The sequence below is a fragment of the Takifugu rubripes genome, chromosome 2 (genome assembly GCF_901000725.2).
Source record: "Takifugu rubripes chromosome 2, fTakRub1.2, whole genome shotgun sequence".
In the NCBI taxonomy this organism is placed as follows: domain Eukaryota; kingdom Metazoa; phylum Chordata; class Actinopteri; order Tetraodontiformes; family Tetraodontidae; genus Takifugu; species Takifugu rubripes.
Genome location: NC_042286.1, coordinates 425827 through 563846, shown reverse-complemented (window position 1 = coordinate 563846; position 138020 = coordinate 425827). Strand labels below are relative to the sequence as shown.

The window sequence follows — 138020 nt, the reverse complement described above, 5'->3', positions numbered from 1 at the left end:
GTGTGTGTGGTGTGGTGTGTGTGTGTGTGTGGTATGTTGCAAGATGAAGGAAGAAAAAGCCCTTAAGAAGGAGCAGGTCAATAGTGGAGTTGTGACTGAGAAGGCGCGCAGCATGAGAAGCGCGTGAGAGGGCAGCGTGCAGGTGTTGAGGCGACTCTGGGGTGTCAGGACCTCCAAGATTCAGCCCACAGCTGCACCAATCTGCACATCTGCACATGTTTAAATCTAAAGATCGACCATTCCTACCAATTAACACCAATTTCAAATCTAGAAGCGGCTGAGAGCCGAGCGGGAGCACAAGAGGGTTCAAATAAATGAATAAATGACGGAGTTCGGAAGGTTGCTGGAGGGTTTCAGAGGCTCGGAATTACAATCCGATCTCACTCTGGAAATACTTTGTGTTCCTAAAGAGAAAAAATAAAATAAAAATCCGGAAAATTTAGTTTTTATAAAGATTTATTCTAAACGGGAATGTCCGCTTTTTTACGGTGTTAAAACATTCCAAATGTAATAGAGGAAAATTAAAGGAAAAAATTTGATTAAAAAAACCCACCTCAAAACAATTGAAAGGGAAAAAAAATACAGTTTTTTAAAATGTTTTAAATCGGGTCTCAAACGTAAAAATACGGATCGATCGTGATCGTAAAGAGGCCTGAAAGATTTAAACAAATGAAAATATAACGATTGTTGTCATTTTCAGAATTGAAACGATGGAGGAAAGCGCATTTCCCCCCCTCTTAAACCAGCAAAGGAGCAATAATTAGTGTAGATTATTGGTGTTTTAATCCCCGCTGTAGTCAATCAGTCAACACGGACACTCAAAGCCGGACAGACGGACAAACTTTGGCTGCACGTGTGCCACCGTCGGGCTGTGCGCGCCTCTCGCCGGTGAAAGCTTCGGGTTCGGGAGCGCGGTGCGAAGACTCACCGGTGGTCTCTCTCCGGGACAGGTGCTGCGGGTTCCCCTGCTTGCGTCGGGACATCGCCCCGGCGTTCACATGAGCATCGCCCGGAGAGCGCTGCTGCAGGCTCGGCTCTCCTCCTCGGCTGACCCGGAGTCACCTGGATGTTGACCTCCAGCGACACTCTGATCTGTCTCGGCTCACGCAGACTCGGCCGTGGAAGTGGCGCCTGCGCGCTCGCCGCTTTGGCCGTCGCGCAGCTCCACTCGCACTTTAAAGCCAAAGAATGTCTCCTCCTCTTGATGCCGGGAGTTGAAGGGACGGACGGGAACTGTCGGCTTTTCGCGACCGTCTCCGCGTCCTCGTCGGTCCAACGCGCGTTGCTCTTCACCTGTCGGACCTGCTCGGGCCTCAAGGTGCGTCAAAGCTGCAGCTGAAGCTCTTCTCGGGTGATGGAGGCGCGGGAGGCGCGTCCACAGCAGCCGGGCGCAGTGTCCTGCGGTTGGAGTCAGAAGACAGCGCTCTCGGGACAGCTGTCCTCGCCTGTGTGCGTGACAATTGCTGAGTCCCGCATCTCTGGGCAGCGCGCGGCTTTGTGCGGTTCTGTGGCTTCTTCAGGGGCACAAAACTCAAGTTCAAGTGCGGACGTGACGTTCAGGCTGCTGAGGAGGAGAGTGGCGCGGACTGGGGGCGACTAGTGGCGGCTTACACACGCACACACGCACACACACTAACTCATGATGCGACCTGGGGTCATCAGCGCTGCGTGTACATCTCTGGCAGTTTCTGTATTTTCTTGAACCACAATTATTCAGTTACTATTAGCAATGATTCTGTTCTATTCAACCTGTTTCATAAAGAGCAACACGATTCATTTCGCGTCACTGTGGCTGATCGAGGTTTCGGCCATTTTAGCCTTAAATTTCACACACAGATTATTGGATTTTCTTTTATGCTTCAGTATCTCTTAGATTCAGTTCTACATAAGATGGTTAGTGGGAGAGAAAACAGCATGTCCTCAAATGATACATACAATGAGATTATCAGACCAACCTGGACACACGTGTCTCCAGGAAGTGGAGCTTCACTCAGAACCTCCACGTTCTCAAGGCAAAGAGCTGAACCGGCGTCAGGCCGGCCTTCTGGGGTCCACATCTGACAAGCTTCACTCTCTGGAGCAGCACCAGGTTCCTCAGACCAATAACAGCATCCAGCCTGGTCTCTCGTCCCTTTCTTCACGGCCACACTTCCTGGGACAGCAGGGCAGGTTCCGGCCTCAGGGCCTCTGCTCTTTCTCTGCCTTCATTACTGAGAAAAGGCCCCGGGTGTTGGGTCACCGTCGATGCTGCCTCCTCCAGCTGTCTGCTGGGAGGACCAATCTGCTTTTCCTCAGTTTTAGTTGTTTCTTCCAAAAGTCCAAAGTCCATCGATACACCACAGGACTGGCCTGGCTGCCAGGGAGTCTGATTGAACATTAATAATACATTATTATCATAATAATTTATTATTATTATTATAATTGTCACCATCATTAATAGTATTATTATCATCATCACTGTTATTATTTTTATATTGTTGTACTGACACACACGCACACAAAAAAAATCAACAAAAATGTATATATATATATACATACATATATACTGTATGTGTGTGTGTCTATGTATATGTGTAGATTATATATATATATATGTGTGTGTGTGTGTGTGTACAGATTTTGCACAGATTCGTACAGATATTACTACAGTAATATTTCGTGAATAGATGTCCTCAACACTTCCAGCACACACGCACGGTTGGGGACATTCCACGTTTCTCTGCCGCTGTGCAACACTGTCCTCTGTTGGTGGCTTTTGGTATATCACATACAGTCCAGCCTTATAGCGACCAAGCGCGTGGGCGTGCGCGAGAGAACATTTCACTGCAGATGTCCGGTAGGGTCCATATCAGTTCCCATACAGGTCGCAGTACCCACTCAGGACTCAGCTCGACCTTCATCATTAGAGGTCAAAGGTCATCCCGTTCTCCCATCACTGTGGAACTGTTCTTCAGCAGCAGGAAGGAGTCGCCTTTATATTATGGGGTTGATGATGCTTCTGTTGTCTACGACTCTTTTGACTGACTCCAAGGACAGCGCTTCTCCTCCCCCCCCCCACACACACAGGCTGTTCATTAAGCTCTGATGGGTGTGTGTGTGTGTGTGTGTGTGTGTGTGAAAGAGAGAGAGAGAGACGCTGGGGTCATGTGACTGTGCTATTCCACATGTGTCTATGAGAGGGTTTATTTCCACCGCTTCTCCCTGCTGTCTGGCTTATCCTCATCCACACTGAGGGAACCACACCGACGCATTGCCAGCTTGAGCAACAGTAATGTGTCTGGCTCAAGCATTTGTGGTTGTGTCGGGCAGACATGGAGGTGCTAAACGTGCGTCTTAAAGTCACCAGTTATCTGCAGCGTCTCTTGGCAAAGTGGAGGAGAAGCCACGAGTGTTTATTCGCCCTAATGAGCATATGACCTTGTGCACAGGTCAAGGTCAAAGTGAGTGATTGGAGCTTCAGTAGCCGGTGTGACAGCAAGCAACATGAGAGATGAAGGCTAGAGGGGCCCACCTATAGCCAGCAACATGGTGGGAGTGGTGGGCTACTATGTGTGGCTGCGCAACTGGCCATTATTACCATGTCTTTTTTATCTTGAGCCACTTTTCCCCCTCTAGGGTCACAGGGACGGTACCAGCATGGCAAAGGCAGGTCTACCCCTGGATGGGTCACTAGGTCATTGCAGGGTCCAATGTGAGGTACCTTGCTCAAGGGTACCTGAGCATTGCTATGAAGGTTCTCCAACACTCCCCCTCCACTACTAGAACACCTGCCATGTTTTTGTCACCACACCACACCAGGGCCTGAACCGAGAACCCTTCACTTCTTGGCCCAGTCCCCCAACAAAGTGACCTACTACATCTTGCTGATGCCTTGAAGGTTCAACACTGTAAAAAGTGTGTTGATACAGAAAATGTAACCTGGTGGAGGAGCGCAGGGAGAGACAGAGAGGGGGACGGAGGGGGAAAACATGTTTTGAGCCCAAATAAGGGCTTTGTCGGTCTGGGGAGGAGAGGAGAGGAGAGGAGAGGAGAGGAGAGGAGAGGAGAGGAGGAGAGGACCCCGGCAGCCTTGGCCTATAGCAGCATAACTAATATGTTAACCTAATGATTAGACGACCCCCTAAGTATGATAGTTTGTCTGTCTATGATAGTAACTGGAACTGCAGAATTAGTAACAATAAGCTTTTTTAAAGAGGTAGGTTTTAAGTCTGATCTTAAAAGTAGCGATGGAGTCAGCCTCCCATACCTGGACAGGGAGCTGGTCCATAGCAGGGGGGCCTGGTAGCTAAATGCTCGACCCCCCATTCTACACCTAGAAACTCTGGGAACCACAAGTAGACCAGCATTCTGAGAGCTGAGCGGTCTATTGGGCTGATAAGGTATCACTAGCTCCTCCAGGTAGGATGGAGCTAGGCCTCTGAGGACCTTGTAGGTCAAAAGAAGGGTTTTAAAAATTATTCTAAATTTAACGGGCAGCCAATGAAGAGACGCCAATACAGGAGTTATGTGATCTCTTTTGTCAATACCTGTCAGAACTCTGGCTGCAGCATTTTGGATCAGATGGAGGCTTCTTAAAGAGTTGTTTGGACACCCTGATAATAAAGAATTACAATAGTCCAGCCTGGAAGTAACAAATGCTTTATAATAACTTTTATAATATAACTTTTATAATATTTTTATAATACCTTTTGAGCATCATGCCACGTCAGTAGCTTCCTGATCTTTGTGATGTTCCTCAGATGAAAAAAGGCACTTCTAGAGACAGTTTTAATGTGTGAGTTGAAGGAGAAATTTGATCAAAAGTTACTCCAAGATTCCTCACAGAGAGACTAGATGTTAATGAGATACCATCAAGAGGGATCATGTGATCTAATCTAATCCCAATCACATGTTCCAGTCTATGTAACAGGATGCTGTGATCAACTGTATCAAAAGCAGCACCGAGGTCCAGCAGAACCAGCATAGAGACCAGTCCATGATCTGAAGCTATGAGAAGATAATTAGTAACTTTAATAAGTGCTGTTTCTGTACTGTGATGAGCTCTAAAGCTGAAACATCTCAAACAGGCTGTTTCTCTGCAGGTGCTCCAGTAACTGAGTCACCACCACCTTCTCAAGAATTTTAGGGATAAAAGGAAGGTTGGATATCGGCCTATAGTTTACTAACACATCCAGATCCAGTGATGGCTTTTAAAGCAACGGCTTAATCACTGCCACCTTGAAGGACCGGGGTACATAACCTGTCACTAAAGAACAATTGATCTGGTCCAGGATAGAACTGCCCATCACTGGTGAAACATCCTTCAACAGGTGTGTTGGGATGGGATCTAAAAGACACGTGGTGGTCTTGGATTTCTGAATTAGCGATGACGCCTCAGAAAAATATATAGGGCTGAAGGAGCTTAAGGGCTCGTTGGAGACCCTGTATGTTCCCACAGTCGCACATCTGGTGATGGTCCAGTTGTTGGGATGGCCTGGTCAGCTTTTTCTCCGATGGCTAGAACTTTATCAGTGAAGAAGCTCATGATACGTGGATCTAAAACACTGTGAATTTGGCCACAGTGCTGAAAAGAAACCTGGGGTTGTTCTCATTTTCCTCAATTAAAGAAGAAAAATAAGCTGTTCTACCCTTACAGAGGGCCTTTTTGTAAACTAATACACGTCTTTCCAGGCTACATGATAGCTGTCTATTTTACAAGAATGCCACTTCCTTTCTAGTCTGCGCGCTTTCTGCTTGAGGGTTCTGATATGTGAATTATACCAGGGGGCACACCTCCTCTGATTTACCGTTTTCTTTTTCAACCTCAGTGAGGTTGCCAGAAGATGTTACTTTCCCACTTTGAGTGTGGACCACCTCATTTTAAGCACACACTGCATTGATAACCTTGAGGTCACAAGGTTTCTGTTTTTAGTCTGGAGGAAACTCACAGCCTACTGGTAAAGAGCTGTTGAGAATAGGAGTCCAGACAGAGAGACTGGATACTCCCTGGCCTGAGAAGAGTCCAGCACCTCTTGGCTCTCCTCGTTTCCTCCCATCTTACAGTTATTCTTCTTCTCAGACATTTGGCTTGACAAGCTCGCTACTTGGCAAGAGCTCATTGTGACACAAGTGATCACGTCTACAACACTCACACACACGTGCTGTCTGACCACCTGCACGACTAAAGCTAATGTGGCCAAAGTCCCCCCTACCACCGACAGTACACAAAGGTGACAGGTCCATTTGATTCTAGGTCAGGCCTGAGAGGACTGAGGAGGATGGAGCGAGACAGTTCCGCCGCCTCTTAACCACGCACAGGTCAGTACCCCACCGTGCTGCTACTGTGTGTTTGAGGAGATCTGGACTGATTGGTGTGATCTTGTCATCCTTTGGTCCAACACTCTCCTGACAGGCGGAGGCTCAGGAGAACAGAGATGACTTAACGGGAGCTGGGTGTTTGCCGATGATGGGGTGCCAGATTAATAAACTCTGAGTCTCTGTCTGTTCCTCTCTTCCTCACCTTTATCCACTTGCCTCTGTCCTTTTTACTGTCAACCCAACTGTCTGGGCAGAGAAACGTCTTAAAAAAGACGGTATGGTTACAAATTTCATCGGTCCCCAAGGCCAAAGACGACCAATGCAGGCCACTCTCCTATACATGCAGGATTTCATTTCATGCATTTTTCAGAAGGGTTCAGAATGATTGAAGGTCATGAAAGTGACCTGCTGCAGGTGTGCAGGTGAACATCTGGAAGGAGAACATCAAGAGACAGCTCCCCTGACTCTTTATTAATCCTATAGGCACTCCCATGAAAGCCATCCGGACATGTCAGCCATCAACAGCTCGTGGCTCAAAAGAGAATATCTGACCATGAAAAACCACTTTGACCCAATTTTGGGGTTTGAGTTGGTCAATTCCTTTAGAATGACAACCAATGAAGAAGGTTCCTGAGGACAGGCTGGTTTTTATTCACACAAAGAACTACGAAAACAAAGACTCATAGACTTCCACTTGATCTTTGCAATGATTAAGCAGTGTTGATATTGTGATTTCAGTCTGTGGTTTCAAAGCCCCCCCCCCCCAGGTGTCCGAACTTACCTCCAGTCCCTCACAGGGTTGTGTGTATGGCTCTCTAGTGGGAAGCAACAGTCATCTTTCGCTCAACCCTTCCTCCCTTTTGGTGATATCAGCACGGAAGTCATTCAAGGTACATTCAGTAAAAATACTCTTAATGAAGCGCAAAATCAGAACTAACCCAAAGTTCTGGTAAAACCGGTTTGTACACGAAAGGGAACTGAATAATGTCAATCCCAGTTAGACCACTGGGCTGTTCCTGTGTGAATAAAGCACCAAAATGCAATAGAGAAGATGATTGTCAATACAAATCATGTTGGGGAGCAAAAGGCATGAAAGCCACCAACAGCTTCAGGAGCTCGGGACCACCCAACCCTTGGGGCAGCTTTTAAAACACACTCGTGTCAAATCTCGTCCCAAATCTCAGGCCGCCATGAAGCAGCAGAATGAGTTCTCTAGCTCTAGATTCATCTCGGCTTCTATCTATAACACAAATAAATAGTATGGCTCGGCCAGCGGTGTCGGGGGGGGGGGGGGACTCCTCCGCTATTCTCTTTGGGTTCGTGTTAAATTGCACCAGCACTGACACGAGTCACTTCCCTCTGGCCATTCTTGGAGTTTGTGCCCAGCGGGTCCAAAGCCGCCGAGTTGACATTTGTCTCCTCCGACGGGTCTCGAGGCTCCGGCTTCAGTGCCAGTCTGTTGGCCCCTGGATCCATTTCAAACGCCGCATTTTCGACACGGGCACCGGTCTCCTCAAACTGGATTTCTTGGCCTTCCTGAATCTCCCCCAGCTTGTGTAGGATAATGGGAAGCTTTGCATCGGTGTTCTCCAGCAAAGCGATGCTGCTCTCGTGATAGTCGGGCAGGGGGGCCCCCTCCTCCAGCTGCTTCTGAAAGTGCACACGCTTGGCCCGGCCACTGGCCAGGGCCTTCTCTAGGATCCACTTCTCAGCCAGGCGCAGCTGGATTGCCATGCGTGAATGGGGCGAGAGCTCGCTTTTCTCAAGCGTGGAGGAGTCCTCCTACAAAAGATCAAAGCAGAGGTTAAAAAACAAACATCTTTGAGAACAGAACCGAGACCGGTAACCATCAAGGCGAGGTCCATTCGAGCAAGGTCACCTCCGATGTGGTCTTGTAGGCCTTGAGCAGCAGAGCCACTCGGGTCTCCAGGAAAGTCCACAACTTGATCTCATTGTCCCAGCTGACGGGGAACTCCATACTGCCCAGTGTAACGATCTTATTGATGGCATGACCTCCCAGCAGGTAGTCCCTCAGTTCCTCTGCAAATGCAGGTGACATTAGCTTCCCTTAAACAGCTTGTCATCACCACCATCCATCAGAGCTATGGTATAGATCTGGCTGAGCTCTACCCCGCGATACGGTACTGACACAAGAAGAGACGGACGGACGGACATTCTCAGAGACATTACAACATCCTCATTGGTGACGCAACATGCTGATAAAGACATATCAGCGCGCAGTTAAGGGACTAAACCAAATAAGGTGAGATAAGAAGTGTCCCAGGATGCCAGGCCAGTCTCAAGGGAAGAGTTTAGGTCTGGGAACCCACCTAAATGAGGGGGGCTCAGACTGCGAGCTTTCTCCCGCCGTCCTGGAACTACCAGAATGAACAACCAAACTCTGCTTCGTTGAGACAGACGGGCCCTGATTCATGGCTTTCGGACCTGAATTGGAAAGCCAGTGCTACCAGTTTGACCTGCCAGTTAGAAGATGAGCATTCTGACCCAGTTGAAAGGTGGGACAGAGAAGACTGATCGACTCTGAGGTAGAGAGTTGCTATTATGGAGGCGGCTCTGGGTGCGGAGGAGCTCGACCTTGCTACAAACGCAGGATGAGTCCAGGACCCAGTCAGCAGGAGCTTCTCAAACTCTTCAATTCTGGGTGCTTCAGAGCAGAGAGCAAACTTTCTCCAGTCATATTTCCAGACTTGAGAACCGTAGACCTTGGAGGTCTGCTCAATAGAACCAACAATCACTTTCTAGAACGTTTGCCAAAGCCCAGTTACTCAAACAGGCTACGTAAAAAGGTCAGTCCAGCGTCGGTCGGGGCTCTTCTTACCCTCCTTCATGCAGAAGACCCGGAGGAAGGCCAGGAGCTGGGCCGAAATGGGCTGCTCATTGCAGTAAAGGGCAAAAAATGGGAAGATCTGAAAACAGAGACCACAGTTCAGCAACGAGAGGGCAGATTGCACGTTCTTCCTCACGATTTAAGCTGACAGGAAACCAGCGACAAATGCAGGAGTGAGGAGATCAACGCTAGTGGAGCTGTGCCAGAAGCTGTTTAGCTATGGTGGGGAGGTGCACATACACTGGGATCCCTGCTCGTGCCAGCACTTCGGCTTTCATGGCGTACAGACGCTCACTCTTGCTGATTCCCAGCTTGATTTTCACTTGGTCGTGGGCATTCTCCTGTAGAAGAAGCCGTTGTGGATCACAAATTCTGCATTTGATCTTGTGCCGTAGAAAAATGTAGATCTACAGGGAGAGTACATCACCAAGGTCAACGCCCATGACATCAGCAAGCTGATCAACACTCGGTGGGTAACAACAGCAGCCAGAGCTGCTGCTAGGAGACAAGGGACAACAGAGAAAAGGACAGAGCAGAAGAAAGATGTCTGGACCTAGAGCTGCTCTCAATATCACCAGATAACCATGACAACTAGCCATCTATGTCTGATCTTCAGCTCTGAGGCTGCGGTGAGGAACGGAAGGGCAGACCTGCTGCTGTTCTCTGTTGTCCCCTTCCAGGGTGGACAGAGGGGACAGAGCTCCTGCTGGCTGGCTTTACCTGTTCATTCTTCTTGTAGTCTTGCAGCGCTACACACTCGCAGCGATCATCTTCCAGGTTGTAGCCAGTGGTGATCTGCAGCAACAATGTGTGTTCTTCAAAAAAAAAAAATCGCATCCGTCTCATGCAAATATTCAGACATGTGATAGAAAACATGGTGGAAATGACATCACAGCCGCCAAAGTGATCTAAACCATCAAATGACAAATACGTCTGAACGGTGACATATTTAACCTAAAGTCAAGAGCAAAGAGGAGGGGCTTAATGAGGGTCAAAGGTGGGGGGTGCAGATATATTCGTCATCTATCACAGGAGGCACATCTCAGTTCTCCTGCGTTAACTATGGCTTTGGAGCAGAGAAGATTGAAGGACTTCCTGTTGACTAGGAAGTGGCTGTCCTGTTTGGTCAGCAGGTGGAGGGATGATGGTCAGGAGGATCACCTTTCCCTCAGCCAACAGAACCTGGAACTCACGTGGGACTCATTCACCATCACCCTGGTCTCCTCCCTTCACCTGCTGAGCTGGTGCTGGGGTTTGTCACACACACCCTCATCTTAGTTTGGTCTGCACAGGTGTTTCATTACAACATGAGAAAAGGCTCTTTCGGTTTTTTAGTGTGGGGGGACGAGATGAGACAAGATGCATCCTTACCAGTCCATTTCTGTGATTACACATGTCCCACAGGGGGATTAAGGCCAGAGTCACCTGTCTGCCATCCTCAGTAGGGATCTGGTTTTGCCGGGTCATCACAGAAGACACCGCCCACCTATTGGACACCACAGTTAGAAGGGAGAGGACATTGAAAACTCTACAAGGGGTTTAAAGTCGTCAATGTGGTGATTTGTGCCGTTTAATCTTATAAAGGGGCAGGATGGGATGATAATTCAACATCCTTCCAGGTGACATTTAGAACACAACTGGGGACGGGAGCTGGGGACGACAGGAGCTGAGGACAGAAGCTGAGGACAGAAGCTGGGCAATACACAGACTGAGCTGCATGTGCATCAAGCTGTTCTTTGGGGACGTTGATACCGTAGGATGGTCCCACAGGTCAGATACACAAACAACATAAATTTTCAAAATAAAGATTAAAATAAAAATAAAGAACGGTCAGAAAAGTGGTCCCGTCTTCTTCACCGTCTTGGGGGGACGGGGAGGGCCGCGGAAAACTCTGCTCTCTTGAGAATCTTTCAAAGTTCCAGCGTCAGCACATGTAGAGGGTGCAGGAGCTGCATTGGCTGCTGCATCCTCCATTCAGGTTCAGCATCATCCTTCTGAAAGCCCAAAGAGGACAGTGTCTCATTCTGTCTGTCCCGCTCACCTGTAGTCATCAAATGTAAAGCTGTCCTTGAGTGGCAGCTTGCTGGACGCAGGATGAGTCTGGGGAGAAGAAGAGTTCACCATGAGGTTAAACACACCCGTCTGATCACTGAACCACGTTTAGAGCCAAGACTAAACGAGGCCAAGGCCTTGTCTCATGCCGTGTCCACCAGTGTGTCCTCTGCTGTGCAGAACCTGTAACAGTACCAGCTTGGGCCACCAGGGGGCCCCGGCTTTTAAACCAGGACCTTTTCTCCTCATTTAACCTTGTGTTACAGTTGTTTGCTTAAAGTCAAAGGGGGACGTCCTCTGAGGCTGTCTGGGTACCACATGAACTGGCTCGCTGGCAGAACAGCAAAGTCACTCACCTGTATCAGTTTGTAAAAGTAGGGCGTATTGCCGAGCAGTGTTTCTGTACTGGCTCAGAACATCCTGGACTGCCTGCGTGCCCTGCAGCAGCTGCACCTCGTCCTGCTCGTAGAAGAGAGGCGTATCATACTCCTGAGGAAGGGTGCGAATATATGGCAGCCAGAACGATGCAGGGTTGGCCCGCTCACACAGCAGGTGCAGGCCAGAGTCACATTGTCCATAGCCTGGAGGATTCTGTCCTGGTTGTACAAAGGACCTGAGGTGCGGAGATTACACCAACATTTGTGCTAGCCTACAGAAATAGTGGACATATGGAGGTCCCGGGTCTCTGGACAGGCGAGGTACCGCTCAGCTGTTCACCCCAGAGAACCATTCCACCTCACAAACTAGCTCCTTACCCAGCACAGACTTTTTAGCCGATTCCCACTGTCATGAGCATCTTCCTGGGAATCCACAGGAACAATTCCTCTGCTGCACAGACACAGACAGCAAACAAACAGGTGAACCAACCACTGTGTGTATGTATGTATGTGTGAGTGTGTGTGTGTGCGTGTGGGCTGGTAAGTCAGCCCTGGGTGCACCGCTCTGAGCCTCGCAGAACTGGAACTCACCTTGATGTCTCGCGGGCTCTCAGACCGTATCCCTCTGCTCCAAAGTTGGTCACTGCGAACCCTTCGCAGGATGCACCGTGATCCGAGCCCAGGACATCAGGTGTGGGAAGTGGTCGTCCTCTGCGGCCCTCAAACTCCACCGACATGCCTGAGCACCAGGGAGTCTGATTTTCATTATTTGATCGATTGATGCTTTGGACAGAAGCCAAACTAAAACACAGAAAGAGGACCATGGTGCGAAACAATGGCTCTTACCTCTCTGTTTCTTCCGGATCTTCTCCACCAAGCCTCTGATCTGAAGGTACTCCTCCCACTCTTTTCCAGCAGTCGGGCCCGCCACTGCTGCACTCTAGAGTGATATATTTAGGACAGCCCCCAGTCATTTTTAGACATAAATTAAATTGAGTCTGCTGATGTTTTCATTCTTGCTTTAAACTTTTGCAGCTATTCCCCTCTATGTTCACCAGACAGCAGCACGGCAGGGTGTCAACAGACAGACAGACACACAAGGAAGGACCTATATCGTACTCTGCGGAGTTCAGAGACCAGGATCATCATTTCCTTTGAGGACACTGAAGTGGTGGCTGCGGAACCCGACTTCTGAATCTTCACTCGACTTTTCTTTCCCATGGTGGACACCTTTCCTGACAAGAGACCCGGTTTCACTGTTAGCACATGCTGCCACCGACTCATCACATTTCCTCTAAGTCCAACAAAGACATATCTGGTCCATGTGTCCCACTGCCTGGACGGACGGCTCGGTTTAGTCACGCGTTTGTTAAGGAGCCTTTCAGAACATTTGGTTCCTGACAGGACGAGGCCAACAACCGCATGTCAGGGGCAACACCAAACTCCAGACGGACTCTTAAATACTCGGGGTTATTTGCAGCCTGTCCCACGAGGCCACTAGCTAGCTCACTACCGGAGAGGAATCCACACCCACGCTGCCATTTAAGCTTCTGGAGCAGGACAGGGTGCCATTCATTCATGTGCTAAGGCAAAAGTAATTAAAATTTAAACCGACACGCTGTTTGCATCCATGTAGCCAACGAATAACAGCGTTTAACAAGAACGTTAACTGCTAACTCAACTTAATCTGTGTGGTTACCGAGCCATAAGGACAAGATATAGCAACATCTTAGTCCCAAGCACAGTCAGCACGAACACAGCTCCAATTTACCTTATCAACGATATCACAAGTGGTGACGATAACAGCTAGTTTTAAACGAGAGGGTGGAAACAGCGGTCGATGTTGTAGATCAGATAGTAGCAATCTTCTTCTTCTGCTCCTCCTCCTTCTTTGAATCAATGGCCGCGTCGCAGCCGGGCTGTTAGAGTGCATATCGCCCCCCTGTCGCACAGGAGGATGGAACTTCATGACGTGCTCCGGGTTGTTATCCAAAAGAGCGCAGAGCCGCAGATCATTGTCTTATTGGTTATTTTTTTCTCCCTGCCAGACTCCACAGTTCCTGCAGTTCATATACTTTACCTTTTAATTTTGTATTCCTCTCTGTTTCATATTTACTACATTCCATAATTACATTTTCTACACTTTTAGTAAGCAACACTGATCACGTGCGTCCATCACTCTTGCTGAGTCCTCAACCGTCTTTCCAATCAATGACGTGGTATCACCTTTTCAAATTTTGTAATATATCGTGATTGTGTTATTGAGCTGTTGTTTTATCTCATGTGTTTTCTCATTTTCTACGGGCCCTTGTATGAGCTGGTATGCTACAAAACTCTACATCAGTTTCTAGTTGTTGTATCCTCATCTGGATCATTAATATATTTCAATCAGCAGTAGTTTTCCCTCCTAGAATCCATGTAATTCTATGCCTGGATTGATTTTCTGCTGCCCCTCTTAGATCCAAATGGAATTTGAGAGATTCCGCATTTTGTTACCTTTTGTCTCAACCTGGTTGTGGTGGTGCCACATCGCCATGTGATAATGCTACCTACCTGAATTTCATCCATTTTTCTTTAAAAAGTGACATTTTAAAGCCCCCGCCTGTGCCCGACTCTCAATTTTGGACAGTCTCTTGCATCCCGAGTTATATTTTCTCCTCTTTTCCATAGAGCTATCTTGTGGAAGACCATGAACAACACCATTACCAATGTTACGGGTTTCTGACAACAGCATGTCAAACTGTAACACAAAAGTCCTGGGAAAATAAAATGGTGCTGTCCCAGGTGGCAGCCAGTAGTAGCCAAATTGTTTTTTTTTTAAATTTTCGTAGTGTTTGCTATACTTGTTTACATTCTTTGCTATTTGGTATTTACTTTCTTTCTTTTCCTTTTACAAATGGAGTATTCAAACACCATGTTCTGGAGGCTGGAATACTTTTTTTCTCTGTTTTGCGGTGCTTGGGTTATTCGCGGCCCCCATCAGCTGTGCCGAGAAGCGGACCGGTATTGTTTACACACGAGACCAGCCGATGAGACTCTCCTCCAGCTTCTTCTATAGGCGTCCTTGCTCTCCTTCAGACTGTGTTTCAGTTCCTTCTGTACTCTTCTGTATGAACACGGCAATTCCCCCTCCTTTCTTCTTACCGGCCCCGGCCGCGGTGTGGTGTCTCGGTCCGCTCATACAGTGCTGAAAACCAGCGATCGTCACATTAGGAGAGTACAGAAGGAACTGAAACGCAGTCTGGAGGAGAGCAAGGACGCCTATAGGAAGAAGCTGGAGGAGAGACTGGAGAGGAACCAGACCAGGGATGTTTGGAGTGGGATGAGGACAACCACTGGCTTCCAGAAGAAAGGAATACACTCAGCCGATGGGAACATGGACCAAGCTAATGGGTTGAACCAGTTTTTCAACAGGTTTGATTCTAGCTCCCCCTCCCCAAGCGGTCCCAATATTCCTCTGGAAAACAATGGGTCCCCTTCACACCTCCCAGAGCCCCTAACACCTCTGCCAACTTCTTTCCCCTCGCCCCTGCTGACACCCCACATCGATTCCAACATGTCACCCATACCCCCGACAGGACTATCCTTCATGTCTAGCCAGGTGAGGAGAGAGCTGGAGAGGCTCAACCAGAGAAAAGGTTGCCGGACCGGACGGCATCAGCCCATGAGTGCTGAAGAACTGCTCCAGGCAGCTGTGTGGAATACTGCAGCACCTGTTCAACCAGAGCCTTCAGCTTCAGAGGATCCCAGTGCTTTGGAAGACATCCTGCCTGGTCCCGGTGCCGAAGAAGACCCATCCTGTGGCACTGAGTGATTACAAGCCAATAGCACTGACCTCCCACATTATGAAGGTCATGGAGCGGCTGGTGCTAACACACCTCAGACCTCTGGTGAGCCCCTTTCAAGACCCTCTGCAGTTGCCTATCAACCCAAGGTGGGGGTTGATGACGCAGTGATATACTTGCTACAGAGGGCTTACTCCTCCTTGGACAGACTAAACACCACAGTGCGGGTCATGTTCTTTGACTTCTCTTCTGCCTTAAACACCATCCAGCCAAGACTGCTGAGGACTAAGTTGGAGAACATGCAGATGAATGCTCCCCTTGTTTCTTGGATCGAGGACTACCTGACAGGTCGACCACAGTTTGTGAGACTGCGGAGCTGTGTGTCTGACCCCCCGATGAGCAACACAGGGGCTCCCCAAAGAAATGTGCTGTCCCCCCTTTCTGTTCACTACCTACACAGCTGACTTCCAGTACCACTCTGAGACATGTCACCTCCAGAAGTACTCGGATGACACAGTCATAGTCGGATGTGTGGAGAATGGACAAGAGGGTGAATACAGGGACCTTGTGGAGAGTTTTGTTAGGTGGAGCAGGGAGAAACTTCTGCAGCTCAACATGACCAAGACGAAGGAGATGGTGGTGGATTTCAGTAAAAGCAAGCCCCCACCTTCCCCAGTCTGCATTAGTGGGAAAGATGTGGAAATAGTCCCATCTTACAGGTTCCTGGGTGTTCAGCTTGACAATAAACTGGAGTGGTCCACAAACACCGATGCTGTCTACAAGAAGGCCATGAGCAGACTCTATTTCCTCAGGAGAATCAGGTCCTTCAGTGTTTGCAGCAGGATGCTCCACATGTTCTAACAGTCTGTCATGGCTAGCACCACCTTCTTTGCTGTGGTGTGCTGGGGTGCAGGCATTAAAGCAAAGGATGCCAACAGACTTAACAAACTCATTAAAAAGGCAGGATCTGTTGTTGGCTCTAAACTTGCAAACTTGGACAAGGTGATGAAGGACAGGATGGTGTTGAAATTGCGGACAATCATGGACAATCCCTCCCACCCCCCTCCCACCCCCTCCATAACACAGTGGACAAACTGAGAAGCAGTTTCAGAAACAGACTCCTGCAGCCTCGCTGCCTGGATGGATTCCATCCTTCATGGATTGGACTTGCCCATCAGAGGAGGTCAAATCCATTCCTCGAGGGTTGAATTCAAGCCGGGATTTACATCCTACCAGGCAGAAGATGCTTTCACCAAGGTAAATGAAACCCCAGGTGAAAGTGTTTACCTGTAGTACAGAAAGTCTGGCTTGGATACGGCCCTCGATGCCCACCCCTGCTCTAGATGGTATCTCATTAACATCTAGTCTCTCTGTAAGGAATCTAGGAGTAATTTTTGATCAAAATCTCTCCTTCATCTCACACATTAAAATAGTCTCTAGATGTGCCTTTTTTCACCTGAGAAACATCACAAAGATCAGGAAGCTACTAACGCAGCATGATGCTGAAAAGTTAGTCCATGCATTTGTTACTTCCTATTATAATTATTATAATTCTATTGTAATTCATTATGATCAGGGTGTCCAAACACCTCTTTAAGAAGCCACCAGGTGATCCAAAATGCTGCAGCCAAAGTTCTGACAGGTATTGTCAAAAGAGATCACATTACTCCTGTAATGGCGTCTCTTCATTGGCTGCCTGTCAAATTTAGAATCACTTTTAAAATCCTTCTTCTGACCTATAAGGTTCTCAGAGACCTACAGTAGCTCAGAGACCGAGCTAGTGACACCTTATCATCCAAATAGACCGCTTCGCTCTCAGAATGCTGGTCTACTTGTGGTCCCCAGAGTCTCTAGGAGTAGAATGGGGGGCCGAGCATTTAGCTACCAGGCCCCCCTGCTATGGAACCAGCTCCCTGTCCAGGTACGGGAGGCTGACTCCATCGCTACTTTTAAGATCAAACTTAAAACCTACCTCTTTGAAAAAGCTTATTGTTGTTAATTCTGTAGTTCCAGTTACTATCATAGATAGACAAATTATCATACTTAGGGGGTCATCTAATCGTTAAGTCACATTTTAGCTATGCTGTTATAGGCCAAGGCTGCCGGGGTCCAGAAACATGATCACCTGACAGGCCTCTGTCACCCCACTGGGAAATGGTCTCCTCTCCTCTCCTCTCCTCTCCTCTCCTCTCCTCTCCTCTCCTCTCCTCTCCTCTCCTCTCCTCTCCTCCTCCTCATGAAGTAGAGTAGTAGTTCTTGTGTAGTTTTTCTGCTTCCCCCTCTCCCCTTCTGTATTCATCTACACTTATCGCCACCTTCAGTATGCAACTCTGAAGGTGGCGATACCTGTAGATGAATACAGAAGGGGGGGCAGAAAAACTACACAAGTAGACTACTGATGCTATTTCTTGTGAAGTTTTTCTGCTTCTCCCCCCGCCCTTCTGTATTTACCTACAGGTATCGCCGCCTTCAGAGCTGCATACTGACCTCCGACCCCGCTGACCCACTCAACCTGACCCTACTGGCAGCCTACTTTACTAAATATAATGTATTTCTGTATGTACTCTGTGGACTATGTGTGCCTATTCTCTCCTCTACCTCTGCTCTCGTCTCGTCTCGTCTCGTCTCGTCTCGTCTCGTCTCGTCTCGTCTCGTCTCGTCTCGTCTCGTCTCGTCTCCTCTCCTCTACTCTACTCTACTCTACTCTCCTACCAATTCTCTCCTCTACCTGTCCTCCCCCCTTCTCCCCTCTCTCTGTCTAGCCAACCATCAGCAGGAGCATCCCCCTACATGAGCCTGGTCCTGCTCAAGGTTTCTTCCTGTTAAAGGGGAGTTTTTCCTTGCCACTGTTGCTTGTTTGGGGTTAGGCCCTGGTATTCTGTAAAGCTCCTAGAAACAATTGTGATTGTAAAAGACGCTATATAAATAAAGATTGATTGATTGATTGATTGATTGATTGAAGATGGACAGATCAAGAATGAGTCCATCATTGTGACAGTATGTGTAAAATGTGTCTGAGACTAAGATAGTTTAGACTTTCCAGAGGAAGGACAGTGGATTTATTGCTAGAAGGATGCAGTGGGTAGAGCTATCAAGCAGGAGGTCTAGACCAGGGTGCCCAACACGTTGATCGTAATCTACCAGTCGATCTCAGCCTATCATCCATTTAGTCACTTGACTGATCTACAGGGCAGCCAGTCAGATGACATGTGAATTTTCTTTAACACTTGGGTCACTGTGCATGTGCAAACAACGGCTCTAGGTGCAGCAAAGCTAACAAGCTATTCAGCTATTCAGCTTGTTAGCGTTAATTCGTTTTTTTCATCTCTTAAACTTAAAAAAGGGTATTAAAATGAGTGGGGAAGAATAAATCTTTGATACAGAATGGGAGCAGGACTTTTTTTTTCCCACAATGATGTTTTCAAAGTGCGTTTGCCTCATCTGCCAATCTCCTGTGGAAAACGAGCTGAGAAAGAGAAAAGGGAAGGAACTAAAGTCCCAGTTGTTGGGACATTCCAGACTACATGTTGTGATCCAGGATTCCCAGTTGTGTTTGCAGGGGGCGTGGTGGAGCCATGCTCCGGCCACCTGTTGGCGCACCTGCAGGACATCAGTGATCAGCCGCCTATTTAAGGCCTAAGACTCCGGCCTATCAGTGTCGGAGGATTTCGTGTGACTGGTTGGATCCGGTAACTTTGTTGGTGGTTTTGAGATTTTTGTGGCTGCCCTTTTGGTGTTTGTATAATAAAACCATTTTTGGATTATTCATCACTGCGTCTTGCCTGCGTTCGGGTCCTAAACCACCACGAACCCTAACAGAATCCTCCGACCAGGATGGACCTGGCAGATCAAGACGCAGTGCGGCGCACACTGGAGGCTCAAGGGAGGTTGCTGGGACAGCACGACCAGCTCCTCACAGATATTTGGGCTTCGCTCCAGTCGCTCAACACGAGCGTAACGGATCTGCTCTCTTCGGGACCGGCTGAGCAGGTACCGTCTTCACCAGCCCCGGAGGCGCTGGAAGTCGTTAGGCAGCGAGTGGCTGCTTCACCACGGGAGCCCCACGTACCAATCCCGGAGCGATATTCTGGTGAGGCTGGCGTGTGTGCCAGTTTTTTGCTTCAGTGCTCCCTGGTTTTCGACCTCCAGCCTCTCACCTATCCTGGCGACAGGGCGAAGATCGCCTTCGTCGTGAATCTTCTCTCCGGGAGAGCGGTGCAATGGGCCACGGCAGTCCTGGAGAACCAGACACCCGCTTCTTCCAGTTTCCCGGAGTTCACTGCGGAATTAAAGCGGGTATTTGATCATCCGGTCCAGAGTGGAGAAGCGGCATCTCAGATCCTGTCCCTGCGCCAAGGTTCCAGCTCCGTCGCAGATTATTCCATCCGGTTCCGCATTCTCGCAGCCAGAAGCGGCTGGAACAACGCGGCCCTCCGGGGGGTGTTCACCCAAGGACTTGCGGAGGCACTCAAGGATGAGTTGGCCGCCCGGGAGGAGTCCGGGGACCTGGAGACGCTCATCAGCCTGGCGATCCGGCTGGACAATCGTCTGCGGGAGAGACACCGGCAGAGTAACAGGGGCTGGCCAGAGAGGAGTTTGGAGAGCGTGTCCGGGCGAAGTGGAGCTCCGGTTGAATCGTCAACTCTAGCCCGGTGGTTTGGACTCCGCCAGGAGAGCTAAGAGGGTGGGACGTTGCCCTCCTGCGGTGTGTCCAGGGGGCGCAATCCAGACGTCCACGGTTGGTGGTCCGCTCTGCCGCGGGAGTAGAGCCGCTGCAGTTTTCCTGGGGGCCACATCCTGGCAAGTGAAGAAGACGGTCCCAGCGGCCCAGCAATCGGTTCTGGATCAAGGTGGGATTCCGTCGAACCGGCTGTTTGTCCCAGAGGGCAAGGTGGCGGTGCCCTCGGTGCCGGCAGACGTACGCCGGTGGAGGAAAGAGCAGAGACGTGGTCGTGCTGAGGCCAATCGGCACCGGACTCCGGCCCTGTCCCATCAGCATGACCAGAGGGTCTGCCTTCCTACGAAGCACCTCCCGTTCCAGGGGGGGCCGGTCGTTGAATCAGACCTGGTCCCTCCGTCCGAGCCCCCGCCTCCCCCCCAGGTCGGGGATAGGTGGGCTGCCTACAGAGTCCGGCGCATTCTGGACGTCCGTCGACGGGGACGAGAGTTCCAGTTCCTCGTCGAATGGGAGGGTTACGGCCCGACGAGGCGATCGTGGGCCCCTCGCCTTTTCATCCTGGACAGCGACCTCTCCCGTGACTTCTACCGCCCCCCACCCGGAGAGACCTGGTAGGGCGCCAGGAGGCGCCCGTTGAGGGGGAGGTAATGTTGTGATCCAGGATTCCCAGTTGTGTTTGTCCTGCAGGGGGCGTGGTGGAGCCATGCTCCGGCCACCTGTTGGCGCACCTGCAGGACATCAGTGATCAGCCGCCTATTTAAGGCCTAAGACTCCGGCCTATCAGTGTCGGAGGATTTCGTGTGACTGGTTGGATCCGGTAACTTTGTTGGTGGTTTTGAGATTTTTGTGGCTGCCCTTTTGGTGTTTGTATAATAAAACCATTTTTGGATTATTCATCACTGCGTCTTGCCTGCGTTCGGGTCCTAAACCACCACGAACCCTAACACTACACATCCCTGGCTGACTCGATTCAGTGCAAGTCATCAGAGTGAACTCAGTAATGCTAAAAAAAATATGCATAGTTGCCAAAGGGGCAAGTTAGAGGATGGATTGATGAGGAGGCCAGAGGTGGAGCTCCTGGTGGGGTTGGTGCAGAGAAAACCACCTTCTTCACTGTGAAGGAGGCCAGCAATCATCCACATCAACATTTGATTTTTGCAGTCAGTATTTATAGCTACATTGTTTAGCATTGTGTCGTTGCCTATATATTTGGTGGTAGCGTAATTTGCCATGTCTTTTGGTTCCATCACAGTTGAGATGTTTGTGCATTCATGCTTTTATTTTGAAGTGAGGGATTATTTTATGCAGTTCCACTTTTCCTCCATGTTTATGCATGCATCACTCATACAGTAAAGTAGTAGATGTCGTCATGGCTACAGTTTGCCTCAGGTCACAATCCACCATTTCCTGCTTTGCTACGTGTCACAACAGTTTATTTTCTCCAATAGAACAGATGTTATTTTATCACAAATAGTTTAAAATGGTACAAGAGTGGCGGCGCAGTGAAATGCCAACGTTTGCATTGCAGTCGTGCACGTTTCCACACAACTAACATCAATCCAGCACGAACCCTTTTCTCGTGCAAATGCTAATAAATGCCGCGCTAGCGCCACGCCAGGATCCTTTTCACTGGTTCAGCTTCGACGCCGGTCTCTCCCGGCTGCTGTCAACCTCATGCCACCTCTGTTTTCGGCGGTTTATCTTGGACAGGTCCTTGTCAAACACTTCCCCAGAGCGGAGCGCCGACACCAAGTCATCAAAGTCGCCACCCTCCTCTTCTTCATTTGGCCTTCTCATCTTCTGTTCCCGCTCTCTCTTCATCTGCAGAGGAAGATGGAGACTATGGAAGAAGAGCTCCTCTGACACGGTCTGATCTTTAACATGCGAGGCATGTGGAAAACATTGCTCTAAACCTGTGCCTCCATCAGTGCTCGCTTCTCCTCTTCCTCCTTACGCCTCAGCATGTCATCATTGTCTTGTTTGGCATCTGCAAACGCTGTCAGGAAAGTGTCGAAGATCCCGAAGAACACGTCGGGCTGCAGGTTGGACTGGTCCTCTCCAAAGTGTCCCAGGGCTTTTCTGAACTTCAACACAACACACACCAGTTGCTTGAGTCCATCACATTCTTCCCAATGTAATTCTCATTCATCAGTAAAAGACTTCCAACCCTGCTGTTATAATGTCATGATACAAAAAGGTGGTTTAGGTGCACGAGTGAATGTTAAAGTAAGCATGATGCAAGTGTTTCTGTGTTTCTGTGGCACCCAGCAGAGAGCAGCAGCAGGACGACTGAGGAGTGCTGGGGTTGTGGGGAGCTGAGGGGCGGCTACGGTCATTACCACATCTTTGGCCTCGCTGAGGGATTCCTCGACATCTGAGAAGCTGAAGGAGGCCACCGTCAAGAACTGACTGGCCACTGAGACAAACTTGTCCTCGGGACCCTGAGGGGCCTGAGCCCTCTGGTAGAGCAGCTCCTGCCAAGACCAAGCACAGTCCACTCAATCACCTGAGGCTGTAGGTGCTTCAGAATCGTGGACAGGTGCTGAATTCGCTTACCGCCTCAACACACTTCAGGCCAGATTTCAGAGAGCCAATGTCTTTCTCCAACTCCGTCATGCTGGAAGCAACAAAAGGAAGGCAGAGTGTCAGCGGCGCCGTGCTCGCCACACCCAGGACCTGAACCCAGAAATGCACAAACACTTTCAGCCACTTACTTGACTTTTGCAGCTTCTGGGATGTTCTGCAGCTCCTGGCTGAAGGCCAGCACCGAGGGGAACTTCTCCTCCAGGACGGTGATGATGTAATGGAGCAGGGTGACGTTTCTGCAACCCAAAATAAGAGCATTTAAAACCCCAACACTGTTACGTGCGCATTACACAGGAAGTGAGACTGCCAGCAAAGCGTGCGTCCAGCCTAGCATTGTATCTAGCATGTGGAGGGTCTAAATGAGGCTAAAAGGGATTGCTGAGTCATTGCTTATGTGTGCTGGTGCTGTGCCAGAGGCTCTGGATGTTCTGTACTTGTCGATGCTGGACTTGGTGTCGGCGAGCTTGTTCAGACTGGACACTTTAAATCCAGAAGCATTTCCTCGTTGGCCTTTGTTCATGTAGTTGCCAAAGGCCAAGATGACCTCCAGGAGCTGCCTCAGGGCCCTGCTTTGGACCACCTCCTGGGATGCAAGACTCAGAGCTGAAAGCACATTTTTAAGCAGGACATGCACATTTGTTGCAACTCAAGATTTGAGGAGGGGAAATGAAGCAAGAAAGAAAATGGGATTCTTCTGCTCAACGTGAAAGTGAAACAGCCGTTTACGATGTCCAGAAATGTACCTTTAATTTTGGGCTTGGCCTCCGTCACTCTTTCAGCAAACTTCTTCTTGAAGTAGAGGGACTGTAATCTTTGTTGATAATGGTTGATGCTGCACACACACACGCACACGCACACGCGCACACACACACACACACACACACACACGTAGTTCAAAGCTAGGACGTGAAGATATTCCCTCTACATTAACGGATTCTTACACGGTTAGGGCTGCGTTTACCTGCTCATGTCATAAAGGAAGCGATCAGCTTTTGCCATACGATCCAGTTCATGTTTGTGTTCTTCTAATAGTTCAATATCACTTTTCTCTGGAACAAACTTTAGGAGCTACACAGACACACAGAGGACAACAAATTTGGAGTAATGCTTCTATGACTATATGTCCTCACATTAAATACTGGCCACCAGGACCTACAGCACAATCATTGGTATGAGGTCTGGTTCCTAAACCAGGTCAGCTGGCTCGCTCTGATATGACGGAGCAGCACCCAGACTCTGAGGTCCCTCAGGAGGTCAGCAATGACCCATGAAGGTCACGCTCACAACAGTGCTCTTAAGTCACCAAACTCACTTCCTGTCTATGGCTTTGAAAATGTGACAGGCCTTTTGAAAGAAGCTGAGCATCCTAGTTTTGTTCTGATGTTCTGCACTACTGTGGCAGGTGGACTGTGACAGCCTGCTGGAACCTCATGGACAGAGGAGAGAGTGCCACCTCCTGATATATCCTTGTGCTTATCGTCTTTTTGGAATAATGGTGTAAATGCTGCGGCTTCAAATGAAGGACGGAGAAGAGGCATCTAAAGAGAATCAACTGAAACAAAGTGTCAACCATGACTCGGCAAAAAAAAACAACTGATATTTTGCCATAAACTAAATCATAACGAGGGAAAAAAAAGCACAACAGTTGGCTTATATAGTACTGCTGCTTTTTTTTTTTTTTACTGTGTGTGTGTGTGTGTGTGTGTGTGTGTGTGTGTGTGTGTGTGTGTGTGTGTGTGTGTGTGTGTGTGTGCGCTACCTGCTCTAGCATGTCTTTAGGGAGGTCTTCCTGTTCATCCATGGACAAGATGGCATGACGGATGTCCTCATTTGTCATTTTAAGTCTAAAAAATACAATAATATAATAATTACATTTCTAATAGAATTAATACAATTTCAATAATAAGATAAATAAGCCACACACACCCCTACACACACACTAACCGTGAGAGTAGAATATTACAGTTCTGTGCTCGCCGGCCATCAATTACTGAAAGTTCTTTGACCTTCTTGGAAAAAGTGAAGTCATCTTCAGCGCTCCTCTGTAAAACCGTGTAAAATTTGTCAGGATTGCATCACAATTTTGTTATATCACTGTTGCTCATATTGTATCATGAGGAAAATACAAGGTTGAAAACCAGATTTTAATCCAGTTTCTATTTGAAAACTAGAGGAGCTCTTCTGAAAACTCTAGTTCTGCTAGAAACTGGAGGATAACTGCTGTGATTGAGTGATGTTACCTGAGGTTTCTGGTAGGCTGAGAAGGTCTTCTGAAAATCTTCCAGATCCAAGACTTTGAATACCTTCAGATCATCCACCTCTCTCCATATTGTGGCTGCGATCTGGTTCTGACACCAACAGAAAGGTCCCCAATTAAAACCCGTGATGACAGAATCGATGGCCAGAAGAGGGACGGCAGGAGCTTTAGTGAGTTCCCTGTCCAGGTACGGGAGGCTGACTCCATCGCTACTTTTAAGATTAGGCTTATAACCTACCTCTTTGAAAAAGCTTATTGTTACTAATTCTGTAGTTCCAGTTACTATTATAAACAGACAAATTATCATAAGTAGGGGGTCGTCTAATCATTAGGTTAACATTTTAGCTATGCTGTTATAGGCCAAGGCTGTCGGAGTCCAGAAACATGATCACCTGACAGGCCTCTGTCACCCCCCCACTGGGTCATGGTTTCCTCTCCTCTCCTCTCCTCTCCTCTCCTCTCTTCTCCTCTCCTCTCCTCTCCTCTCCTCTCCTCTCCTCTCCTCTCCTCTCCTCCTCCTCATCAAGCAGACTAGTTATGCTGATTCTTGTGTAGTTTTTCTGCTTCCCCCGCCCTTCTGTATTCATTTACAGGTATCGTCACCTTCGGAGCTGCATGAAAGTTGACCTCCGGCCCCGCTGACCCGCTGTATAAATAGTGTATTTTTGTATGTGTTTCTGTGCTCTGTGCCCATCCTCTCCTCTCCTCTCCTCTCCTCTCCCTCTACCCAGCCGGCCATCAGCAGGAGGGTCCCCCTACATGAGCCTGGTCCTGCTTCTTGTTAAAGGGGAGTTTTTCCTTGCCACTGTTGCTTGTCTGGGGTCAGGCCCTGAGATTCTGGAAAGTGCCTTGAAACATATTTTGATTGTAAAAGACGCTATATAAATAAAGATTGATTTGATTTTGATTTGAGTTGGGGGGGGGCTAAATGAGAGGTTGCCATGACAGCAGTAGAGGGATGTGGGGAATGGACAATATAAAACAGCTCAACCCAACAGCCACACTTAAAATTGTGTAGGAAATGAGTAGAAGGAGTAAAAGTGCACTATAATCAACCTTCTAGTGTGTGGGACTGTCTGTGATTATGTAAATCACAGATTTAACTTCATTCAGAGATGAAAGGTCACAACATCAGTAATTAGACTTTACTTCTGGAAGTTTGCTCCAGTTGAAGGACTTCAATGGGTTTGATGGTCGGGGAATATTCTTCCTCTTTGCTACTCCTACTGGAGCTCCTGGAGGTGGTGGTGGTGGTGGAGCAAAGGGGCACCTGGCAACTGGCGGGCCCCCTGGAGGTGGAGGCGGTGCAGGAGGAGCAGGAGGAGGAGGAGGAACAGTTGGGACTAATGCAGCGGATGTCAGAGGAGGTCCTCCTGGAACAGAGGACGTCTAATAAAAAAAGCATAGTCATTCAGATGATGCGGACTGATAAGAGAAGACAGTTGAGGAAAAACTCACAATTTGCTGGAGTTGAGCCGCCAGTTGTGCCAGATGTATTTTCGCCTGTTTGTGGTCATTACACTCTCTCTCCAGTCGCTCTTTCATCTTGTTCAACATGACCATCATGTCCTCCTTTTCCGTGTTCTTGGCCTCACATTCCCGCTCTCTCTTTTCATAGCGTTGCTGCAAGTTCTGATGTTCTGGAAGGAACAGAAGATTTCCAGGGTTACCCTGCTCAACTAGCCTCGAATCACTCACATCCGACAATGTCGTTGGAAAGTTTTTATTGGCTTTCAGACACTAGCAGAACAAAATGGTTCTGTTCAGTGAGAAACTAGCAAAACAGTAAATTCTCAAGTCTTTTTTGGAGATAAATGTTTTTTTTTTTCAAATATTTTCTAAAAAAGCGGTCTCTCCGCACATTAGAGGTGAAATTTTATTTTATATTTTTTGAAGGTAGTCGGTAGTGATCTGCTGGATGTAACCCACCCGGGTCAAAACACTAGGTCGCCACTAGGGGGCGTTCCAGCACTGAATTTTAACGTTCGGGTCAGTGGCCTTGCCGGGCCTATTTCCGGGGCTCGAAGAGAGAAATTACCTTTCCTCATTTTATCGGCGTGTTCTTTCCACTTCTTGACCTCCTCCTCCTTTATGAGCCTACAGGAAGATGAAAACAGCTCAAAGCTTTGTTTGCACACCCCATTTCCCCCATAATTCTGAGATTAAAAGAATCTTCCAGAGTTTCATCATGTCCGTTGAGCCAGAGCGTGTGAATAAAATTAATAGCCAGCTGTACAGGAACATTTGTGATTTGAACAAATAAGACAATCAACCAAATGAAATGTGTACAGAAAGAGGGTTTCTGGCTCCTGGGTCCTCTGCTGAAATGCTCTTTTTGTGGTCTAATGTCCAAAAGATGCTGCAACAAAAGAACTCTCTTCAAGTTATTGTTAATCCGGAGATATCCTCAAACCGCTCAAGCATGGCTGGTGTTTTTTGGTGAGTCAAATGTGTCAAAGCAAATGATTTTTCAAACTCACATGGAGATGATATTCTTAACATTAAAGTCTTCCAGCGGGGCCACATCAGGGTTTTCACCTCTGTCTGTCTGCAGAACCAGCTGCTGAATGATCCGGTCCAACAGCAGCCAGTAGTGCAGCACAGCACCGCTCTGTTTATCTGTACAGGTACACACATCTGCGTCAGCTACAGCATGAAGGCCAAGTACAGGCGGGTAGGGGACCAGTAAAGATGTGCTTACAGGGCATCAAGAGGCAGTGCTGCAGGGTCGACAGCAGGTGAGGGTATGCTTCAGTGTGGATCAGGTTCTTCTTGATCTGCTCAAACATTAGGCTGGCACTCTTGGTCTCGACATGGACCTGAAGGAACACAATTGAAGGGAGTCCACATCGGCTCTGAAACGTGTTACCCTGAATACCGGATGAAGGAGGATGAAGCCATTAATGAGACTCACAACATCAAAGCGTTTGGACATGAGAAGCTCATCTTCATTCCTCAACATCTCAAAGAAGTTCAGATGCCTGCAAACACATCCAACAAGCGCCGATTAGTCACTGCTGCAGACAGGTCTGACCCTCCTGCAGCACCAATGGGCGAAGCTCCATTTCTGCAGCACATTAATAGCAGTTTCTATATTTACCTGTCCAGGGTGGCGTTTTCATGTGCATGCAGTTTGTCAATAATCGGCTGGATGCCCAACATCAGAAACTCATAACGTAAATGGATCCGGAATTCCAGACTGGTCTGAAAACACATGGAATCCATCATCATGGGTTATTTACGGTGTCCCAATCAAAGACGTAAATCCCGTCACACATGTATTTTCCTGTGTAAAAACGCTGTTGCTGACCGGAAAAAAGTCCAAAACAGGATTCTGGTCAACTCTAGAGCCACACCCACCACACCAATGGAGTCCTTTGTACCTTTGTTTGATTAAAATTACATTTATCCCAACAAAAAAAGTTATGAATGCGGGATTTTGAGCCCGAGTCATTGTGAGCAATTGGTTGCGATTACATAGGAAAACTAGCTGATCTGGTGACAAAGACCTGGACCAGAACTCTAAGGTCAGGTCGTTACTTTTTGGACGCTCTGGACAATAGTGGGAAAAGTGTTTGGACATGTCCCAAAAGCTAGAATATTAATAAACTGGTGTATCAACATAAAGGGAGAGAAATATCAACAGACTAGAACACAGCAAACATGCTTGACCCAACCAATCAACCAACCAACCAACCAAAACTCAGAGTAGTCACTCACATTTAAGGACAATGAAAGGTGAACTCCACTTTGCAAACACAAGACGGGTTGAAACAATTAGCTGATTTTCTGCTGCGTCATCGTTTGATAAATGACGATGGGTGATGACAGCAGTTAACTCAAATTCCTGGTATCTCCGTTAGTTAACGAGCGTCTCTGTTTGCTTGTCATTTACCTGGATGCCACCTTGTTTCTCTGCTCTGGTCAAACATGGAGGAGGGGGCGGGGCTTGTAATTAAAGCCCAGTAGATCAAACTGGAGAGCCATTCCTTTACTCTGACTTGATTACTCAACTGTCATTGGTCACCGCTAACACCACACTTGGTAAACTTTCAGTGTGTATTTGTGTGTGTGGTTGTGTGAATAGAGCTCTTTTCCCAGAGAAGGTGTAAAAGCTAGCAACCTGGTTTACAGCCCAATCTGATTATATGACCAGAGGCAAAGCTCTTTTCACAGGTGAGACTATGGTCCAACCCTCACCTCAGAGGTGACTGGAATAAAAGTGAGGAGCTGAACTCACTAACAAATGAAAAGATCAAGTTCAATTCAAGCAAAACATTTTTGACATTCTGATGAGAATCTGACTGCCAGCAAAGACGGACGTGACATTTGTTCTCAAGCAGACTGGATGTGGAGCTAGGTCTTTACCTCCCCTGCTCCTTTACTGAGCACAGCATTGATGAAGGACATTATGGCTGTCTTTAAGCTGACTTCATTTCTGTAGTGTCCCGTCAATCGATCCAGGTCCGTCAGGAGGCTCTGAAACAGATGAGATGGTACTGCACGCTTTCAGACATTTGTTTTTCACTATCTTCTGTAGGTTCTATAAGAGCTTTAGGCAGAACCTTGAGGATGTCCTTCCACATCTTTCTTTCTTTCTTTCTTTCTTTCTTTCTTTCTTTCTTTCTTTCTTTCTTTCTTTCTTTCTTTTTGGACTCCTGAAGCATGAGTTTTTTAATTTAATTTCAGAATCACGGTGTTTTTGTCTCTGTTGAGAGGGACTTTTATTTTGATAGTTTTGTAGATTTCCTCCCCTCGGTCAGGAGGAATCTTTCCTTGAAGCATCTGCAGCCTGTTTATGTCCTCACTTTGTCCAGAGGTGAACACAGTTGGCTGCAGTCTGTCAAACACACCTCTGGGCTACGTTTGGTGGACAGGCTGTCATAGACACCCTCATCATGTCCCCAACACAAGAAAAAGAACCAACATGTCAGTTCATCTCATCCTCAAACGTCAGCATTAGATTATGGGCGACGATAATACCCCCAATATAAATTGTTCTTCTGGAAATGCTCAGTACAATTTTAGGCGCTCCAGAAAGGGAACTGATCTGTGTATGTTCCAGGACTGTAAGTGTGTGTCCACATACCTGAAAACGGGTTCTCTCTGCAGCAAACCTCTGGTAGTGCAGCAGGGCCTCCAGCACCTTCCTGTGTCCTCCGGGCACCAAGCACACTGCCCCCAGGATCTCCAGCACAGCGATCTGGCAGGAGAAAGTCCTCATCTCTCATAAACCTCAACTAAACACGCAAAAGGAATGATCCAAACCAGAACCAGAAATGGTCATTTCCATTGTATTTTATTTTGAAAAGACCATTGTTTGCCCTCCGGGTGTACCTTGGTTTTAATGTTCTCTGTGCCAAGACTCTGAGCGATAATGTTGATGCCCTCACAGTGACCCAGGACATGGGCCCGGCCCTGAGAGTTGTTCATCAGCGCTTTGATGCAGCCGATCAACGAGGTGTGAAGCTGAGACTCTGTGCTGACGTAGTCCATTGAGTTCAGAAAATTCAGGATGCAAGAGAGACCATCCAAGTCGATGAATCGTGTCACAAACCTGGAAAATGAGTGAGTAAACAAGTGAGCTTCCATTTTCAGAAAAATTTATCTTTTGCAGGTACGTGTGTCGATGTTTAAGGCAGAAGTGAACTGAGGAAATAGTTTTATCAATGGACAAACCGCAACAGACAAGGAATTGACATCCAAGTCAACCTGCGCACACTTTTATGGGGACTGGGTTGGTCGATGATTAGAAGCTAAACTAACCGCAGAGCATTTGTGGCTTTGAGTTTACTCAAATCCTTCTGACTCTCCCTGTAATCCAGAACAAACAGAGCAGCAGATTTCTTCTTCTTTGTTTCTCACTATGGTGGAAACGGTCCTGAAGAGCGTTGGCTGCAGGTTTGGGGGTCCTTGTTGTGTCTCCGGGGTGATGATGACTAGCGTTACTCCGGGCTCCCACCGCTTTCTGTTCCCAGGCTGATGGGGCTGTGGGCTGGTGTGCAGTTTCTAACTAAAATATGGCGGCTGATGCGGATGCATGATAGTTCTGAATAGCATTTTTAGTTTGTAATAGTTCTGGCAAGCGCGTGGAGGTCTGTGCCTCCCTCCAACCTCCCACCTGCCCCCTAGAAGATGTTGTAGGCAGTAGAGATTTGCTGCTAGGTATTAATGGGGAACATGCCAGTTTGGGTGTTCTCTGGTGAAGGCCCATCAGTGGTGCCAGGCTGAAATGTTCCTCTTACCACCCTCCTGGATTCTGTTTCTGAGATTCTGTTTCTGGCTCAATCGTGCACATGATTAGCCTGTTGGAAGTCGCTTGTTGTGCTCCTTTAGTGTTTCTCCTGTATCTTCATTCCTGTTTCTTCTTGCACAAAAGAGCAAACTGGAGTCCTGTTGTTGAGTGGGTGCACCCCCTCTTGCACCAGGATGGTGCGACTGCATTACGTTAGAGAATGGCCTAGATCTGTCCCACAGGGTGGAGGAATTTAGAAGATGTTTTTGGGATTTAACACACCTGCTTTTTTCCTTGTTCCCTGCAGCAGAGAAAGCCTTCAGCAACCAGACCCTGATGCTCATTCCATTGGGGAGGTGGTTTCTCAAACATTGGTGTTGAGGCCACCAAGGTCTGCTTTTGCTCCTGTCATTCCCAGTGTAGTGTAGATTGACCATTATACTCTGGAGGACCTCTGGATAGTGAGGCTGGATCCCCATCAGGGAGGTGGTCGGGCCCTGGGAGACACTGGTTGAAGAGCACCAAATCCCAATGGCCTTTCACAAGTGTCCTTCCTGAAAGCTGCATGATGAGTGGGGGCACAACAGTGACATTGAAGGCTGGCTTGCGTAGGGTCTAAGGACCGAGAGGTAAAGTACAGGGCATATGTGTGTCCTCGCACTGGGGAGTTTAGTAGACATTATGGTGGCCAGGAGTGCAACAACAGGTCCAGGAGTTTGTGCTTGTCCTGTCCTACTTGTGCTCAGAGTAAGGTGTCCCATCAGCAGGGGTACTGGACAGACTGCTCCCCCTTCATGTCCTTGGTCAGACAGTCCTTTGATTACTGGATTACCTCTCGCTGGTGTCCGTACGGTAATCCTCACCATCAGTGATAAGCCTGCCTGCTATAGATATGACAGAGATGGGACTTTCGTTCAGGGATTCACCTCATTGGCTGTGTCCTCAGGGCTGTTTTCAACTCATCGACGATCATATGTCTCCCAATGTCTTCCTCATCGGGGGACAGCAGAGCTTTCCTCTAGAAAAAGAAGCATTGCTATTACATATCAGTAGGATGCTGCTTGTACTAAAGTAATTGCATCTTCAAACGTGTTGGGAATGTTTGTGCTTGAAAGGTAATAAATTGATGTGACTCACAGCAGACATACATCTGAGCTGGTCAATATAATAATCCGGCCAGCTGGTTGCTCCTTTAATCTCCTCAGCCTCCTGAAATATGAAACATGAGAGCAATAACAACCGTCTATGAGAGGCGCGTCGGCATTTGATTGCTTCTAGAGTCCATGTGCAAACGGGACAAATCAAAACTGCTTTCCTGGTACGCATCATTTGCCCCGAATGATGTTAAATATGAAGAGCTTTTCTGAGGAGATCAGGAGGTCGTGAGGGGCTTTGACCTTTCTCAACGCTGACACTGATCCTGTGGATGATCTTACCATTTTTTTGCTACAGTAGATTTGCCATTTTTTCTCCGCTGGCAGAGAAAACATGTTGGCTCGGTGCTCCTCGCTGAGGTCCAGCTCATCCTGGCACATGACACAGACAAGATTCAAGTAGACCGAGCAGAAGCCACCTGGGCGGTGGTTTGTGCCTCGTACTCACCACCAGCTCCGTGAACATGATGTCCAGCTCTTGGGGGGTGGGCAGGGGGAGGGGGGGCTCCAGGGACACCACACTGTTAATGTTATCATGGCAGTGAGTGATCTCGGGTTGGTCGTTTCCTTGGAAGCAACAAGAGAACAGACCCAACAGGCCCCGCCCTCTGTGTTGCTTTTCCCGTGTAACCATGGCAACCCGACTCTGCTGCCAAAACACAGAGGAGGAATATTTTTACATTATGGTCTGCGTCGTGTTATGTCTCTGTCCTGAAATACAGTTCAACTATTTGCCCTAAAAATCTAAAGTTCTTTAATCTTTGTTGTACTGTCACACAGTACACACACACACACACACGGACGCAGTGAGAGATGGGGGTGGGGACAATTTTCTAGCTACACACCTTTACCTGGCTGTGATTGACAAGTTATAACTGGAGTTTTTGTTCTGCCAGGTGAGTCATGAGGTGTGGCTCCTGGCTCTCCTGTCATGCTGTTGATGAATGGAGGAATTTGATGAAGAATCTGATTGAGAGCCGGCAGGAAGGGGGGGGGCGGGATGTCTGCTGGCTCACAACTCCCTGCTGAGGGGATATCACTGAAAATGCTTCCTGCCTAAAAGGCTTAATAACACAGCAGGTGTAAAAGCAAAAGCAAGGGTTAGCTTAAAAACACCCCTGTGGAGGTGGGGTTGCCCTGCCCCCACAGAGCAGACACCTGCCTTTCTTTGAACACACACTTCTACAGCCTATTGAAATACAATCCCTGTCTGGGACTGCAGATATCACGCTCAGGAAACAGAAGACAAGCAGTTGATGCGACTTTGTCTTCAAAATTACTCTGTGTCCTTGAGTCTCTTTCAATGTCAATGATTGCTGCAGGACTCCAGTAATGATTCCCCTGGTTCTGCCAGGACTGAATCAATGGGCCAACCATCAATGGCACAAATTGCTTCCCCTCCTACCCTTAAAGATCAAAGGTCACCATCCATAGAGCGCACAGGGACAGTCAATGACCGCGGTCATCACACCCCTGAACAACAACCTTATTAGAAATGAACTATTTGATGTCATTTCAATGATATGTGGAGAGGAGAATGTGGGGCTGGCACAAATGAAGAAGCCCCATAAGATCTAAATTTACAATTGCCACATTTTATTTTACATTTTACGAATGAAGTTTCCTCTCCATTTCAACACACAGGTGTCGAGCGCCGGCGTGCATGTGTCACCGCCAGGAGAGGGACTAATTACCTGACTAACGAGTGACGCTGGTTTGGGTGAATGCTAAAATAAACCACACAGTGTTGAGGCTAAAATGGGACACTTGTTTACTGGGACAGAGAATGAACCAGACTGGTTAGCTGCTAGTTATTAGAGTTTCTTATTAGAATGATTTTAAGATGGTATTTTTAAGTTCTTTACATGCTTTCATGTCGTGTTTCTACATCCATGCAGCAGGGATATAGGCCTACTTTCAGGTGGAGCAGGAGGATCGCTGCTGAAAACAGTTTTAAGATTTTATTTTTTTCGTTCTCAGTTTTGGGGAAAGGATGAGCGGAGAGGGAAGAGTCAGGGGAACGCATCGGGGCAGCTTTCTTACCTGCGTGAGTGACTCCTATGTGATGCAGGGAGATGCCATCGGCAGTGTCTGCTGCACAGGTCGTTGCTCTTCTACACCTCTGATCCCGCAAGCTTCACTTCTTTGGTTAATCCAGAGGAAAGAGGGCAGGAGTTAAACTCCAAACAGTCACTTCTGAAGATGAGAACACACCAACTGATGAGGAATTCCCTCAGAAACTGTTCAGTGTGTCAGCTTCATCCATTCACTCCTCGCGGCTTTGCTCTGTAGCTATTATCTGAGATCATGGTCAGTCCCTGTCTCCAGGGTGTGTGTGTGTGTGTGTATGTGTGTGTGTGTGCGCGTCAGAGAAACTGACAGGGTGAGAGTGTAGTTTTGGACTGTTCAAACACACAAAACTGCATTCCTGATGGAGGCAGTCATGCTCATACCTAATTCAGTGTGTGCGGGTGTGTGTGTGTGTGTTAGAGAGAGAGAGAGAGAGAGAGAGAATAAGTTAGACCAATTGCCTCTCCCTCATTAGCATAGACTCTGCAGCTGCCTGTGGTCACATGACCATTATGAAAGGTGGAGAATCAGATGGATGGATGGATGGATGGATGGATGGATGGATGGATGGATGGCCATTTCCCAGTGGACTCATTTCTCAGGCTCACATCTGCTCAATGAGGGTCTCTGAGCTGGGCTGTCCTGTGGTTTGCCTTCAAACCAAAGTATGCCTGTTGACTGCTTGTTTTCCCCCTCTGGCTTTGACAGATTTCACCCTGTGTCCTTTTTGTTGTCCTGATAAACCGGTGAAGGATTTCTCAAGGTTGATTGACTCTTTTAACTGTTAACAGCTAAAAACTACAGGCCTCTAACCAAATCCTAAAGGACCGTTGCTGCTGAAATCTGCTGAGTTGTGGTAGACAGGCCAGAAGAGGATACCAACATCACAGAATCTGGTCTTGAACCCCCTCCGCCTGACTTCCCTCACTTTTCCATGGATAAGGTTGCTTCTGCAAGGGCTCTAACCGGAGCCTGGTCCTCGCTCGGCTGCGTTTGATCACTTTGAGCCTCTGGGTGTCTCTGATGGCTTTAGAAGGTGAGGTTGACCAGACTCCTTGTCATGTTTTCCTGCCTCGCCTTTTTAACACGGTGCCCTAGCTTAGGGAAGCTGGCTCTGGACATTATTATCAGCAGTCCATCTGTGCGACTCCTGCTGAAGAAACCTGGCCTTGATCATGGTGTTCTTGCCAATTTCATAACCCATTGATGCTTTCCTCTTCCCACAATTTTTAGCCTAATCAGCCGGTCAGTGACTGATTTTTGCTGTCCTCCCTAAGATGGGGGTGGGGTAGTTGTCAGCTCAGAGATCCTGGGTCATTAAGTGTGGATGCCACAAAAACATCAGTCAGACAGTCAACAGTCTGCTTAAAAAAGAATTCTGGTCCCATGCCTTGAATGCCTTCCCACCACTCAGACAAGCACAGTCACAGCAGATTTAGACCCAAATGCACGACTCTCTGACACAATTCAAAAGACACAGGTAGCTTTAATCAGAGAGAGGTTGAAACAACTACAGTTGGAACAACGATAAAGGGACACTGAAAGCAGGGAGCAGAAGGACTAAATACACTAGGAGGAGGGAAGACAACGAGACACAGGTGCAGCAGGTTAGGTTGGGGAATACAATCACAGAACTTGACAGGAAGTAATCTGAAATGAGAGGAGAATTTAAAAAAAACAGGAACCACTGGACTGAAATGAGCAGACCTGGAGCCTTTTTATTGTTTTCAACACACACAGTGTAAAATGAAGCATATTCATAAAGGAGCAACTGTTGTGGTTCGGTTTCTGGTCGGCACTCGGACTTCTCACCTCCTCCCCTACCTATAGGAATGACATCCAGGGGCAGGCTGATCTCCGAGGAGCGCTGAGCCTCCAGCTCGTTACTCCTAAATCAGAGCCAACTTAAGCCCTCCCCTCTTTGCCTCCGGTGCCAGATTGTTGCTCGTGTCTTTGAACCTAGCTCCAGCTCCCCGTGATTACTAGCCCTTCGCCTCGTTTATTCTTTAGTTTAGTAAGTTTTTTCAGTGCTTAGTAACTTCTTTCTGTTGTTTCCTTTCCTGATGTTTTTTTCCCCTATTTCGATGGTGATTTTTCGTTCGCCCTTTCCGTTGTTACTTTCTCAGAGTTTTTTTTGTTGTTACTTTGTTCGATCGTTTTAGATACTTGGATGAACGACTTCCCCGCACCCCAAACACCGCCGAGTCGCGTCCAGCCGACGGTCCGCCGATCAACCCAGCTCCACAGCCACAAGAGCCCTATATCGGATATAGGGCTCTCGTGGCTCCTGAGTACCTGCTTGGAGGTACCTGCTTGGTATGGGGTTATACCAAGCAGGTACTCAGGAGATTTAGGGACATGCTCCCAGTTTCTGCACCAGTGCCAGTTAGTGTTCACTCAGCAACCTCTCACTTATTCCACCCCACAAGCTAAAATAGCCTTCGTTATGAGTTTATTTACCGGACTGGCTGCCGCCTGGTCCGTAGCTATCGCCACACAACATCAAGAGCTAATGAACGATTACACCAGGTTCAGAGAGGAGATGAAACGGATTTTTGATCACCCGGTAAAGGGAAGGCAGGCTGTAAACCAGCTGCTAGACCACATGTGTCAAACTCAAGGCCCGCAGGCCAGATGTGGCCCGCCATGTAATTTTATGTGGCCTGCGAGAGCTTAAAAGTTTTGAGCGTCTAAAAATAAATACCAAAATAAATTAAGAGCATGCTTTGACCAAAAACTACATTTCCCACAATGCCTTTCGACTACGGTAGCCGCGCCAGTGTTTCCACATCCATGCCAACGAGTGGAATTGAGATATAAACAATGATCCCAAAATGTCCAGAAAGAGAAAAGTTGATGCAGATGGAAGACTGTTGGAAGGTGAATACTTGTTTGTGCTTCAAGGAGAAAGACCGGTATGTCTTTTGTGTTACGAGGCGGTGTCGGTTGTCAAAGAGTACAATCTGCGTCGACATTCTGACACCAAACATGGAGCTAAGTACGCTAAAGCTAGCCTTCAAGAAGAAGCAACAAATTGCCCAAGAATTAAAAGGAGAACTGTGGTTGCTGCAGAGTTTGTTCACGAAATCCACAGCCAAAAATGAGGCCGCAGTGAAAGCTAGCTTCATTGTGGCTGAAGAAATCGCCCATGCTTCCAAGTCTTTTTCAGAGGGAGCGTTTTTGAAGCAGTGCATGCTGAAGGTCTGTGAGCAGGTGTGTCCCGACCAGTTACAGACTCTTAAAAATGTCGGTTTATCAAGAAACACCATCGCGGACCGAGGGAAGGAACTAGCAGAAAATCTTACAACACAGCTGGCTGAGGAGACACGCAGCGACACAGATTTTTCATTAGCTGTTGATGAAAGCACAGATAACATGGACACAGCGCAGTTATATATTTTTATTAGAGGCGTTAAGTCGGACCTCTCTATCACTAAGGAGCTGCTGGATGTAGTTGCAATGCATGCGACCACAACGGTCGAGCTCAGGAAAGACATTGCTCTTTTTATGTAGTAAAGGAAAACTCATGTCTGAACTATCAGATCCAAAGTGGTTGTGTGACATAACTGACCATCTCGCCCAGCTGACTCAGAAGCTGCAGGGACGCAAACAAGTCATCACGCAGATGTCTGACATGATCACGGATTTCCAGCGTAAATTGGACTTATGGATGTGGCAAGTGAAACAGGACAATCTTGTCCACTTTCCTGTTTGTCAGAGCGTGTCAGCCTCATTTCCCGAGACTTTTTCATGTGCTCAGTTGACTACCAAACTGAGCTGGTTAAAGACCGAGTTTGATCGGCCCTTCTCTGACTTCAGAGCACAACAGTCTGGCTTTGACATCTTTGCCAATCCTTTCACCACCGATGTCTGCACTGCACCGCAACACCTTCAGATGGAGCTAATTGAGCTTTGAAGCGACAGTGGCCTGAGAGCAAAGTTCCAGGATGCTGCAATCCAGGACTTTTACCATCTGCTGCCCCCTGGTTTGATGCCACAGCTTCGACTTCATGCTGCCCGTGTTCTGTGTTCCATGTTTGGGAGCACCTATCTGTGCAAACAGTTTTTTTCTATAATGAATCTGAACAAAAACAAGCACAGATCACGCCTCACGGATGACAACCTCCATGCTGTTCTACGCATTGCCTCAGCACAGGACCTAAAACCAGACATTGACACACTGGCAACGGGAAAACTGTGTCAGACATCTGGTCAGAAAACACACAGGTAAGCAATTTTTTAAAAACTTAATTAAAATATAATAAAATGTAATTCAACCAAGAAGAACAGTTATAAACTGTGCAATTCAATGATTGTGCTTGCATTTTTGTTGTGTTAATCATCTTCAGAACATGATCTCTCGATAGAGAGAGATCACACCACTTGGTGTGTTTAAGGACAGGCAGTATCTCCTCATCAAAGACTAACCAAAAAACTATAGTTGAGAACTGAGTCAACCTTTATTTTGGTATTTTTAGTTGATTACATATTATTTATGTGTAGCTGCTGTTGTAATTATTTAATGTTTGCAGGTCTTATGTGTGTATGCAGACAAATTGTTGTCATCAAACCTGTTATGGAACAGTCAAGGAGGCTGGGACCCAGATGCAGAGTAAAAAGTAAAAGGTTCTTTATTGATAACAAGGCAAGGGGAAGCAGTTCACGGAACGAAGGATAAATTGAAGTAGCAACAAAAACTCTAGAAAAGTAGTGTGGCGGACGCCTAACAGGGCTCAGTATATCTCCTCTCTAAATCGACAACGCCACCCCAGGAATTCCACCTGGAGAATTATTATCAAGGCCGCACAAGTGTTTTCTAGTGAGGAGAAGAGACTGGTCCAATCTGCAAAATTAACTTTTATTTCCGGATATCCTCTAACAATTGCTAAAATACTCACGCATGAATTTTCACACACACTCAACGTGCAGATATTAAATTCATATTCAAGATTTACAGTTATCTTGAAAACACCTGCACCCCACAGGGTAGGATCGGCACCACTTAGAAAATAACAGGTAACGTACACAATAATAGAACCCAAATAAACATGCAAAAATAACCCACACGAGCAAAAAGCACACTTAGTCAAACCCAAATAAACATGCAAAGTAACCCACACAAACAATGAACATCACAAATCAGCCCCAAATCCCTCCCCCCCGCAACCAAACGTTAAACCAACATAAAGGCAATCCTAGTCCTCCTAGAGGCGCAGTTCACTCACACACTCGCACTTTAGATTGGACCCCACACGATGATACCTACCAAATCCTTGCAATCGACTATACAGGACTGAACGACATCACCGTAAAAAACAAGTACCCTCTCCCTCTGATTGACTCAGCCTTCAGCCCCTTACACACAGCTACGGTGTGTTTACAAAATTAGACCTGAGGAATGCCTACCACCTCATCAGAATCAGGGAGGGGGATGAGTGGAAAACAGCATTCAACACCCCATTAGGCCATTTTGAATATTTAGTGATGATTAACTAATGCTCCTGCCGTGTTTCAGTGTTTGGTCAACGGCGTACTGCGGGACTTGCTTAATAAGTCAGTTTTCGTCTACTTGGACGATATACTGATTTTTTCCAGGTCGATGGAGGAACATGTCGGACACTTGCGAGAAGTGTTGAAGAGATTACTGGAAAACAAGTTGTGCGAGAAAGCAGAGAAATGTGAATTCCATGTATCGTCTGTTAGTTTTCTGGGTTTCGTGGTCGAAAAGACACAGCTTCGCGCAGATCCCTCCAAGGTGGCTGCAGTTAAGGACTGGCCCCTTCCCACTACTCGTAAGCAGCTTCAGCGGTTTCTAGGCTTTGCCAACTTCTATCGAAGATTCATACAAAACTACAGCCACCTGGCGGCACCACTCCACTCCACTGGCCAGTTGAGGCGGAAGTTCAGCGTCTCCAAGGACAGACGTCCCAGATGGATGCTCGCCGAGCCGGCTGTTTGTCCCGCAGTCCGCCCGGTCGTCATTGCTCTCATGGGGGCACACCTCCCGGATAGCCTGCCATCCAGGAGTTCACCGCACACTGGCCCTCATCCAGCAGCGCTTCTGGTGGCCATCCATGGCTGCGGACGTCTGGACCTTTGTCGCTGCGTGCACAGTGTGCACGCGCAGCAAGTCCTCACACAGGCCCCCTGCAGGACTCCTGCAGCCCATTCCCCTCGTCCCTGGTCCCACATCGCTTTGGACTTCGTTACCGGTCTGCCCCCCTCTGAAGGTAATGATACCGTACTGACAGTGGTCGATCGCTTCTCCAAGGCGATACATTTTGTTACCCTCCCTAAACTTCCCACCGCCTTGGAGACGGCAAACCTCCTGGTACAGCATGTTTTCCGACTACATGGAATCCCTCAGGATATCGTGTCAGACCACGGACCCCGGTTCACCTTGCAGGTATGGAAGGCGTTCTACCGGGCCCTGGGAACCACCTCCAGCCTCACTTCAGGTTACCATCCTCAGTCCAACGGCCAGACTGAACGAGCGAACCAGAGTTTGAAGTCCTCTCTGCGCTGTGTGGCCTCCCGCCTCCTGGGCCTCGCACCTACCCTGGGTAGAATACGCCCACAACTCCCTCATCAGCTCAGCTACCGGCCTGTCACCGTTTATGGTTAACCATGGTTACCAACCTCCATTGTTCCCTAGCCAGGAATCCGACGCGGTGGTACCCTCTGTCCGGAGTGTGGCGGGAGACCCGGGCTGCACTGGGAAGAACGGTGGAGCGCAACCGACATCTGGCGGACCGCTGCCGAGCACCTGCACCCAACTACCAGGTAGGCCAGCAAGTGTGGCTCTCATCCCGTGACCTTCCCCTCCAGACGGAGTCCAGAAAACTCACCCCCAGGTATATTGGCCCCTATCCCCTGGACAAAATCATCAATCCCAGTGCGGTTCGACTCCGTCTCCCAGCCTCCCTGAACGTCCATCCAGTGTTCCATGTCTCCCTCCTCAAACCAGTTACTAAAAGCCCCCACCAGCCTCCTGCGCCACCCTCTCCCCCCCCTTCCCGTCTCATTGAAGGCCATCCGGCCTACACGGTCAGGATTCTGGACATACACAGGCGGGGGAGGGGGTTGCAGGGGGTTCTGACCCGGAGGAGCGCTCCCTCATCCTTGACCCGCAACTGCTGCAGGACTTTTATCTAAGCTTCCCAGAAATATATTGACTTTTTAAAACTTTATTTGTTTTTTTGTGTGCTACCACTGTACAATGTCTACACAGCCGATTGGTTACGTTCATTCTGTCTTCGTTATAGACAACTTTCCAAGATCCAAAATGGACCTTTAATGAAGGAGAGAAGAAAAAAAAGGAAATGAAACAAAACCCCAAGAAAGTGGAAAAGGAAACAAAGACATGAAGCACTGCCACATATCCGGGGATAACTGAACCCATAAAATCACCAAAACACACCACCACAACTGGTTCAACCAAAAGACCCAATGACACTGGGCAAAAGACGCAACATCATAGCAAAAAAGGTACATTGGAGAAACTGGAAGACTGTTCAGCACCAGAAAACAGGAACATCAACCTGAAGGCAGCAAGAAAACAGCCCTAACAGATCATAAGGGCTGGGCCGGGCAAATTTACTTTGAAAAGGTTTCCCGGCCCAGTTAGCTGTTCTCAGACGCGTCACGCTGAGCCGATGACAGATCTGAAGAAGGCTGAGGCCACTTCTGAACCCTGGCTCAGGTGTATGACACTCATCTTCATCTTTATTGTTAACATCAACCCTTTTGCCTAGTGCAAGTCAGAGCAGCAAAAAAATTACGACTCTTTTATTCTTATTCTTCACCCTATTAAACCATAGAATTATCTTTCTGGTACTTTCAAAAGCAAATCTATGACCTAAAATCCTAAACAGCTAACAATGACACATGAAAGGGTATCAGAAGGGATTCAAAAAGATCCACACGGAACCGAGCACAAATGAGGATGCGGTGCAAACACGGATAGAGCACGTTGCCTTTATTGTGCAGCATCACAGGGAATGACTGCATCAGGCACCAGAGGGGGGGCCTGATGAATCACCTGGCCCCTACTCCTCACCTGACCCCACTCATTGCCAACTGAACCTCAGCGTTTGTCTAAAGAGGGTTAGTTCTTTTCACGATGTTGCATTCTCAGGAAATATCCTCACGGGCACCATTGTGAACATGCACATCTGCATCTACAAATCATTTACACATTTACAGAAAATCATTGCACATAAAAAAACTCCCAAGCAAATAACAGAGGGTCCTCCAGAGGTTCACAGGCTGGTGTCAGCCGTCTTTATCTTTGGTCCGCTGACTAAATTGGGTAACACCGCGGTGTCGGGCTGTGCGTCTTTACAAAAGAAAACCACAGGGTTTTTGCAGGCCCCACATGGCAACCTCAGTTCCTCCGCCTCCCTTGCCAGGACTGAACTGGACAGGTGGCTATTGTTTACCCAACACGACTCATGTAGCGGTCCCGTATCCTCTCCGATCGGTGAATTGAATGTCCTGGTTCTGAGTGTGGCCAGACAGGTAGGTGGCGATGTTGCGTGTCCGGTAGCCCTCCTCTCTGCTACGCCCTAGTAACATGGATATATTTGGGTTCCTCATAGCGTAGATCAGTGGGTTGATGGCTCCCGTTAGCCCAGGCTTAGCCAAATGGCTACTGTGTCCATTGCTGGGTTGAAGGTGTAACTCCCCAACGCGGTGACCAACCCCAATAAGCAGTAAGGCCCCCAGCAAAAAATGATGAAAACAATCATGATCAACACAGTGGTGGCTGTTCGCATTTCACTATAAAATCGTAGCAAGTACGCGTATGTGGTCCACAGGCCTGACTCGGATTTCGGAGAGACGAACCGTCTTACAAATATTGTAATGACAAAAACACATCAGGGAGAAAGGCAGTAAGTAACACACCAATGATAAGGCAAATGCTGTAGGCCGTCCCCAAACGTGATGTCCCAGAGTGGAAGACGTACATGCAGTGATAGAAACCTCGCTTATGGATTTGAGAAGGAGCTGAAGCTAGGAGATACCACGGCAACGCAAAAATAACAGCAGTCAACCACACAGCTAGCAACAACTGAGTTGCCTTCTGGCGGTCCATTTTGGCCTGCGGCTGTCTGACAATGGCGTAATATCTGTCAAAGGAGATCAGCGTCATGGTCAAGGTAGAGATGATCCCAAAACAAGTGTTGAAAAAGCCATTCGCCACACAGAAGTGGTCCCCAAACATCCATACGCCATCCTTACTGAACAGCATGACAAAAGAGAAGGGAGGCACAAAATGGCTGTGAGGAAGTCCGACAGCGACAGTGACATGATGAAAGCATTGGTCACTGTCCGAAGCTGCCGGTGCTTAATAATGACAACGATGACTGCCGAGTTGCCCAGGCTGATAAGAGGAAGATGGAGAGAAGAACCAGGGCCTCAGCTGCCACCATGACACCGTGAAGGATGGAGCTGCTCTCTGAGGCACTGAGCACCGACAGTGGTGAAGCCTCCAGGATCTCACCAAAACTGGCTCCCTCGCTTGTCTCGGAAGAGTTGACAGATTTTTGGTGCTTCCCACTGTTGCTTCTGTGCTGCTGGTCGTTACGAGACTGGTCACTATAGAAACAACCCTGAAGAACAAAGACATATGTGACATGACTCTTTAAACCCCGTAAAAGAAGCCCTGCAATACACTTCTCGGGTTTAAAATTGTTGTACACATCATCATTCATACAGCATCTTATGTATGCAGTTTACATTTTAGTGAATCCAAGTGTCCCCGTGTGCCAGTCTGATCTACACAAACAGGTTTCATTGCTAATGGCAGAGGCACCAGTGCCACATTACTGGTTTAGCAACAATTCCCTGGCTGTGTTTGAAGCTCTACATGAGAGGGGCTCCATGTGCTGACTTACACGTGCACAACAGAGGAGGTGGTGGCCAGCTGGTCAGTGAAGGCCACACCAGAGGAGACACCTGTGAAATTGTCACCATGCAGGGTCATGCTAATGGCTGAGTCCAGCGAGGACAAATCCTCCTTCAATCTCTTCTGGTTCCTGTGGCTCTGGGTTGGCTTCAACTCTGTCTTCTCCAGCTTCCCTGCTGCGTCCAGCGTCTGTGGGTTCAGATAAACAGTCAGTGATCATGGTAGCCAGTGTAGCTGTTGCAGGGCTCTAGAGCTGAGGCAGGCTGCAATGTTCTAGACCAGCTGCAGTTTACAGAGAGGGCTGAAGGGGAGAGGGTCGGAAGTGACCAGGAAGTGGAGGTGGAGGGCGGTTGAGGTGGGGGTGTGAGGGAGGGGTGCAAGCAGTCAATGCGATGAAGGTTGGCACTAGGTGGTCCTGGTGGCATGATTGATGTGGGGCTGCAGTGAAGGGGTGGAGGAGGCCAGCCCAGACTCCTCATCTGGAGGAAGGCTGAAGGATGGAGTTGTTTATAGTAAGTGAGAATTGTGGGTTTTGGACCTGGGGGATTGGTGCTCTCTTTTATGCTGCTAAGGTTGAGAAAGTTAGGTGCAAACCAAAGTTAATATTACGATGCCAGTTTTTTTTTTTTTTAAACAAAACAGGCATAAAGGCCCTTTATACACCTCTTAAAGTGAACGTCTATTAGTAATCTTTACAACAATATTCTCATACTTTCTAAAGGTGTTAACCACTGACGTTTCCTGTATTGCGTTTTGGACAGTATCAAGAATTATATATGAATCTTTGCGTGTGAGCGCGTGTCGGTGCGTGTGGCTTCACTGAGCGGATAGAAGTGGGGTTTAAAACGTTCCGAATTGCCCAGCTTCCTCCGCTTAGTTGCTCTTCCCTATTTTAAGGAACGAAATGAGGTTAGATTTCTTTACCTGGTGGTTGTGGGCAGGCAGAGAGCTCTCAGCACCCCCCTTCGCTTCTGTGGACAAAACTAAAGCAGCAGTTGTCCGCGCACGGCCATCACTGGGGGTCGTTCTCCTCATCGCTGCTCTGCGGCTGGAGGAGAAAGCTACCCGGGCAAGGAGATGCAATCCCGGCCTGGTTCCTTAGACTCTCCCCCGCTGACGCCCAATTTCACCCTCCTACTGCTGCAACCACGCTGCTCGTCATTTTGCACATCCAGATGTGTTCAACCAAGTCTACCACGTAACGTGTGACGTGTTTGTGTAGTTGCCATGGAAACTGCGGATCGTCGTTTAAATTAAAACTGCTGTCCAAAATGACATTTAGAAGTCATGTGTCAGTGAAATGTCTTTAAGCTTGCTGTTGTAGGGTTATGCGAATATTTAGCAGCAGCTGAGGGGATTTAGGGTTGTGTTGCGTTCCCTCGGGAGCACTAATCTGCCATACTGGTTTTTCTCCTATCTCTATAGATTCCGTTCCCCTGCGTTGAACGGGTTGAGGCGGGGCCCACATTGAGCTCCGCCCACTCGATATGTTTAACAATGACTGCGGTCGAGCCAGCCAACACTTCGGCAGAAGCAGCTAAGCCAGCAGGACACTCGAATTCCACTTGCGCTGTGTACCGAGGCATTATACGACGATGACGAGAAATTTCCTCAAAATATAGGATATGAATGTTACCAACATGTTTCATCGTTCCCAAATTTGCTAGTTACGAAGTCTTTCTTTCACTTTGATAAACATATCCATTGATCCGATTGATATACCAGGAAGAGTTTCACAATTACTGAACGAAGTAAATTCAAGAAAAAGCCGCTCCTATCACTCCCTGTTGTACTCAGCATTTAGGGTAATGTCTCGTATACACAGAGGGAATTGAATTTGAGTGTCTGCTGGCTTTGCTGCTTCTTCCGAAGTGTTGGCTGGCTCGACCGCAGTATAGCGACAGATGGCGATTAACTGACTCTTTTGTGGTCGAAAACCCACTTTTGGATTTCATATAAAGCAAAATTACATTCGATGTCAGCGAGAATGCTGTGTGTGAAAAGGCGCCTGTCATTTGTTGTTTTACCTTACATGATGACATTTGTAGTAAATCTTTTAGATGAATCAATAAAAGCCCGCTAATTATATGTAATTATATTAGAGTTATGTTACTTATTAACCAAATACAACTAAAATATTGTTATCATTTACATGAAGGACCAGGTCTGGTATGAAAATTCCTTTCTATTGGAAAACATATTTTAGTATTTTAATATCTAGTGAATAAAAACGTGTTTAACAATCTCAGGCCTGTGGTGAGCAACATGGAACTGCTACATAATACTGGCCATCTAACGTTATTCACACAGACTTACCGGTATTCGCTTCTAAAGGGGCTCTCAGAGACTGAACTGATGCCTGGTCCAGTTTGGTCTAAACCTGAAGAGAACAATTTTTTGTTAACATTGATGCAACTTGAACATGAAGACTTGAAAATGGTATTTATTCACGGGGCTCAAAAGAAACCAAAATCTCTTGAACATCAATGATTTCTACACAAAATGTCTCGCGGTCACTTTGTAAAGTAAACGAGAGGAGGAGTGTCTCCCTCAGATCCATGGTGCCATGGCACCATCGGATGCCAGCAGCTCTTGCAAAGTTCTGAAGCATTATGATTGGGGAAGGGTTAGAGAAGAGCATCTCCGTATTTAGAAATAAAGAAAGTTATTATTAAAGGACGAGGGAAGACGTGAGACGAGAGCACAGAGAAGGTTTCAGCATTCCCAGCAAGCTACAGCAACAGCTATTACCAACCAGGAAAAAAATATTTTGAAAATGGAGAATTGATTGCTAAAAAGATCTGTGACATCCCCTCTTAAACCTTGTTGAATGTGTATTTATGGATTCTGCCTTCAACGGCACCTGGTGCTTCAGAGATTAAGTCATACTGTAACAATTGGTTCCAAAATAAAAAAGCCATACCCGAGAATGCTGACAGGTGAGGCAACAAGAGGTTAAAAAAAAAAAGTGTGCGTGCCGTTTATGCGGTGGTGAGCGGTGTGCGAGGCGGACAAAAGGTGAGGTGCTCGTTGATGAGGAGACGTGGTGTTCTCAGGAAGGGATACTAAAATGCAAGGCAAAAAAGTTAGCAAATCTACCGAGTTTGGAATGTTTGAGTTAGCACTGGCAAGGATGAAATAATCTTGAGCTGTTTCGTTGGTGTCGGCTGCTTTAAAGGGCTCCTAATCAGACCGATTAGCACAAGCCAGCACGAGTCAGAGAAATAGGTCTACCACACCCCCTACAGGAAAAAAAATAGAGCAACACAAACACAGAGACCCAAACCAGGACCATGACCCGTTAACGGGCGTTTCCTGGCGACCTACCCAGTTTATCAGACTGACCATGGTAGAAGACCCTTGTCCAGGATGTGCCTCTGGGGTTGACAGGAGTAGCGAAGGAGGGCAGCATGCTGGAAAATGCTTCTCCAGCTTTGCAAACTGGCCTGCATGGATGGTACCGCCACCTCCTCATCAAATCAAATCAAATCAAATCAAATCAAATCAAATCAAATCAAATCAAATCAAATCAAATCAAATCAAATCAAATCAAATCAAATCAAATCAAATCAAATCAAATCAAATCAAATCAATATTTAATTATATAGCGACTTTTCCAATCAAAATTGTTTCAAGGCCGCTTTCCAGAATCCCAGGGCCTAACCCCAGACAAGCAACAGTGCAAGGAAAACTCCCCTTTAACAGGAAGAAACCCTGAGCAGGACCAAGCAGGAGGGGGACCCTCCTGCTGATGGCCGGGTAGAGAGAGAGGAGAAGGGGGGGGGGGACAGGTAGAGGACAGAATAGTTAGGAGAGGAGAGGAGAGGGAGAGGAGAGGAGAGAGGAGAGAGAGGAGAGGAGAGGAGAGGAGAGGAGAGGAGAGGAAACCATGACCCAGTGTAGTGACAGAGGCCTGTCAGGGTGATCATGTTTCTAGACCCCGGCAGCCTTGGCCTATCGCAGCATGACTAAGATGTTAACCTAATGATTAGACGACCCCCTAAGTATGAAATTTGTCTGTCCTCCTATCCTCCTCCTGGAGTTTGAAACAATGCTGGTTGGTACCCAAGGGAGTCCATAAATTGTGACATCCCAGTGGAGGCCGACACACGGGAATTGTTATTCTACACATGCTAGGAATAAGTTCCCAGTGGTGGGATGACAAGCCAAGATGCATCGCAACAACTTTTTAGGGAATGGTTGACCCTCTCAGTATTGTTGTTTGACTAGGGGTGGTATCCGGAGGAGAGGCTCCCAACACATTGCCGAAAGCTTTCCAGACCTGAAATGTGAACTTGAGGCCTTGGTCTGACTGCGAGCATACTTCCCTTGGGCACACATGGGGCAAGCAGTAATGAAGGACTTAGTGTCGTGGGACATAGACGGCCACCAGAACTGTTACTGAAGGAATCGAACGGTCCGGGGGCAGCCTGGGTGACATTTGAGCTGGGAAGAATGGCCCTACTACAAGCACATTGGAACGGATGGACTCCAGGATGAAAAGCCAGTTCTGCAGGGTGCCTGCTGGACCAGGATGGAGTGGATGCGCCTCCCGCATCCTCTCCTCCACAACCAGGTAGCTGTGCCCACAATGCAGGAGGGAGACAAGATGGAAATGGGCTCTGGTCTGGAGGGATTGAGTGAGAAACAGGTGGGACAAGGCGTATGGCTTAATGTATGTATGTAATGTAATGAGATCCAGGCTGGTAGGTAAGGGTCAATCAGAAATGCCCCAGAAAAGAGCCCATTGTGCTTGCTGCAAATTCACCGCTTGGCACTCTGGAGGTAGTTGAGGTTTTTGTGGTCAGTCCACAACACCACCCATCGCTGAGCAGATCTCTCCAGCCAGTGTCTCCACTGCTGCTGGGCCAGTACCAAATCAAATCAAATCAAATCAAACCAATCTTTATTCATACATTAATTGTTTCAAAGGCGCTTTCCAGAATCCCACGGCCTAACCCCAGACAAGCACAGTGGCAAGGAAAAACTCCCCTTTAACAGGAAGAAACCTTGAGCAGGACCAGGCTCATGTAGGGGGACCCTCCTGCTGATGGCTGGCTGGGTAGAGAGAGAGAAGAGGGAAGGACAGGTAAGGATAGAAAAGGGAGGGGAGGGGAGGGAAAAAGAGGAGAGGAAAGGCATAGAGCAAAAAATACATACAAAAATACATTATATTGAATAAACTGCCGGTTGAGTGGGTCAGCGGGGCCGGAGGTCATTATGCAGCTCTGAAAGGGGTGATACCTGTAAATGAATACAGAGAGGGGGAAGCAAGAAAACTACACAAGAAATAGCATCACAAGTCTACTTGATGAGGAGGAGAGGAGAGGAGAGGAGAGGAGAGGAGAGGAGAGGAGAGGAGAGGAGAGGAGGAGGAAGAGGAGAGGAGAGGAAGAGGAAACCATGACCCAGTGGGGTGACAGAGGCCTGTCAGGTGATCATGTTTCTGGACCCCGGCAGCCTTGGCAGCTACTACTACAGCCACTACTAACCATGTGATCTAATCTATCCCTGAGAGGTTCAGGACCAAACACTATGACCTCAGTTTTCAGAGTTAAGGAGAAGGAAATTTGAAGACATCCAGGACTTTATGTCTTTAAGACTGGTCTGAAGCTTCGCTAACTGCTCTGTCTCCTCTGGTTTCATGGATAAATATAACTGAGTGTCATCAGCATAACAATGAAAATTTATCCCATGCTGCCGAACAGTGTTCCCTAAGGGAAGCATGTACAAGGTGAAAACAATTGGTCCAAGTACGGAACTTGAGGAACTCCATGGCTAACCCTACTGTATGAAGAGGGAACGCCATGGACATGAGCAAACTGGTATCTATCAGATAAATACGATCTAAACCAGTCTAGTGCTGTCCCTTTAATCCCAATCACATGTTCCAGTCTATGTAACAGGATGCTGTGATCAACTGTATCAAAAGCAGCACTGAGGTCCAGCAGAACCAGCATTGAAACCAGTCCATGATCTGAATCTCTAAGAAGATCATTAGTAACTTTAAGAAGTGCTGTTTCTGTACTGTGATGAGCTCTAAGCTTGAAACATCTCAAACAGGCTGTTTCTCTGCAGGTGCTCCAGTAACTGAGTCACCACCACCTTCTCAAGAACTTTAGAGATAAAAGGAAGGTTTGGATATTGGCCTATAATTTGCTAATACGTCAGGATCCAGTGATGGTGTTTTAAGCAATGGCTTAATCACTGCCACCTTGTAGGACCGGGGTACATAACCTGTCCACTAAAGAACAATTGATCTAGTCCAGGATAGAACTGCATATCAATGGTAAAACATTCTTCAACAGGTGTGTTGGGATGGGATCTAAAGACACGCGATGGACTTGGATTTCTGACGCCTCAGCAAAATATATATGGGTGAAGGAGTTTAAGGGCTCGTTGGAGACCCTGTATGTTCTCACAGTCAGCACATCTGGTGATGGTCCACACCACCACATAGTTCACACCGCATAGTTCCTCTCAGCTGAGATGGGTGGAGAAGAAGAAGACCTGTGAGTCAGTTACGTACCTTTTCATCGCCTCATTGTCCCAGTCTGGAAATGTTGTACAACCGGCTGCATGGAAGTGGTGCACTGGGAAGGAGGGCTATGCAGCAGGCGCAGGGAAGGTAAGGAGCGAGGGAGAGGGCTCGCTCCTTACTGAATGCCTCTCCTAGGTCGTGGTACTCCACAGGAACTACCAAGGTCAGATCGCTCAGAAGAAGCACCCCAGAGAGGCCAGGATGAGAGAGCTGAATGGAGAGAGTTTGAGTGACAGAAGGTGCTCCGGCCAGTTAGCGTGTTTGATGCCCAACCTTCCTCTTGATCAATCAATCAATCAATCAATCAATCAATCAATCAATCAATCTTTATTTATATAGCGTCTTATACAATCAAAATTGTTTCAAGGCGCTTTCCAGAATCCCAGGGCCTGACCCCAGACAAGCAAACAGTGGCAAGAAACCTTAACAGGAAGAAACCTTGAGCAGGACCAGGCTCATGTAGGGGGACCCTCCTGCTGATGGCCAGCTGGGTAAAGAGCCTAGGAGGTAGGAGAGGAGAGGAGAGGAGAGGGGTAAAGGAGAGGAGAAGTAGATTGAAGGGGAGGTAGAGGAGAGGAGAAGGAGGAGGAGGGGAAAGAGGAGAGGAAAGAAGAGGAGAGGGAGAGGGAGAGGAAAAGGAGAAGGAGAAGGAGGGGGAGAGGAGAGGAGAGGAGACGAGAGGAGAGGAGAGGGGGGAGGAGAGTGGAGAGAAGAGGCACAGAGCACAGAAACACACAGAAAAATATGATGCACAATCACTTCAGCGGGGCAGAGGTCATTATGCAGCTCCGAGGACGGCGATACCTGTAAATAAATAGAGGTTGGTGGGGGGGGAGAAGCAGAAAAACTACACAAGAATCAGCATAACTAGTCTGCTTGATGAGGAGAGGAAAGGAGAGGAAAGGAGAGGAGAGGAATAGAGAGGAAACCATGACCCAGTGGAGTGACAGAGGCCTGTCAGGTGATCATGTTTCCGGACCCGGCAGCCTTGGCCTATAACAGCATAACTAAGATGTGACCTAACGATTAGGACGGACCCCTAAGTATGATAATTTGTCTGTCTATGATAGTGACTGGAACTACTGAATTAGTAACAATAAGCTTTTTCAAGAGGGTAGGTTTTGAGTCTGACCTTAAAAGTAGCGATGGAGTCAGCCTCCCGTACCTGGACAGGGAGCTGGTTCCATAGCAGGGGGCCTGGTAGCTAAAATGCTCTGCCCCCCATTCTACTCCTGGAAACTCTGGGAACCACAAGTAGACCAGCATTCTGAGAGCGGAGCGGTCTATTGGGCTGATAAGGTATCACTAGCTCCTCCAGGTAGGATGGAGCTAGGCCTCTGAGGACCTTGTAGGTCAAAAGAAGGGTTTTTAAAAATTATTCTAAATTTAACGGGCAGCCAATGAAGCGACGCCAGTACAGGAGTACAGGAGATCTCTTTGTCAATACCTGTCAGAACTCTGGCGCAGCATTTTGGATCAACTGGAGGCTTCTTAAAGAGTTGTTTGGACACCCTGATAATAAAGAGTTACAGTAGTCCAGCCTGGAAGTAAACAAATGCATGGACTAACTTTTCAGCATCATGCCGCGTCAGCAGTTCCTGATCTTAGTGATGTTCCTCAAGTGAAAAAGGCACTTCTTAGAGACTAATTTAATGTGTGAGTTGAAGGAGAGATTTGATCAAAAGTTACTCCTAGATTCCTCACAGAGAGACTAGATGTTAATGAGATACCATCTAGAGTGATCATGTGATCTAAACTATCCCAAGAGGTTCAGGACCAAACACCATGACCTCAGTTTTTCCTGGGTTAAAGAGGAGGGAAATTTGAAGACATCCAGGACTTTAGTCTTTAAGACAGGTCTGGAGCTTCACTAACTTCTCTGTCTCCTCGGGTTTCATGGATAAATAGAGCTGAGTGTCATCAGCATAACAATGAAAATTTATCCCATGCTGCCGAATAATGTTCCCTAAGGGAAGCATGTACAATGTGAAGAGGATTGGTCCAAAGTACAGAACCTTGAGGAACTCCATGGCTAACCCTACTGTATGAGGAGGGAACACCATGGACATGAGCAAACTGGTATCTATCAGATAAGTATGATCTAAACCAGTCTAGTGCTGTCCCTTTAATCCCAATCACATGATCCAGTCTCTGTAACAGGATGCTGTGATCAACTGTATCAAAAGCAGCACTGAGGTCCCAGCAGAACCAGCATAGAGACCAGTCCATGATCGGAAGCTATGAGAAGATCATTAGTGACTTTAAGAAGTGCTGTTTCTGTGCTGTGGTGAGCTCTAAAGCCTGACTGAAACATCTCAAACAGGCTGTTCCTCTGCAGGTGCTCCAGTAACTGAGTCACCACCACCTTCTCTAGAACTTTAGAGATAAAAGGAAGGGTTGGATATTGGCCTATAATTTGCTAAGACATCAGGATCCAGTGATGGTTTTTTAAGCAACGGCTTAATCACTGCCACCTTGTAGGACCGGGGTACATAACCGACACTAAAGAACCATTGATCTGGTCCAGGATAGAACTGCCTATCAATGTAAACATCCTTCAACAGGTGTGTTGGGATGGGATCTAAACGACACGTGGTGGTCTTGGATTTCTGAATTAGCTATGACGGCCTCAGAAAATATATAGGGCTGAAGGAGCTTAAGGGCTCGTTGGAGACCCTGTATGTTCCCACAGTCGGCACATCTGGTGATGGTCCAGTTGTTGGGATGGCCTGGTAGCTTTTCTCTGATGGCTAGAACTTTATCAGTGAAGAAGCTCAAGAAGTCTTCACCACTAAGGGAAGAAGGGATACGTGGATCTAAACACTGTGACTCTTAGTTTAATTTGGCCACAGTGCTGAAAAGAAACCTGGGGTTGTTCTCATTTTTCCTCAATTAAAGAAGAAAAAATAAGCTGTTCTAGCCTTGCGAAGGGCCTTTTTGTAAACCAATAGACCATCCTTTCCAGGCTACATGGGTAGCTGTCTATTTTACAAGAATGCCACGTTCCTTCCAGTCTTCGCACTTTCTGCTTGGAGGTCCTGATATGTGAATTATACCAGGGGGCACACCTCCTCTGATTTACTATTTTCTTTTTCAGGGGGCAACAGAATCAAGCGTGATTCTCAGTGAGGTTGCTGCACCTTCAGCAATAGAGTCAACCTCAGCAGGGCTAAGATGATGGCCTGCTGCAAACAGAATCACTGCAACTAAAGCCCTCAAGACTGGGGATAGTTGTGGAGGTAGCATTGCGATGGAGGCAATCACCAACAGGCAATGTGTCTCCTGTTTTGAATTACTTACGCACTCCACCTGCACCTCCCCAAGTGTTTTAATAAAACACCGTAATCTTCATTCAGGCAGGGAATGCCAAAAGTTCAAGATAAATTCAAATATTGTACAGTTGAATTTATTATACTTTAAAAATATATTTCAGTAACTTAAACTATTTGAGGCAATCACTTGACGCAAATGCTTTAAGTTATCCGGGTTTAAACGGGACCTCGTTCAGAGGTCCTATCCATCCCGGGTGGACCTCATGATCAGGCCATAGCGGTAATGCACCCGAACATTGCCAACCGCCGCAAAAATAGGGTGGGTGGAAAAAAAGAAGAAGATAAATTTCCTGTCGGCGTTACACTTTATTCCGTCCGTATCCGGGTGTCGTCAGTTGTTGAAAAAGGAGCTACATTGTGGACCTTTATTTTAATCAGTGTTTGGACAGCATGTGTAAGTAAACTCGGTATACTTCATACATTTTATAATATTTATTTATTATTTGGTAACATTCACCTTTATGTGCTGCGCAGACATCTGTGTGACTGTTGGATGGTTTACGCGTTAGCTCGCGTATTTGTACGTATTTGAGATTTAGACATTTCGCTTGTTAAAGAAACCAAAACCTGTTTTTTTGTTTGTTTTTTAAATCAAATTGGACTCTTTGTTGTTCGTTCAAACACCTGGTGTACGGGGTTTTGGTTTTTGTTTATTTTCGGTCTCGAGCAGTGCTGCCGCATCACTTCAGTTCTCTTGTAACATTTACTATATCAGCCACTCGAAACGTCCACATAACAATAACTCGCAGCCCTGTGTTTTTATATCAGCTGTGGCATGAGCTCCACTTGTCCAGGGCTCTACTGTGGCAGGATGATGGTCAATGGTTTCAGCGGAAGGGAGAGTGTGGGTGAGTATTCAGGGATGGGGGTTCTGGGACCTGCAGCCTCTGCACAGTCACAGTTGTGAGGTGAACAGGGTCGTTCCGGAGCAGACGTCATCCGCACTCGTGGGGAGCCAAGGATCCAGTCTTGATGAAGCGCCCCAGCATGGGGGTGCCCCTGGCCTACCGCACCTTACATCCATGTGTGTCAGGACACTCAGGATTTCTGTACCCCTCCTCAGCCTTCTTGACTTCTGGAAGATCCTGGTGATTTAAAGCTAAAGGACCTTGAAAAATACCTTCTAAAAAGTCCTTTCTGGAGGCATCCCTTCTTATTTTTAAGATCTCACCATGGATGTTCCTTTGTAATCTTTTCAGGTTTCCTGAGCCGTCTTTTACCAGGATTTGTAGATAATAGTTTCAACTTTGGCACCATTTTCAGTTACCTTTTGTGTGTCTCCTTTGAGGTCTGTCCTCGGGGAGAGAGGACCAACCTGCAGAAGATCTGTGAACGCTGCACAGAGTCCCCTGAGCTGTACGACTGGCTCTACCTGGGCTTCATGGCCATGTTACCACTGGTGCTGCACTGGTTTTTCATCGAGTGGTACTCTGGAAAGAAAAGGTGAGTGCTGTGCCCACATTTTAGCAACCCTTTCCTGATGCGATGTGTGTGACGAGAGGCCTGTCCATCTTGTCCAGTTCCAGTGCCCTGCTGCAGCACGTCACAGCCATGCTGGAGTGCAGTGTATCAGCAGTGATCACGCTGCTGGTCACTGAGCCGGTGGGAACGCTCGGCATCCGTTCCTGCCGGGTCCAGATGCTGTCAGACTGGTACACCATGCTGTACAATCCCAGTCCCGACTACGTCAACACCTTGCACTGCACCCAAGAGGCAGTCTATCCGCTGTAAGCACGAGCTGACCTTAAAATCAAGCAGCAGAGAGGTCTGGTGCTCTTTTATGTGGATGTTTCTGGAAGCATCTGGAAGCATAAGCAGTAGCGTGTGTCTTGCATCTCACTGCGTTCCGCTCTTTTGCTTTAGCTACACCATCATCTTAATCTATTACGCCTTCTGCCTGGTGATGATGATGCTGCTGCGCCCCTGCTGGTCAAGAAGATCGCCTGCGGTCTGGGCAAGTCTGATCGCTTCAAGAGCATCTACGCGGCGTTGTACTTCTTCCCCATCCTTACTGTGCTGCAGGCTGTGGGTGGAGGGCTGCTCTGTGAGTCCCGCCTGTTGACCGCCTGTTCACAATGTGCCTGCACAGGAACTGATGCATGCCCATCTTTGTCTTTTAGATTATGCATTTCCCTACATCATCTTGGTCTTGTCATTGGTCACGCTGGCTGTTTACATGTCTGCCTCTGAAATACAGGTAAAGACACCTGCTGCATTCGGTTGTGTTTGAAGTGTCCCGGAAATCATCCAGATGGCAGCTGCGCCCTCTGGCCAAACATTTGCCCGACAGTAGGGTGTTTAGACAGAGCAGAGGCTGCCCCCTTTCCCGGGAGGGGCCTGATAAAAGAGTGATCTTACAGATAGCAGTGGGTATCTGTGCTAGTGACACGTTCTGCTTTCATTCAGTCTTTTAAGAGTCTGGTCACCAAGAAGAAGCGTCTAGTCGTCCTCTTCAGTCACTGGCTGCTGCACGCCTACGGCATTGTCTCCATCTCCCGCCTGGACAGGCTGGAGCAGGACCTGCCTCTGCTGGCTCTGGTTCCAGGACCCACCCTCTTCTACATCGCCACGGCCAAGTTTACAGAGCCCAGCCGCATCCTGTCGGAGGGAGGCAGCGGACACTGAGCCTGCCAGGCAGCATTGGCTCTCAGGGCCACACCGAGTACAGAGGAAGCCAAGACCCAGCAGACCCAGAGGTGCCGTGGAAACGACGTAAGCCACCTGTTCATGTGTGGAAACCAGCCCTTTGGACAGACTCAAATCAACCGAGGCTTCATTTTCTATACATATATGTACATGTGTGTAAATAGATGGAATGAAAACGTATTTAAAACACATTAATATATGCCAACACACGTGCAACCCGAGTGCTGAGTTCACTGTAAATATGCAGCTGTTGCTCCTACTGAAAATATGAGAGATGTGTTTCCTACGCTGCCAGTCAGTCCAGAGTCATTCTGCTTCCTCACCTCACGTTTTGCCTTTATTCAGCTCATTTTCCGGACTTCTTTTAAAACCCACATACAGTATTGCTCGCACTCACGTCCTCCTCTGCTACAACCATTAAACACTGACAGGACTTTCTCGCCCTTGCTGCCGGAGTGGATCGACACTCTTTAGTTGTGAAAGAAGGAAGACATTGAGATCCAAATCAGCAACCCAAAACACATTTAGAAGCACTTTAATCATCTGCGGGACTCCTGATGTCAGCCCGGATGCCTCATTGTGGACCTACAGATTCCCTACAGTCTGTAGCTGCACTCACAGTCCCCTGAGAATTACCAGAGATCACGTCAAGGCACCACAATGATCCTGTAGTGTAAAAAAAAAAATGTAGGCGTTTGGGACCTTCTTCCAGCTGCTGCAGCATACATGTACGACGGAGCAGAGGTGGAAAGCCTTCAGGGGCAAGGGACAACATTCTGCAGTGAGTACAAGGTGCAGATGTCATTCAGGTGAGACCGTAATGGACACCTAAGCTGCTGACGCACAAACAGGACAGGACACATTTCCACCCAAATACTGTTTAAAAACAGGTGCTGACGGCAGGAGAGCAAACCAAGCTGACAGTTTAATTGTTGGGGTTAGAACCTATTTCTGGTATGACAGTACATGGAAAATCAGCCTCTGAGGCTTCAGCAACACGTTCTCCAGAGGACCAAACATCTGCCTTTGCAGCTTCAAGAAAATGAAGAAACTTACTGAATATTAAAATCAACATCTGTGAAATGATAACATCACATTTTCCTCCGTGTCATTCTAAATTGCATTCAATTAGATATAAATAAAAATAAGTTTGATATAAATGCACCCTGATCATATCAAAGGCACAACAGATATTACTAGAACTAAGAAACTCAACAAAGGCCACGTTCCAACCCAGTCCACGGTCCACAGCTGGGTTTTCTGTCCCACCAGGTTGAAAATGCATTGGGTGGGACAGAAAACCCGGCTGGATTATCACCCTCGAGGCCTGGGTTTAGACGTGGCTGTGTTAAATGTTGGCGTGGAACCAAAGGTTTGCATATTTTGCATGCTGTGCTGTGCCCAAAAAGCGTCACATAAACAGAGCGTGAAGTTGGATTCCTGTTCTTCACGACTGCACAATGTAGTCCAGTCATTTCCCTCCGGAAGGTCCTGGGGGAAACCTGCGGACATGAGGAGAGGATGCGAAGCACCCAGGAGCATTAGCCTGAGACTGCTGCTACTTCTGGATGTAGATGATGATGATGCACAGCGTTGCCACCAGGCCCAGAGCCTGGACGCCCAGGAACCAAAGCAGCAGCCAGAAGAAGAGCATGACTACAGGTTCCACTATTCTGTCCCCAAACAACATGTGGCTGAATCCCAGCCCCGCAGACACTTATTGAGCATCCCAAACAGAGTTCCCATTCTCTCACAGTCATCCAGGCGTGGCTGTCTGGCGGCCTCTTCCACTGTGCACCCCCAGGAACTGGGATTACTGGTGCTGGGGGGTCGCTGTCTGAGCTGGGGGGGGGACAAACCAGACGTGGACACTTGAACCTCTCAAATATATACCAATAACGTCAATACTCTGTCCCCACTTATCTAACTTTTTAATAGTCCACCTTTCGGAGGGAACGAACGCTACAGCAGGCCGTGCTCGGCTCTCTCACCCTGGCTTGCTGCTGTGGGAGTGCCAACTGCCGGACACCGGGCCTCCGGTGGGTCTTTGACAGCAGCTCTTCGCGCTGGCGACAGATAAACTGGTTTGGAATAGAAGGAGCAGCTCCGGACATTTTCTCCGATGAAAGCCTGAACTTAATAACAACACGGGTGTGACACTTCCGCCTTCCGACTTCTTCTCTGCATGTTTACAAACGAGGTCGTCCTTCTGCCCCCTGGCGGACCATTTCAGATTGCACCCGGAAACACATTGCGTGTAAACAATAGCAAAGATGGAAACCATTCATTCACTCATTCATTCATGGCACTGAACACTTAAGCACCCACCTCGCCTCCATTTGAGTTTTGTTCGTTGTGGTGAGGTTGTCCAAAGATGGGATGGGAGCTTGATTGTAAATGCCATTGCCCAATAAGAATGCCATGATAATGAAGAAGACAAGATGAATAAAGTAGTGTTTATGAGTTCTTCTTAATAAATGAATTTCTTCTGTCCTAGTGTTATTAGGAATTTTCAGCAATTCCTCCATCATACACTGTCATCTGTCATCCACTCTCAGAATGCTGGTCTACTTGTGGTTCCCAGAGTTTATAAGAGTAGAATGGGGGGCCGAGCATTTAGCTACCAGGCCCCTCTGCTATGGAACCAGCTCCCTGTCCAGGTACGGGAGGCTGACTCCATCGCTACTTTTAAGATTAGGCTTAAAACCTACCTCTTTGAAAAAGCTTATTGTTACTAATTCTGTAGTTCCAGTTACTATTATAGACAGACAAATTATCATAAGTAGGGGGTCGTCTAATCATTAGGTTAACATTTTAGCTATGCTGTTATAGGCCAAGGCTGCCGGGGTCCGGAAACATGATCACCTGACAGGCCTCTGTCACCCCACTGGGTCATGGTTTCCTCTCCTCTCCTCTCCTTTCCTCTCCTTTCCTCCTCCTCATCAAGCAGACTAGTTATGCTGATTCTTGTGTAGTTTTTCTGCCCCCCCCCCCGCCATGATCTCCGGCCCCGCTGACCCACTCAGCCGACGGCTTGCATAAATAGTGTATTTTTGTATGTGTTTCTATGCTTTGTGCCTCCTCCTCTCCTCTCCTCTCCTCTCCTCTCTCCTCCTTCTCCTCTCCTCTCCTCTCCTCTCCTCTCCTCTCTCTCTCTTCCATTCTATCCCTGCCTGTCCTCCCCCCTCTCCCTCTCTCTACCCAGCCGGCCATCAGCAGGAGGGTCCCCCTACATGAGCCTGGTCCTGCTCAAGGTTTCTTCCTGTTAAAGGGGAGTTTTTCCTTGCCACTGTTACTTGTTGGGGGTTAGGCCCTGGGATTCTGGAAAGCACCCTGAAACAATTTTGATTGTAAAAGACGCTGTATAAATAAAGATTGATTTGATTTGATTTGATTTGATTTGATTGATTGATTTGATTTGATTTGATTGATTTGATTTGATTGATTTGATTGCTGGGGAGATGAATTACAATGACCATTTTTCCCATCTGGGAGGAAGACATTGCTTCCTATTTTACTTACATTGTTCTGTAAAAACAGTAACTATTCTAACGTAAACCTCTGAACAGACGCTGTGAAGGCTCTGCTCACAGTGCTCTAATAAATTCTGTCTGTTTGTTTATGGTTAAAAATGAAAATAATAACAGTACTTTCCTCTCCTCCCTTTGTTAGCATGATATACCGTAATGCAGAAATGGGCTGCGGCCTGATGTTGTGATTTGTGACACGTGAGCTGTGGGATTATGTGGTGCCTGAAAGGAGCGTAATCCCAGCTAATCTGGGCAACAGATTCTCTGTGTGGACACAACGTCTGACTGAGAAGACTGGGACTATGGAGACATTTAGCGCCCTGGAGAGTGCTGATTTTGTCCTTTGAAAGATGTATCTGCTGCTGCTCTTTCAGATCCTGCAGTCTGTTCTACGGGAACTTTATGCCTGTCCCATTTCCTGCTCCTGCACATATGATGGCACCGGATTATCGGAGCTCAGGTTCATTCACATCTCTCTTTGTTTAGGATTTGATGACGCAACTTATTCTCATTCCTGAACAAATCAATGTTTGTATGTTGGCCAAAATGGTGGGGTTTTTATCTTTATTGTTACAGAAAGGTCAGAACCATTGTTGTAACTGCTGACACAATCTGTTAATGCAGTAGCACAGAACAGCACACATACACACAGACACACACCACACACACACACACGTACAGACAAGCAGCTGGTGGAATCTGACTTTAGACCTGACGGTCTTGTGTTTATCATTCACTCCATCAGGTTGGTCCAGTGCAGTGACTCCAAAATGTCTTCTGTTCCAATTAATGTCCCTTCGGACACAGTAAGGCTTCGACTAGAGAAGACTCAGATCTCCAGAGTACCCCGCGCAGCCTTCTACAACCTATCAGAACTGCGGTTCCTGTGGTTGACATACAATTCCATCACAACTGTCCATCCCAGCAGCTTTGTCAACCTGAAGGCCTTGCGAGAGCTGCGTCTTGATGGGAACTTCCTTGCATCCTTCCCCTGGGAGGGGCTCAGGGACATGCCTCGCCTCCAAACTCTGGGTCTTCACAACAACCGCCTGTCCAGCTCCCAGCCCATGCTTCTGTCTTCCTCCCCAACATCACCTATCTGGACCTGTCCAGCAACAGGTGAATCAGTTTCTTCATCAGGTGGAATACATTAATATCTGCACTTACGGGCCACTTCATTAGCTACACCTTCTTAATACTTGGATGGGTCCTTTTGCCTTCAGAACTTAATTTTTCATGCAAGGTTTCAGGGTTTCCTCTCTTGTCCATTCTGAATCAAATGGTAGCCTGGTTTCCTGCAGGCAGCAGAAAGAGAACAAGGCAACAACAGCAACTCTGGTCTCTCTGAAAGTTTGCTTTAAAAAACTGCTAAGCCTGTTTATGTAGCTCACCAGTAATTGCTCTTTCCCTTCACCTGTCAGGCTGACTACATTACCCCTTGAGATGTTGGACCTTTGGTTTCCTCTCCTGGATAAAGGACAAGCTCAAAGAAGAATTCTGGGTAAACAGATGATACAAACCTTTTATTTTTATTAGAGTTGGCTGAGAAATAAAGAAATGCTGCATTTGGCTTTTTAATTGGTACAAAAATGACTGTCGCATAAGTCATCAGTTTTACGACCACCTCGTATTGATTGAGCTCCTGAGGTGTAAGTTGGGTTGAGGCAAAGATCTGAGGGGTTTCCAGGTTGGATCTGTGGTGCAGTATGTGGGACAGAAGGGTAAATGCATCATTGGAGTCATCAAGTGGACTCCTTCGTTCCTTCTCTGATGACCTTCTGCACCCCACATGCTATGTTGTGGCCCATGTGCGGTCTCCCCTTTTTACCCAGAGTCACTGGCTTCCCTGTTCAGCTGTGCTTGTGAGAGCTTTGGCTTGGTGTTGGACTTGGCCTCACATTCCCAAATCCTTGAGCAGCCTGGTAGCAGCCAACTTACGATGGAATTTTTCTCAGTGTACCTGAGGCTCTTTCGTTCAGCTCCATCATACAAACCTGTGGAAGTGAGAGCAAGAGAGAAGGAGGTCCGGTCTGAGGTTTGCAGTGGCGATTTCTGATGGAAAGCACAGCCTTTGACTCAGCTTGACCAGCACCAGTTCAGCATTCCTCCCAGCGGACAAGGATCAGATGTTCTGGCCTGGAATTGATGGCCGATCATTTGGTCTCCATAACAGCTGTAAGGCACTGCATCGCTTGGTTTTACCCCCAGTTGTAGCAACCTTTGTCTTCCATAACCCAGACTGTGCTTGAGGCTTGTTAGAGGTGGCAGAACATCATATGCTGTAAAATGAAGATGGGGGTGGGATGCTTCCATAGTTCATATTTTCCTTTCGAGAGGACTTTTTCTCTCAGCTCTCTCTTCAAATTGAGGGATGTCCCACATGTACCTTGCTGCCTGCTCTTGCTGGCACACCTCCTGAAAGACTAGGCCTCTGGACCGAGGTGGAGCTGCCTCGTGCCGTTATGGTTTGCTCTTTTCAAGGCCAAATCCTCCTCTCTCGCACAAGGCCAGTGTTGCTTTGGTGATGTTTGAGATGTTTTTTCACAGGATTCTGACGGCGTCATTTCCAGCCTCTCTCTGGAGCACTTGAATTCCTCCAAAAGACTAGGCAGGGGAGGCTCCAGAAAGCCTCCTCCATACCACCTTTTTTTTGCCGAAACACCTGGAAAGACCTAGCCACTTTGATAACCTGCACAAACGAGAATTAGCTCTAGATACCAATGCAATATGTCACAAGTATAAATTGAGTATCTCTAGTAGATAATGTATATGAGACATTCTCTGTTTGGCACACAGGTCTCCAGGACAATCCCTGGATATGTGACTGCCAGATCTCTATGCTGATGTCATTGTCCATGTCTTTGGGGAGCCCTGTGGTTCTCATGGACCAGCTCTTGATCTGCAGTAGAGCTGTGGGGCAATCCACGATACTGCTGACCCCAGTACAATTCTCTCACTGTATGCGGCCTTCCATCCAGCCTGCAGCCACCAGGGTCATCTCTCCACTGGGCAGCAATGTTATTCTCCGTTGTGATGCCACCGGCTATCCAACACCTGCCCTAGCCTGGATCAAAACCTCAGCCTACACAGGTAGATGAGCAGGGTTGCTGTTTGGCTGGTGAGCTTTACAAACCCACGCAAATCAAACAATTCACAATCTGATATGCTTCTTTGTGCAGACTGTTGCCAAGAAGCCATTGCTGACAGCTCCCTCCAGCTGCCCAGGTTTTTGGAGAGTTGTAAGTGGTGGCTTTTCCTTTTCTTTCAGCATCTGCACCTCAGGCAGTGGAAATTTTCATTGTTTTATTTTGCAGTTATGCAGGATTCTCCTCGCGTGGGGGTTCGGTGGTCCATCATCATCCTGAATGGATTATCATACGAGGATGCAGGTGAATATCGCTGTCAGGCACGTAACATGGCTGGAATATCTGAAGCGCTGATTAAACTGAAAGTGGTGGGAGTCACCAGCTCATCCCACCTTCCAAAGAGAAAGTCGGTAAAGACTGGAGCAAAAGCATCATCCAAATACAGAAGGCCGTCGAAAGCTGGCTCCCTCTCTGTGAAGGACCAACAGGTACGAACAAATGTCACATCAAGCTACCTTAACAGGGAACAGCTGCTAACCTTCTGAGAAATGTGGCCTCAAAAACAGGCAAAAATGATGCTGAGAACAAAAAAGCTCTGTTTAAAAAGATCTAAATTTCTAACTGGTCTGCTGGCAAGTTATTCTTTTTAAAAATAATGTGAAGTTCAAAATGGGTGTGATTGTCACAAATCTTATAAATGGTGTGAAATAATTAGGTTTGGAGTTGTTTTGTAAAATAAAAATGTTCACCGCCGATCAAGTGTGTCAGTTATTGTCCTTCTCTATGTCCAACCCTGCTAGAGGAGAGGAGAGGAGAGGAGAGGAGAGGAGAGGAGAGAGGAGAGGAGAGAGGAGGAGAGAGAGGAGAGGGAGAGGAGGAGAGGAGAGGAGGAGAGGAGAGGAGAGGAGAGGAGAGGAGAGGAGAGGAGAGGAGAGGAGAGGGAGAGGAGAGGAGAGGCAGCCATGACCCAGCAGGGTTTCAGCATCCTGGTGATCAGGAGCTCGGCCTCTCACAGCATAACTAAGATGTTAACCTGGTAATCAGACGGGCCTCTAAACATGATAATGATGGTTGGGGACAGCCCAGTCACGTGTGTGTTCACAACACTGGGGTGGGCCCAGGAGGCAGGGACATGTGTCAAACTCAGTCCACGAGGGCCACGATCCTGCCAGGTTTTCTGTCCTACCAGGCTGAAAATGCATTCAGTGGGATAGGAAACCCGGCAGGATCGTGGCCCTCAAGGACTGAGTTTGACATTCCTGGAAGACTTGTCTCAAGCCTGTGGGACCTTGTGCCCAGTGGGGACGGGGTGGATGTGTTGCACTGGATTGATGTGGTAGGGCAGACAATCACAGACAAACACGCATATGCACATCGTGAGTCACGTGCACACCCATCCTAGAAAACAATTGAATATGATTTCATAAGGTGCGGATGAGTTAGACAGACAGGACACAATAAATGTGTCTGACAGACAGACACGCAGGGCCGACGCGGTCCAGGACTGGACAGGACCGCCTAGGGCTGCTGGACAGGACTGTCCAGAGCTGTTGGACCGATCCTCCAGGGCTGCTGGACAGGACCGGTGAACAGCTTAAAATCCTCTTCAAAGTCATACTTGAATAATGAGCACATTAGATATATTTGGGCTGTAATATTTTGCCCGTGTACGTGTGTGTGTGCGCGCACCACCCTCGCGGCTGGCACGGATCAGATTTCGGTGCATGAAACATGAGCTCGTATCGACTTGAACCCAGCAGCAATGAGCAGGAAGACCGACAGGCTGGCGGCGGAGGACGACGACAGCCCGGCCCTGGCTTATTGGGATGAAGAGGACGATCTGGAGGCGTTTTCAGACGCGGAGCTCGGCTGTGAGGACGGAGGTGAGCGCAGAGGAGCGCGGAGGCTCTGGAGCGCATCCCCCAGATCCCGCGAGTTCGACTTCGAGTCCGCGACAACTGCGCCAACTTCCATCCTGCTTTTACTCGCTGCTGTGGTCGGGAGCAGCACACACACACACACACACACACACACACACACACACACACACACACACACACACACACACAGTGTACAGTTTATATTCTTCTCAATGTCGAATTGCAGTATGTCATTTAACTGCTGTAATTATAATATTTTCTCCGTTTTTTTTGGTTTATTTATTTAGATTATAACGTCTTAACGTGTTTCTCTCTGGATTTTTCAAAGGGCACACTGATAAAAATGATTGCGCTCACATTCTGCGCCGCTGTTCTCTGAACTGATCCCTGCTTTGATCCCAGACTCTACGTGCCAAAGTGTCCTTGAGCAAGACGCTGAGGCCCAAAATAGAACGAGCAGGGCTGTAATGGAAAGTGCTCTGAGTGGTCAAAGATTACTGGAAAACTGCCCCTTTAGTCCCCGTTGTGTCCCAGCTTGTGTGGGGAGGTTGTTTTCTCTGCGTGAACGCGGCGCGTTGTTATTTCATGTGCAGGGTTGGGCTTCAGCGACTCCTTGAACCCAGAGGTCAAACCTCGTATTCTGTTGATGGGGCTCCGTCGGAGCGGGAAATCCTCCACAGAAGGTGGTATTCCTAAATGTCCCCCAGCGAGACCCTGTTCTTGGAGAGCACCAATAAGATCTGCAGAGAAGACGTGTCCAGCAGCTCGTTTGTCAGTTTCCAGATCTGGGACTTTCCCGGCCAAATTGATTTTTTCGACCCCACTTTCGATTATGAAATGATCTTCCGGGGCACCGGAGCACTGATCTTTGTCATTGACTCCCAGGTCAGTTCACAAGTCCACACATCTGTTGCTCACTGTTACGCTTAGCATCCTGCCATGTCACTTGGTGTCTCTGTCTTGGTGCTGGCAGGATGACTACGTGGAGGCTGTAAGCAGACTGCATCTGACTGTGACCCGAGCCTACAAAGTAAACACAAACATCAACTTCGAGGTATTCATTCATAAAGTAGACGGCCTCTCTGACGACCACAAGATCCAGAAACAGAGAGACATTCACAGACGGGCCAATGATGACCTGGTGGACGCCGGCTTGCAGTCAATAAACCTGAGGTGAGGATCGCCCGGTACAGATCACCGGCACAAGCTGTAGGGTCACCTTCAGCTGAAGCATCTTCTGGTCATTTTCACAGCTTCTATTTGACCAGCATATATGACCACTCTATATTCGAGGCTTTCAGCAAAGTGGTCCAGAAGCTGATCCCACAACTGCCAACGCTGGAAAACCTGCTCAACATTTTCATCTCAGTAAGTGAAAAACGAGACCCTGGGCTTTCTTTGTCTTCTCCTGCCAATGGCAAGAGAGCAAATTGGTGCACTGAAGTCATGTGACGTTTTCCCTGAGAACTTGATGTGTTAGCTTCTGCCTGTGCTTCACCGTCCTGCCGCTAGGTAGCAGTGCACCACGGACGGAAGAGGTTCGTTGGGCTCAAGAAAACGAGCAGAAAATCTCCTTTTAATTCATATTTCACAATTTCCTTTCCTAAAGTGTCACCTGATCCACCTGATTCATTTGGATTCAGAAAAAAAAAAACATTGATTTTTTAAAATTATTTTATTGAAAGTTTTCTTGAACAAATGACATTTCTTTCTTGACGTCTGCGTTCTGTTGATGCCGTACATAAAGCTGCAGAATAATAGTTGCGGATCGGTGCAGTTTTGTCTTCTGGACACAAAAAGGATGGACATAATCGCTTCTCAAAATGACACCATGAGCTTGTGTAGCTGACGTTTAACGAAGGCTGCAATGATCAGTCACGTCTGCTCCCTCAGAATTCCTGCATCGAGAAGGCCTTCCTGTTTGACGTGCTCAGCAAGATTTACATCGCCACAGACAGTAGTCCAGTGGACATGTCCACCTATGAGCTGTGCTGTGACATGATTGATGTGGTCATCGACATCTCCTGCATCTACGGGTAAGCTGATCCCTAAAACCTCCTAAAATCCTCCTGCTGCTCCTCCACACACAGGGAGAACGTTGGTAAAAGGTTGAAGAGAACAGGTCTTCCTTTGTGTGGACCATTCAATAAAATGGAGAAAAGCCAAATTATTTAAACCGGACCCTTAAATTGCACCATTTGACTGGAATGTGAAAAGATGAAATGTTTGTTGCTCCCTAAATCCACAGCACTAACCGAAATCCTAACCACCAAGTCCTGCTCTGTTGAAACGCAACCATTCATCTCAACTCAACATCCCAGCAGAGCAGAGAGGAACCAAACTGTTAAATACAGCTTTGACCTGAGTCTTCAGGCTCTTTCGGTGATGCTTGAGGTTCCAACCTGGCGTCCTTCCCTTTCTTCTAAAGCTCATTCTACGTTCTAACTGGAGTCCACCTGTGGTTGATTCACCTGGCTGCACACAATTAACGGGAAAACACACGGCCGTCTGTACGGACACAAAGGCAGTAAAGAACAAACGAGGAGGACAGAAGAACTGTTCACAGAGATCAGTTGAGTCAGGGAACGGATCTGGGGACAATTTAATGGACTGAGGGTTTCAAAGGTGACCACCATCCTTCTGACATGGCTGACGTTTGGACCAACCAGGACTCTTCCCACAAGTAGGAGATCAAACAGAAGCAAGCTGGGGTCTTGTTAGGGGACAGGGTCAGCACCAGTCCAACCTTGGTCAGAGCACTGGGATCTAGCACGGGTTCCAACTGTTGCATCTGAAGGAAAGCGTGCGCCATCCGCCACCTGCTCTCCCATCACCACAGTGCAGGACCATCATGGCAGAAACCATGGAACAGGCTGAACGAGGACCTTTGACTTGGCCAGAGTTTCACCGTCTCACAGGACAATGGTTGGTCCAGCTGCATCCACTCAAGTGCCAGAGCTGCACTTGAGGGAAAATGTGAATTTCGCTGTGCACGTGTGATCCCAGTGGACGAGGTCGGATCTGCACCACATCCCCGCTTCAATTATCGCTGTGGCTGAGAGTGTAAATGAGAACCAAATCCAGACTTTCTGTGGGCCAGAGATAAACTAGATTATCTGGGCTCACCTCTGAAACCGTGACCTACACTCACCTATGCATCCTTTTCTATAAAGGTTAATAAATGCGGTAAAATCACCTTTTCAAACAGACTTGTGACTGCCAGGAACTTTACATTTGCATTTCCATTCAGAGGCACTGACTGGTTCTGGCTTCATGTTCTCTCTCGTAGAGAATGCTGTCCCTCAAACCATCCTAGTGGTGGTTCATTACTGTTTGAGGACCTTGTGTCTGTGCTGAGTCTGCTGTGTGTGTGTGTGTGTGTGTGTGTGTGTGTGTGGTGTTCAGTCTCTGGTGAATTTTGCTCATTTCTTAATGAGTTCTGAAATGAGCATGAAAGGAGTGTTTCATGAGTTGTATTTGTCAGTCAAATTTGCTCGTCCGTCCATCTGTCTCTCCATCTGTCCCTGTCTTTAGGGGACCATGGTCTTCCTTGGGCAGTTAGAAACATCTGATTTTTTTTAGAGTTATTATTGTAGCAGATGCAGGGGTGTCCATGGAGGGAATTCTGGCACCTCTTACGTCTAGGATAATTCCAGAGATGTACCAAAGTGAAAAACTGTAATCCAGCTATAATTTATAATTTACATACTCAAAATTTGACTCATCAGAATTCTTTCCTTGTCCCAGTTTACTTGCAAGGGAGAAAATTCCATAATGGACAGGAATGTGTCTATCTCTAGGTAGACTAGATAGCGATAAGCATCTATTTGGGGGCAAGTAGGGCCCCATTTCTGGTTGACCTATAACAAACACCTGGAGAGAGGAGGAAGAACGGCCCAACAACAGCAAGAAGGATCGTGAGACCGCTTTGTTCATCTCCTACATAACGTATGTGATACTTATTGTGCAGACAAGATGCAGGCTATTCTAGGTTGTGCACATGCTCCGATGAAGGCCTATACACGTTGGAGAAGTTCAAATTCTAATCACATTATCAGCTAAAACGGTCACATAAGGAGAACTCCGATAGTAGACCGACACGTTTACATGAGCATCAGTTGTCCAGTTACAGTCTGATTAGTGCACTCATTGGTTTTGTGTAAACTTTATGTCTGTTCTCCTATTTGCAACCTGTCAGGCTGGGTAGAGAGAGGTGAAGCAGAGAAGGGTATGATAACTCTACTTTTCTTGTTCTACTTTGTTATAAAGCTTTTTTCTCTTGTTTAGTTGGGGAAGTGACAGCCCCAGCCTGGCCAGCCCTGCAACCCCCCTTACCATTCATCGCTACGTGGGTTAACCCTTTCCCTTGGTTTTTTCACCCTCGCAAAATCTTACTCGGACATTTTGGAACTATTGTGCTTCGCATCTTGTGGTCTCTGTTACAATACGTGGTTGTCCAGGACCCGAACGCAGGCAAGACGCAGTGATGAAAGGTCCAAAATAGGTTTTATTAAACAAACACAAAAGGACAGTCCTCCTGGACTGCCGGGAAGCAACAGATCTTACTCCGGGTGTGCACAAAAAGCTCCAGCATGGAGCCACAAAAATCACCAAAATCTTCAAAAACCAACAAAGTCACCAGAAACATCAAAATCACACAACAATCCTCCGACACCGGTAGGCCGACGTCTTAGTCCTTAAATAGGCGGCTGATCGCGGATGGCCTGCAGGTGCGCCAACCGGTGGCCGGAGCATGGCTCCACCACGCCCCCTGCAGGAAAAACGCAACCGGGAAGCCTGGACCCCAACAGTCTCTGAGCCAAATGGTGTGTCTGTGCGATTATTTGGACTGAGGCATATTTAAGGGCTCGCCCACTTCTCATGCGCTCTGTATTGCGGTTTGTTCGTTGCTGGTGGGCTTCGTGTGTTGGGCCGTGGTTAGTGTTATTGTCAGGGAGCAGGCAAATAGGCTGAGGGATGCAGACTGTGGCAGCATTTACATTGTGTGCTCCACACCTTGTTTTTAGTTTGTTTTGCTGCCTTTTGTGCCTTTGAGCGTGTTTAGGCTCCTGAGTTGCAAACTTTATCATAATGCATCCTTTTTTTTTACCAGGAAACGTGTTGGATAGTGGCTGATGTTTTTGTCGGCTGAATTTTTTCGTTGGTGTGATCGGATTGTGACTTTGTGAAGATAGACTTTAATCTGGGGACTTGGTTGAAATTGCCACTTTAGAACTGTTGTTTCCAAACAATGGCGTAAAGCCTGTGCTGAATTTGGGTGCAGGTATTACAAACTAGCCACAGGCACTCAGAAAATAGTATTTTACCCATCCCCAGGCTTACCAAGCTGACAAGGCATTATAAAGAGTCAGTCTGAACAGCTGGCCTATCTCACAGGGGATCTAGGATATGGCTTTGAACCTGAGATTGATTACCAAGAGTTAAATGGACTTTTTACATTTTACATCCCAGCGGTGCATGTGCAAACATACATAAATGTTTTGAAGAAATGAAATGAAAAATGTTTGAAAAAATAGTACAGTGTTCATCCAAACCCATTCTAACTCTAGAGGAGTCAACCAGTTTAGGGCAAAGAGTTCCAGCCTATTCTGCACTGGGAGAGCTACATGCGCTAACTGATGGACCACTTGTATGCACTGTCTGCCACCAGTAGTCTGAGGAACTCTGCAGACAGGTCAGAATTTTGACACCAGACATCGCATTTTCGAACCATTGAAGCAGTGTGGAAGAACTATCCAGCACTTTACAAGCATTTAAGATCTGCACCCGAAGATCCCTCCCATGGTTGCGCTACGAAACAAACACACAGTAGACTTACCATGTGCACATCTTCACATGTGGTTGTGAACAACCTGGGCATCATGTGCGACGGTTGCAAGAATTATCCGCGCTCTCAATCGAGACTCAAAAACAAGGAGTTACCATCATACCGGGTACATTTCAGGGTACTCAAGGCCATTTTGGGTAGACCGGTTTGCCACAATGAACTGAACAAACGGGGAATTGAGGAAGATTCCCTGCATGGCACCACACTGGAGTCCACCTGAAGCAGATTTTCCCAACTGTGGACAAAAACTCGATGCACTGTAAGACCAGCTGTCAGATCAAACTGGAGCTAACAGGTTCATTGAGGAGCTGAAGAAGCTTTATTCAGTACTCGCCCTCGGATGCAGGTGCCCTGTATGGAGAGACTGCGGTCGAGTTGCTGAGTCAGCGCTTTTGCATTGGGAACCCATGCGGACCTCATATGGGCCTCAAGAAAGTCCAGACTGTGATGGAGAATCACCTGATGGACTGAGTTGTAGCTGTCAATGGCATTCCTATTGCAATTGCTGAATGTGAGCGTAGATTTCCTCCCCAAACCGTGTCTGTCTGCTCACATCCACTCCAGTCTCGTATGTGAGCTCGGAGGTGGCCCAAGGACAGGGAACTGCTACAGACAGAACCCAAAACAGACAGGAGGAGAACCAGTATTTAGGGTTAGGAAGATTTGTGCGATTTATTGTAATCTGTGAACTGTTGTTTTTTTAACTTTTTTTTATATGCTGCTCAAAAAAATTAGAGGAACACTTCGAAAAACATCAGATCTAAATTGGGGGAAATCTGAATATCTTTCCTGATAAAAAATAGGTGATGTATTAGTAACAAAATTATGCCACATAATTTGATAGAAATGAAAATTATCACCCTGTAGAGGGGGAAATCAAAGACACCCCAAAAATGAAAGTGAGAAAATGATGCAGCAGACTGGTTCATTTTGCCAAAATGTCATTGTAGCAACTCAAAATGATTCTCAGTAGTTTGTGTGGCCCCCACATGCTTGTATGCATGCCTGACAACGTCGGGGCATGCTCCTAATGAGACAACGTATGGTGTCCTGGGGGATCTCCTCCCGGATCTGGACCAGGGCATCACTGAGCTCCTGGACAGTCTGAGAATCAACCTGGAAGCGCCGGATGGACCTAAACATAACGTCCCAGAGGTGTTCTATTGGGTTTAGGTCAGGTGAACGTGGGGGGCAGTCAATGGTATCAGTTCCTTCATCCTCCAGGAACTGCCTGCATAATCTAGCCACATGAGGTCAGGCATTGTCGCAGACCAGGAGGAACCCAGGTTCCACTGCACCAGCGTAGGTTCTGACAACGGGTCCAAGGATTTCATCCCAATACCTAATAGCAGCCAGGGTGCCATTATCTCCAGACCCTTTCAAGTCTGTCACATGTTTTAGGTTGAACCTGCTCTCATCGGCCAGTGGCGTAGTTGCCAATTCTGTTGGTCTATGGCAAATGCTAATTGAGCTCTACTGTGCCAGGCAGTGAGCCCAGGGCCCACAACAGGACGTCAGGCCCTCAGGCCACCCACATTGAGCCTGTTTCTGATTGTTTGGTCAGAAACATTCACACCAGTGGCCTGCTGGAGGTCATTTTGTCCAGATCTCCTGGAGTAACTACCTGTCTCCTGGAATCTCCTCTATGCTCTTGAGACTGTGCTGGGAGACACAGACACAACCTTCTTTCAACAGCACATATTGATGTGCCATCCTGGAGGAGTTGGACTACTTGTGCAACCTCTGTAGCGTCCAGGTACCACACCATGCTATCAACAGAGATGTTGATCCAAGCCGAATGAATAACTACAGCAGTAGAAAGCCAGTCAGTAAAAAAAATCAGCCAAAAGAGATGAGGAGGGAAAGAAAGTCTCATCACTCCCTGGCAACCACTTTCTCAAGGATCTTAGACCAAAGGGGGGTCGGAGGTCAGCCTGTAGTTAGTTAACTCTTCTTCAGCTAGAGTCGTTTTTTATACTCAAGGTTTAGTTACAACTACCTTAAAACCCTGAGGTACCGAAGCTCATCCTAGAGACAGACTGATTATGTCTAGCAGGGAGGTGCTAATAAATGAAAAGATCCACCTCAGCTGTGGCGTTGGGATGGGGTCTCAGAGAAAGGTTGATGGTTTGGATGAAGACATGAGTGAGGAGAGTTCTGAAAGGCTAATGGGACTAAGACAGTCCAGGCAACTGTTGGTTGGATTGTATCTGAGATGAGTTCGAGTTTGGAATCAGAGTTGACAGAGGTCAGATCCTGGCAGATCTTTTCCTGAATGTTGAAAATGCTGTCATTGAAAAAGCTCAAGAAATGGATACTAGTTAAGGGGATGGTGGATCCAGTGATGCTTTGGCTCTCGTTAGATTGGCTGCAATGCTGACAAGAAAACCCGAGCAGTTCTTTTTATTTCCTCTATTCATTTGGAGTTGTGAGTTGTTCTAGCATTGCACAGTGCTTTTCTCTATGTGTTCAGGCTCTCTTTCCAGGCTGAGTGAGAATCCTCTACCTTGGTGGAGCACCATTTCCTTTCTTCTTACTGTCATGTTTGTTTTAATTTGTGAGTTTCAGAATTAAACCAGTGAGCAAATTTATTTGTTTATAAGTTTCTTTTAAGGGGTGCAGCAGAGGCCAGAGCCTTGGCTGGAACTGCTGCCTGAAACTTACTCTTGGCACAATGAGGTAACTACTGAGAGACAACATTTTTCATGCGGCTTGTAATCTTGTGTGACTGGGTCGAGTTGATTAATTTAGAATAGGGGTGCTCAACACATCGATCGTGATCTACCAGTCGATTACCAAGGTATTATTGGTAGATTGTGTGACAATAAAAAAACTAGACGTCGGCCTATCATCCATCCCGTCACTTGACTGATCTAATGGGCAGCCAGTCAGATGACATCTGAATTTTTTGACACTTGGGTCACTGTGCATGCGCAAACAACGGCTCTAAGTGCAGCAAAGCTAACAAGCTAGTCAGATTGTTACCGCTAATTCATTTTTTCCTCTTAAACTTAAGAAAGGGTATTAAAATGAGTGGGTGAGCTTGACCAAGTTAGAAGAATAAAACTTTCAGACAGAATGGGAGGAGGACTTTTTTTTCCATGATGACATTTTCAAAGTGCATTTGTCTCATCTGCCAGTCTACCATGGCAATACCAAAGAAGGGACACATGGAGCAGCATTTTCGGACTGTTCATGGAAAATATGACACCGAATTCCTGCGGAAAGCGAGCTGGGAAAGAGAAAGGGGAAGGAACTAAAGTCCCAGTTGTTGGGACAGTCTGGGCTATGCATCCCTGATGTGCATCTCCTTACATTACTTTACGATACGATACGGTTGATGATACAGTGTGATTTAATCATGATTTGAAAACAACACGGCTTCATTACAAAAATATTTGGTTCGATATTTGTGATACAAGAGTTTATTAGCCCACATCAGGTTTCTTACCTCAATATGATAATAAAGGCAATGAGAGGGATATATTTAATATTTGGCTGCTTTTAATGGAGCAAAGCCCTAATTCAGTATGTCCAGACAGCTGCTGCCTGCCAGGCATTTAGCTGACTAAATAGTAAATGAGTGTAACTTGCAGATTTTCAGTTCGAGCTGCTGGAAATGATCTTCTCACAAGACCGCTTAAGTGGAGTGACTGAGTGTAATATCGACAGGACTGCCTTCTATGAGGCAGGAAAATAATTTGTGTGTTAGAAACAGAGGTTTCCATGCCATGCGTTGACAGGTTCACAATGCTACTGACGTGCACAACAACCACAAAGTTTGTGTGCGTCTTGACAAGTTTACCTCCTTGCTTGAAAAACCCCAAATATTGCCCCACGTGTGTTTGTGTATTTTTTGCAGAATAAATATCTCCGTGCTGCTAACGTTGCTCTCGGCCTCTGGTTTTCTCCATGCTTAAGAAGCGATGGTGCATTCAGTTTGACTTGGAAACACCATAAGGCAGCGCACACCATTGCACATGCCGTTTGCTTGACATTACCTCATTAACCATTAATTGCTAATTAGGGAGGATCCCCCTCAAAACTCAGCTTATCTTGGAGTTGCCAGGGTTTCCACAAGTAGAAGAGGGGCTAGAGCCTCCAGTTCTCTGCGACAGCTCCCAGTCTGGATCTGGGAGGTGGACGCAGCTTCAATGTTTCAGACTAGACTTAAAACCTTAAAACCTTTTTGATCCGCCTCACAATTGGGGCCAACACAGAAATGCTGTGTTCTGCTGTATAGGCTCACATTGCTGGGTGCTCCTATAACGACACCCCCGCCCTAATATATATTCATCTCATGCGGAGGTCCATATTCCTGTCATGGACCAGCTCTCTGCATGAGGACACCTGAAAATTACCCTGGGACCAGGGTCTTCTTTTCTTATGCTGTACATTAGGGATGTCCATGTTTCTGCACATGTGGCATCTACTGCACGTTTGTCCATCCCAGGGGGAGAAAGATCCCTCATCCGTGGCTGTCCTTCAGGCTTCTTCTCTTTCATTAAAAAGGGTATTTCCTGCCCTGGTTTGAGGGCCTGGTTTCAGTTACCCAGCTCCCCTGCTACTAGTGATTTGCTAACTATGTGCTAGCATCTGTGCTAACACTTGTTCCATGCCACTTTTCTAACTCAGTCAGCCCCACCTCTAATGTTACGTTTAAACTACACTTCTTACAAGCACCATTACCACTAAAAGGAACAAATGAGTAACTAAGCATTTGACACATTGAGTGGAGGAGTGGAATGCGTGGGGGAGAAACCATGCTAATGAGAGCTAGCAGGACGGCTAAACGCTAAACAAGCAGTGGAATCAATTAAAATGCCTGTTGCAGAAGGTGGGGAGCTTTTGTGCTGGTTAGTTACAGACTTCAGATAGAATTAGGTGCAAGATTTGACAAGTTTTTGAGAAGTTTTCTGGAAATTACGCTCTAAATTCTAAGAACTATCAACAGCAATTGCATTAAAGTAAAACAGGAAAGTTTAAAAAGTTGAAGGATCAGCTTATTTTTGAGCAAAACTAACCAGTCACTCTCTCCTCTTTTGAGCTTGCTGTTTCAGAAGGTCAGACTTAGAGAATGTCTTCTGAATACTTTGTAAAATCACTAATGTGCTTGTGCATAAAAAACACCACCTCATGTGTCTGAGCAAGACAAAGACGCGTTGTAATCCAAATTGTAGTCCCATAGTCATTTCAGCACAAATCTTTTGATACGCCCATGACATTCCTCTTGCTCGTCGACTAGAGATAATACATTCGCACTGACAATTGTACTGTTTTTCTGGCCAGGCTTGTCAACATTTTGTGGCAAATCAAACCAGGGTATTTCACCACGGCCCACCAAAAGGCCGATACCCTGTCCTGTAGTTTCATGGATGCATGAATAATTCCTTTGTGTTGTTCACCATCTTAGGGTGGGGGTGTGGTGTGTGGCCAGGCATGAATTGGTCCTGATTATTGCACTTGTGGTGCTGCTGTTGGTTTTTTCCTCTTCGCCCTCTCTGTTTCTCTCTCCACAGGTGGGCAATCAATTGCCTCTCAGGTCGGGTATAAAGAGGGGAGGAAGCCCACTTTCTTCTTCTGGAGCAGCAGCAGGGGACTTACCCCCTTTGAACAGCAGTGAGCATATTTCCTGCTGACCATAAACACCCCTCTCCCCCCCCACCACCAATTTAAATTCATTTTTTGTGGTTCTTTTGGACCAAAAATCTTGTATGCACATTTTGGAATTTTTTTTGGGCATCCGTCCTATCTTTTGGGGTCATTGCCCAATTTTTTCAGCAGGCGTACTTGCATCAGTAATTGTTAAACTCAGAAATTGACTTGTTGATAGGACTATTTTCTGTCCATGTTTTCACATATTTAAGGTTGACCTCTGGTAGCACTTTCCTGCGACCGGTTACGTCTTTATGGCGCTTTCAGAGAAAATAGAAACAACTATATGCAAATGTGCGAGTACAACATCAGAAATAATAGAAGCATTAGAGAACATGTCCAGTTACCCATTGTTTGTTGCTCTGATACACACTGAATAGTTACAATACTTACCACAGTTTAAAATATTGCATGGGTATGGATGAAGGCCCCTGGATGTGAGCGTTTGTGGATGCAGTACCTGGCTCAAGGTAACCTCGGCAGTGCTCTGAGGATGTTCTGGCTAGTTTTGTTCACATTGGGCCTCGAGCCGAGAACCCTCTCCACCCTCCCTGTGACACTGAAAGGAATAAAGCGGTTAAGATAAAAGATATTGCTCAATTTTCCATCATGATGGCAAAAGTAGTGCCTTTGTTTGATCCACTTCTGTGCTGGACTGAGGATGTCTGAGCTGACTCCTTGTCTCTTGTCTTGTTTACTTGATATCAATTTGGGTTCTTGTTTGACCTTTTGACCTGATTCCCAGTATGCTGGGTCAGATCTGTTTGACTGGTACTTTTTTGCTGGGGGAACGATAGGTGATCCAGAGCGTGATGGAACAGGATGTGCTCATCAGACACTGGCACATCGCAGAAGAGTGCAAAGGACTTCAGTGGCAGCAGTTTCTGGCTTTATTGAGGAGACATTAAATTATATGGCCTTCATCTTTCATGTTGTCAGATCTCACTCTACTGAGAGTTGAGACAAAAATGAGAGAAATCCATGAAATATTTCACTCATATTGGTTCATCTCATAAAAATAACTGGCATGCATGGGCCCGGACGCTTATCAAAAGCAGCTGAATAAACTGCTCAAGTCAATGCTTGCAACGAAAAGGAGAGAGCCCCCTCACACTTCTAAGCACTCAAACAATGGTTTATTCCACCGAGGATCAGAATCCAAATCAAAATGAATGTGACAAATCTGGAGGCCAAACACCTTGTGGCGTGTGTCCAAGGGGGAAAAGAGAGCAGAGATCCAGGTCAGCAACCGTTGTCACTCTTTAACCACACCACCTCCCGGGTGCAGCCATCTGCCTTCCGACAGCATTCACAACACCTGGCCTGGCAACACTCGGAGACCATTCCTGGCGATCTACTGAAGAATGGCCCCAGAAACTATCCCGGTCTTGTTTTTTATATGATAAAGTGGTTTTGGGGAGGTGAGACATCCACATCATGGTGAGGGGTGCTCTTGTTCAGTGTGTATGACAAAAGCTGCATATGACCCCTGACCTTTGTCCCATCTCTGCCAACATTATCAAGTGCTGGAAAGGACATTAGCCATGTCGGCAAACCCAGATTTTCTGTTTGATTTTTTCACATGAGGGATTGGAAAACCCGAATCCACCGCTTATACGGCCGCAAACTCAAGCAGTCCAATCGTGACATGCGTTTACAGGCACCGAGCTTTTTTCAGAGCTTCAGCATTTTGACATATGCGGTTGTTAAATTTCTCCCAAACAACTGAAAAAGAAAAGTTGTATTCCTGCCTGTGCTGTCAACCATCCAACAAAGGTGGAAGTGGCTCAATATTTATTTTGGATACTTCCCTGTGCTCAGAAGGGACCGTCTCTGTCTCTGGGAGTTGTCTTGTGGGCTCAGCAACACACATGTTCCTGCATTTCAGGAGAGAGTGGTAAGAAAGAAACATACCTCAAAGATGAGTGCTGCTGCCCCCCTTCCTCAGCAGATCAAAGACTGGTGGGAGCAGTTGGTGCTCAGAGTTCACAGATCAGGAATGGAAGAAAAACTTTCACCATATTATGGGCTGTGATGGACAGGTATTTAGGCTTTGGGATGAGAAGTTCAATCATGTGAATCGTTGTTGCTCTGTACAAATTGGGCAGCTGTGCCAAATATAGTGGTGTTGCAAATTAATTTTGAATAAGTAAGAGTGTCGCCAGAAACATGGTGAGAGGAGCCATTTTTGGTTTTGTGTCATACCAGAAGTCCACAGTAGGTGGCGAGCTGTACTGTGTGTGTGTGTGTGTGTGAGGGGGTGGGGGGGGAGGACACCGTGTGTTGTTTAAAGTGTGAGAGAATTTTTCTTTGATTTTTCACCTCAAATTACAGATAACAACTAGTTTGAAGAAGGTTGTGTATTTGTCACAAGCACAAGTCCATAAATAAATGGTGATCAGATACGATGGTCATATTTTTAATTCAGTTATTGGACTTGGAAGATGAAGTGTCAACTACCACAATTGCCCGCACAGCAGCACCACAGGGACTCAGGTTCCTTTTGTTTTATTTCGATAAGAGCTGATTTAACAAGTTGCTACAAGGCTGATTAAACAGCCGATCGGCGCACCAGATGACACGGAGGCCAATTTTGACCTTGTATCCTTGACATCACCCTGGTGCATTGCCAAAAACAATAATAAGAAAAAACAATGATGAGGAAGAAGGTAAGCTTGAATAAATGGGATTTTTTTTACAACTGTAGTTTCTACATGTGTAGTTGTGGAGTTTGTCACACAGGACTTTTTGTTCTGCTCTGTTGCTGCGAGCTGTATCTGTGTACACATCAGTGTGTTAATGAATATTAAACAGTTCATGTTGTGTTGTGATGCTTATAAAATACAAAAGAAGGCAGGCAGCAGCCAAGTTTCTGGTTTGTGTACCGGTATTTGCATACATGGACAGGATGAATGAAGAGAGGAGGCAGTCTTTGCTAGCATGCTGCATCTGGAACACAGCGCAGTGCTCACCAGCACTCATTTTGCTAAGCTTGTCCAGACCGTCTAGAAGATATTCCTCAGGTCAGATAACACAACGGTACCAGAATGAATAAGATCAACATAACACATGGTCTGAGTCTTGTGGACCTTTGTAGCCCCACATTGGTGGACGAGTGGTCTGATTTCTTCCGACAGCCCCCAGACCAGTGATCAACTATGCCTGCACTTGCGTAGTAACCTTGAAGGCTGAGCAACCAGGCATCCTAGAGCCGGCCTAATTCCACACATAGAAGGATCTAGTACAGGCTACTGTCACCTTAACTCACTGGACAACCACCTCAGATGCGTGTCAGACTTTGGCTGCCTACATCGCAAAGGACATGGACCCAGAGAGACACTTTCATGAGCAAACTAAAGGCAATACGAAGGCACCAGCATGGCTGCCATGGCTGCAAGCTCTGGTGTGCCAAGACTCTGATAGACATGGTTGACATTCATGGGATGGCTGATAATTCCATCACACACAGCTGGTACATGTCGGTCGAGATGGATTGGCCAGCTCTTAATGAAATGAGCCCCTGTCTGGGAAGCCCTGCGTGGTCAGCACCTGTATGGGCACAGGTAGGAGCTGGCTCCTGGCTGAGTCATGCTCCAAGTATGGCCCCAGCTCCACAGTTCTGTGAGGACTGTTCTTGGGTCCCTAAAGCAGCTGATGAAACAGTCATGGTCCTGAGCCAAAACCTCATCTCAGTCTCTTTAAACTCTTTCTCTGCTCACTGTTCCGTTAGCAACATCTTCTACAGCGTTCTATCTTCAACGCTGCCATTGCTGTTGACACACCATTTCACCCACACTTTTATATCCCATCATGTAATTGGCTGAGTTAATTGTTCATGTGTTTATCACTAATGTGAACATCACCCTCAGGTATACCCTTTTTAACATTAATAACAGTTTCCCAGCATCACCACTGGGGGTACCAACAGTTCCAAAGCACTAGAAACACACGTAGGCCAACCACCAAGTGGGTGTGGCAGCATTTCTAACAACAGGAAGATGGAAAATTGTACAGTTTTGTTCATCTACTTAATTTCTGTGCTGCTTAATGTGCAGATCAGACGCACAGCCTCCCTCGTGGTCATGGGGAGTTTTTCCTTGCCACTGTTGCTTGTCTGGGGTTAGGCCCTGGGATTCTGGAAAGCGCCTTTAAACAATTTTGATTGTATAAGACGCTATATAAATAAAGATTGATTTGATTGATTTGATTTGATTTGATTTGATTTGATTGATTTGATTTGATTTGATTTGATTTGATTTGATTTGATTTGATTGATTTGATTTGATTTGATTGATTTGATTTGATTTGATGGTGATTTTGAGAGACAGACGAGAATACAGTATGCTTATGCTGGCTATCTTGATGGTTTTGTTCCGGGTCATATCTCAGAACAGAGGCTGTGGAGCATGTGCACGTGTCATCTTGTTTAACTCCTGTTAAGGTCCATACGTGGAGAAGCAAATCGATGTGTGTCTTAGTTAGAGTACACTGATATGTGTCGGACTTGCGCCTTTACATGCACTTCAGTCGTCCAGTGACCTTGGATTGATAATTCCTTTTCTAGAGTGTCATGTGAAGTCCACGGTGATGGAAGGCAATCAACGGTACACTGTATTCTGTAAAAAATAAACATCAGATGTTAGGACACCAATCAGTGTACATAGCTGCCACTAGCAAATGTGAATCCTGAAGATGCCAAAAAGACAACAGCCACAGGGAGAAAGATGTGTTTTGACGAGTCACGATGAGAAGCATCAACACCTGCAGCCTGGGGATGAGCTGACCTCCTTAGTGAATACCCAAAGCAGCAGAAGCCTGATGAGGACAAGGAGGAACAAGAAATGGGAAATCAGTAAAGAGCAAGTCCCAGCATGACACCTCCCTGGGAAATAAAACCAACTAAATGCAGATACACACATATAGATATAAATTCTAAAGATAGAGTTTCAAAACCATTTTTAACATTGTACATTTTTGGAGCAACAAAGTAGTTTTGACATTTGTTGCCTTTTGTCTTGGCAACAGTAGAAGAATTCAAGGATTACAGTCATTAGCGTGCTAACAGCGTTTGAAAAATGCAGCCCACGTGAACAGTGTTTGCAGCCCTGTGGTGATGCGCCCTCTGGACCAGGCCAGGCTTGTTTGACCCAACTGCACCTGCTTGCGGCCTGAGCTGAACTAGAACACATTTGGCCTGAAGAACAGGAACATGTTTAACATGTCGCTGCTGTAAGCACCAGGAACGTTTCATGTCCCGATCACATGGAAAATACTGACATATTACAGATCATAACCTTCTATAAAGCTACAGTTCTAGAATCACATTATTGGTGATTAAATGTGTCCTAGACTATTCATGTAGAGTACACATTCCCACCATAAATTGTGGTATTGTGATATAATATGGAGTAGTCTGAATGCTTTGATTCACTAGACACACTGGGGCTGCTACAATCTCTGGCAGAAGCAGGACACAGATCCACCAGGAGATCTTTTTTAATGCAGAAACAGTTTCAGTTCACAAAGGAGTACTGTGTTCCATCAATCCAGGAAATAATCCCTTAGGTTGATAGTTCTCAGAGATGAATACACCTAAGGACGAGAAGAATTCATGCAACCGGTAACAGGCGGGGAGCAAGCTGAGACTTGGTCAAGCGGAAGGGAGACCAGTTCACCAGGTCGGGAACAGAACAGGCACATCAGGAACAGGCAGGGTCAAACCCGAGAAATCAGCCTGTCAAATAACATGGGAGAGTCCTGATGGAAGCAGCACCTGATGGAAGTGCCAGAAGAACATGGTTGACCTTTGTTTGAATGCACCAGCAATGAAGCGAAGTAAAGGTTCCCCAACAGACAGCTGAGGCAACTTTGACTGGGTCCTGCTAGAGCTCTGGATGCACATCTGTATTTACAATTGCATTTGGACCCACTGGCTATTATAACTCATTCACCATTGAAAGTCTGTTTTAAATTCTCTCTTACATACTTAGTTGTATTGGCAGAGAGTTCTTTATGCATAGAAATTAACTTTTATTTTAGTGAAATTAATACAATTCATGCAGATTTTTGAAAATGCCCTTTTACAATTAAGCAAAATCTCAACTACAATATTTCAAGAACTTGGGCTCTTTGCATAAAGAATCCCTAATTAATTTTTTTATTGGTAGAAATAAAGTGTATAAAGAAAACATTTTTTTTTAAGGGCAGATGATCAGACCTAAAATGAGTTACTTGGGCCCCAGTCACAAAGTGACCTGGTCAGCTCATTGAGGACCTGCAGTTGAACTATGACTTGAAAACAATGAGTAGTTTGACACAAGGAGAGATCATTACTATCAGCTCTATTCTCTCCAGTCTGGCCCTGAATCAACACTTGGAGAAGCTGGAAAAAGCTTTCCTGGGATCATCATCAATGTAAAAATGTTCATCAATCATGGCCTGATTCTCTGATCCAGTTCGTGTCTCCAAGCAGCAGTTTGAGATCCAGCCATTTCTCTGGCTTGGACAGAACAGGGTGCTCACATCGGTCCAGCAGAGGTAGTTCAGAAGCTGGATCAGGAGGTGGTTTGGGAGCTGTTTCAGGAGGTTCAGAGAGTGAAATGTACCATCAATTCCTTTGAATAATATTTAACTGGTTGTTTTGTGGCGTTTTGTGTTGTGAATGTAGTTTTTACTATAATGGGATTTTATATGATTGCAACGATTATTGAAATGTCTGAAAGCTACTGCAGAGACGGAGCAAGAAGGGGCGCTTTTAGTTTATCCAAACACAGTAAAGTGTTGTTGGAACAAGTCCAGTCCTTCAGCTACATCAGTGGTGTGATAGCTGATAGCAAGTTGCTGGCAGTGGAACACTCTTCCAGCTATGGTGGATTCACACTGAAGCCACATCATGCAGAAAGGACTGTCATATTTTCAGCCAATTTACTGTTTGTTTGTTTTTTAAATACCAAATTCAATGCATCTCAAAGAGAAAAATCACACCCAGACAATGAATGGGAATGTTTTGAGTAGGATTTGTCAGAGCTCTAGTTTTTATTTTATTATTGTGAGATCCAGACATTAGAGTGACTGTGTGTCTGTTTCGTTCAGTTTACTATAGGGATGTCCCTGATCAAAAGATTGGGAGGAAAAGATCCTGGATCACCTTTGTAATGGGTGGTGCATGAACCCAATTGCAGCACAAAAGACTCAGCACCAATGGAGAGACTTCAATGGTTTAGTGAAACTCTGGCAGACAAACAGTTCAAAACCACGATGAGTCAATGCAAGAAAAGGTTTGGTAGCAGAGGCACAACAGGACAGGAAGATAATCCCATGAGGAGTGGCAGTGGAAATGGAATAACCAGTCAAGGTGGTCGGGGACAGAAGAGTGAGATGCTCACCAGGAGGCAGACAAAGCAGGAGAATCGGAGACCTGGAGGACAGTGTCGACATTACGCTAGCCATCCCAGCACTTAGAAGTATACACTTGACTAGTGCTAGTCGCATCAAGGCTCTAGGCGTAGGCGACTGCAATTCTAGTATGATATATTTCTATGAGCGATCGCATTGTTCAGGTAACATGAGTGGCAGTGAGGTGAGCTGTGAGCCGGTCGTTGGTAGACTAGGAGGCAGGCAAGATTGGAAGAGTGAATCAAATGTCTGTAGTAACACTCTGCAGTAACATTTTAATTAGAAATTTCCTATTTGAACTCTTAGCACAGGCCACAGGATGGTCAGAGGACAGTAAAGCACTCTTAGCTGGCCCACAGGTGCCTTACAGGTGAAGCTTTGACATCATTGCTACTGCTTAGCCCAGCCGAGATAGATGGCTATAGGGCTTTAGTTGCTGCTCCGCAGCAGTGCTTTGGACAATGCAACCCACCTAGTGTTCTGTGCGCCGAGCTGTCAGGCTGGCGAGTCACTCTGCGCGTTGTCTAATGACATTTAAACACTGGCAAGGAGAGCATGTGCCCACATGCCCACGGAATTGCAAAGTGAGCTTGCCAGGGACCAGTTAATTTGACGCCAAGGAAAGTCAGCATACAGACACAAGCAGGCTGGTGGTCAGAAAAATGCCCTGGAGTCTGTGTAGAGGAGAAGGCACAGACCCCTGCCCCCGTATCCAACCATAACACAGTGTTCCTCCAGATTCTCTGTGTGACACAGAGAACTTCTTGTGATTGTGAGAGCAATTAGCCACTTTAAATGCTACATGTGCGGCCCGGCCTTTACTGTTACTGCTGCCCACTCTGCCCTCCAGTGGTTTATGTCCTTCAAAGAGCCAGAAGGACAGATTGCACACTGGCTGGAAGCACCAGCACTGTACATCTTCCAGGTGACATACAGGGCTGGAGCTTGACATGCCATGTCCCAGCACCACTGTGCTCTCAACGGCTGCCGATAATGTGTGAAGCAGGAGGCCTGCGATTAGGAGCTCTGTGTGGAGGAGCTGGGCTATATGCAGGATGGAGGAGGGCCTGTCTAAGGAGAAATGCAGGTTGTTGACTCAATGACCTGGAGAGATGAGCAGGGGACCTGATCCTGATCTGCAACCCATGCTGCAGTGGGTGGAGTCAGGCCAAAAACCACAGTGGAATAATATCTTTGGTTTTTGCCTGTTTCCAAAGGACTGTTTGCAATGCTTGGGGGTATCCAGGTGCAGTAGAAAGTGCTGCAAATGGCCTGGAAAGAGCCAGCTACAGGGGAAGAAAGGTGGCAGGTGATGGTTACTAAGGCACTGAGAGACAGTGCTAAAAGTCTCTCATGGGACAACTTGGGCAGGACATGTTAGTTTCTCAAAAACCCTCTGTCGCATTCAGGGGGGTTCTACTTTGTTAAGCTCAAGAGAGACGTTGAGGACTTTTGTAGTGGCTGTGACCTGTGTGCAGTGCCCAAAGGTCTCTCAGGGCAGTCTCATGTCCAGCTTCATCACCTGGCAGTGGAGGCCTGGTGGAGAGAGTGGATGTAATAGGCTCATTTCCACACACAGACAGGACACTGCTAGGTTCTGGGTACCATGGACTATTTAACAGTAGATTAAAGCAGCTGATCTAGTAGAGAGCATATTTAATAGGTTCTTCACAGGGAACAGTGAGTCATGTTTTCCACTATCTGCAAGCATTTGGGCATGCAAAAAACATCCTTAGAGTGATGGACTAATCAAACTCACCATCCTTACCACACCCTCCTGACCTGAGGGGGGAATTAGGAACCCCAGTCCGAGATGATGTCTGTGGGAAAACCAGGAGATGAAAACATGTCTGGCTAACAGATCGCCGGTCCCAGCTGCAAAGGGGAGCTTAGGGGGGATTAAAATGCATGGTCTTAGAGAAGCAGTCAACCAAATTAATCAATCAATCAATCAATCAATCAATCAATCTTTATTTATTTAGCATCTGTTACAATCAAAATTGTTTCTAGGGCTTTACAGAATCCCAGTGGCAGGAAAAACTCCCCTGTAAGAGGAAGAAGGGAGGAGAGGAGAGGGAGGAGAGGAGAGGAGAGGAGGAGAGGAGAGGAGAGGAGGAGAGGAGAGGAGAGGAGAGGAGAGGAGACCATTTCCCATTGGGGTGACAGAGGCCTGTCAGGTGATCATGTTTCTGGACCCCGGCAGCCTTGGCCTATAGCATCATAACTAAGATGTTAACCTAATGATTAGACGACCCCCTAAGTATGATAATTTGTCTGTCTATGATAGTAACTGGGACCACGGAATTAGTGATAATAAGCTTTTTCAAATAGGTAGGTTGTAAGCCTAATTTTAGTAGTAGAGATGGAGTCAGCCTCTCATACCTGGACAGGGAGCTGGTTCCATAGCAGGGGGGCCTGGTAGCTAAATGCTCGGCCCCTCTATTCTACCTTTAGAGACTCTGGGGACCACAAGTAAACCAGCATTCTGAGAACTGAGCGTTCTATTAGGATGATAAGGTGTCACTAGCTCCTCCAGGTAGGCTAGGCCTCTGAGGACCTGGTAGGTCAGAAGAAGAATTTTAAAATGATTCTAAATTTAATGTGCAGCTAATGAAGAGATGCCAGTACATGAGTTATGTGATCTTTTTTTGACAATACATGTGAGAACTCTAGTTGCAGCAATAATGGTGGTGTTAACATCGGAAGGAAGGAATCCAGGTATCCAGGAGTCCAGTCCAGTCCAGGATAGGTAGAGAATTGAGAAGACCAGCTGGATGTCTATTCAATAATTTACCACAATCACACAAAGGACAGGCTGCAACAAAGGAGTTGGTATCTTGCAGCAAGGAAGGCCAAAGAATCGGTGCTGGAGGATCCGGGCAAGATCTTGGTGACAATTAAGTGTGGAAGAGTGGCCCAAATGTAAAACTTGGGGCTCGGCAGGACGGTACGAACAGCCAATTGTAGGACTTGTGCTGGGCCTGGATTGGTCAACAGTCTCCTTTGATTTCCGACATCATAATTTACCTCGGCCAGAGCCAGTTGCCGGCAGAAGAAATCTCAAGGATGGAGCTTCTGTTCTGTGAACTCAGGTTGCGAGAGGATGGTGCCAATCCCAATGTCTGAGGTGCCAAAGCCCATGATCAGGTGTTGGGGTCCAGCTGGGCCAGAATGGGGGCCGAGCTGAACAAGGACAGCGAATGCTGCTTTTGTCTCATTGGTGCCAAGAAAAGACTTGAGGGTAGACATCAGGCTGCTAAGAGGAGCCACCACCTTCCTGTTGTTGTGAATGAAGCAACGGTAATGATTTCCAAAGTCCAAGAACCACTCAGTCACAGCACACACCTTCGTTGGAAATAAGTTTTGAGTCATACGTACGCACCATTAGCATTGGCAAGGACAAAATGATTGATGCTGGTGAGCTGGTGTTGGCCATCTAATTAGGCTCCCAACCAGCTGCAGATGTGGAATTAGCCAGCACAAGCCAGGAAAAAAAAGGGTTAAGGGTCATCCACACCTGCCCTGCACACGTTGGGTGAAATCTAAGGATGCCAGCGGAAATTACTTTTGGCAGACCACCAGACACACAAATAATGGCACCAGGACCAGAATGAGCCAGAATGCTGTAGGTGGGAATGGAGTCAGCTCATCCTTTTGCTTGTGACCAGCTGCAGAAAGCAGCCATGAGGCCCAGGGAGAGACTTTGAGCGCCTCCTCTTCCTGCTCCGCGCTGGCCCGCTTAACACTGCCGGGCACGTTCCTCTGGGGCAAGGAATCTGTCTCTGCGCCATTCTTGGTGGACTCTGGTGCAGATGACAGCTTCATCAGCCAGGACTTGGCCATGCAAGCCCGCATCCCCGCCGAGACTGCCCGAGCCAAGACCCATCCTTGGTCTCAACGGGGAAGTCCTGTAAAGGTTACGCACCAGACCAACCCCTCACCTCATCGTCTCTGGGAACCATCGGGAACAAATCCGCCCATTCCTCATCTCGTCTTCCTCTTCCCCGGGGGCTCTCGGGGCTCCTTGGCTGGCTTGCCACAACCCCCAGATTGGTCGACCGGGACACTGGTGAGTTGGAGCATACCCTGTCGGACCAACTGCCTTCGATCTACACTCACCCCCACGCCTGGTGGCTCGGACCTCGCCAGCAGGATTGTTAAGGGGTGGGGCATCCCCCCCCGTGTGGTGCGGCCGGGTGGCACAGTCCAAGTGCCCGGGGTGAGTGATGGACTTTGCAGCGGGAAGAGAGCTGCTGCAGTTTCGAGGTCAGTTCCGGTTCCAGGTGGGTTTCTATCGAACCAGCTCTTTGTCCCGGAGGACGAGGTGGCGGTGCCCATGGTACATGCCGATGTACGCCGGTGCACGAGGGGGGGGGAGGCAGATCCACGCTGCACTCCTGGGGGCCTCCCAGCGCTCTCAACGGCAGGCCAATCGGCGCCAGACTCCAACTCCAAGGTCTGGCTGTCCACGATAGTGAACCCCGCAGCCGTCCGCTTGAAGCTTCCCCCGACTTTCAAGATGAACCCCACGTTCCACGTCTCCATGGTTAAGTCAGTCGCTGAGTCGGATCTGGTCCCTCTGTCCGAGCCCCCGCCTCCCCCCCGTGTTGTGGAGGGGGGCCTGCCTACACAGTCCGGAGCATCCTGGACATCCGTCGACGAGGATGAGAGTTCCAGTTCCTGGTCGACTGGGAGGGGTACGGTCTGGCGGCGCGATCATGGGTCCCCCGCCGTTTCATCCTGGACAACAGCCTCCTCTGCGAATTCTACTGCACCCACCTGGATAAGCCTGGTAGGGTGCCGCCAGGCAGAGGGATAGCGAATGCCCAGTGAAGAGTTCAGGGGCATCATTGAGGGGGAGGTAATGTTGGGGTCCAGGGTTCCAGGTCATGTGTTGTTGTTTTTTCCTGCAGGGGGTGTGAAGGAGCTGATTTGCTACAGCTTACTGCAGTTGCCCTGCGGGAGTGGAGAGTGTGGGTTACTTGACTCCCATGTTGGCTCCGCTCTGAAGCTCTTTGTGCTGTCCTGCGGTCCAGGAAGACTGTCAGTTCCATTTGTTTAATAAAGACTAGTTTTTGGACTTTTATCACTGTGTTTGGCCTGCATTTGGGTCCTGTAAAAACCCAAAACCTTAACAGAAGCTACCTTCCCCACCTCTGCCTCATGTCTAAATATGACCAAAGACTCAAGCAGGAAGCCCCCGAGTCGGAGAATGGTGAGGGGGTCTGACCAATCAAAACTAGCTGCTGGATGTGGTGGATTCAGCAGATTTGCTGAATCAGTCGGTGCCAATGGCTCTCTCGCCACGCTTCAAGATAAGAAGCGAACAACCTGCTGAGCATTCAGTTCCTACCTTCTTTAAAATGTCTGATACTGTACCTATCTCAAGGAAACCACACGCGAGCAGTCCCGTGACTTGGGGCCAATAGCCCGCACTTCAGTGGTGATGACATATTCCAAGAGACTCGTCAAGGTGTTCATCACCTCCACACTGCCATCGTGTGACACCACAGTTCCCCCAGACTGGTGTCTAATCTGATATACCTGGGCCTGGACCTTGATATAACTGATTACCTAGGCCTGGACCTTGATATCCCTGATATACCTGGGCCTGGACCTTGCCATGCAGTCGATCTACAATTCTTCCCCCATCCCCCTCAGCACCGGGGCGTGTGTGCTCAGCACTTGATGTACTGACTGTACCCATGACTAAGAGGCCATGTCACAGTCAAACATCATCATCACAGCTGTTGTGGGACCTCCTCCCGTTGGACATCAGCAAAACAAAGGAAAAAGGTGGACTTTAGTGGGAAGCAGCAGAGCCCCTACCACTGTAGTATCTGAAGCCTGTGTATCTCTGTAGGCCTTGACATCTGTAAGATCATGGTGTTTGGTCCTGAACCTCTCAGGGATAGATTAATCACATGATCATCTAGATGGTATCTCATTAACATCTAGTCTCTGTGTGAGGAATCTTGGAGTAACTTTTGATCAAAATCTCTCCTTCAACTCACACATTAAATTAGTCTAGAAGTGCCTTTTTTCACCTGAGGAACATCACAAGGATTAGAAAACTACTGACCCACCATGATGCTGAAAAGTTAGTCCATGCATTTGTTACTTCCAGGCTGGAGTATGTAATTCTTTATTATCAGGGTGTCCAAACTCCTCTTTAAGAAGCCTCCAGCTGATCCAAAAATGCTGCAGCCAGAGTTCTGACAGGTATTGACAAAAGAGATCACATTACTCCTGTACTGGCGTCTCTTCATTGACTGCCCGTTAAATTTAGAATAATTTTTAAAACCCTTTTTCTGACCTACAAGGTCCTCAGAGGCCTAGCTCCATCCTACCTGGAGGAGCTAGTGACACCTTACCAGCCCAATAGATCGCCGCTCTCAGAGTGCTGGTCTACTTGTGGTCCCCAGAGTTTCTAGGGGGTAGAATGGGGGGCCGAGCATTTAGCTACTAGGCCCCCCAGCTATGGAACCAGCTCCCTGTCCAGGTACGGGAGGCTGACTCATCGCACTTTTAAGATTAGGCTTAAAACCTACCTCTTTGAAAAGCTTATTGTTACTAATTCTGTAGTTCCAGTTATTATCATAGACAAACAAATTATCATAAGTAGGGGGTCGTCTCTAATCATTAGGTTAACATCTTAGCTATGCTGCTATAGGCCAAGGCTGCCAGGGTCCAGAAACATGATCACCTGACAGGCCTCTGTCACCCTATGGGTCATGGTTTCTTTCCTCCTCTCCTTTCCTCCTCTCTCTCCTCGCCTCGCTCGCCTCGCCTCGCTCGCTCGCCTCGCCTCGCCTCCTTCTCCCCTCCTCATCAAGTAGACTAGTAATAATGCTATTTCCTGTGTAGTTTTTGCTTCCCCCCTTCTGTATCCATTTACAGGTATTGCCGCCTTCAGAGCTGTATACTGTATACTTCAACCCAATTCAATTCAATCTTTTTGTATGTTTTCTATGCTCTATGCCTCTCCTCTCATCTCCTCTAACTCCCCTCCTCTCCCTCTACCTCTCCTCTCCTCTACCCCTCTCCTCTCCTCTCTCTCTACATATCTATCCTCTACCTGTCTCCCCCTTCTCCTCTTTCTCTATCCTAGGAGGGTATCTCTAGGAGGGTCCCTACATGAGCCTGGTCCTGCTCAAGGTTTCTTCCTGTTAAAGGGGAGTTTTTCCTTACCACTATTGCTTGTCTGGGGTTAGGCCCTGGGATTCTGGAAAGCACCTTGAAACAATTCTGATTGTAAAAGACGATATAAATAAAGATTGATTGATTGATGATGATTGTTGATTGATTGTTGATTGATTGGTTGATTGATTGATTAAGACCTCAACTTGTTTTTCAGCCACCCTGGCTCCATCTCACATATGTTCCATATGTGTCTTGTCACCTGTGCCTCTTTATGTGCTCGTGATGGTTGTCTTGTTTTTTTCTTGTATGAGGAGCTGAGGGAATCCTGGGGCCCACAAGAGGGAATCCTGGGGCCCACAGGCTCCTGATTCTTCTTCTTATGAGGATGTGTACCATAAGGTTTCCCTCCTACTTCCATTTTCGGTATACCATTTGGTTGGCTATATTGTTTTATGAGGTCATCAGAGAAGAATGTGTTTCCTTGACCATATGAGAAGGGGCTATCGAAGTAAGCACTTCGGAGATCTTCACCATTTGGACCACGAAAACTCCCGGGCAAACTAGATACCTGACTCCAATAAACATCTCTTATACCAAGTCAGTCTCTGCGAAGATTCCTTCCTCATCAGCACCTCTCGACTACCATCAGCAGAAATATACCACACCACCGTCCACATCACTGTTTGGGAGTGACCACCTCATGGGATCTGTCCTGGACGCATCACATCAAGGTTGCGGTGAAGAAGGCCAGACAAACCAGCTGTCCACTCATCTGTGAGCCTGAAACTGGAATATTTACACACAACGAATGATTTCTCTGGTTCCAATTTTAACAAAAACCCTCATCAACAAGAATAATATCTAATTTTAAAGACTACACACGTCATTTCAATAAAATAATTCTACTTTCCTATGTTGCGTGTGTGATTTGTGGTTACTGCTCATTATTTGCAACTGGCTTAAGGTACAGAAAACACAGATGTCCTGGGTATGACCACATGTGGCAGATAAAGTTGATCTCTTTACATTGGCAACAATGGGATGTCCATCAAAATGATCAGATCACTCATTTGTGTCACCTTTTACAGTCCAGCTGACACTGGCAGTGACTTACCCTATGACAAGGAGTCTATGGCCATCATCCACTGAACAACACTACTGTCATCTACCTAAAGGAGGTCACCGAGTTTCTGGCAGTTGTCTGCTTCCTTCGGACAGAAAGTTTTGAGAGAAAAGGTGAGCACACACCACACACACACAAACACACACACACACACATGCATATTGTCCATGTTAAAATACAGACCCAAGTGTTAAACGAGTGAAATCAAATGAACCAGGATACTTGTCCACTTAAAACATCTACATGAAGTCCAGATTGTCTTCTCCCATGACTCCTTGATCTGAGGCAGCCTACTGCACTGTGTTCAGGGTACTGAGTGTGTGAGAGCAAATTGTTGCATTAGCTGGGGCGTTTTCAATACGAAAATCCAGAAGCTTACCACATCAAATCGATTCAATTCATCTTTATTTGCATCGTGGCTGTTGCACTCAAGCCTGTCCCCAGGTGCTTTCAAGAGTCCCAACATTGCTTCATTCAGGCACACAAACCCCACCCCCACAGTCTGGTTCAAGGAGGGGGCACCCTAGGATGGTGAACTTTCTTTTAATAGATGCACTTTGTACAAATGAACATGGAAAACAAATTATGCAACAACTGAGTTAAATTACCAGAACAAAATAAATAGATTTCTAGAGCAAAATTGAAGAGTAAAGAATTTTCTTGTACCAGACCTCGACCTGCCGAACACATCTGTAATGGTGCATTTAGACAACAGAAAGTCAGTAGCAAAGCCCATTTTTTCCCAGTTGTATTTCTTTTGAGGTCTTGCTCAGCATGAGTTATTGGTCATTTACAGGGACAGTGAGTTCAGTTCTAATAAATTCAGCAGAACATTTGTTCTGCACATCAGTCGCCTTATTTTCAGTGAGATTGGAAATATCCACAAACCTGGGGAAGATGGGAGCTGAGAAAAAAGGATGCAACATCTTGGATTGCTTCTCGCTGGAGCAGTCGGGTTATTTAACGAAGGGCAAACAATTCCGTTTTTCAAGGGACGCTTGCCAGCTCCAGCCAGAGCAGGACCCTTGAGGGCTTCCAGCATCGCCACGGCAACAGGACCTTCTAGAACCAAGGCACAACAGTAGCCCAGACCCTCCGGACCTGTTTGTTCCAGTTCTGTTACCTTGTGATTGATTGGTTTAGGATAATTTTCAAAGGGTGCTCAAATTTGAAGAACAGTGTGAAGCTAAGAGTCTGGTATTTAAAGAATCCTGCGGAAAGGACTGCTTTTTTATGGCAACACTGATAAAGGCAGGTTTTTCTATGTGCCTTGATCAAGTCTTTCTTTTGACAGGTGGTGGAAGCAACAACCACACAATGGGGCCGTTTCTGAAATACTTGTGTTGCTCCCTGAAACACTGTGCTCTGCATGTAATCGTGTTCCATCCTTTTGTCTGTAGCTGAGCTTCATGATTGACAGTCGTTTCAGTTCAAGAAAGTCCTTTTTTCTCGTCACACATTATTTGTCAGCAAAACACAGACGTTTCTTATTCCCTGATCCAATAAAAGCGCCTTGAAATAATTCTGATTGTAAAAGACGCTATATAAATAAAGATGATTGATTGATTGATGGTTGATTGTTTGAAGGACTGAACCACCACCCCCCCCCCCCCCCCCCCCCCCCCCCCCCCCCCCCCCCCCCCCCCCCCCCCCCCCCCCCCCCCCCCCCCCCCCCCCCCCCCCACACACACACACACACCACAACCACCACCAGCAGTGTTAATATCCCTGCTCACATTTCACTCAAACCTTCCTTCCTTCACTCTCACTGCCTCCCTTGTCCTCCACCTCACCCCCACCCCCCTACAGGTCTCATCGACTACAATTTCCATTGCTTCAAAAGTGCCATCCAGGAAGTATTCGATGTCCGGCTGAGAATTCAAAAGAACCGTAAACTCCTCAGTCAGAGGAGGTGGAGTAAACTGACCACAGGCAGCGGAGGGCTCATCAGCCCCCACTGAGGACTGCTGCCAGTGTATTTCAGAATCATTTTCTTCCAAATCTTGTGTCCTCTTGTGAATCCTCTTCAAAAGAAGGCCTCGATGAAGGGAAGGATTTGAGAAGCTCTCAGCAGACTGACAGGATGCTGAACATCCTGTCCTCACTAAATATAATGCTAAAGCTAAAGCAATCCTCTCAGTACTGTGCAATTCTTTTTAAATAATGCACCATTGTATCAGTGCACCATTGCTAATATCAGTATCATTTCTACTAAATGTAATAAATTAAAGGGGCTCAATGTTCTGTCAACTTACCGGTGTCAAGGTGTGACCATTTGGTGGGTGAAAGGAGAGAGTCACGTAAGGAGATGCTAATGTCTTTCTAGCATGGTCTATGTTTGAGTCCAGAGTCTAAAGACTTCCTAGCTCATCATTTTCATGACTTGTTTTTGACTGTGGTGGACCTGTAAAGGCTCCGAGATGAGTTTCGAGCCTCAGTAGAACAGATAACATCTAATGAGATTCCCTTGGTCTACTACTAGAATTTTGTCAACCAACGCTGCCAGGCTATGTTGAAATTTTTCCACTGCTGTCCTGTCCTTTAGTCCAGTTGGTCTCACAGGCTTCTGTGGGAAGTTCCAAGGAACGATGAGTATAACCTTTACTTATGAAAACATCAGTATTATAATCACTTTTTCTCATATGATTTACTGTATTAATTGGCAACAACAATCATTTCTTAAACATCAGAGTTGACAAAATCCCTCCCCAAGACATCGACTACAATTGTAACTACAATAATACAGTTATTTTTGTGAACATCAGAAGAATTTTGGCAACAGAGATGAATTCTTTATCATATTTACATCAATCATAACCGGCGCTGCAGTGGGTGCTTTGCTGTGGTTCCTGTGGAACTCTCTTTGCTACCTTGTTGTTTACACCCATGCTGGTTTAAAGTAATTTTCCTGCTCTCAGTACTCATCAAGTTTCATCTTTAAAAACCTGTGCAGCTTACTGATGTGACAGTGTGAGTGTACCGGCTCAGCCGTCTCTTCATTATTTGGACTGCAGCACACAGAGAGCTCTGTCTTCACCTCCTCCTCCTCCTCCTCCTCCACCACCATGATTCCCAATGTTTCCTCATCTAGGATTTCAAAGCTGAATCATTTCTCACATCCATTAATTCTTATGTAATTCTTGATTCTTGACTCTTTTCAGGCAAGTGAGGAATCACCATAGCAACAGAGTTATTAGTTATACAATCCTAAATTGGGTTCAGCAGCTCCATTAGTTCTGCTGCTCCGTTCTTGTTCTGACCTTAGAAAAAACAACTAGCCTTCCCAACACAGTCGGGAGCAAGAACGCTCATGGTGAGAAATGCTGCTGCGGACGATCTGTAGGAGAGATCAGCCAGCAAGCCGTCATCGCTGTGTACACCGTGGCCAATTACGGAGCATTGTTGCTGAATCTTCAGGAAAATCCCGCATATAAAAACTGAATTAATAATTAAGGAGACACGGCAGAAATGAAGATGCGGACATTTTGAAGGGCGTGACACAAACTCCAGTTAGCTTAGAGCTACAAGTCTTATGAAATTGTTAGGCTCACTTATTCTGTCACTCCCAGCTGGTATTTTTTTTATCAAAGTGGGCAAGATCAGACTGTCTCAGATCACAGTGGACCCCCTAACCCTCCATCAAACTGGATACTCACCATTCAAATTCCTTTGGGAGTTTCCCTTTAAACTACCTTAGTTTATAAAGAATGTCCTGGGCGGCACAACTTGGAGCACCACTACCTCAACCGATCAACCGATCAACCGATCAATCAATCAATCAATCAATCAATCAATCAATCAATCAATCAATCAATCAATCAATCAATCAATCAATCAATCAATCAATCAATCAATCAATCAATCAATCTTTATTTATATAGCGTCTGTTACAATCAAAATTGATTTTAGGCACTTTACAGAATCCCAGGGCCTGACTCCCAACAAACAACAGTGGCAAGGAAAAACTCCCCTTTAACAGGAAGAAACCTTGAGCAGGACCAGGCTCATATAGGGGGACCATCCTGCTGATGGCCAACTGGGTAGAGAGAGGAGAAGGGGGAGGAGGACAGGTAGAGGAGAGAATAGGTAGAGAACATAGAAAAACATTATAATAATTAAAATAAACTGCTGCTAGAGTTGAGTTGAGTGGGTCAGTGGGGTCGGAGGTCAGTAGGACAGCATACAACTATGAAGGCGGCGAAACCTGTAGATGAATACGGGTGGGGTGGGGGCAGAAAAACTACACAAGAAATAATGGCCTCATTTATTCATAGGGTTAAATATTCCCTCCCAAAAGGGCTGATGTGTTCAAGAGGGAATATTGGGTAAGAAAAAGCTATTCTGGGGGATGTACAAACATGTGTTGGCAGGATAATCATCAGCTGTGAGACCAGCACCACCGGCACCACCAGCACCACCAGAATAGACATGTTGATTAGATAACACATCAGCATTCCCTGATCCAAGCTGCAGCGGAAAGTCAGTTACCGACCAGTTAAAAAGGACAGAAAAGCTTTTAACACCCAGTGCGAGGACATTTTATGTCTGGTTTAATCATTTTTATTAGAACGTTTAAACATTTTATTATTTTGATTTATTAGGTTAGTAAAGTGTTCAGCATCCACATGGAGGACAGGACATGACGGTACCACTGGACGCTTTTACAGTTGTTGTTACTAATTCTGTAGTTCCAGTTACTATTATAGACTGACAAATTATCATACTTAGGGGGTCATCTAATCATTAGGTTAACATCTTAGCTATGCTGTTATAGGCCAAGGCTGCCGGGGTCCGGAAACATGATCACCTGACAGGCCTCTGTCACCCCACTGGGTCATGGTTTCCTCTCTCTCTCCTCTCCTCTCCTCTCCTCTCCTCTCCTCTCCTCCTCTCCTCTCCTCTCCTCTCCTCTCCTCTCCTCTCCTCCTCCTCATCAAGCAGACTAGTTATGCTGATTCTTGTGTAGTTTTTCTGCCCCCCCGCCTTCTGTATTCATTTACAGGTATCGTCACCTTCGGAGCTGCATGAAAGTTGACCTCCGGCCCCGCTGACCCGCTGTATAAATAGTGTATTTTTGTATGTGTTTCTGTGCTGTGCCTGCCCTCTCTCTCCTCTCCTCTCTCCTCTCCTCTCTCTCCTCTCCTCTCCTCTCCTCTCCTCTCCTCTCCCTCTCCTTTCCTCTCTCTCTACCCAGCCGGCCATCAGCAGGAGGGTCCCCCTACATGAACCTGGTCCTGCTCAAGGTTTCTTCCTGTTAAAAGGGGAGTTTTTCCTTGCCACTGTTGCTTGTCTGGGGTTAGGCCCTGGGATTCTGGAAAGCACCTTGAAACATTTTTGATTCTAAAAGACGCTATATAAATAAAGATTGATTTGATTTAAAGATTGACAACCAAGAGCTGCAAAGAAACCAAAGACACCTTTAGCTTAGCGGGTAGAGCGGTTGTGAGTGGCCACAGACAGCAACACGAGCTTCCCTTCCGTGATGGTGACGTCTTAAAGTAGGGAACTACTCGATGCTGACCGGCTCTCTCGGCACACCAGCAGGTAAAATTTGACCGAAAAGTTCCATGATTTGCAAGCAGGCAAGCTGCCCTCCATCACACAGAGGCAACCACAGAGAGTGCAGCAATGACCACAGAAAATCCCCCCTTAGTGTAGTTTTGTCCATGTCAGACCGCCAAGTTGGCAGGCTCTTGCAGAAAGGGTATATCACGAGGCTCAGTGAGGATTCAGGCTTGGAAGATCAACTTTAAACATGAGGTTTTGCCACAGTTGCTAGAAAAGTCTCATGAACTGAGACGTCAGCTATATATTTCTTTTAGGTTTGCAGGTACGTAGGGAAGGCCTATTTGTGCTCTTACAGAGGCGTGTCTGAAAATGCCTGGATGAAATGATCGAAACCTCCTTCCATGCTGGCATGCATCACTCAATACGGTCGCTTTTCCTAGACCTAGGCCAAGAGTGGTGTCTATTGGCAGTGGCAGTCTATTTTATCGTCTGTTTCTAGTTGTCATCAGGCATTCAGCTGCTCCTAGGATAGGGTGTATGTGCACAGGAGTGTGGGGCAAGTTTTTTACCTTGCACACCTCTGAGCAAAGACCAAGGTACAAAAATGACTAATAGAGGAGATACTCTTTTCAGGCGATGCTGCCTTTACCTCACACAATCATGAGCTGCTTCGGAAATGCTCGTGGGGAGTGTTGTGTTAACCCTAACCCTAACCCATCAAACAAAAAAACACCACCCTTATGAGCCGGGGCATCTGCACCATTCCAACAATCCCCATCAGAAACTTAACCTTTGAGGTTGTGGAGAACTTCACCTACTGTGGATCTAGCCTCTCTCTCTCTAACTGATCACCTGGATCACCAAAGCAGCAACTCCAGAACATTGAGGGTTTAAGGCAACTTTTTTTTTTTTTATTTCACCTTTATTTTTGACCAGGTTGTCCCTTTAGATTTGATCTCATTGATAAGTGAGACCAGGCTACAAAGCTGAAGTGGTGCACAACAATAATAAAAGCAACTGGCATACCAGTACAAACATTTCACAATATCAGGTATGCAGGTCTGTTTGTCTTTTCAAAGACCCTTGGCTTTATCCAAAGAAATGAGACCAGAAACCTCAAGAGAGTTCTGGATGTGGTTCCAGGACCAGGGGGTAGCACAGAAGAAAGCTGCTTTGCCAAGTTCTGTATGAATCCTGGGAATTTTACACGGTTTCTGATCCAAAATAAATATGTGCGTGTGTGCGTGTGTGTGTGTGTGTGTGTGTGTGTGTGTGTGTGTGTGTGTGTGCGCGCTCACACAGGCACGTGTGTGAGCACATCTCTTCCTGTCCAGGTCAGCAAAATTGCATAACAGCAGCTGGTGATCACTGCCCGTGTCGCTGCTTTGTGTTACATAAGACAATTTGATGTTGATGAGACTTAAGCTGCTGCCTGTGCTGGCTGAGTGCTCCCCATCTGGGATTTCCTGTGTGTCCTCATTCTGAACACTCTGGACAGAGCTATTTCATGCTGACATCACCTCGTGTCTGTTTGACGAAAACGTTGATCCATGACAGGCAAGCTGTCTCCCACAGGGTCTCTTGCTTTACTTATATTGTCATAGACTGAATTCTCTAGTTTATTTTACAACATTTAAGTCACATCTCAGGAACGGAACACATCAAAATGCAATTTTCAAAATTCCTGCACAAACACAGAAGCACTCTTAATAAGTTGGAGATTAAATGGAAACAGCGGGGAGCCCTAACAGAGCAAACAACAAACTAGGAATTCCAACAGAAAACAAAGGAATCTTGAAGGCATAAGCATTAAAAAGCAATAACCTTGTGGTAACTTTCACTAACTATTAGCTTTATTAGCTCACCCTGCTCCCGGCAGATGTGGCAGACCATTTCTAATGAAAAGAGGTTTACGTAATCCAGTGTGAATATGGTCACTCGGAGAGCCCCGGCAGATACACACAGCAGCGTAGAGGTCTCCTGGGAAGGTGTGTGTGATCTGAATGATCCACCAACAACATCTGTCATCCGCCAGCTTGCTAGTGAACCCAGAGTTTGAACTCACCAGAAGGTTTGTGCTGGCAACAGGAAAGGAACACCCCTAATGGGGGTTTCTCTCAGGTACACCAGTCTCGACTACTTCCGTGGTCCTAACAATGTCAGATATCTCCTCTTGTTTTGTCAGCAACACCTCATAATAAAAATGTTAAAGTCATCAATATATTTCTGATTAATCATAGAGCAGATATTCCAGGAGTCTAGATGCTCTTCTGGACATAACATTGGTTCCTTCCCTATTTTGCAATAACATTAATAAATCGTGATTAAATCCAAAGGCTGCTCTAGCCAACTGCACATCTATGGTTTTCCATCATTTCATATTATTTAAGTAACCCATAAGCTGCAGAGCTGGTCATCTGTTCAAAGATTTTCATCACAGCTTCATATTATAGTCTTTTATACCCACATTACAAAGCTTCTTACTTTGCCATTTTTAGCACTCCAGACTGTGCCTGTATACATTCAGCTCCTAGCATGCACGTCACTTTAGCAGGGATTAAAAGGCCTCTAGTGAAGACTGCAAAAGCTCCAATCAACAGATTTTGACAGGACCTAAGCAACAGGGCAGAAGTTAATACAAACGGGTTCTGAGCACACTCACCCGTGGTTGACATGACAGCAACAGTTATTCATAATAGCTGTTGGAGGATGACTCAAGTGGGACTGAATTGTTTCCTTCACCAGTTTCAATCAATTAGTCTTTATTTTATGGCATCTGTTACAATCAATATAGGTGCTGTATCCCAGAATCCCAGGGCCTGACCCCCAACCAGCAACAGTGGCAGGAAAAACTCCCCTTTACCAGGAAGCAACCATGAGCAGGACCAGGTTCATCTGGGGGAACTACCCTATTTATTAAAAGCTGGCCTGGGTTTCAACCAGAGGTACGAGGGAGGATCCGCAAACGACAAAATCATCAAATCCGTCTCCAGCTGGGCTCCTCCAGCTGCTTCCAGCCTCGTATTTTCCGTGGACCAATATCTCCATGGACTTTGTTACCGGGCTTTCTTCTTCCAGAGGCTACATTCTGTCTATGGTGGGCCGCTTTGATAAGATGGCTCATTTCCCGCCCGTGACCAAGCTGTCTTCAGCCAAAGAGACTGTTGGCCCACCGGTAAGACAGAACATAACAATTGGGAGAAGAAAACAGCTCTCCAGTGCCAGGTCTTACAGTATCCCTCTTCCTGGTCATAACAGCTGCTATGGGTAGAGCATGCCCACAATATGGTAGCCACCTCTGCCACGGGCTTTTCCCTTTTCAGTGTGCTGTGATCTACAATCATCATTCAATGTGAGCCTGAGACAAAGAGGTTAGATGTCTATCGGCTCAGGCCTTTATCCACTGGTGTTGGCAAAACTGGGCTCACCTTCAGTCCTCTCTCCTTTGCTCTGTGGACTGTTACACCATCCCCACCAACCAAAATGGAACTTCGGCTTCTTCCTTCACAGTTGACCAGAAAATGTGTCTCTCTACATGGAGCGTTCCGTAGAATCCATATTCATCGTTTTGTTCAATGTCCCATAGATTATTCGACCTGCAACTGTTAGGCTGAAGCTGCTTTGGTCCATGGACAGAAGAAACGGGTCTATGAAAGCCCTCAGGTGCCTGTAGCTCCACCTTCTGTGCCTTCTAACCTCATTAATGGAGGAGTATAGGCCAGAGGAAAGGTCCTGGATCTCCCTCACTACCCTCAGGTTTGTCAGAACCTTTGCTGATTTGCCTTTTTTGTGCATGGAACACCTAACGAGGAGTGATTGCCTTTACAAGCCATGCATGGCACCACTAATGTGAGGACTTGTTTGAGGTTGGGGTTCTACTCCTCTCAATGTATCAGGTGTGATGCTGATACCTCTGCCCTTTTGCGACCTCTACCCTCCTAAAACCTCCACCACCCTGAAACCTCTGCCCCATATCGTTCTTTGTTGTGCTCTTAATTCACCTTGACTTGTTTTGCCTCATGCTGCCCATTCCATGTCTTGTTGCGGCCTTGGGGCTGGGCGGAGAAATCCCAGTCTGAATTACTGATCTGTCCCCCTTTATTTATGCTGAACTAGCACTTTTTTTACTCTCCTTGCGAAACTGCACTTTATCTGATACGTCTTCATGGCGTGCTGGAGCCAAATAAAACTATTTCAACTTCAACAGCACGTACAGGTTGCAGGCTCTGGCATTTTGCGAGTCAGCACAATAAACAGGTCAGATTTGCTTGTTTGGTATGAAACCGTCTTTAGGGAGCTATTGAGAGAAGCCCTCTCCTGATGACGGTGGGCACTGGACCTAATCTGGGTTCAAATTATGCAACAAATGTTAAGGATTAGTTTGACCAGGACCTGAATGCAGACAGGACAGCCAACTCGGTCTCAAAGGGTTTATTTAACTGAAAAACATCTTGAATGCCGCAGGGAGAAAAACCTTCTCGGCACCGGGGAAGAGATCCGGCACGATTCTTCACGAAGGAAGGGAGGCCTGGTGACCTTTAGAGAGAAGAAAAAACGCATTACTAAATCGCAAAGCTCCAACGAGTAGATTCTCAGAGTCCACATCTACCACTAAGCTGATGGAACGATCCAACACGGGTGAACAGGAACCCAGGGACTGTCACCAGCGCCAGCTGCCGGAAAGAGAAACCAGTCCAGACTCAGAGATTGGCTTGACTTGCGAAACATGGAAAGTGGGATGAACTCTGATGGAGGCAATTTCAGATGCACGGCGGAGGGCTTGACGATCTGGTCGATCTCAAAGGGTACAATGAGACAAGGAGCCCTTTCTGGGAGTCTACCTGTAGGGAGGGAGATCCCTGGTAGAGAGCCAGACCCTATGCCCAGCGGATAGGGTAGGGGCTGAACACGGTGGCAGAACGGACCTGTCTCCACATGCTTCTGCAGGTTGACCTGGACAGAGGGCACTGCCACTTCATTCCCCCTCCTGGAACTCGAACAAGGTGGATGGTACCCCAGGGAAGCCATTAAGGGCGACACCAGTGGGCAGCAGAGAGGCCAAGAGTTATGGCGTACTCCACCCAGGGTAGGAACGAACTCCAGAAAGTGGGGTTCAGGCCACTACACACCTCAGGGGCAATTCTCAAGCTCTGATTACCCCTCTCTGTGCTTGGCGCATTGGACTTTGGATGATACCCAGATGAGAGACCCCACAGAGGCCCCCAGCGCAGCACAGAAAAGCTGGTACATACCTGGTAAGTGAATTGGGGTCCTCGGTCTGAAACAATATCCCAAGGGAACCCGTGGAGCCGAAAATGTGTCAGACCAGGAGATCCCCAGTCTCTGTTGCAGAAGGGATTGTTGTGAGAGGAATGAAGTTGGCAGCCTTGGAAAAATGATCGACCACGGTTGAGGATGACGTTATTCTCGACCAATGGGGGTAGACCAGTGACAAGTCAACTGCAATCGTGTGATCAGGGACACCGAGGGAGGTCTAGCAGATTGAGGAGGCCAACAGGAGGTAGATGGGAGGACTTTCCAACAGGCACAAACTGGACAGGCCGCGATGAAAGCCTTGGCAATCTTGAGACATGGACCAGAAGCGTTGCCTAAAGAAGTGTAGAGTACATGAGAGCCCCGGGTGACAGGTTAGTTTGGAGGAATGACCCCCATTGCAGGACATCCAAATGGAGAGAACATGGAGGGTTTATTTAACTGAAAAAATGTCTTGAACCGCCACAGGGGGGAAAAACTCGCTCAGCACGGGGAAGAGATCCAGCACAATTCTTCACAAAGGGAGGGAGGCCTGGTGACCTTTAGAGAGAAGAACAAACGCATTACTAAATCACAAAGCTCCAACGAGTAGATTCTCAGAGTCCACATCTACCACTAAGCTGATGGTACGATTCCAACACTGGTGAACAGGAACCCAGGGCCTAAAGAGCAAGTAAATTGTCAATACACAATCAGGTATGACTGTCACCAGCGCCAGCTGCCGGAAAATGGCTCCACCACGCCCCCTGGAGAAAGAACAGAGAAACAACCAACAAGAAACACCAAACAACAGCCAGGACCCTAACAACAAACCTCCACTTTCTGACATATCCGCTGTTATGAGACATTAGGATTTATGGCTTTAGTGGTAATCCAGACACCCTTCACTTTGCTGGGAAGACACGCGCTGTTTAATATGAGCCCCCACCCCCCAAGACACACATAGGAGCAAGGGCAGGGTGTTCCAGGACCTAGTGGCATCAGCCCTCATATCCCCACTTCCTTGTGTCCTTGTGTTGTCCCATGTCATGTCTATTGATGGGAGGGTTCGGTCTGTGTCTACGTGTCTCTTCCCTCTATTTCGAACCTTCCTCCCTGATCCCTCATCACAATGATGCTACTCACCTATGTCTGATTGTCACCTTGCCTGTTCCGGTGTAATTAATACTTCCTCTTCCTCAAACAGTCCAGCCATCTGAGCTCCTGGTAATTACCTTTGATTTAATTAAGGTCTTTCCAAGCCACTGTTTCCACATTAGAATTCTTCAGGCCAGTTGTTTATTATGCGCTGAATGGTATCTACAGAAAGATAGATGAGAGAATCATCTATAAAAAGGGTATATTTTCTTCTTTTTTAGTAATACTAACTGTATGTTCTTTATTCCACCTCGTACGTAGAACTGGATGCACTGTCATGGAATGAATAATATTCATGGCTCAGCATGGAAATATTCTCCAGCTATTAGTTTCTTGCAGTATAAAACAATTGTGGCTAATTTTAAAACAGCCCAATAAATCTAAATGCCCAATTGTATTCTGCTTTCACTCATCTGCCTTTTCCCTCCACTTCACTGCAAAACCATATAAATGCATTTAAGTCCAGGGAGGAGACAACAGAATTTAACCTGAGAGAATAATGATTATGAGACACCAATAGCTGCACAGCAGGGTCTCCAGCTGAGATGTTTTAGTCATGGCTCTTAATCAGCTCCGATGCCTGGCTTCATGTTTATGTGAGCAGCCGTTGGCTGGTGCACGTCCTTGGCTGCAGGGCTGCACGCAGGAGTCAGCAAGCATGGCTGCGGGGACGCCAGGCAATGTTGAGAGCAGTTTCTGACTTGTTCTCCTTTCTTTCACGTGCTTGGTGGCCCAAACAGCATCAAATACAGCAACCTACACGGACCATGAAACAGGACACAAGTAGCAAGGCCACGCAATGGCAGTGCAGTAGCATTCAGGTGGCAGTCTGTCACTTTTTGCTCAATCCTCTCTTGTGGGTTTTGACAAAGAGCAGAAGGGGCAATGTACATGTTTTAGGGTAAAAAAGTATGGTCTAAACACCAGTGCTCCCAGTCCACACACATCCAGCTCAGCTGCTCCTTCTTTGGTAGACAGAAACTGATCACTAGCACTGTAGCTAACACATTTTACGTAAGTTCCTTTGGGCAACCCTGTGGGTTATTAGTTCTCTGTTAAGTGTGAGATATGAATGTAAAAGTAACCCCCCCCCCCCCCACCCCCCACCCGCTTCCCCAGCCTTGTAGCCTGTAGTGTGGAGTTAGCCTATCATCCAAGGAGAAAACTCCCCAAATAGCTGTCTTTGTTCATCCGCTGGGTTTATGTCTCTAGCAATAACCTATGTGGATTTATTTTTCAGTAGGAATTTATAACAACTACCACTTCAGCTGTGTACCTGAGTACAGATTTTAAAGTGTAAATGGATGGGGTTGGGGTAATATGCAAATCATATCCGCTGTTTTATATGACGCTAAAGCAAGATTAGAGTGAGATAGAAGAAACAGCAGAGACATCCTGGAGGACAGGACATTGCCATAGCAACTAAACAGCTCCTCATTCAGCTATGTATCATGTTTGCGCAGCAGCACGTTGCCTGACTAAACACGTTGGAATAGCGATCTGCTCCTCTTTGACTGTATTAAAATCCTTATTCAATCATTCCTCTTTGAAGTTCTCTGCACCTGCAGGTTCCTAACAGGGGCAGCTGATTGGTACACAGGCATTTACACAGGTAACGCACCTCTACACTGTCTGTGTTTGGACTGAAGGTGTTCAACTTCACACATCCTCTAAAGTGTCAATTAGGTTGTTGAAATTTACAGCCTTGAAACTGCAGTGTAAGCAGCAGGACCTAGCTGTTACCATAGTTTGGATGGGGGGGGTGGAGGGGGGCAGCAGCAGGTCCTGCAGGTCCTGTCAGCGGCCTGGGGGAGTTGCTTACAGTCAGAAGAGGCCAGGAGCTAGAGGGGGGAAGGGTAGTGAGAGAGTGGCCGTCTGTGGTCTCTGCTGTCATCTCAGTTTGCTGCTGCCATTTCTCAATCAATGGTTGCACATGTATGGCACATGTATGATACATGCATGCCACATGTATGGCACATGTATGCCATATGTATGGCACATGTATGGCAACTAAAAGTGTCCCTGGTACCAGCAAATGTGTTGGGAGAGGGAAACAAGTCAACCCAGGTTTGGTGTGGCAACTCAGTGACACATAGTTGGATTTTGAAAAGTGCTTTATACATACATAAATATACATACACACATACATATGCATACACAAACACACACACACATATCGCTCTTTCCTTCCTGCCATCATGTTGGCGGTGGTGAAGTACAGAAGCTGGAGAGAACCGCTGAATGAGAGAGGATGGTCCTCAGCAGGAAAAAGGTGAGTTTCCAACTGTGGGGGAGGGAGGAGTTACTGCCCCAGGAGTTACTCCTGAGGGAGGGAGGAGTTACTACCCCAGGAGTTACTGCCCCAGGAGTTATTGCCCCAGGAGTTACTACCCCAGGAATTACTGCACCAGGAATTACTGTCCCAGGAGTTACTGCCCCAGGAATTACTGCCCCAGGAGTTACTACCCCAGGTATCTATATGTCCAAACTGGGGCTGCAGCTGCAGTACTGGGGACCCAGCACTGCTGGAGAGAGAACTCAGCGGGGGTGACCAAATCACCAGTAAATCTACTGTGTTCATCAGCTTGGGGTAAAGGCCAAGATCAACTACAAGAAGCCAAAATGAGTTTACCCCCTAGGGGGGCTTGGCTTGGCTGTGGAGCCGGGGGGAGGAGCTCAGATATCGAGGAGGAGCTCAAAGTGGAGCAATTGCTCCTCTGTGCTGAGAGGAGCCCGTTGAGATGGTTCAGGCATCGGGATGCCTCTTTGAGGACGTGGTTCAGGCCTGTCCATCCAGGAGGAGACGGAGAGGTTCTCACGCTCTGCTGGCCTCAGGATTGGTGCTGGTGCAAGTGGCTGTGGAGAGGTTAGCTCAGGTTGCTAACCCCAGGGCCTGGATAAGCAGGTAGCGGGCCACTCCACGACTGGTGATTGACTGCCACCTTGTGCATCATCAGGTACTCCTCGAGGCTTCAAGTAACTTCGTCCATTCAAGTGTGACTTCACAAAGTGGAGGCTTTGCAACAACGTGTCAGCATCTGGGGAACAAGGATGCTCTGCAGCAGTGTTGTCGGAGCTAAGCTAGTTCAGGGAACTGGCATGTTTTCTGAGGGAATTTGCATATTTCTTAAAAGCCCATAAGACTGGGAGTTGACGGGAAGTGGAGACTCTATGAATATTTTATTTGTGTGACTGTCAGGTCAATCAGCAAGGCGGTTTTTAAAATTCAAGCCTAAATCAGTTGTTCCTATCTCAGAACCAGACGTGCCAAAATTAATATTCCAGGTTTAACCAGCGCTGGTGCCGCCCAGGGCACACCTAGTGCGGCCCTGGAAAGACTCGAAGCTGGCTGTGTGTGTGTGGGGGGGGGGACAGCGCAGCGTCAGCTCCCAGACTCTAGGAGCTGAATGAAACATGATTCCTGTGATGAGGTTTTTATTTACAACGGAGACGAATAAATTGGAATAATCTGCCGCTCTTGTTGTGTCATGCCAGGCAGGAAATAATCCTGCGCGCGCGGCCGCGCGTGATTTCAGACTACAGCTGTTCGGGCTCTCGCCCCGCGACCCCCCCCCCCCCCCCCCCCCCCCCCCACTTCTCCTTCTCTCTCTCTCTGCCACGCTCGTGAGGAGAAGTGCTGGCTGTGTTTACCACCACGGGCGCGCACGCGCACGCGCATCTCCGCGGGCTCTCAGCACGCTGCCAGTCGCTGCACTGCCATGCCCGAAGACGCGTCCTTCGTCCGCTAAGAGAAAACCATGCGCTGGCGGCTTCGCGCGGCTGGAATGCACCGACCAAGCGCGCCTTTCAGAGGACTCACCTGTGGATGCGTGCGGTCAAGATGCCTTTTATGACCAAACCTCTTTTCTTCCTGCTTTGTCTGGTCGTTACCGGTGAGTGCCGTCGCCACGGCCACCGTGTGCGGAGATGGACTGGCACCGTGGAGAGCCAGAACCACGGCACGTAAGTGAGAGAAGAAGCCAAAGGACGGGTCGCTGACACCACCTTTGCGAAAGGGTTGAAGTTAATGATATCTTATTAGTATTTGTCAAAACAGACAAGCAAATGGGATGAACTTTTTTAATTTTCGAGCTTGAATTATGAAAGGAAAGATTTAAGAATGAAGTTTCGACGCTAGAAAAGGTAGCAAACGTGCACGCGTCGGTTTTTATGAAGAGTGACTAACAGCATTTTAGAAGGGTAGTTCTAACGTGTGCAGAGCAGTGATTAGAGTCGAGGTCTGTCAAGTGTTCGACGGACCCCTACGTGCTGTGTACTAAACATAATGGATTGATGCCGCCGCCCCCTCCCATGGCGCCAACACCAGCATAGGGTCAAGTCTTCAGAGTGTTTGAAGGAGGGGTGAGAGGAGTGTGACAGGGTTGCTTTTGGTGGGACATGTGATAGAGCGTCTAACTGGGTGACACATGTAGCCTGAGGGCGGCTTCAAGAGGCAGCACTTTAGTTCAGGAGCTCCAGTAGGACTCCAGACACCCCCGTAACCCCACTGAAAGGTACCATTTAGGGAGCCACCATCACTCCTGCTCCGCTTCCATTTGGGCTGACTGGTTCCAAACTATGCTGCTCACACAGAGTAAGCTCCTCCCAGCATGTGACCTTCTCACAGAGAACTGCTGCCAACATTGTGTTCATTCAATAAAATCAGCCTCGATCGGCTTCATGAGCTAAACGTTCTGGAGAGTCCTGCTGACTGGAAACTCCTGGGAGAAGGGGGAGGTTCCTTGGAGCTGGACCAGCATGGCCAGCAGGCACGGCACCACAGTGCGGCATGGCCTCACTGTCCGGCCATCCTCATCTCCAAATCCTTGAAGAGGTCACCCTAATTTAGAAGAGCAATAGTCTTGATGTGGAGGAATAGAGCAGAAGTCTTGGCTGGTTGAATGATTGATTAATTGGTTAGTTGGTTGGTTGATCACTTTGTTTACCAGCCATTTACACCCCCAGAATGAGGTGAGGAGGGTCACAGGACAGGACAACCAGCCCGATGGCTGTTACTGCAGTGTGTTTTCCAGAAGTGGAGAGTTTTTCCCATCATTTTCTAGCCCTTAATGGGCAAGGTCACCCCCCCCCCTTCCCAAGCCAGCGGTAAAAGATAGAAAAAGTAATTGTGAGCCAATGAGTGGTGGCATAATTGTGCTCCACTTACAGACTCTTCGGCCGGAGTTTTTCTGTGGCACGAGTATCAGCCTCATGGCTGAGGGGACTTGAGTGGCTGCTCTTGAGAGCGGAGGTGAAGGGCTACAGGCTATCATCACAGAGCACCCCCCCCCCCCCCCCACCCTTCACTCCCCACCCATGAGGCTCTAATGAGGCTCTAATAACGTTAAAACACGGGCGGCTGAACCACAGCTTAAAAGGGTTCTGTTCAAAACCTGGAGAAAATAAACACTCAAAAGGCAGAAAGGTCAGGCGTGTAACTTCGAGGCCACCTCCATTGGTAAGCTTATTTAGATTCACAAAAGGACACAGTGGCTCCAGCCTTGATGTCCAAACGCTCGTGGGAGTGTCAAATCACCAGCCACATTCTCCTCACATCTATCATCTCCATGGTGGTCCAGAGCCATAGCACCTCGAGCCGTTAGCGTAGCTATTCTCTTGATCCGGCTGTCACCGCAGGTGGCAGAGTCGACAGGTGCTTGTCTTTATAGGAGGGGTGTGGCCAACTTTGGTGGGTTGTGATGACACTGCCTCCAAAACATCATCAACCTCCATCTCAGTCAGCAGCAATAGTTGATTGAAATAGCCGGGTTTCCACCCATAGAGGGCGCCACTCTTAAATAGTTCAGACAAAAAAATGTGTGTTGTCCCCCACAGGCCTTTTTAGCCCTCAACAACTAAACACTCCCTCTTCCTGCAGCTCCTTGACCAAGAAGCCCCCTGATGTGACCAAGTCTCGCAAAACAAAGACTGAGCATCTGCTGCAAGTGGACGACCATGACTTCACCATGAGGCCAGCGTTTGGCGGTAAATCCAATCTGCTTCACAATGACACGTGCATAATCTGGAGAGTTGCAGCTCACGTTTCAATGCTTCAGACCTGAAAATACATTGACACCATTAAAACACCAACAATGGACCACAACATTTGGATGTTTAATGCCAGTTCTTGACAGCTCCACCCCTGCTGCTGGGCCCCTCCCCCTGGCACAGGTGATAAGCCCGTCCTAGCAGTCACCAGGCCATCACAAAACACTAACCATCAGTCCCCAATCAATGTCATTTTCTGAGCCTGTGAAGGGTCAGAAGATGGCAACCACGAGGACAGAAAGGTCCAGAGCTGTGAATTGAACCAGGAATGTTTTTGTTGTGACAATCAATTCTTTATTTATCAAAATTGTCTCTAGGCGCTTCACAGAATCCCAGGGCCTGACCCCCAACCAGCAGCAGTGGCAAAAAAACTCCCCTTTAACAGGAAGAAACCTTGAGCAGGACCCGGCTCATGAAGGGGGACCCTCCTGCAGATGGTAGGAGAGGAGAGGAGACGAAGAAGGAAGACGATCGACATCTGAGAGACACACTAAAGACACACTACAGACACGTGCATTAGCTCAAAGATTCACGCTTCTCCATTAGCAACACGCAGGCATCGGTTTAGCTTCTGAATGGAAGCATTTTGGGAGGTGTGAACAGATAGGACAGAGGACAGAGAGCGTGCAGCAGGAGCTGCCTGTGGAAATGGGGCTAAAAATAGCTGCATCAGGGTTTGGACTTCTGTAATTGGCTGCTCTCGCCAGATTTGTGCTAAACTAACCTTTTAATTTTAATACAGCCAATAATAATACTTAATGTGGGATTTTTGTCTTAACAAGGTGGCTCCTCTTGAGTCAGCTTTGTGGTGGGTTTCCAGTGGATTTGGGATCCGTGATCCATGATCCATCCTAATCTAATGACTTGAGGAATCTCTTGTGCTTCCTACATGTTGATGTTTTCAGCAAAAAAAAAAGAGCCAAGGCTGAAAGGTGTGTGACTAAGGCTCTGGATCCTGGGAGATTCTCCTGGATCCAACTTTGTTGGGATCTGCTGGATCCACCCCTCCAGCTTGTGGTGCTCGAAGGATCAGAGAGATGTGTGGTGTCTCCTCCGAGAGTCTGTGTCAGGAACCTCATGTCCAGACAGCTTTGACCTTCTTCATCACAACTTTCTGGAGCTGGAGCAGTGTTGCCTTTGATTTCTGGTCTTCTTCCCTGTGCACCCCACAGCTGCCTGTATCTGATAGCTGAGGGTCTGGAGGGCCACGGCTCTTCCGTGCATCAGCTTGTCGGACTCTCTTCGGAATTCTGCTCTCACGTCTTCCACTCAAGGTTTCCCAGTTCTTTTAGGCATTTCCCATTGGGACAAATTAGTTTTGGACGACACGTGAACATATTATGACAAAAAGAACACACGGTAGTCCATCCACGGGGTGCACCTGTGTCACCTAACCCGCGTACTGGTGCACGGCCACCTTTGTTCGTTCATCTGACAGATGGAGGTGTGAAGGAATTTTGAGGTTCATTCGATGTGATCAGGTGAAGGTTGTGTTAAGGTTGTGTTCAAGCTTGTGTTAAGGTCCGGGTGATCCGGCCCCTAGAGGAACGGTTGGTTGGTTGGTTGGTTGGTTGGTTGGCTGTGAAACGGTAGCTCAGAAGGCCTTGACTGTTTTGCCCTCTGCGCACTCTCATGCTACCCTTTGGTGGTTCCGTGCGGGGCCGTTCCCATAATCCTTCTTGAACAGACAGAGCTACAGCCCTGACATGACAGAGGTGATTGCGGAGGTTCTCTGGCCGCTCTTCTTCAGTTTAAAACACCGTCTTAATAGAAGCAGTGAAAATAAAGAACTGAGGAGGCTATCACGGGTCCATCAGCTGGATGAAGAAAGCAGAAGGATCAGATAAATGCTGCGTCTCTCGGTGTCCAAAGGGGGCACTAGACCTGAGCTAACGTGTGTGGAGTATTATTGGTCTTAATCCCCAGAAAGATAACACACTAAGCTCGTTGTTAATCCACACAGAAGGGGACCAGAGTGAAAGCACATCATTTCGTGTGTGGGCTAAATGCTAACATACAGGGAAGCCTTTCAGAGAAGGTGCAGGCTCAGCCGCCACTGCAGGTCACCAAGTCCAAGCTGGTCTTCTTCTTCCTCTGAAACAGAAGCCCCATGTGGCGCTGTGAAGGTTTGCCCCACTTCATCATTGGATTCTGAAGGCACCAGAGGCCCAAAATGTATTTGGAAGTTCATCACGGAGACCATGATAATGATGGAAACCGTCAAGTGGTCCTGGTCCGCAAGCCTTCAGCGGGTTCAGGGTCCAAGTGTCCTTCAGGCAGTGTCGCATGGCCGCTGTTGTGGTGACCTCCTGCCACAGCCTGGTTCTGGGAGCTGTGCCACTGAGCTAATCTCCCAGTCTTGATGAAAAGGTGAAAGGGCCACTGATGCTTCGATCCAAGGAACCCAAATGATTTGCTCTCCTCCCCCGCCAGTTTTAAATGACCTCGCATGAGATCCAGCAGAGCAGGAGGCTGCTGCCTCCATTTGATGGGAGAACTGTGGAGATTCAATTAGAAGATTGGAACAAGCTGCTTTATAGACTAACCCAACTGCCTCCGCCTAGAAATGCAAATGGCTTCTTCGGTTGCCACAGCAATGATTTGTTCCATTACGCCTCGTGAACGTCAAGTTGGATCGGTTCTCCATATTCATGAGAGCACGGTGCTGTCCCGGCATGTTCGCTCCACTTAGCGGTAGCTGCTAGCTGTAGCCACTAGCGCAGGGGCCCAGGTTGGCTGGTGCTAGCCCCCCATTCGGACAGTGATGAGGGGATTAAGCTGGCAGTAGTTTCTCCTGTTTACAGCTTAGATTAGCACAGGCATCAATCTGTTACGCCATCAGACAGCTGTTCCCAGGCAAATGACACTTTGTTCCAAGCGGAGTGCACAAGTCAAGCAAAAGGCTTAAAGTGCACCGATGGGCCTCTGCCGACGTTGCTCCAGTCAGCGATGGAAAACGCCCCACCTGCGTCGGGCATCGGTAGTTGTGCAGCTGCGCTACAAAGTGCTGTAGCATCGGACTCGAACGCGGGTTATCCAACGGACACCAGACTGGAAGGAACAGCCACATCCTGGCCCGCCGGTTCATCCCCTCCCCGCCTGGTGGTCCGGCTTACCTTCACCCACCTTTTGTGCCACTTTTTCTTTGGAGAAATACTATTTTTACTGCACCACCAGCTGCTATGAGCTCTCTCAACTGCTGGTGGAGGTCACACAAGGGCCAGAGGTGTTACACACTTGATGTCATTGTCCCTGTGGGTGAAGATCCATCCGCAGCCCTCATCCGTCCAGCATCGGTGGCACTAATCCAGCATTTAGGCTCGCTCCTAATCTTTGTGGATTACTGACTGTTGAGATAAGTGAAGCAAAGTGGTCGCGGCATCACCCATCCGTAGAGGTCAGCGGTCACGACAGATATGGTGTAGAGATGTTGTGATTAGAATGCGTTTACAGATGGGAGCGCCGCTATGATCCCGCCCAGTTGTAGAACAGCTATACTGTGGAGTCTGGTCCTCCAGCTCCACCTTCCTGGACTCGTAGGTCCGCCTGGGTTCTGCTGGGTAGAGGTCGTGGTCTCAAGGTCTGCTGTGGGATCTGAGGGTCGGAACGAGCTCACCAGTTTTTTCCCCTCTGTCCCCAGGCCCTGCCATCCCTGTGGGTGTGGATGTTCAAGTGGAGAGTCTGGACAGCATCTCTGAGGTTGACATGGTGAGAACAGCCGGATTCGCTGCCACCGACGGGGTCTTGTTCACTGGGTGTCTTCCACTTGCGTTTCCATGGAAACAACACAATCACACATGTAAACAACGTGGACATCGCAATTCAGAGACAGCAACTCTCATGCTACTCTTTGGCTCCACTCTGGCTACTCTCATGCTGCTACTCATGCTACTTTCTGGCTATTTTAATGCTACTCTCATGCTACTCTTTAGCTATTCTCATGCTACTCTCATGCTGCTTTCTTGCTACTGTCATGCTACTCTCTGGCTAATCTCATGCTATTTTCTGGGTACTCTCATGCTACTCTAGAGCTGCTCTATAGCTACTCTCATGCATCTCAAAAGCTAGTCTTCTTTTACTCTCTGGCTACGCTCATGCTACTCTTTAGCTAATCTATGGCTACTCTCATGCTACTCTCTGGTACTCTCTGGCTACTGCTACTCTCTGCCTACTGTCATGCTACTCTATAGCTACTGTCATGCTACTCTTTGGCTCCTCTCTGGCTACTCTCATGCTACTTTTTGGCTCCTTCCTGGGTACTCTTTAGCTACTCTCATGCTAATCTCTGGCTACTTTCTGGCTACTTTCATGCTACTCTCATGCTACTCTTCAGCTATTCGCATGCTACTTTCTTGCTGCTATGTAGCTACTCTCATGCTACTCTTTAGCTCCTCTCTGGCTACTATATGCGTACTCTTTGGCTATTCTCATGCTACTCTCTGGGTACTTTCTAGCTACTTTTCATGCTAGTCTCATGGTACTCTATAGCAAGTCTATGCTACTCAATAGCTACTCTTATGTAACTCTTTAGCTACTCTCATGCTCCTGTCTAGCTATGTCTCTGGCTACTCCCATGCTACTCTGTAGCTGGCTACTCTCATGCTCCACTGTAGTTACTCTATAGCTACTCTCTGGCTACTGTCATGCTACTTTCTGGCTCCTCAGAATCAGAAGAAGGTTTATTGCCATTGTTCATGTAATACACAGTATTACACAAACTAGGAATTTGTCATGGTGTGCCGCTGCGACATTCAACATAACACTAGACATCAACACCACACTAGAATAAGATAAATAAAATAAAATAAGACTTATATACAGTATATACATAAATAGTGAGTGGTAAGAAATAGTGCAGGTCCATGAGGAGTAATGTATTGTTTATGAGTCCGGCTGGCTGCTGTACATGGTGCTTAAGTGATAAGTCACTTGGTGTTCAGCAGCCTGATGGCAGAGGGGAAGAAGCTGTTAGTGTAGCGGGAGGTTCTGGTCCGAATGGACCGTAGTCTCCTGCCTGAGGGGAGGGGGGAAAACAGTCCGTGACCAGGGTGGGAAGGGTCGGCCGTGATCCGACCTGCACACCTCCGGGTCCTGGAGATATACAGGTCCTGGATGGATGGAAGCCTGCAGCCGATCACCTTCTCGGCAGCGCGCACGACGCGCTGCAGCCTTATGTCTGTCCCTGGCGGTGGCACCAGCGTACCACACGGTGATGGAGGAGGTGAGGATGGACTCGATGATGGCCGTATAGAACTGCGCCAACATCCTGGGAGGCAGTTTGAGTTTCCTCAGCTTCCGTAGGAAGAACATCCTTTGCTGGGCCTTCTTGATGAGGGAGCTGATGGTTGGCTCCCACTTAAGGTCCCGGGTGATGGTGGTGCCCAGGAAGCGGAAGGAGTCCGTGATGGTGATGGGGGAGTCCATAAGGGCAAGGGGGGGCAAAGGGGCTGTAACTTTCCTGAAGTCCACAATCATCTCCACTGTTTTCTGAGCGTTCAGCTGCAGGTTGTTGTGTCCGCACCAGGACACTAGTCGAGCCACCTCCCTCCTGTAGGCAGTCTCATCGCCATTGGAGATGAGACCGATGAGGGTGGTGTCATCCGCAAACTTGATCAGTTTGACAGACTGGTGGCTTGAGGTGCAGCAGTTAGTGTACAGGGAGAAGAGGAGGGGGGAAAGTACACAGCCCTGGGGTGATCCGGTGCTGATGGTGACGGAGTCGGAGACAGTCTTCCCCAGCCGCACATACTGCCTCCGATCCGTCAGGAAGTGAGTGATCCACCTGCAGAGGGAGTCAGGCACACTAAGCTGGGACAGCTTGTCCTGTAGCAGAGCGGGGCGGATGGTATTGAATGCAGAGCTGAAGTCCACGAACAGGATCCTCGCGTAGGTTCCCGGGGAGTCCAGATGCTGCAGGGTGGAGTGAAGGGCCAGGTTGACCGCGTCGTCCACAGATCTGTTGGCTCTGTAGGCGAACTGCAGTGGATCCAGGAGGGGGGTGGTGATGGACTTGAGGTGTGGCAGGATCAGGCGCTCTAAGGACTTCATGACTACAGAGGTGAGCGCCACAGGTCTGTAGTCGTTAAGCCCAGTGATCCGTGGCTTCTTGGGGACAGGGACGATGGTTGAGGTTTTGAGGCAGGCTGGCACCTGGCACGACTCCAGGGAGGAGTTGAAGATGTCTGTGAAGACAGGAGTCAGCTCCTCTGCGCAGTGCCTCAGGGTGGAGGGAGACACGCCGTCCGGGCCAGGGGCCTTGCGCGGGTTCAGCCTGGCGAACTGCCTGCGCACATCCTGCTCACTGATGGTGAATGAAGGGGGGGAGGAGGGGGGAACTGGTGGTAAGTGATGGGGGGGGGGGACTGATGGTGAGTGGAGGGGGGGAGGAGGAGGGGACTGCCTTTGATGGAGTAAGGTCCATGGGGGCAGTGACACTGGGGGGGGGGGGAGGTGTTGGGCATGGTTGACGAGGTGTCAAAGCGGGCATAGTGGAGGGACAGGCTCTGACAAAGGGCTTTGTCGTCCTGACCCTTTGAAGCCTGAGGCCTGTAGTCGGTGATCTGCCTCAGGCCTCTCCACACAGAAGCAGAGTCGTTAGCAGTAAACTGCTGCTGAAGTTTCTCCGAATACACAGATTTAGCTCTCCTCAGTTCCTTGCTAAACCGGTATTTGGCCTCTCTCTAGCAGTCTCTGTCTCCACTTTTCAGCGCTGCTTCCTTTTCTTTCCTGATCTGTCTGAGTCTCGGTGTGAACCAGGGCTTGTCATTGGAGTAACTCACCCTAGTGCGCGTTGGTAGAATGCGCTCCTCACAAAAGTGGATATATGAGGTCACAGTGTCCGTGTACTCATCCAGATCATGTGTGGCCCCTTTAAACATGTCCCAGTCAGTTGTGTCCAAGCACGTGCGCAGCTCCTCCACAGCCTCACTGGTCCATCTCTTCGTGGTGCTCACGGATGGCTTTGTTAGTTTGAGTTTCTGTCTGTATGTGGGGATCAGGTGGACCATCACGTGATCAGACAGTCCTAGCGCAGCACGGGGGACGGCCCGATACGCGTCCTTCACTGTGGTGTAGCAGTGATCCAGCGTGTTCTCTGCTCTGGTGGGGCATTTGATAAACTGTTTGTACCTGGGGAGCTCGTATCTCAGGTTGCTCTGATTAAAGTCACCAAGCACGATAACCAGAGCGTCGGGATAGGTCCGCTCCACTTGTTGAATACAGTCCGCGAGCGTGCGCTGAGCCTCGCGCACGTCCGCATCTGGCGAGATGTAAACAGAGGCCAGAATGAATGAAGCGAACTCACGCGGAGAATAGAAGGGTCTGCAGTTGATGAAAAGGTATTCCAAAGCAGGAGAACAGTGCTGAGAGATCACGGTCACATCAGTGCACCAGTCGCTGTTGATGTAGAAGCAGACTCCACCGCCTGCTCTCTTGCCAGAGAGCGCCAGGTCGCGGTCGGCACGGAACAGCTGGAATCCCCCGAGGAGGAGCGCGCTGTCCGGTGTCTCTTTCCTGAACCAGGTTTCAGTGAAGCAGAGAACACACGAGGTGGAGAAATCTTTAATCCGCATCAGCAACTTCAGCTCGTCCATTTTGTTACAAAGTGAGTTGGCGTTGGACAGAAAGATCCCAGGCAGCGCCGTGCGCGAGCCTCTCCTGCGTAGTCTCGCCAGGGCACCGGCCCGTCTTCCTCTCCTCCGCCGTCTCACCTTTTGGGCCAAAAAGTAAACCAGGTCGGCTGCAGGAGCCAGAAAAACTGGAAGTAAGTCCGTGGGGGTGAGAGTCCTGATGTTTAGTAGCTCTTCACGGGTGTAAGAGCAGGCAGACACACAATTAACAAACAAAAATAGACAAACAAGAACGCAGCAAGACACCAAGGCGACCGCTCTGGGCGCCATCTTGGAAACCCACCTCACATGCTACTCTTTAGCTTCTCTCACGCTGCTCCTCGGCTACTCTCATGCTACTCTGTAGCTACTGTCATGCTACTCTTTGGCTATGCTCATGCTACAGAGCTCTCTCATTCTACTCTCTTCCTAATCTCATGCTACTTTCTCGCAACATTCTGCATTTTGGATCAACTGGAGGCTTCTTAAAGAGTTGTTTGGACACCCTGATAATAAAGAATTACAATAATCCAGCCTGGAAGTAACAAAAGCATGGACTAACTTTTCAGCATCATGCCGTGTCAGTAGCTTCCTGATCTTTGTGATGATTCTCAAGTGAAATTTTTTTCCAGAGACTGTTTTAATGTGTGAGTTGAAAATGCATGCTGCTCTCTGGCTACTCTGATGCTATTCTGTAGCTACTCTCATGCTACTCTCTGGCTACTCATACTACACTGTAGCTACTCTATCGCTACTTTCATGCTGCTCTGTATCTACTCTCTGGCTACTCTCATGCCACTCTATAGCTACACTGTCTCATTTTATTCTCTGGCTAATCTCATGCTACTTTCTGGCTACTCTCATGCTGCTCTTTGGCTCATCTCTGGCTACTTTTAGGATAGTCTCATGCTACTCTTTAGCTATTGTCATGGTACTTTCTGGCTACTCTCATCGTACATTGTAGCTAATTTGTAGCTACTCTCATGCTCCTCTACCTACTCTAATGCTACTCTCATGTTACTCTTTAACTACTCTCATGCTACTCTTCGGCTATTCTCATTCTACTCTCTGGCTACTTTTTTTGCTACTCTCATGCTACTCTGTAGCTACTTATGCTACTCTGTAGCTACATCAAAATCCAATCAATCTTAATTTATATAGTGTCTGTTACAATCATAATTGTAGCTACTCTGATGCTACTCTCTGGCGTTTTTTCTGGCTACTCTTTCTGCTACTCTTATGCTACTCTCATTCTATGCTCATGCTACTCTGGCTACTCTCATGCTACTCTTTATCTACTCTCATTCTCCTCTTTAGCTTCTCTCTGGCTACTCTCATGCTACTCGTTAGCTACTCTCATGCTACTCTCTGGCTGCTTTTTGGCTACTCTCGTGCTACTCTGTAGCTACTCTCATGATACTCTTTAACTACCCTCATGCTACTCCTTAGCTCCTCTCAAACTACTCTCTGGCTACTTCCTCGCTACTCTCACACTATGCTCATGCTACTCTCTGGCTACTCTCATGCTACTCTGTAGCTACTCTTTAGCTACCCTCATGCTACTCATTGGTTCCTCTCTGGCTACTTTCTAGTTACTCTCTTGCTACTCTCATACCAATCTTTTGTCTACTCTCATGCTACTTTCTGGCAAGTCTCCTGCTACTCTTTAGCTACTTTCTGGCTACTCTCGTGTGACTCTTTATCTACTTTCATGCTCCTCTCTGGCTACTCTCGTGTGACTCTTTATCTACTTTCATGCTCCTCTCTGGCTACTCTCATGGTACTCTTTAGCTACTCTCATGCTACACTGTAGCTACTCTATCGCTGCATTCATGCTACTCTTTAGCTACTGTCATGCTACTCTCTGGATACTCTCAAGCTACTCTTTGGCCACTCTCATGCTACTTTTCAGCTATTCTCTTTCTCATGCTACATTGTAGATAATCTCTGGCTACTTTCTTGCTCCTCTCTGGCATCTCTCATGCTACTCCTGGCTAATCTCTGGCTCTCTAGCTAGGCACACACACACACACACACACATACATACACACACACACACACACACACACACACAATTTGTTAGTTTATTTATCTTTAGTTGCAGCCTTGATCTCCATTTTAGCTTTGGTCAGTCACAAATCTCTAAATTGTCTGTGTTTGCACCAGGATTTCACCATGACCCTCTACCTGAGACACTACTGGAAGGATGAACGCCTTTCCTTCCGAAGCAGCACTAACAAGAGCATGACGTTTGACGGCCGTCTGGTGAAGAAGATCTGGGTACCCGATGTCTTCTTTGTCCACTCCAAGAGGTCCTTTATCCATGACACCACCACTGACAACATCATGCTGCGTGTCTTCCCCGATGGACATGTCCTCTACAGCCTGAGGTGTGTGGTCATTCCACATGTCTGCTGATGTGTCACCAAGATCTGAGTGGCTCAGGAACCATTTAGCAGGAATGAGGGAGTGAGGAGGTTTGAAGTGGGGCAGCAGGACAGGCAGAGCCTGCTTATCTCCAATTATCTTCTCCATTAGTGTCAAAAGAGGATTTTACTCTTTTTTTGGCAGGTTCTTCTGTGATTACCAGTTGCTAAGCTACAAAAGCTCCGATGTGGTAGCTCTGTTGACTCGATATGAAGAAATGTCTTTCTCGTGATGAAGAAGAAAGTTCAAGTTCAAATGTACCCTAAAAATCTGCTGGGGCGTCCTAAGAAAACAGATGTAAACTTCAACAGGAAGTGGTGTTCTTACATGGCGGACGTCTTCCAGATGTCCTTGTGGAGAAGCAATCCTGCCCCAAAGCAGGAGAGGTTCTAAAAGTTAACCTCCTGGGCTCCGTTGCCTTGTCATGAGCTCTCTGTAATGCCAGAGAAGGTCAAACAGAAGCCTCCTAGTGCTGTAAAAGGCTGCAGATGACCAGAAGAACCAGAGCGCAGGACCAAATGGACATGAGACCTGAGGGACGGGTGGAAATGTGGACAGGCATCCACAGGGGAGCTCGTCTATGGGTTGGACTTCACTCTCGTACTGGTGAAATGCTGATGACGTTCTGATCAGCATCATCAGAGCCATTAAAATCTGTGACATCAGAGCCATAAAACTGGGTCTTGGTAATGTCTCCATGTTCTCCTCATGTTCTCCCAAGAACTGCCATGGCTTTGCTGTAAACTTATGTGTAAATACACTCGTCAGTAAAGGTGTGCAGAACCACCTTGTGACGGTAGCCTAAAAGTAGCCCTATAACTATGGCAACAGACCACGTCAGCAGGGTGTCAGAGAATGTGTTTGGCGTGTGATCCACACAGAAGATCCAAACGGGAGATCCACACGGGTGCTGGTTTCCCTGTTTTCACTGACAACCTGTGTTCTCCATCTCGGTGACAGTTGTCCTCTTGTTGGACAGAGTGACGGTGACAGCAGCCTGCAACATGGACTTCAGCCGCTTCCCTCTGGACACTCAGACCTGCACGCTGGAGCTGGAGAGCTGTGAGTACACGTCCTCTTCAGCATGTCCCTGGTCAGAGCTCAGGGACACTTCCCTTTGTTTCTGTTTTGTTCTCTTCTTCATTTCCTAGTTTGGGGTTTGTCGTAGGAGATGCAGCCTGATTAGACATGTTGGAGGGTTCGAAGGTCCAACGTCCTGCTGGGAGGACAGAGAACAGACAGTATATCTCGCTGCTAGGTTGGTTAGATTGTGTGGGACGCCTCTGCTCTCCTCACGGGGCGGTTACATACTGAGGTCTGGTGATGGCTCCTCGGGGAAGCTCCATCTCGGTTATTGTTGCAGAGCTTTGGTCCTACAGCTTACAGGAGACCTTCTACTGGACCAAGACGCATTACAGCTAAGTCAGTGTGTGGGTCCTCAGCAGCATCCCAGGAAGCATCTCAGGAATCTTTCCTTTTGCTGAGTTCTCCTCATCCTGCCTGTTAGAGACAATTTAGTTTCCTTAGTTAAGATGTTTACTTGGGTTAAGATTTCTTGGCCTCAGGCCACGTACTTTTATTTTGACACAGGCTTTGGTCACATGACCAAGTAAAGCCATCTTTACAAGTAAAAAAACAAGTAAACATCTTAACCTTGGCAGTCAGTCTCAGTTAGACAAAGGAGTAGTTAGTAGTGATATAGTTTTTTACTGCTTAAGCCTTATATCTTTGGAATGTGAAAGCCTTTGAACTTAGGAACACTTTAGTTTACTTATTCGGACCTTTTTTGTTGAGCCATTTTATTTGGATTATTTAGCCTTATTTTGGAGTACAAACAATTTGGATTTATACCACTGTGTGCCACCTGCTTGCCTGCCTGCCATTGCCTCTCTCCCTCTGCCTACATGCTACTTACCAGCTTGCGGCCTACTCACCTGCTTGCCTCCATCTGGAACACCTTCAACCATCTAAAATGCCCGAAGTACATGAAGGTGGAGCTTTGTTCTGCTGAGATCAGCACCGTTGAGGCCACTGGGGATGATTGCTGTTCTTCACAGTCCATCACCTCTCAGCAAGCTCTTCTCTCTGCATGAAGTGGGGGGGTTGGGTGCCAGTGTGTCAGGCTTGATGGACTGAAACACCAGACCCCCAGACCTTCAGGGGCCGCTGATCTCAAGGTTTGATGGGGGAAAAGAATGATATTGTGTGAAATGGTTCCAATAAAACTGGTTCAGACACTCCTGGACATTCTGGCTGGTCCTGGTCGCTCCAGGCTGACCTTTAGATCTCCTTGTAATTGGCCATAGTATCGATAATCTCCCCATCAGGTCACCAACTTTCACGAGTGCAGGACGTTAGGGAAGCTTTAGAGGGAGTTGATGGTCAGGAGGACCACCAGTTCTCAGGTTAGGGGCAGATCAAAGCCTCCAGTTATCCTCTAGTTCCTCAGAGAAGCAGGCAGAGGAATGTGGCTGGCGCTGGGTGGGGATGGGGGAGGGGTAGCAGAGGGGTCGTTGTGGGAGGCAGCATTGCTAGTCCAGACTAGGAAGCCTCCAGTTGATGCTGTTTCCTGGCAGCAGGTGGAGGCTTTTGGCTGGATATTTCTTTGACAGTTTATCATTTGAGCGGACTCGCTTAGAAACGAGGAGGCAGATGTGATGTTAATCAGCCAAGGTAAGAGCTGTAGAAGGGACAGGAAGACAACCGAAAATACAAAGCTCTGAAATAATATCAACACCTCGTCTATTCTCAAAGGAGCCCAAAAGAGCGGCTGAAATGGTAACTAGCTAGCTAGCTATCCCTGAGACATACGCTGTGTCCGAAACCACTCACTCCTTCCCTATTCACTACTAACTGCATGGGGGACATGGATTGAGTGAACTACGTAGTGCACTGAATTTAAAATGATCGTTCGGACACTACAGCGCATGTAAAAAGACGTCATGGTGTCGCATAATAATTACGAACCGGTCGACGGTAAAAGTGGCCAGGTCCATTTAATTATGTTAACCCTTCCGAAACACACCCCAATACATTCAGCGGTCATTTTTTGGAAATGCAATATTTTACGCTAGAATTAACTTTATATACGGTAGTAAAATAAAATATTAATGTCAATAATAATTAAATAAATATTACTTGACATGATGGCACATTCTCAAGTCATATTCCGCTGTAGTGAAAACATTTAATAAAGCAATTTTTCATCAAGAAATGGATCCAGAGCTACTTTTCATCTTTGTAAATAGTATTGTACTGGCATCCTGTCGCCTGGTGAGGAACAGACCATTCCGACGAACAATATTATGTGAGGGGAGGGGGGACAGTGAAGGTTGATTGATTTTTTTAAAAAAACATTTATGTTGTAATATTTTAGGAGGATCATATTGGACCCCCAATGAAAACAGTTGTAAACTACACATTGATTTCTTATTTCCCAAATATTTCATATATCAAACCGCACAGTGGAAATTACATTAAAAAATGTATTCCATCAGCCTCAGGGCATCACGTGATACCGTAAAGGCTGATGGAATACATTTCCGAGTTAGGCTGCATTGATTGTACACTACTTTTTGCAGTGCATTGTGGGATACATTGAGTGCACTACATAGGGTACAGCGATGCTCACTAAGAATTCAGACAAAAATGTCAAAATAGCGTCCACACTATTGAGTGCACTATTAGGGTATAGGGGGTGGTTTAGGACACAGCGTTAGGCCCTGAGGCAGCATCTGTGCTCAGCAACTAATGTCCATCCAAGAGCTGAACGTCTGAGGCCTTCTGGTCCAGATGTCTGTCGAGCTTCTGGTTGTTAGCTATTATAAATGACAGGCATCACATCTGCCACATCCCACAGAGGTGAGCAGATCAGGAAGGGGGAAATCAAATAATGGCTTATACTTTTGGTCAAATATTTCACCTATATTAAATAACGTTAAACCTGGGAACAGGACCTTCTCTTGCTATGTTAGCAAGCTAGCTAAAATCAATGAATTCAGTCTTGACCCAGCAGGGTGCAGGTCAGGCCAGGGCTAGCTCTAAACGGTCACCTAGCATGCTACCTGCTGCACCAAGCCCTGCTTAAAAAACAATAATAAAGAAATAAAATTTAGAACAACCATTTTTGGCCAGATATGTTAGTGCTATTTAGCATTCATTTCTTTGTTCAGTAAAGATTGAAGACTTAAGGTCTGTCAAAGAGCTATTGAACATGAGGAAAGATGGGGGGGCGGTCAAAGGAGAAGGACATCAAAGATGATCTAGTAGCAGAGTGTCCTCACAGACTTGGGTGTATGTGAACACGAAGTGTGAAGTGAAGTGCGAACAGTTGCACACCAACAACTGTTGTTAGCGGGGAAGCTGGTCGGGGAGTCTGAGGATGTTGTTTTGGCTGCTACTCAAAAATTACAAAGGACAAAGATGAAAGCTGATCACAAAGCTCCCTTCCTTCCCACAGTAGCGGCTTTCTGCCTTTCTCAAAGATCTATGGCTGTTTCAGGCAAAGAGGCCGATGCTAGCAGCTGGGCGTTGCTCTCTTCATGGCAGGCAGCAGTGGTCTTGGATGGGCCACGAACAGCACTAGTCCATTAGCAGTCTACAGTCCAAGCCTCCACATTGTTGATGAGAGGAAGCTGCTGTCATATCATAGCACTGGTTGTCATAGCGATGACATTTTCCCACAAAGATGGACTTCCTAGTGGCAAATGTCAGAGAGAGAAATAAAGAGAGAGTAACTATTGTTCACTAGATGTGAATATATGACAAAGACTCCACAGATCCTCTTAGAAAGGAGCGGAGGAGCAGGAGGACCAGGACCAGAGGCTAACTGGCAGACTTATGCTGGACTCTCTGACACATACTCAGACCATCCTGCCTGTAAAGGGAGAATTACTCCTCTAAATCCTCCTTATGTCTCAGCTGGGGAGGGAGGTCATTCTCAACCGTCCTCTAGAGGGGTCCAGGTCCGCCTGAAGGGAGCGCTGTGACCCGATCTTGTTTCCAAGTCCTTCATGGAGGGAACTGAAAGGACAACTGTGCTAGCTACTGCTGTCGTGTCCAAGGTTAGCATCCTGTGTTTGGGACAGCTAGAGACAGACAGGCTGGTCTTCCACCTTCGATGCCTCTCAGGACCAAAGAATCCTCCCAGCTGGTGCTGCTTTCGCTCCTCCTGACCAGTCGTCCAGTGACCGTCGGTTCCCCAACCTCCAGAATTTCCACAGCAATGTCAAATTACACTGATGTGGTGTGTTTTACGATAATGATGATGATGGTGTTTTCCAGATGCCTACACTGATGAAGATCTGATGCTCTACTGGAAGAGCGGTGACGAATCCCTCAGCATTGATGACCGCATCTCTTTATCACAGTTCCTCATTCAGAAATTTCACACCACGTCTCGCTTGGCCTTCTACAGTAGCACCGGTACACACACACACACACACACACACACACACACACACACACACACACACACACACACAGGGAACGTCATGTTGTGTTTGACTGTTTTCAGGCTGGTACAATCGTCTCTACATCAACTTCACACTGCGACGCCACATCTTCTTCTTCCTGCTACAAACGTACTTTCCTGCCACACTGATGGTGATGCTGTCGTGGGTGTCATTCTGGATCGACCGGCGGGCTGTGCCGGCCAGAGTCTCCCTGGGTAAGGAGGCCAGAAGAGTGTCGTGTTGACACTCTACACCTGTGGATCTGCTACCATGATTCTATGGTTCTAGCTTATCCTCCAAGTCCCTGATGTTCCAAGAGGGACACATAAGGACAAAGCTTGCTCAAAATGGAGCAAGATGGAGCTGCTAGCATTGGCATTGTGTGTGTATGTGTGTGTGTGTGTATGTGTGACAGCGGAAACGTATTGCGTCACTTTCTGTCTTCTCAATCGTTCGTTGGTTGCACTGTGCACGGTGTGTTGTATTCACTTTACTTAATATTGAACACTTGGTGTGTTGTATTCACTTTACTTAAAATTTGAACACTTGGGACATTCTAGTCACCTGATAACAACAGTGAGAAACAACCCATATTAAACAAATACAGGGCTTCGCCAACTATTAGCATTAGCTTGGCCTCACCGTCTGTTTCACCCGGTGTCTTTGTCTGTTCAGCGTGTGAAATGTTTAGTTACTCCTCTGCCTCCTTTAGTGAAAGGATTAGGTGCAGAAAGTGTAGTTTATTTACGGCTATGGAGGCGAGACTTAGTGAGCTTGAGACGCGGTTCCGCAGCTTGGAGTTACCTGGAGTTGCGTCAGGTAGCCAGGAGAAGCTAGCTGCGGAGCCGTCTAATGTAGCTTCAGCTAGTGGTCCCCCGGCAGCAGCCGGCTAGCCAGGGCGGCTGGGTGACGGTTCGCAGGAAGCGTAGCCCAAAACAAAGGCCCACGGTGCACCACCAACCGCTTCCCGTAGCTAACCGTTTTTCCCCACTCGGCGACACACCCGCTGAGAAACCGACCCTGGTAATTGGCGATTCTGTTTTGTGCTACGTGAAGCCGACTCCAGTGACCATAGTTAAGTGCATTCCAGGGGCCAGAGCGGGCAACATAGAAGCAAATTTATGGCTGCTGGCGAGACGTAAATGTAAATTTGGTAAAGTTATTATTCACGTCGGAGCCAACGACACCCAGCTTCGTCAGTCAGAGGTCACCAAAATGAACATAGAATCGGTGTGCAACTACGCAAAAACGATGTCGGACTCCATAGCATTCTCTGATCCCCTCCCCAATCTGGGCAGCGATGAAATGTTTAGTCACATGTTGTCGCTAGCTGTCACGGTGGTGCCCCGAAAACCAGGTGGCCTTTATAGACAATTGGAGCACTTTTTGGGGAAAACCTGGTCTGATTAGGAGAGACGGTGTCCATCCCACACGGGATGGTGCCTCGCTCATTTCTAGTAATTTGGCTAATTTTATTAGACCCAAATTGACCTGACAATCCAGGGTCCAGACCAGGATGCAGAGTTGTAGTCTTACACACCTCTCTGCTGCTTCCTTAGAACCCTCATCTGCCAACAATAACATATTTAACACTATAGAGGTAGTCTCTGTTCCACGGTTAAAAGTTCACCAAGCACAGAGCAGGGGAGCGGTCAATCACCATAATCTTATTAAAATTAATACCAAAGCACAAGTTGGAGAAACTAATATCACAATTAAGTGTGGACTGTTAAATATTAGATCTCTTTTGTGTAAATCCCTGTTGGTGCATGACCTGATAGCAGATCATCACATTGATTTAATTTGTCTTACTGAGACCTGGCTTCAGGAGGAGGAGTATGTTAGCTTAAATGAATCTACTCCTCTTACCCATCTTAATTATCATATTCCTCATGTTACTGGTCGAGGAGGTGGAGTGGCCGCAATCTATCACTCCAAGTTATTAATTAATCCTAGACCAAAATATGGCTCCAGTTCATTTGAAAGCCTGACTCTTGGCATCACCCATCTGAGCTGGAAGGCAGAAAAGCCACTTCTGTTTGTAGTTGTATATCGGCCCCCTGCTGGGCCACATTCAGAGTTCCTGTCTGAGTTCTCTGATTGTTTTATCTGACTTGGTCCTTAGAACAGACAAAGTCATTATCATTGGAGATTAAATATCCATGTAGAGATTGTAAATGACAGCTTTACAAATGGCTTCATTTCATTACTTGAGTCAGTTGGTTTCCTCCAGCAGATAAACCAACCAACTCTTCAACCACACCCTAGATCTAGTTCTGACTTATGGTGTTGAGGTAGAACATGTGTCAGTGTTCCCTCAGAACCCACTCCTGTCAGATCATTCATTGATCCCTTTTACATTTATGATTAAGGATTCTTCTATGCTCAGAACACAGTCTTACTATAGCAGATGTCTTTCAGATAATGCTGTAGCTAAGTTTAAGGAAGCAATCCCTGTGTTGATCCCAGGGCCACTGTGTGTTTCCCCAGGGATCAATCATTATAATCTTAGCCCTGCTGAGGTTGACTCTATTGCTAAAGGTACAGCAACCTCACTGAGAATCCCGCTTTTCTGTTGCCCCCCTGAAAAAGAAAATAGTAAATCAGAGGAGGTTTGCCCCCTGGTATAATTCACATATCAGGACCCTCAAGCAGAAAGTGCGAAGACTAGAAAGGAAGTGGCATTCTTGTAAAATAGACAGCTACCATGTAGCCTGGAAAGACTGTCTATTAGTTTAGACATTAGGCCCTCCGCAAGGCTAGAACAGCTTATTTTTCTTCTTTAATTGAGGATAATAAGAACAACCCCAGGTTTCTTTTCAGCACTGTGGCCAAATTAACCAAGAGTCACAGTGTTTTAGATCCACGTATTCCCTCTTCCCTTAGTGGTGAAGACATCATGAGCTTCTTCACTGATAAAGTTCTAGCTATCAGAGAGAAAGCCAACCAGGCCATCCCTACAACTGGACCATCACCAGACGTGCTGACTGTGGGAACATACAGGTTCTCCAACGAGCCCTTAAACTCCTTCAGTCCTAAATATTTTTCTGAAGCGTCTTCACTAATTCAGAAATCCAAGACCACCACGTGTCTTTTAGATCCCATCCCAACACACCTGTTGAAGGATGTTTTACCAGTGATAGGCAGTTCTATCCTGGACCAGATCAATTGTTCTTTCGTGACAGGTTATGGACCCCGGTCCTACAAGGTGGCAGTGATTAAGCCGTTGCTTAAAAAACCATCACTGGATCCTGAAGTCTTAGCAAATTTTAGGCGATATCCAACCTTCCTTTTATCGCTAAAATTCTTGAGAAGGAGGTGGTGACTCAGTTACTGGAGCACCTGCAGAGAAACAGCCTGTTTGAGACGTTTCAGTCAGGCTTTAGAGCTCATCACAGCACAGAAACAGCACTTCTTAAAGTTACTAATGATCTTCTTATAGCTTCAGATCATGGACTGGTTTCTATGCTGGTTCTGCTGGACCTCAGTGCTGCTTTTGATACAGTTGATTACAGCATCCTGTTACAGAGACTGGAACATGTGATTGGGATTAAAGGGACAGCACTCGACTGGTTTAGATCGTATCTATCTGATTGATACCAGTTTGCTCATGTCCATGGTGTTCCCTCCTCATACAGTAGGGTTAGCCATGGAGTTCCTCAAGGTTCTGTACTTGTACCAATCCTCCTCACCTTGTACATGCTTCCCTTAGGGAACATTATTCGGCAGCATGGGATACATTTTCATTGTTATGCTGATGACACTCAGCTTTATTTATCCATGAAACCAGAGGAGACAGAGAAGTTAGTGAAGCTTCAGACCTTATGTCTTAAAGACATAAAGTCCTGGATGTCTTCAAATTTCCTCCTTCTTAACTCAGGAAAAACTGAGGTCATGGTGTTTGGTCCTGAACCTCTCAGGAATAGATTAGATCACATGATCACTCTACATGGTATCTCATTAACATCTAGTCTTTCTGTGAGGAATCTAGGAGTAACTTTTGACCAAAACCTCTCCTTCAACTCACACATTAAAACAATTTCGAGAAGTGCCTTTTTTCACTTGAAGAACATCACAAAGATCAGGAAACTACTGACGCGGAATGATGCTGAAAAGTTAGTCCATGCATTTGTTACTTCCTGGCTGGACTATTGTAATTCTTTATTATCAAGGTGTCCAAACAACTCTTTATGAAGCCTCCAGCTGATCCAAAATGCTGCAGCCAGAGTTCTGACAGGTATTGACAAAAGAGATCACATAACTCCTTTAATGGCGTCTCTTCATTGGCTGCCCGTTAAATTTAGAATAATTTTTTAAACCCTTCTTTTGACCTACAAGGTCCTCAGAGGCCTAGCTCCATCCTACCTGGAGGAGCTAGTGATACCTTATCAGCCCAATAGACCACTCCGCTCTCAGAATGCTGGTCTACTTGTGGTTCCCAGAGTTTCTAGGAGTAGAATGGCGGGCCGAGCATTTAACTACCATGCCCCACTGCTATGGAACCAGCTTCCTGTCCAGGTACGGGAAGCTGACTCCATCTCTACTTTTAAGATTAGGCTTAAAACCTACCTCTTTGAAAAAGCTTATTGTTACTAATTCTGTAGTTCCAGTTACTATTATAGACAGACAAACTATCATACTTAGGGGGTCGTCTAATCATGCATCCAGCTATGCTGTTATAGGCCAAGGCTGCCGGGGTCTGGAAACATGATCACCTGACAGGCCTCTGTCACCCCACTGGGTCATGGTTTCCTCTCCTCTGCTCTCCTCTCCTCTCCTCTCCTCTCCTCTCCTCTCCTCTCCTCTCCTCTCCTCTCCTCTCCTCTCCTCCTCCTCATCAAGCAGACTAGTTATGTTGATTCTTGTCTAGTTTCCCCCCCCCCCCCCCCCCCCCCCCTCTATTCATTTATAGGTATCGCCGCATTCGGAGCTGCATGATGACCTCCGGCCCCACTGACCCGCTGTATAAATAGCATATTTATGTGTTTCTGTGTTTCTGTGCTCTGTGCCTGTCTTCTCCTTCTCCTTCTCCTTCTCCTTCTCCTTCTCCTTCTCCTTCTCCTTCTCCTTCTCCTTCTCCTTCTCCCTCTCCCTCTCCCTCTCCTCTCCCTCTCCCTCTCCTCTCCCTCTCCCTGGCTGGGTTCATCGGGGTCTCAGTCTTTCTGTGCTGCTTGAGGCCCATTGCCTGGTGTCCCGGTCTTATTAATCAGTACACCAAGTAGCAAAGTCAACATACACACACACTCACACGCATGCTCACGCTCACACACACACCGTATCAATAACTACAGATCTGCACCCATCCTGGCAGGAGCCCTTCAGATGCCAAATCTGCTGCTTCACAGCTGGAAAAGGGGGAAAAAAAGAGAAAAGGGGACAGGACAAGGGGGGAAAAAGAGAAAAGTTTAGAGTCAAGATAACTTCTTCAAAAGGCTAGAAGAAAGGACAGGAGGAATAGAATGAGACAATCCAGGAAGTTGGAGACAGGACTAGGTAGGAAGTGTTCAGCTCAGGCACCACTCTAGAACAGGAACGGGTGGAAAGGTCTGAGAGCGAAATGCAGCAGCCTCAATCACAGGCCCACTGGCACACGGTGCATCGTGATCGGCGTTGCTGCGTTTCTCCCGTATCCCTGCCAATCGCGCTGTGGCTCACCATCCTCACAACTTTCGTTGACATCTGACGGGTAATTTTTGCATCCAGACTTTTGCTGTAGCTGAAACCACAATGACATGTCTGTGCAGGCATCACCACCGTGCTGACCATGTCCACCATTATCACCGGAGTGAACGCGTCCATGCCCAGGGTGTCCTACATTAAGGCGGTGGACATTTATCTCTGGGTCAGCTTTGTCTTTGTCTTCTTGTCGGTGCTGGAGTACGCTGCTGTCAACTACCTGTCCACCGTCCATGACCGCCGAGAGCGTAAAATGAGAGAACGGGCGCGATCTCAGGTTTGTTATGACACAGCCTTTGATGATACATTAAAGAACTTCCCTTTGATCTTTCAGATTTAGAAGAGAGTAGACTGCTGAATGGGAAAGAGCTATCTTAGCATCTGCTCATTGGAAGACATACTAGAAGACCTCAGTAGCTTTTTCATACACATAATTAGCAAATAAAAAATGTAATTTGAATTTGTCATTTACTAATGAGGTTTCATTACACATTTGTTTGGGCCCAAATAGCTGCTGCCAGAACCTGAACCTGAATCATTTATATTTGCATTTGAATCGTTTCATTAGAAATTTGAATCAGCTAATTGGCATTGGCGCTCTTAGATTTGCATCAATGACCTCGGTGCAGGTTTCACTGCCTTTCCCCTTACAGACCTCGAACTCGGGAGCTTTGCTTGGCGCTGTTACCGGTACCGGTACCGCTGGTGTCCAGCATGTCCCACGAGGCTTCTTATGAACAGACCTCAGTGGTTTGATCATCCCTGATGGTCTCGGCTGCATCCTGCCTCCTTCCTCACGAGTGTCGCGTGGTGTTGGGGCAACGAGCACCATCGTTATATCAGGGAGGCCGTCGAGATCTGGACACATGGCCAGCAGACTGTAAATAAGGGGGGGGGGGGGGGGGGGTAGCAACTGGGGCACTGCAGCCTGCACCCTGAGAGAAAGACTGCACCAAAATCTGTTTCAAGCAGCTCAGACATGTCTCACCAGCATCACTTCACTCTTCTGAGGAAGGAGGCAGGACACAGCCAAAACCAACGGGGGGGGGGGGGGGTGGTTAGGGTTAGGGTTAGGGTTAGGGTTAAAGCAATAGTGTAAAAAGATCTTTGTGAATTAAACATTAACTTGGAGGATCAGGCAATCCCGCCCCTGGGATCAGAGGAGCTTGGCTTTCAACAACAGTGTTGCTGCTGTCAAACATTTGGCTCTGGCACCGGCTCGGCCAGATGGGACATGCGGAATTATCATACCGGCAGCTTAAAATGATCATATTTGGAGGACAATTATTGTCAGCATCCAGGCTACAGCCTGACGTGAGTCATGTCCCACAGACGTACCACAGATGAGTCGATTAAAGCTTAGGGCAGTTTTACCTCACCTCCACACAAGGAGTGTTTCGACTGGCTCTAAAACAGGAGCGCAAGCACTGGTTCCTTGTGCGATTACGGGTCGACTGGGGGCCAACCAGAGCCCTACAGCTGTGTCACCAACTGGTCTGGTCGCCAACACATGGTTTCTTTCTTCTCTTCCAGTCCCTGCCGTGCACCTGTGGCATCTCCCAGACACGAACCATGACTATGCTGGATGGTACGTACAGTGAGGCCGACACCAACAGCCTGGCTGGATACACTGAGGATCCAGTGGTGCCAGAGGAGGAACAGGAAGAGCTGCATGAGGTTCCAGAGAAACCTGAACACATGGTTGTCCATCTATCAGTGAGTAGTGAGTCCACCACCACCAAGAAGAAGAAGACCATCCGCGCTCTCAACATCATCCAGAACACACATGCTATCGACAAGTACTCCAGGATGATATTCCCCGGGTCGTACATCTTCTTCAACCTCATCTACTGGTCAGTGTACTGCTGAAAGGTGCTCCCGAGTCCAGTCTAACACACTGTGATTCATCCAGTGGGTGTGCTGTGGTTCTTCTTCTGTGTCTGTGGAGACCAACCATCATCAGGTTGAAGGCCTTAAACGAGGAACGGAGACCTGTGGGAAAACCTTTTTCTTTTTTTCTCTTCATGCAGCCATGTGAATGTTTCTGAACTTCAAGAGAAAAGAGACCTTTAAACAGTGTCCTTCACACACACACACACACACACACACAAAGACACACACACACACACACTTTTTACCGTTGGTCAGAAGCATCTGCGACTGAAGGAATCTGCTGGATCACTGATGACGATGGACTGGTCCAGACGAGTTGATAGAAAAAGGTGGATCAGGCCTATATGGTCTGAAGGTGCACTAGTTCATCGTTTACTGTGAAGATCTTCCCAAGTTGATGTCTCCAACTGAATCCTATATAATCCCAAATTGTCGCCATTATAGGGCTTGTATGAACAATTTCCTACTTTGAGATAATGCTGCAAATTTGACGTATTTGAAATGTCAACCTAAAAATTGCACTGGAACAAGCTATATGGACACGTTGAGGACCGAGGGACACCATTCGGCAAGGTGGTCCTCCGAAATGTCTTGACAATCAAAACTATGAGAAATACCCAACAGAAGCATCTAAAAAGTCTGCGCAGGGTTGATCAATTCTGTTCCACAAGATGTGACGTCACAATAATTGATATATTTTTGCAATAAACTGTGAAGCCAGATTTTCAGAGCAAGCGTGAATGGTTCAGCGGTACGTTTTAGTTCTTAGCCTGGTGAGGCAGCAGATCGACACAAAGAACATTAAAAAGCGCCTCTTTGCGGCTCTCGTGTATTAGCTGTCATTAGGTAATAGACAGCTGGAGTTCTTGGACAGCTTTCACCATATTTGCTGAAAAATCTACTGTTATTTCCGTTCTTTCATATTGTGGACATGATGTAGCTGTATTTCCTGTTACTTTTACCCCCTGCAGGTCAAAGTCAGAGCCTTGAGATCCACACACATCTCACCTGATGGCGGTGGCTCACTGTGCTAATTCTGACCCAAATATTGTTGAACCTCAGGGTCCACGACCAAAGTGTGATATCGCTGAAGCTCCTGTACACCCTTCATTACTTTGTAATACGTAGAAATATACTGCTTGTGTTGAAGAATGTATTAAAACAAGTCTTTAGAAATTTGCAATAACATTTTTTTGTACTTTTATTCCATTTCCATTCCATTCCGACCAAATGCCACTATAATTTACAATTTCATGATGGATGGATGGATGAGTGGAGGCATGATGAGTGGATGGATGGATGATGGATGGTGGATAGATGTATGAGTGGATGCATGGAGGATGGAGGGATGGATGAGTGGAGAGATGGATGGACAATGGATGAATGGAGGGATAAGTGGAAAGATGGATGGATGAGTGGAGGCATGGATGGCGGATGGATGACAGACGTGTGATAACACGTGTGCTGATATGTGGGCAGACGGCTATTTTGACGGTCGTCAGGATTTGACGGAGCAGATTGGTGAAGGGTGAATTCTAAAGTGGGTATTTTATTGTGAAGATGACTTCCTGTTGGAATTCTGTCTAATTCTACGTGAGACCGTTGAGAATGTGGCTGTAATGACTTTTTGGATGGACCCATTTGGTTGGTTTTGAAATCTCTCCGGCTCAAAATAGGTGAAAGATGAAACGTGTGATGAGGACGTGACAGTGGCCCCCAGCTGTGTCTGACTGGTGCGAAGGAAGTGACATTCCCAGATAAAACTCGTGAGTTTTCAAAGGCCAGTCCATCCTCCACCACAGCGAGCTTTAGTCCAGCACTTTCCTGTTTTATTTTGAAAGTGCCTCCTGATTTGAGGCCACTTCCCTCCTGGGTCCTGCCTGATTCCAGGTTGTTTGTGCGGCACCTCAGTCCCCTCTTGTATATGTGTGGTCTGCTGTACGTCTGATTGTCCTGACCTGTCGTCCTGAGGTGCAGCTCAGCCTTTGTCCAACTCGGATATGTCTGTGCTGGGGAAAGACTTATCCGTGACATGGACAAGGACTTCCACAAAGACTGGCGTGTACGAAGGGACAAAACACAGTCGGGAAGACACAGACTCTACAAATACACACATGAGGGTAACAATGTGGAGCAGGAAGAACCGATCAGGGGAGTGACCTTCCGCTTTTCAAAATAAAACACATCACAGGACAAAAGCTCAACTTGAAACCAGATCAATCTTGTTTTTCGACTAACCTCTGTTATCCTCAGCTGTGCTTTTCTACTTGGAGGTCCCTCAGATTCGGCTGAGGGCCAGGGGAGCACATGAGGGGCCAGCAGGGTTCCTGGCCTACCTGGCGGGCAACTGATGATTATTGTTGCTTGAAATTAGAACAGGAAAATGAAAAACTAAGTGTTGCTCTTCAGACTCAATGTGTCTTCAATAAAACCAAAGTAGGAAAGGATGTCGGAGTAGGAAGAGAAGCCCTCCCCAGGGGAAGAAGACAGAGATCAAAGCAGCTAAGAGCGATGCGTCATGGGCAACCTGCAAGAGAGGGATGGGGGATTTTGAATTTTGAAACAGCTTTATTCGCTGCTCTTATAAAGAACATCCATATAGTTTAGATCTATAAAACCAGGTTAGCTGATTAGCAGGTTACCTGATTAGCATGTTAGCTGATTAGCAGGTATATATGCATGACAGTGCTGTGAACCACGAGGGACGAGGTGACTTCCAGACCCTCATGCACACATTGAAAGTATCAGACGGTAATGGCTTGTTGGGTTGCCTCTAAACAGACGCCCTTCCTGCATGAAAAGAGAAGTTGCTCTCAGATTGGGAACAGCTTTGGGTTGACTGTAGCCAAAATGGAATCTTCTCATGTAAGGTGTCTGCTGTAGAAATATGTGCCCCCATCTTGAGGAAAAAATATCACTCCTTCCTCTCGTTGGAGAGGCTGGATCCAGTTTCTTCTAGCATTACTGTAAGCCAGAGGAGAATAAAGGTTATGATTACATCGCGCAAATGAGAAACTGTTTAATGTTTAAAGCCCCCCTTTCCCTTCCCGTAGCTCTGCCCTTGCAGCATTTCCCCTGCTGTGAACTGTTTCTTGAAGTACATCTTGGGGAGCCAGTTTGGTTCTGATACATCATTCTTGGAATGTCCCGATTTGCACAGAACAGCTCAAGACTACTTAACAGAAAATGGTTGTTGTAGGTCATTGTGAGCCCGACCAGACAGGGAAGGCTAAGGCTGGAGGCTGAAGCTGAAGGAGGCTGGCCAGGGTTTGGAGGAGGAATGGTGGGCTGAAAGAGGGGGGACGGAGGTGAGACCGGCAGATGGAAGTAGGCCGGGCTGCTGAAGAGAATTGTGTTTGCTTTTTTCTATATGTTTCTTATTTGTTTTTCTGTTAGTTAGTTTAGAAGTTAGGGCTAGTATAATCTTTAGCAAGAGTAAAAATGATAAACAGTCAGTTGACCCTCCTTTGACATGATTGTTGTTTAGATAATTGTAATCAGGAGGAAACAGTCAGACGGAAAGTGTTAAACACTTCCAACCCTGATCCAACACTGCCCAACTAACATCAATGTAAGGAGGAAAACATGTCCAAAACAAGCCGATTGACATGTAAACACAGAAATCAGCTAGCTCAGGCTTCTCTGGATGCGTGAAACATGTTAGTGTAATCTTGCACAAGATCTAGGATGCCAATCTTCAGGTCTGCGCTTGTGCTGGACCTTACTAATTCCTTTTGCTCAGTCCTTTGCAACCTCCTGGACAGCCTTTGTGTAGGTTGGGGTTCCATCAGTTCTGACAACCACTGTCAAAGCCTTCTTCCAGGACGTGGAGGTTTTCTTGACAACAGCTGAACATGCAACACGGTGGCAACACTTGGAAGTAGGACTCTGGACCCCTCTGGCCTTCACCTTGACTATGGAAGTGACAACACATAAAACTTGGCCTGAGGCTGCAGCCCTACATGGATGACTTTTCAACAATTACCACAACCACACCTTGTACCACAGGGCTATGAAGAAGGCTCCAAGAAAATATCGACCTGGCTCATGTGAAGATCAAGCTGATTTACAGTAGGGTCCACATTGGCTTGGAGCCTATTCCAACAGTCTTCTAGAAGTCAGAGAAGAGGCAAAGTCTGTTAAGATTTGATCAGAAACACAAGACAGTACCCAAAAGAGCAGACAAGAGATGGAACTCAGGGTAAAAAGTTTATTCAAAAGCAAAGAAGAGCAAAGCGGTGTATGGAGCGTTGTGGACCGGTGAACAAAGGAGATCAAAGGAAAACTGTGCTGTTCTTTGGGCAAAGTTTTCAGACTCATGAAACATTTGAGTTTCTGCTGCAGACATGAAACGATCTGGCAGTGGTGAGCCCGAGCCAGCTGCTCAAAAGGGCTACTGATCATCCTGATCAGCTGCAGCTGGGTGGCGGTTGCCAGCGGGAACCAAAAGAGAGGGGATCAAGCACACCCCTTAGGGTACACAAAGAGCAAACAACCGCAGGATCATAACCAGGTCACTGGTATGAGTCCTCCCTTTTATGACAACGAGAAGGTAGATCAACTCAAAAG

At 47.3% G+C, this 138020-nt stretch overlaps 4 protein-coding genes, 1 long non-coding RNA gene and 3 pseudogenes across 10 annotated transcripts; 4 read left to right on the top strand and 4 right to left on the bottom strand.

Annotated features, from left to right (window-relative positions):
* Positions 1 to 6915: 6915 nt before the first annotated feature.
* On the bottom strand, positions 6916 to 11977 carry LOC115248828 (actin-histidine N-methyltransferase-like; annotated as a pseudogene).
* A 9318-nt stretch (positions 11978 to 21295) lies between these two features.
* On the bottom strand, positions 21296 to 34621 carry LOC101067817 (disheveled-associated activator of morphogenesis 1). 5 transcript variants are annotated; one of them, XM_011618593.2, is made up of 26 exons: positions 34313 to 34617; positions 32718 to 32918; positions 32552 to 32641; positions 32253 to 32324; positions 32042 to 32133; positions 30218 to 30437; positions 29970 to 30083; positions 29249 to 29359; positions 27981 to 28084; positions 27795 to 27861; positions 27582 to 27699; positions 27361 to 27499; positions 26919 to 26977; positions 26339 to 26520; positions 26030 to 26269; positions 24864 to 24971; positions 24568 to 24665; positions 24383 to 24467; positions 23585 to 23691; positions 23367 to 23455; positions 23058 to 23226; positions 22752 to 22859; positions 22594 to 22654; positions 22377 to 22511; positions 21951 to 22121; positions 21296 to 21858 (listed from the first exon to the last, which is right to left on the bottom strand). In XM_011618593.2, exons 2-26 carry the CDS (start codon positions 32901 to 32903, stop codon positions 21664 to 21666), a joined length of 3120 nt encoding a protein of 1039 aa, XP_011616895.1. In that variant the 5' UTR covers positions 32904 to 32918; positions 34313 to 34617; the 3' UTR covers positions 21296 to 21663. The 5 variants fall into 5 exon arrangements, 3 of the variants coding, with proteins under 3 accessions (XP_011616895.1, XP_029683662.1, XP_029683670.1); XM_029827802.1 differs by having other exon boundaries at positions 32718 to 32915; XM_029827810.1 differs by having other exon boundaries at positions 21670 to 21877; positions 34313 to 34620.
* Positions 34622 to 41449: 6828 nt separating this feature from the next.
* Positions 41450 to 44037, bottom strand: LOC115247162 (G-protein coupled receptor 135-like; annotated as a pseudogene).
* A 10970-nt stretch (positions 44038 to 55007) lies between these two features.
* Positions 55008 to 57064, top strand: LOC115247161 (JNK1/MAPK8-associated membrane protein-like; annotated as a pseudogene).
* Positions 57065 to 61720: 4656 nt separating this feature from the next.
* Positions 61721 to 63988, top strand: LOC115248875 (leucine-rich repeat, immunoglobulin-like domain and transmembrane domain-containing protein 3). Its single transcript, XM_029832792.1, has 4 exons — positions 61721 to 61799; positions 63095 to 63388; positions 63478 to 63537; positions 63613 to 63988. The coding sequence occupies exons 1-4, from the start codon at positions 61742 to 61744 to the stop codon at positions 63927 to 63929; spliced, it is 729 nt and encodes a 242-aa protein (XP_029688652.1). The 5' UTR covers positions 61721 to 61741; the 3' UTR covers positions 63930 to 63988.
* A 1158-nt stretch (positions 63989 to 65146) lies between these two features.
* LOC101068729 (ras-related GTP-binding protein D) lies at positions 65147 to 94682 on the top strand. The gene is given in 9 exon segments (XM_074084907.1): positions 65147 to 65267; positions 65858 to 65947; positions 65950 to 66149; positions 66238 to 66437; positions 66518 to 66632; positions 67158 to 67300; positions 92394 to 92446; positions 92449 to 92541; positions 94238 to 94682. Coding segments are annotated over 9 exon segments (1167 nt in total). The 3' UTR covers positions 94390 to 94682.
* A 13335-nt stretch (positions 94683 to 108017) lies between these two features.
* gabrr2a (gamma-aminobutyric acid type A receptor subunit rho2a) lies at positions 108018 to 134637 on the top strand. 2 transcript variants are annotated; one of them, XM_029832654.1, is made up of 9 exons: positions 108018 to 108310; positions 110226 to 110332; positions 114036 to 114103; positions 120169 to 120392; positions 121409 to 121491; positions 125713 to 125853; positions 125945 to 126097; positions 131627 to 131835; positions 133092 to 134637. In XM_029832654.1, exons 1-9 carry the CDS (start codon positions 108174 to 108176, stop codon positions 133425 to 133427), a joined length of 1458 nt encoding a protein of 485 aa, XP_029688514.1. In that variant the 5' UTR covers positions 108018 to 108173; the 3' UTR covers positions 133428 to 134637. The 2 variants fall into 2 exon arrangements, with proteins under 2 accessions (XP_029688514.1, XP_029688515.1); XM_029832655.1 differs by lacking the exons at positions 108018 to 108310; positions 110226 to 110332 and adding an exon at positions 110789 to 110832.
* On the bottom strand, positions 120386 to 123075 carry LOC115248821 (uncharacterized). The gene is made up of 3 exons (XR_003887567.1): positions 122364 to 123075; positions 121741 to 121929; positions 120386 to 121648 (listed from the first exon to the last, which is right to left on the bottom strand). It is a non-coding gene; the product is annotated as an uncharacterized lncRNA (long non-coding RNA).
* Positions 134638 to 138020: the final 3383 nt, after the last annotated feature.

Bases quoted from the DNA above. Each gene is read 5' to 3' on its own strand.
- LOC101067817 (XM_011618593.2), bottom strand. From the start codon at position 32,903: ATGGTTACACGGGAAAAGCAACACAGAGGGCGGGGCCTGTTGGGTCTG. The intron at 27,862-27,980 runs GTAAATATAGAA...ATGTGTTTGCAG, and splicing joins GAAAACGCCACCCTGGACAG to GCATCTGAACTTCTTTGAGA. The intron at 24,468-24,567 runs GTTAGTGTGTGT...TGTATTTTTTAG, and splicing joins TGTAATATTCTACTCTCACG to ACTTAAAATGACAAATGAGG.
- LOC115248875 (XM_029832792.1), top strand. From the start codon at position 61,742: ATGTTGGACCTTTGGTTTCCTCTCCTGGATAAAGGACAAGCTCAAAGA. The intron at 63,389-63,477 runs GTAGATGAGCAG...TTCTTTGTGCAG, and splicing joins CAAAACCTCAGCCTACACAG to ACTGTTGCCAAGAAGCCATT. The intron at 63,538-63,612 runs GTAAGTGGTGGC...TTTATTTTGCAG, and splicing joins GCCCAGGTTTTTGGAGAGTT to TTATGCAGGATTCTCCTCGC.
- gabrr2a (XM_029832654.1), top strand. From the start codon at position 108,174: ATGCGTGCGGTCAAGATGCCTTTTATGACCAAACCTCTTTTCTTCCTG. The intron at 125,854-125,944 runs GTACACACACAC...GACTGTTTTCAG, and splicing joins GGCCTTCTACAGTAGCACCG to GCTGGTACAATCGTCTCTAC. The intron at 126,098-131,626 runs GTAAGGAGGCCA...ATGTCTGTGCAG, and splicing joins GCCGGCCAGAGTCTCCCTGG to GCATCACCACCGTGCTGACC.